The 131,306-nt window shown below is 41.4% G+C and overlaps 2 protein-coding genes across 3 annotated transcripts; one reads left to right on the top strand and one right to left on the bottom strand.

Moving 5' to 3' along the window:
• The first annotated feature begins 11,483 nt into the window (after positions 1-11,483).
• On the top strand, positions 11,484-52,100 carry LOC128738124 (U-scoloptoxin(19)-Sm1a). Of its 2 annotated transcripts, XM_053832997.1 has the most exons (4): positions 11,484-12,029; positions 47,925-48,074; positions 50,834-51,022; positions 51,109-52,100. In XM_053832997.1, the coding sequence occupies exons 1-3, from the start codon at positions 11,915-11,917 to the stop codon at positions 50,962-50,964; spliced, it is 396 nt and encodes a 131-aa protein (XP_053688972.1). In that variant the 5' UTR covers positions 11,484-11,914; the 3' UTR covers positions 50,965-51,022; positions 51,109-52,100. The 2 variants fall into 2 exon arrangements, with proteins under 2 accessions (XP_053688972.1, XP_053688971.1); XM_053832996.1 differs by lacking the exons at positions 50,834-51,022; positions 51,109-52,100 and adding an exon at positions 48,880-49,531.
• Positions 52,101-64,301: 12,201 nt separating this feature from the next.
• On the bottom strand, positions 64,302-64,940 carry LOC128736248 (glutathione S-transferase D1-like). Its single transcript, XM_053830728.1, has one exon. The coding sequence runs from the start codon at positions 64,938-64,940 to the stop codon at positions 64,302-64,304; it is 639 nt and encodes a 212-aa protein (XP_053686703.1).
• Positions 64,941-131,306: the final 66,366 nt, after the last annotated feature.

The following is a 131,306-nucleotide window of genomic DNA, read 5'->3' as shown; positions in this document are numbered from 1 at the left end:
GTGTGAACCCACACAAGCAACGGATACGACGGAGTGCTTATGCAAGCCCTCCCTTCTGAAGTAAAACCTAACGGTAGTTCCGGAAAGGGTTCAGGAAATGGGGAGCAGGAGAGTTTTTAGTAGATAGGCGCATGTTGGCACCTCCCAAAGTTTTGTATAAATGGAACAATCCGCCTTGCAGTGACATGCAGTGAAAAATGAGCATTTCCAAAAATCTGAGAAAAATGGAGAAGCGTCACTGCAAGGGGGATTGATCAATCCGTACAAAACTTTAGGAAAATAAATGTGGAGTCGGAATGAGCAATTATACCATATTTGGTTGAAATTGGAGATGGTCGAATACAACGGATATGATCACTTGAGAGGGGTTGACCCCTAAATAACCTTGAAAATTGAATTTTGTAAAAAACTCAAGATAGAATATTTTAAGACCTTCTTTAAATTAATTGTTTTGAGTCAACCAACTTTTGACCAATACTAACATCCTGTGAAGAGAAATCTGAGGTGCATGAAAGCTAAATAATAAATGCCTTCGAGCATAGCGTGCACCGCAGAGACGTGAAATTCGACATACTATCATGATTCAGAAGCCTAATAACATTTTAAATTCGAAAGGATCACGATTGTAGCTCATCAAAATGGACAGGGTTTGGGGTGTTTCAAGCTTAGAGTGGCGACCTTTTCCCTTTTATCGCTACCGGGTCGTGTTTCTGCAACCGTTGCACATTCTAAAGTCATTAATGGCAGTGAAATTCGAACCATGTTTTGCTGACATCTAAAACAGACTCCGTTCGTTAGCAAACAGCTCTCCTTTAATAACCTGCAACTAATGTTATTGCAATGAATTGCTAAACTGTATATGGCGAAAGCAATATCGTGTGGTCAACGTAAAAACGGTTCTGTCATTTCGCAAATTTAATTCAATTTCACTTGGCGTAATTTTCATTACACCGTTTCCGGCACAAGTTTCCGCTTGAAAGCCATCACCGGAATTCACAGCTTGCATTAAATATTCACAATCCGCACTAATTGAGTGCATTAATATTTTAGTCAAACTGCTTCGTAGCCTAACCATATCGGCCCACAGTTTTGGGTGACCGCGACCATTAGCCTCGAGCCGTTAAATTTCGTGTTAAAATTCTAGGCCCGTTAAATGTTTTCGGTGCAATTTATAACCCCTTCAACGACTACTGGCAGGATGCAATATTTTTGTGTATTGGAGTGTAACGAGAAAGTGCAGTTCTTTTTCCATATAAATGAATTTGTGCATCTGGCCAGGCAAGATTAAACGTTTTGGAGTTTTTTTTTAAATGGTCTGCTATATTTTATCTGAAATGCTTTTGAAATCATAGATTAACACTTTAAGGAAAACAATGCTCGAGAATGAAACAACCGTATTCCATCTACTTAGCAGTATGCTTTTGAACCAGAATAACGTATTTTTGTGTTGTTGTCCAGTCAATATTTTTCGCAGTCAGATTTGTGCAGCATAGTTACAAAAACATGTATTTCTCGGTAAAAACAGTAAAAAAGTTTTTTATTGCCTCATCGAAATTTTAACGACCGCCACCGGTTTTATATTGTCACGGTTGGTGATTGGCTGTTTCCGAGATGTTGCCCGATGAAAAAAAAAACAGCTTTAACCCAATATATTTTCACATTAATTCTACTTTATTTCGTCATATTTCACGTAATTGATTGCATAAGTGGTCAGGCCCGGACGATAAGCGTTATTGTGGCATTACGCCTTTTACTGTCCAAATACGTTTCAGGATAGACTTTTCCTGTTTAATACACTAAACCATTACGTTTTCCTGGAACAAGCTACTTAAATGCAAAAAATCACACCCTTTAAAAAATCTTTTGATTGTCAAATAAATCCTATCAGCATTGTAACATCTTGAATACATATCTGTCAAAGATCGAAAAAACACTCCAGAAATGACCCGAGCCAAGCACATTTTTAAAGTCAAATAGTATGAGCAATTTGACAAGATAATCTAGAAGATAACTTGGTCATCAGCATAATTGAAGTAATTATCCGCTCCCGGTGCATTGCAGATTGGCTCGATGCGAGCGAGCCAGCCCCAGCAGGAACGAAAGTTGAACTTTTTGGCCTAAAGTTCAGCAGCAGCAGCAGCAGCCAGTGGTGCGGTATCAGTTTTAAGAACAGACATCCTGTGGAAGGAAAAACCCGACCAACAAGTGTGCTGCTGGTGGTGCGGTAATACAGCATCGCGTTCGATGGGCGGGTTTGGCACAGGATTTTCCTCTAGATTAGCTTAAGTGTTTTTTCGGTTTTCATTTTTATCGAGAGCACTTGCCAAGAGTTTTTTTTTCTCTCGCTTCAATCCGATGTTATTACTCCAATCAGAAACTTTTCCGTGAGTAGCTTCAACTATCCTCCCTTTATGATAATTTACAGTCGATTATCGATTTTGAATTTTACTAATATTGGCGTAATAGGTGCTATGGGAAGGAAAAAGCATGCCACTGGAAAGCTAGTGTCGTGGCGAATCCTCAAGTGGGGAGTGAGCATCATTGTATGCAGTGTTCACTCAACGAGTTCCCGGCAACACTATTGTCTGTATAGTTTGTTAGCTGTTCAATGCATTCAGAATTCTTTTTTTTCGGCAAGTGAAATTTAATGATTTCCTGCCTAAAGAGGTAGACAGTTGAATTTAAGGCAAAAATTAGAAGAAAAAATAATTTGCAATCATTCTGAGTTAAATTTAGAGCGTTTGAATGTAACAGTGATATCATAAATATCCAAATCCACAGCACCACCGGGTTCACCGGGTTAATCTAGTCTAATAATGCTCAATCCAGAGAAGAAAGGTGCACCACAAATGTATCAAAATTAATACGACGATAAGTTAGAGATGCAACTCCAAAAGTGACAGCTGGAACTTCAATGGGATGTACCAGTGAAGGCAAGAATAAATCCAGTGGGGGATAGGGAGAATCAATAGAAAGCAGTCGTCGGCTAGGTCGAGGTCATTCATGGTTAGAGGATTCCAAAGCGATCTTCGATTTGATCTACTGTCAATCGCTCTAACTGGGGTCTCATTCATAGCGATGAAAAACAGCAGCAGTGTTAATATGTAGCGGTATCCATGTCTCATATTAGCAGTAAGGGGCCAAACAGAATGCTGCATCAACGCGTCCGTCAGCGTTATTCTAACAGTTTTCCTATGGGTTTACTGTCAAATTGACACTGACGGAAGCGTTAACGCAGCATTTTGTTTGGCCCTTAACCCTTATAGGGTCGGACAAGACGCCATTGTGCAACATCTTGCACGAGAACGGTTCGTGCTGAGGATCGGACAGATGGACTAGTTTATCTGGAACTCTTCTATGCCTAGGTGTGCCCCCGAAGTATTCGTAGTTTGAATCGGTAACGCTTTTTTAAAATCCACGAACATCTGTAAAAGAGAGTTCTGTAATTCGTTGATCTGCTTCTGCTCCAATATAATACGGAACGTTATGATACATGGAGAGTGGCCGGAGAGTAGCGTCGACCTTCTTCTGGATCTGGTTGATCATTACCAGAGCAACGTGGCGCTGCACCAATTACCGCATTCAGTTAGTTTCCATCTTTTAGCGACTTTGACCAATATGCCCTGCAATGAGTCCACCGGCAGTTATGGTTTCCCGTATATGATTGAATAATTGCTGCATTTTTTGGGTCGTCAAAGATGGGTTAGCTCTGAGCTTCTTGGCTGAATTGCTACCTAAATTTTATCCAGTGATCGCACCACAGAATTGACGTGCTTAATCTGACGAACTATTGGCATCATGCGCTGCCTGTCTTGCTGCTCTTTGATATTTGATACTTGAAAGAGTGTTCAAAATGTTCACCATACACCCAACGAATATCACCATCCACTGAGGGCGGCGGGCTCTCCTTCGCCTAGAGATTTAGTCCAGGCTCTCTCCAATTTGCCGTAGCTGTCTTAACTGCCCGAGTAACAATTTGGGTTTTATTACACTCTTATGATGGCATTTAAGACTAAAATTGGTTATGAAAACCGCCATAAGAGTACGATAAAACTCACATTGTTGCTTGGGTGCTTTGGATCGCGTTGGCTCGATGCCGGCTTTTGCCTCCCACCGTTCGTCCGAGTGGATTTAAATGCCCACCTTCGGTATTTTTACCTGTGATTGTAATAAAACTGCTCAGTTACCCGTAAAAACTCTCATTCGCCTGCAAATCGGCAACATCTGTTCTACTCAAGGAACAATATTTGCTTATTAAACGTTTAACCGACAGCTTTTATTCAGCACATGATGTATAGCTGCTTTTCAAGTATGTCTAAATACCTCTGTTCAATGCTTATACAGTTCGTTGGTTTTGGAGAATTTAAACAGCACAGTGCTGAATATGGGCGTGGAAGATGCGTTTGTATGACTGTTATGCAACGTATAGTAGAATGTTTGTTCAGTACGTATAGATATGTTTATTAAACTTCTGCTGATGACACTGATGCTACGTTTATTCCATAGCAGTTCAACATTTAGACAAGCAAAAAGAAAAAAATATGCAGGAAGTATTTTTATTTTATTTGGTGGGTTTCGTTATTTTAATGGCCATTTTTGTTGGTATATATTATAATTTAATAGGAGACTTAGTAGGAAATCATTGGTTGACTCAAAATTCATCAAGCCTGCCATATACTTTTTTCATTCACCCGAATTCGAACTTACATCCTATCGATCGGAAGCCGTCAACGAACACGAGTTTTTGGCCGATGTAGATTTACCAGCTTAAGTTTGTCAAGCGTGGAACAAAAATGGGCTAAAATACATTTAAGCGCTGAAGAGTAGTTTCTTAAATCATGTTTGGCATCTGCTGTACAAGATTACTTTAGAAGTATTTATTCCGCACATGTTAAACATTTAATAAACTATTTGTACTAAAATAAAGCATTTCGCTTGTACCACCAGCAACATAACACAGTCACAACGCAGAGGACTTTTTTCTTTTGACTATTGCCGACGGTGAGCGGTGCTACTGAATAAAATTCACTGGAAACTAGAAATCCAAAATGTTCAGCTAGCGATTGTTTATTTGAATTGATGAAAGGCGCAGTCTTCAGTCCTCTGCTACATATTCCTTGCCAGATCATGGCCTTCTTTGCGAATTTATCAGCAAACACGAACTTATACTTGTCTGGCACATCGCTACGCCCTGTTGTAATGTAAAATTATAGACCGGGAAGTTGCTTGAAATCCATTTTCCCGTAGGTTTCGTCGCCCATTAAAATACATCCGTCGAATTTGGTGAAAAACTTGGTCGTACAAACGCCTAGCACGCTTCTTGGCTACCTTTTAGTACACACTACTGCTCCGCAACATGATGGAATATTTTGATGAAACTCGCACCAAATGTTCTTCATAAACATGTAAACAAAGTTATGTCAAACTGTTTCTACCACAAACGGCGCGCCGAAGGCTCACGAGGGACTAACGGACCTCGTTCAGCTCTAGGATTTCAAGCGGCGTAGGTTTTTCATGTAATTTGCAAAAGCTCACCTTACTGGATAATGGTAATATTCTATGTTTCGATTAGTGTCCGTGTTTTAATGCTAAATGTTGTTTCCAATCATCCAGATCGATTTTTTTTCATTTTCTATTGCTACGTAAGTTTTCGCGTACGGTAGGTTGTCAACCTGGTTGGTGAATGGCTAGATAATGCGCAATATAGACTTCATAGTGGTCCTTAGCTTCTTATCCAGCAACTTCTATCCCTACCTCCTCCTGGTACCAGCCGGAATACGAGAAACTTTAGAGAAGATCGGGTAACCAACCCCGGTGGACAATAAGATCGTATACCGACAGGGAAGGCAGCACTGTGTTGTCTCGGCACCTCGAGACTCGGTACCGTGACCCTAGTAAGGTAACCTACCTAAATCAAATACTATTTTCAAATACAATTTTTTTAAACACTAATTAATACGAATACGGATCGGAATATTCGGCAGCGACCTAGGCGACGAAAGGAAACTTGTTTGGAACGACAGATCGCTAAATTTCCTGGTGGAAACCGGGTGCTACGTGACCGGCTAGAACCACGTAAACTCGGCATTCTAGCTCTGCAGGAAATCTGTCGCAAAGGACAGAAGGTTTGGAAGATCCGTGGTGGGAAGGCCCAGTTTTAGCAGAGCGGTGCCACTACCAAAGAAACTGGGAACGGACTTTGTAGTGTTGGGTAGAATGCAGTATCGCATGATAGGTTGGAACCCGATCAACAAGAGAATGTGTCTATTGAGAATAAAGGGCACATGGCAAGGAACACCGGAGTATACAACACGATTGGTTTAATGGAGAATTCCATCAAAAAGCGACGAGCAAACAAAAAACGCCAAATGGAATGCAGGTATCGTGAAGAATCAGGACAAGTATTCCAAGCTAATGACACGCGTGAATTTTATGAAAAGATAACCAGACTCGAAAGGGCTACACACTGAAACCTGACATATGTAGGAACGAGGGAGGAAATCTAATCACAAACGAGTACTACGTGGCCTGCTAAACGCGCTTGTACCCTTCTTTCAGATTCTGTTACGCCGGCTGTTACCGATCGCTCAGGATTTTGTAGAGAATTACCAGGCGGGCTTTATGGAGGCTCGCGCTTCTACGGACCAAATCTTTACCATCCGACAGATATTGCAAAAATATTGGGAGTACAGCGTGCCCACGAATCACATCTTTATTGACTTCAAAGTAGCATACTGAAAGCGGAGTCTAGGCGCCGAGGGTTGAGCCAATGTGACGGCTTATCCTGCATGTTGTTCAACATCGTTCATGAGGGGGTGATCCAATGAGCAGGCATCAAAACGAGAGTCACGATTTTCACCAAGGGTAGCCAACTGCTGGGCTTTGAAGATGACTTTATTGACATAGCCACGCACTTTGCAACGATGCAGCCTAGGAGAATTGGGCAAAAAATACATGAAAGGAAAGGCTCAAAGAAACAATCGCGGGCCTTGCACGGACGGTAACCGTCAGTGGCGACGAACTAGAAGTGGTAGGTTGATGAATTCATATATTTGGGGTCGCTTGCGACCACGAAAAACAACATACATGCGGGAAATCTGGCCTACTTTGTCCTTCGCAAAACGCTACGATCAAGAAGCATACACCGCCGTACGAAGCTGATAATGTACCCAACCCTTATAATACCGGTAGTTCTTTATGGATCAAAAGCCGTGACGCTGCTCTCGGAGTACGTGCCCTTGCTTTGTTCGAACGGAAGGTACTACGGAAGATATTTGGTGGAGCAAAATTGAAAGTGAAGAGTAGCGGAGGCACCTGAATCACGAGCTACAGGCACTGCTTGGAGAGATTCCTATCGTTACTTACCTACTTACTTAGGTGCCTTGCCGTCTTAAGACAAAGCCTGTTGAACAAAGTTTCTCTATGTAACTCGATTGAGGGCTACTGCTCTCCAATTCCTCGGACACCGAGTACTCTCCGCCAAATCTCGATCCACCTGGTCTAACCATCTTGCTCGCTGCGCTCCTGGTCGTCTTGTTCCTACCGGATTTGAGGCGAACACCATCTTTGAAGGGTAGTTGTTCGGCATTCTTGCAACATGCCGTGCCCATCGTATCCGTCCAGCTTTAGCCACCTTCCGGATACTGGGTTCGCCATAGAGCCGCCGAAGATCGTTCTTAGCACTCGTCGTTCGAAAACTCCGAGCACTCGCAGATCCTCCTCGAGCATTGTCCATGTTTCATGCCCGTGGAGAAAAATCGGTCTAATAAGCGTCTTGTACAGGGTGCACTTTGTACGAGGACTTAGTCTGCTCGACCGTAATTGCTTGTGAAGCCCATAGTAAGCATGACTTCCTCTGATAATACGCCTCCGAAGCTCACGGCTGGTATCATTGTCCGCCGTTACCAGTGAGCCAAGGTAGACAAATTCATCGACTACCTCAAACTTATCGCCGTCGATCAGTATACTACTGCCCAAGCGGTGTCGTTCGGTCTCGGTTCCGCTGGCCAACATGTACTTTGTTTTAGACGGATTTATCTTTAACCCAATTTTTCTGCTTCGCATTTTAGTCTGGTGTACTGTTCAGCCACCGCCACAGATGTTCTGCCGATAATATCCATGTCATCGGCAAAACAGACGAATTGACTAGATTTGTTGAATATCGTGCCCCGCGTGTTGATATCCGCTCGGTTCATGACACCTTGTAGCGCTATGTTGAACAGCAGGCATGAAAGATAATCACCTTGACGAAGCCCTCTGTGTGATTCGAATGAACTTGACAATCCACCCGAAATCCAAACACAGCACTGTGTACCATCCGTCGTAGATTCAATCAGTTTGATGAGCTTCCTGGGGAAGCTGTTCTCGTCCATGATTTTCCATAGCTCTTTCCGATCGATGGTTTCATATGTGGCTTTGAAGTCAACGAACAAATCATGCGTGGGAACTTTGTATGCACGGCCCTTTTGGAGGATTTGCCGCAGTGTAAATATTTGATCCGTTGTAGACCGACCTTCGACGAAGCCGGCTTGATGAGTTCCCATAAATCTGTTCGCAATTGGTGATAGAAGGCGGAAAATGATTTGGGACAGCACTTTACAGGCGGCATTGAGAACGGTGATCGCTCGATAGTTCTCACAATCCAACTTGTCGCCCTTTTTATAGATCGGGCAGATAACCCCATCTTTCCACTCCTCCGGTAGCTGCTCCGTATCCCAAATTCTAACAATTTGTCGGTGTAGAGAAATGTCCAGCTTTTCTGATCCCATTTTAATAAGCTCCGCTCCGATTCCATCTTTTCCAGCTGATGTGTTGTTCTTCAGCTGCATGATGGCCTCCTTAACTTCGCCTATCATTGGGGCTGGCACCTCTTCCCCGTTTGTTGCACCGTCGAAATCGCTTTCCCCGCCGCCATGGTTCTCTGCCTGGGCGCCATTCAGGTGTTCGTCGAAGTGCTGCTCCCACCTATCGGTCAATTCACGATCGTCCGTCAGAATACTGCCAGTCTTATCCCGACACATTTCGGCTCGCGGCACAAAGCCTTTGCGGGATCCGTTCAGTTTCTGGTAGAACTCTCGCGTTTCCTGAGAACGATGCAGCCGCATGAACCCTGCATATTCCTGCTCTTCCAGGTAGCGCTTTTTCTTCCGAAGGATTTCGTTCTTCTTCTGTTTGTGTCTTTCCACGTTCTGACGTGTGGCACTGCGCATCTTGGCCGCCCGCACAGCGTTCTCCTCATCCTTCACCCTCCTACATTCATCGTCAAACCAATCGTTCCGCTGATTCCGGGCCACATGCCCGATGAAGCTCTCCGCTACACTGCTGATGGCTGTTTTGATAGTGTTCCAACAGTCCTCGAGAGGGGCTTCGTCCAGCTCGGCCTCTTCCGGTAGCGCAGCTTCGAGTAAATGCGCATAGTTTGCGGCGACGTCTGGCTGCTTGAGCCGCGCGAGATCTAACCGAGGCTGGCGTCGGTATTGAATGTTGTTCACAACGGAGAGTCTTGGGCGCATCTTAACCATCTTAACCATCTTAACGGTAGCGCTTCGATAGGATCTGACGTCGATAATGTCTGAGAAGTGCAGACTGTCGATCAAGACGTGGTCGATCTGTGATTCTGTCTGATTTGGTGACCTCCAGGTGTACTTGTGATGGATTCTGTGCTGGAAAAAGGTACTACGTACGGTCATATTCTTGAAGGCAGCAAAGTCGATAAGTCTTAGGCTCATTTCATTGGTCCGCTGGAATGCACTGAACCTTCAAATCACCGGTTTGCACTCCTCCTGGCCGACCTGAGCATTAAAATCTCCGATGACGATCTTGATATCATGTTTTGGGCAGCGGTCGTATTCACTCTCCAACTGCGCGTAGAATCCATCCTTGTCGTCATCGGTACTTCTGAGGTGAGGGCTGTGCACGTTGATGATGCTTATATTGAAGAATCGGCCCTTGATTCTCAACCTGCACATTCGAGGATTGATTGGTCACCACCCAATCACCCGTTTCCGCATCTCGCCCATCACTATGAAAGCTGTACCCAGCTCGTGTGTGTTGCCGCAGCTCTGGTAGATGGTATTTGCATCTCTGAACGTACGTTCCGTTGAGCTCGTACTGCACATCTCCTGCTGCGCTACGACGTCGAACTTGCGACTCTTCAATCCATCGGAGAGCACTCCAGTGCTCCCTTGGAAGTTGAGAGGTCGGCAGTTCCACGTCCCGAGTTTCCAATCAGAGGTCCTTTTTCATCGCGTGGGTCTATTCCGATTGTTCCAGTAAGAATTTCCTTGTTCTTCGTTCCGTGCTTTAGTACTTTCTGTGGTGACGAGTTGCAAAGCCTGCTACACCAACCCCCTGTTTCGCCAGAGGGCCAACGAAGCTCGAAAGAGCCCTCCTTTACTGTCAGCATACGACCTTGGCTTCCACCGGGGTTGGTTACCCTATCTCTACCAAAGTTGCTCGTATCCCGGCTGGTACTACGAGGAGGTAGGAATGGGAGTTGCTGAATAAGAGGCTATGAACCACTGTAGGCTTTATTTTATGCCTACACGTGCACAAGGTACTGACGGTACGCATTATTCAGCCATTTACCAACCAAGAATAAAGTGGAGCTATTACGTGCACGGACGCCAATGTTAACTAAATGTTAACGAAGCCGGATTGCTTTGTGATGGATAACTGGCAGCTTTTTGGGCTTCAGTTCTTCATTGTTCGTTATAAGTCCGACGTTTCTGAGGACGTTGGAAAGCAGAAGATGTCAAAGTTGGACAAGAAATCATGATGTGGTAAGAAATTTGCCCGTATGGAAAGCCGAGCACTCTATTCGAGTCAACCGGACGACCAATGAGCAGATGCAAATGTAACCAAAGAAATGCCTTTTCAGAGGCATCTTCTGAGCGCACTCTATGGCCCTAGGCTTTTCTAGTCACTTTTAGCTTCGAGCAATTACTGGAAAAATGTTCTGGAGTATTATAAGGCTTATGATGTCTATTTCGTGTCGAGCGATCTTAATCTCCCGAACGCACCGGAACTGAGGGCAATTGAAAAATACTGGGCCATCGTGAAGCAACGCGCAGGGAATACTTTTTTCGCAATAGTTTATTTTTATGACATATAAAATACTGCAATTGTCAATTATAAACTTCCACAAGTTTTGGATAAGTTTCTCGGAACACAATCTACTATTTCCATATAACTAATTAAGACTGAAACGGAACGTCAACAAGTTTTCAAAAATCAAAACTCCTAATCAGAACACTATTCCAGCGAGCGGTAGACTTTCCATGTAGGTATGGATGGCACTGTACAATAGTGTTGCGTTGTTTTTGTTTTCATTTGTTGCGCCCGGCATGCAAAATTCATATCAACCGGCCGATCATGCCTGCATTGTGTATATGTGGCTAGCTATATTGGTGGCATAGAGGTATTCCGACTAGTGCTGTCATCCTCTAGCATGTACGCTAGAGAGACGGCCTGGTTGGTTGGTGATGATGGCGTGGCACTACCAGTATAAGGTGCGGTGTGAAAACCGCGAATCTAAAGTGCCGCCCATATAAAAGCTATTGATTACTCATAAACGGTCGTCAGTCGTCAGTTCAGAGCACTAACAGCTAGCATCCAGTGAAATAATCGGTGTAGATCAGGGCGTCAAGTTAAATTATACGAATTTAAATTTTGCCAAATATTCGGAAACACCAGCAGTACCCGAATACGTACCATAAAGTTCTGTCATATTCATAGGACCAAGTGTTTCAAACGGAAATTAAGTGTTTATCAGTGCAGTGAATGTTAGTGCCCGCCAAGTACGAGAACTAAGCTTAAATTGAATCAATTGTAAATCGGCTCAATTGCCATCGGATTAACAGTGAGAACATTTCGGCAAACCGCAACGCTGCATCAACGCGCTGAAGGCTGAAACATGAGTGTGTACCCGTTGACCTTGTTGCTGCTCTTGGTGATGGCATCCGTTTACACTTGTTCTGGAGCTGAAATTCCGCTGCCCTCGGTCTACGAGAATGGTGGCGAAGGGCGCTGTGAGTATTCCGCACCATCGTATCGGCCGGCCTAGAGCTATCTAAACGCTGCATCTTGTCTATTATTATTGGATTTTGTGGTCGTATCAAAGTTTTATGGATGCTAATTTTCTCTTTAATGTTCTCAATGGGAGCTAAAGAAGGCCAATGTTAAACGATTTAGCGTAAAATAGAAATGGGTAGGACCACAGTGGCAAACGGCCCATCAAATTAACATTCACGTTTAGTCAAGTATTGGGTTTTAAAATCGTTTTCAGGGTAATAAATTTGAATATCTTTTTTTCATCACGGTCGGAAATGCGAGTTCGATCAACAGGCCGAATATGGTTTAAAAAATTTTGGAACACTCGTTACGATGTAGAACGGAAAGCGATCCCTGTAACTAAAATAAATTTTTTTTATGTCCTAAATTTCAATGATTACAACATGACTTCCAGACAAACTACTGCTACTGGATGTTCCGGTAAAATTATAATTTATAAATTGTTAGTTTGAATTTATATATTATGATGGCGGTGCTTGTTATTCTACCTCTTCATTTATGTGTAGTGTTGGTATTTTTTGCTAAAGAAGCTTTCAGCAACATATGCGTTGCTTGTGCCCGAAAAGCTTTCAGCTCGTGCGTACACTCTGTGCTTGTTCAACCTTCAACGAATGCAAAATAATTGTTATGACTCACATTCCGTAAGTTTTAAATATTACACTCATCGGTTCTTTCGAGCTTCGGAAAATATTTCAACAGAGATTTTCACTACAGTTTTTGATCTTAGGATCAGTACTGGTTGGTACATTGAGGATGGAATAAACTAAAAATGACGGAAACATAAATAATTTCTTGAAAACCGTGAACAATTTGCCCCCAAATTACGGTACATCATTAAAATGAAAGTGTAGATACGCAGAAGCAACTCTTGCGTTAATTCTATCGTTCATACAAAACAAACAAATACAAAACATATTTCGAAAGATATGCTTATAAGCGCTCGATTGTTGCAACTCAGACGTTTCATCTCTTCCGTTGGACACCTCATTCGACATTGGTTATTTTGCCTGTCAGTTATAGAAAATAAACATGACCCGCAAATTTTATGGTTGTCCAAACGTGATCGGAAAAACACCCGGAAAGTCGTATCATAGTTTTTATATGGTTCCACATCAACAGAGAAAAAGTTACGCTAAACCAGTCGATTCATCCCGGTCACTACTGTGTTCATTTAATTCACCGAAAAGGCTGCCTGACCACGATTTCCCACGAATGGTTAAATACATATCTTGCAATCCAGATTTTTTCTTCACAGTCGCTCAAAAGCGTATTACTTGCCTCGGGACACGCACGCAAAGAAAATTGCGAGCTTCCGGTAATCGATTTTTTGAAGGAGCTTCCTAGTTATGCGCGAATCTCGACATGTAATAAACAAAATAAGAAAACCGCAGACAAATAGATCTGTTGAAAATTATTCTAACAGGAGCTTTATTTTCCAATGATTGCAAATATCGAGGAACCGTTCTTTTACTTCATGACACTGCAGATTCGATTCAATTTATCCACCTAAACCTTCTTCAAATGAAGGGGCAGCAGTCAGAGTGTTCCTGTACATATGGAAAAACTTTCCAGATGCAGAATATTACTTAGAAAGTTGCAAAAATGAGAATGTACAAGCGAAATACGTCTGATAGACATGCACACGTATGCATGCGCTCAGAAAGGTTTGGAGAGAGAGTTAGACAGAAAAAGAGATAGAGTAAGAAGAGTCTAGAGAGGAGAGTAGAGAGAGAGAGAGAGAGAGAGAGAGAGAGAGAGAGAGAGAGAGAGAGAGAGAGAGAGAATGGTAGTCCAAAAGACGCGTTCATCGCCATCTATAGTCAATGTCCGTGGGAGGCAAACGTTGCTTTCTCTGGAACCTCTTGCCTCTTACTACCATATATTTGGTTTTCGACGCATTGATTTGTACCCGATCAGGAGGGCATAACAAAATTATAACTGATCCTGTTATTTTTCGACCGATTTTTTGCTAACAACGGCTGTTATAATTTAGCTACTGCAAGTGGTTAAAATAACTCAAATTCTAACAAAACTGCTTAGCAGTGATAGCAAAAATATAACAACGTTTGTTATGTTTTGAACAAAATTATATCAAATTTTGTTACCATATTTCTAACAAATTCTGTTATAATTTTGATAAAACAAAAACTTCTTTACCTCTGTCTACTATATCGACATTTCCCCACCAATTGTCAAAAATAGTACAAGTATTTATCGGGAACATTTACAAATAGCAACAGAAAAAAATCTTCACACATTTTTTCAATTTCAAAAATCGCACCCTTTCAGTCGGAATTGAACTCATGACATACCGCACACGATGCTATCGACTTAACCACTGTGCCAGAACTACTCTTGAATGCAGGTAGTTTAAATGCTCATATGATTTGACCGATAGCTTATTCTGTCAGTTGTCAGTTTTTGCTGTTCGAGCTGTCTATAAATAGATCTCTTTTGGTACGAGACCGTGATCAAGAAAAAGAAATCGAATCCGTTTTTTCAGTGTTGCACCGTTCTGACAGTGTTGGTCGAAGTGCTTTCAAATACACCAGAAAATAAATTGAAGTGAACCTGTCCATTCAAACTTTTTTTTAAATAAGTTTTATATTTCAGTTTTATATTTTATATTTTTTTGATTCTATAAATGTTGTTGATGATTTTGGTAGGAACCAACCACAGTAAAGATTAAAAACAATTATGAACCTAATTATTTTAGTGATGCGTGGAAGAAAATATTTCTCAATTGTACGAGGTTTTGTTAGTAAAGGATTGGAGAAAACACTTGTTGCTATTAAATTTTGTAAACAAGACGTAAACCGAGAAAAAAACTAAAACATTTTATTTTATCGTTAATTATTTTTTTCATAATGTGTTTGCTCGATTACGTTTTGTTCCAAGCATCTACCAACAAAATAAAAGTTTGAGAGATTTTCTTTTTAATCCTAATTCGTTGTTAGAACCTAATAAAGTGCAGAAAATACATAAAAGATGGCTTAACAGGAGCGGCATTTTGCATCGAGTATATTTCTAACTGCAATAGTTTATGTTTTCATTTTATACACTTGCTGTTGTCGGATGCTTAAAAAATTGTTATCCAAACAAACAAAAAAAGTCTAGAATTGACGACAAAATTTTCTTAATGCAAAATTGATAGATATAAGAATTGGCTACATGTAATCATTATTTCGTTCCGATGCACTGAAACTGAACACTGAAAACTGAACAACTGAATAGGACTTAGATTGCAATTTGCAATTGCACTTGAAATTATACACGAAATTTCACTTTGAATTTCATTTGAAATTGCATGTCAAATGGACATGGTATTGGATTTGATATTGGACCAAAAATTTAAACTTGAAATTGGACAATAAATTCAAATCAAATTTAGAATTCAAATTGAATTCAAAATGAACATGAAATTTGACTTGAAATAGTACTTGAAATTTTATTTGAAGTTAGGCTGGCATTGCATGTAAAATTTGGCTTGAAATCAGATTTGAAATTACACATAAAATTTGCGTTAAATTTTAAAGAAAAGGTATGGCACGTTCCCCATTGTGTGTCCCGGGTACACCAGTGATTATATGTAACATTTTTAGTAGTGGCCAAAGCCCCAATTCTCCTATATAACTCAATGAGTTATAACTATCAGAATCTGTTACAAACTTGAAATTTCTGTTTTCACTTCCTGATCAGTTTATTTCCGATTTGTAACACAATGTGTTATAAATATCAGAATGTGTTATAAATTTGATGTTATCTTGTTATGCCCTCCTGATCGGGTAACCCTATCCTCTTAGCCTCCGTTTTTAGTCTTTAGTCGTTACGTACATTGCTTCCTCTCGTTTCGAAGCCCGCTCGCCGGATCACATCTTCAATAGCGATATTGAATAACATACAGAACAGTCCATCCCCTTGCCGCAATCCTCTGTGCGGTTCGAAAGGACTCGAGAATGTTCTCGAAACGCGCACGTAGCACATCACTCGCTCCAGCGCAGCTTTGATCAGCCGCGTCAGATTGTCCGAAAAACCGTACTCGTGCATTATCTGCCGTAGCTGTTCAACTGTATCGTATGCTGCCCTGAAGTCCTCGAAAATATGACGCGTGGGCACGTTATACTCTCGGCATTTCTGGAGGATTTGTCGGAGAGTAAAAATTTGATCCGTAGTAGCACGGGCCCCCATAAAGCCCGCCTGATACTGCCCTGCGAATTCTCTTGTTATTGGGGATAGACGACGTAACAAAATCTGTGAGAGCACCTTGTAGGCGGCGTTGACCAACGTGATGCCGCGGTAATTACAGCAATCTAGTCGGTCGCCCTTTTTGTAGATGGGACAAACTAAACCTTCCATCCACTTCTCCGGTGGTTTCTCCTCCTCCCAAATCCTAGAAATTATCCAATGAAGTGCCGTTGCTAGCGGTTCTTTGCCATTTTTACAGAGCTCTGCCGGGAGTCGGTCCTTTCCGGCGGCTCTATTATTCTCCAGCTGACGAATTTCTCGCCGGATATCTTCGAGATGAGGAGCCGGCACGCTTTTGTCGTTTGTAGACACTCCGAGGTTAACTTCCATTGCGTCTCCTGCTGCTACCCAAGCAGCACACTTTTGGCGCTTTTAGTTGAAGAAACTAATTTACGATTGAAATTGGTTCTAAATCAGTTGTCACAACCGCTTTATAACAACTGTGCTAGTAGGGTATATCGCCGTTGAGGTAGTTATCGAAATACTGCTTCCGCCAGTCGACCACCTCACGCTCCTTTGTGATTAGATCCCCTCCCTCGTCCCTACACATGTCAGGTTTAGGTGTGTAGCCCTTAGAAATTTGGTTAACATTCTCGCAAAACGTGCGCGTGTCATTAGCCCGGAATAGTTGTACAAGCTCCTCACGATCTCTGTCCTACTTCTGGCGCTTTTTCCTCCTCAGGGTCGTGATCAAATCATTCTGCGCTCGCCGATACTTGGCCTCATTGTCTCTAGTAGATATGCTTAGATAATTTTTCCACGTTCTTTTTTCCTCTCTATCGCTTGTTGGGCATTCCCCTTCAAACCAATCATCTCGTGCACTCGAGGTTTCCACTCCTAGCACCGCGGTTACGGCCTCGTTGACGGCCGAACGTATCATACTTGAAGCATCTAGCTCCACAGAGGTAGGCAGAGCTTCAACCAGTACGCGCGCGTAGTTTTCGGCAACTGGCGGGTTGTTTAGTTGCCGAATGTTTAACCGAGGAGGGCGGATTTGTCGCGAGGTATAAACCGTCGATAATTTTGAGCTCACGTGTACTACTGCTAGGTAATGGTCCGAGTGCATATCCGCACCCCGTAGGGAGCGTACGTAGGTGATCTTCGAGAAAAACCGACCCTCGATGAGAATATGGTCGATTTGGTTTGTAGTTCGTTGGTCAGGTGATCTCCAGGTGGCTTTGTGGGGAAAGAAAGTGCTTCTGACCACAAAGCTTCGGAAAGCTGCGAAGTTGATGCATCGCTGGCCGTTATTGTACGTGTCGGTGTGCAGGCTATGAGGCCACTATGGTGTCGGTCAGATAACAAGGCGGCAGGTGGCGGGTAGAGCCGACACTCCAACCACCCGTGGATGGAAGACATCATACTTCGATCCCGAAGTGTTTGTGAAATCCGGAAAGAGTGCGGTAATCGCGGTATGCTCGATCCAAACGCTGATCATTTGGTTGAGGTACTGTCGCGAGCGTGTGACGCCAACATGCCTAGGAAAGACCGACCTTGGTATGGGAGGTCACCGGCTTACTGGTGTACAGATGAAATTGCGGAACACCGCAGACCGTGCCTTCGTGTGAGGAGAATTATGCAAAGAGCTCGTTCGGACGAAGGTAGGGCTGAATATCGAGTAGCACTGGTTGCTGCACGCGCAGCGCTTAAGAGTGGAATAAAAGCTTGTAAACGAGCCTCACGTGGGGTGATGCCTACAGGGTCGTAATGGCAAAGACCAAGGGCGTGATGGCGACCGCAGTGCGATCACCAGAGACGCTGAAGCGGATCATCGGGGGCCTCTTTCCACGACACGAGCCAAGGCCCTTGCCTCGGGCTGCTGAGTGATTCCACGGCCAACGTTCCAGTATCTCAGACCATAGCGTAAGATGGTCGACCTCGTGGGCGTGGGCGACGGCGGTTTAGAGGTCGCAGAGGAAGCAGCGGTTACGAACGAGGAACTCATTGAGATCGTTAAATCCCTAAAGGTGAGCAAGGCGCCGGGATCAGACGGAATCCCGAATTTTACCATTAAAGCGGCTATTTTCGAGGCTCCCGAATTATTCGAGGCAGTTATGAGTAGATGCCTGGAAGATGGCCATTTCCCGGGCAGATGGAAGCGACAGTGCTTAGTCCTATTGCCGAAGCCGGGAAAACCAGTGGGTGTCCCCTCGTCATGTAGGTCGATCTGTCTACTCGATACTGCCGGCAAGGTGCTGGAGAGGGTTATCCTTAACAGACTCGTACAGTACACGGAGGATACAAACGGTCTGCCAAGGAACCAATTCGGCTTCCGTAAAGGCAAATCTACGGTGGATGCCATCTTGTCTGTCACTACGACAGGCGAGGTAGCAATCCAGTGCACGGGTACCCGCTATCGCGCAGTTGTCACGCTCGACGTGAGAAATGCGTCTAATAGCGCTAGTTGGGACTCCATAGCCAACTAGCTTCAGAACGTCCAAGTGCCGAAGTCGCTGTACAGTATTCTGGAAAATTATTTCCAGAATCGTGTGCTATGTTACAACATGGACATGTTACAACATGGGTCAGAAGCGCGTTCCAATCAGCGCAGGGGTGCCGCAAGGTTCCATACCGGGCCCGGTGTTGTGAAACGTCATGTATGACGAGGTGTTGAAGCTGAAATTCCCGGTAGGGGTGGTGATTGTCGGCTTTAAGGACGACATCACCTTGGAAGTCTAAAGTGAATCTATCAGAGAGGTTGAGTTGACGCCCAAGCAGTACACATTTAGCACTTTTAGTTGCAACAACTCATTTATGACCAAAAATTGGTCACATATCGGTTGCCACAACTGGTTTATAATAACTGTGCTACTAGGGCGGCTGCCTACTCTATACGTATTGTTGAAGATTGGATGCGCTCCAGGAAACTAGCGCATCCCGAAACGGAGGTTACAACCACAAGTCGGTGCAGCAAGCAAATATCAGCGTCGGGGACTGCACTATTTCGTCAACGCGGTCTTTAAAACTCCTCCAAGTCATGGTCGACGATAAGCTTAAATTCGGGATCCACGTCGATTATTTCGGCATTGGATCGTATGATGTCTAATAGCTCTGAGGTATATGGTAGCAAGCGAATAGCGAAAGCTAGTAGCCAATGTGGTCCAGTCCATACTTAGTTATGGCGAGCCAGTGTGGTCATCGTCGTTAGGAACCAAAAGCTACCTAGATAAGCTGGAAAGTATCTATCGTCTCATGTGCTTAGGAGTGGCGAGTGCCTATCGCACAGTTTCACATGACGCAATCTGCGTCTTAGCGGGTATGATGCCTATTGGCATCATCATCAGCGAGGACGTAGAGTGTTTCAACCAACGTAGTGCTAGAGGCATACGGAGTACCACAAGATCGGCCTCGATGACCATATGGCAGCGGGCATGGTCTGATGCCACAAAAGGCCGGTGGACACATCGACTTATCCCGGAACTATCCGGATGGGTCAACAGGCACCAGGGCGAAGTCAACTTCCATCTGACACAGATTCTGTCAGGGCACGGTTGTTTTAGACAATATCTGCACAAGTTTGGGCATGTGGAGTCCCCGCGTGTCCTAAATGCATGGATGTTGGAGAAACTGCAGAACATGCTTTCTTCATATTCCCTCGTTTCGCGGGCGCTAGAAGCAACATGATGGCAGTGAGCGGACAGGACGTTAGTCCGGATAACTTAATCCAAGAAATGTGTTCTAGCTCGGACGTCTAGGTAGCGGTCAATGCGGCTGCTACCCAGATTGCACTTGAGCTACAAAACCGCTGGAGAGCTGATCAACGGCGAATAAACAGCCTTACTACCATAGTCCAGTAGTTAGAGTGAGTTAAGTACAATAGCCCCTCCCTGAAGTAATACCGATAAGGTGGTGCCAGGGGGATTGAGAATGAAGACTCGAGTAGGGTTTTAGTGGGTTTGGATCCTCACGCCCCATTAGGGGGGTCGGGATACCTAAGAGTTGTCTTCTCAGGTGTCTGATACTACCATATCTTCTACGGTGCTCAGCAGATTTTCCTACTCGTAAAAAAGGGCTATCGTACGTTGCCTCCAGCTGCGCATGGAATGCTTCCTTCTCGTCGTCGGGTCTACCTTCGTGTGGACAATGCACTTTTATGATGGTGCAGTTGAAGAAACGGCCTTTTATCCTCAACCCGCACATCCTTTCATTGGACGCTTTCCAGTCCATTACGCGATCCTGCATTTTGCCCAATACTACGAAGCCCGTTCCCAGCTCGTTGGTCGCTCCACCGCTGTGGAAAAATTGGGCTTTGCCGCCACGGATCCTCCACACCTTCTCGCCTTTGCGACAGATCTTCTGCAGTGCCACGATGCCAAACTTTCAGGGTTCTAACTGATCGTGTAGTACCCTGTCGCCAGGGATGCTAATAAACGATTGATTTATTGCTTATACTAATGCTTATTGGTTACCTGGGTAGTTTCGACCGGATTGGCTAACCGATCTCCGCTAAGGTTGCTCGTATTCCGGCTGGTACCACGTGGGGGTAGGGATAGCAGTTACTGGATAAGAGACTAAGGACCGCTATGGGGTCTGTTTAACGCATTATCCAACCATTTACGGTATTTATTTATTGGCACATAAAGGACGAACACGAAATTATTGCAACACGATAAATTTACTATCAATTCTTTTGTACTTATCGGATCAAAACTAAATTTGCAGCACAGTGTTAGATTAATTAGTAGGTTGTTTGATAAAATATTCGACACTTTTGCTTATCGCTGACCATAAGAGATTCTCAAGAATTCTTAGAATGTCGTTTGTATTTTTTACTTTCTCTTTAGTCTTTCTGAGTTCGTCCCGCTTCATCATGGCCCAATAGGTTGCAATTGAACGTAGTTCAGGGTAGTTCGGTGGGTTAATGTGCTTGGTAACAAAATGCAAAAATTATGCAAGCCGCCAAAATAGCAATTTTTCAATGTGGTGCTCTAAAGATGACAAAAGACGTTTTTGTAGGTACTTAGTCTTGTAAATTTCACTATTGATGGTACCTTTTGTAACGAAAATATTACTTCGATTGCCACAGGTGTAAATAGCCTGTCAAATGAGATATATTTGATGTGAATATCATACTTTTTCTTCTCTTTAAAACGATTATCCATTTTGAACTTGACTTTTCCTGTGTAAAATTTCTATCGTGCGATTTGTTGGAAGTCAGCTTTGACGTAACTGGTTCGTTATCCGTCACACAGCAACTAGGGTAATCTACCTATTTTGGACCCCATCAGCAGCTGTACATAATTTGGACACTTGCATTTGATTTTGCTGTAAGTGTCCAAATTATGTACAGCTCCTGAGGGGCTGCAAAATACGTTGGGTACCCTATATCTGGTCAACATCTTTGTGTAAAGCTTTCGCAGAGCAGATTTTGGCACTTTGCCAACAGTTTGCCGGCAATTTGCAAGTTTTGCAGTTTGGAACTTTATATGCATGAAAGCCAGCTTTTGCCTTGATTTTTTGGACGTAGTTTTGTGAAACTCCGATCTTCTCGGCAACATCGTGTGTTGAAATATTGGGATTTCGGGTGAAATTAGCCTTGACCTTTGCCACCACCGGCTTCCTGAAAGCTGTTCCTGGTTGCCTTCCAGCTTCTAATTTGTAATTTAATGCAAATTGACTCTAGTACCTTTTCAACATTGAATTACAGATCTTCAGGTTTTTTTTTTGCAAAGCACGATGAGATAGCTCCGGATTTTTCGTATGAGCGTACAAAATTTTTGACTCGTTTCCATCGGCGAAACAAAATCACAACTACGAAAACCACAAGATTTTAACAATACATTTTAAAGAGAAACTATGCCAAATGAGGTTAATCTCTACCAAGTAGAAATTTTTTTTTGTGCAGTTGTAATAATTTCGTGTTTGCCCTTTATTGTGTCTCAAGTGTTAGTTTATCAAAATTATTAGAATTTCATTGTAGCCGGTACAACAAGACTGTTTGCTTTAGCAATCTAGCCCATTTGTAATATATTGCTTGTCAGCTGCATTCTTCGTTAAACCGTATGATTTATCTTCATAAATATTTCATCTATATTTCTTGTGACATTCAAAGACATTTGTAAGATTCTAATCAAGTTCATTATTTATTTCAATTAAATTAAGCTTTTGGCTGGTCGACGTTGACCACGAAATCTGCTCGTGCTTAGTTCCGCGTCCCGCACCGTGCGAAGCCGTGGTTCGTTAGTTAGGTTAGGATATAACGAGACACTTTTATTATTATCTCACTTAAGCTACCAAACTGCTGCGGTGCGCTTGTTAACGTCGGGTGTCGGTGTCGGTAATGTTGATTCCGTTAGTTAAGCAAACATTCACACATCCGTAGGCCATTGCTGCAGCTATCGTACCAAAAATAGGTACATGAAAAACCAACGCTCTTCCGAGCCAAGGATGCCAACGGAAAACGGAAGCGAAACCCTAATTGGCAGCTGTAGATAGACAGGAAGTGCAAAAAACGGTGCCATTATTTAACGATGTCCCGGAAGCAGCAGTAAAAAGGTCACACCTGCTGCTTGCTCCTGGAAGTAATGCTTTTTACCCACCACCCTCGGGCTCGGACGGTTTTATACGAGTGGCTTTGTTATTGAAGGGAAACTGGCAGGAAGGGCAGCCACTTGATGTTTGCGGCTTTATGATTTGTTGCTCGGCTCGGAGAAATGCAATAAATTTAATCAATTCGGCAAGTGGAGCATACTTTTTTTGGACCAAGGGTAATTTTGCAATTATAAGAGAGTATGCCGGGTATGTTCATTTCCCACGGTAATTAGTTTTGTGTGCCATTATTTCATCTTTGTTGGCTATTTGTAGGCTTCGTAGGCCCTTTTGCAATAATTGGGCGCAGACTAAAAAAACACTATCTTAAATTAATATTAGATATTTAAAACTTAGCCACTATGTAAACGACCTGTGTATTACGCAAAATGTCGTAATTGTTGTATGGTATTAGAGGTCACAATTAAATTTATTAAATCCTTATATGAACCTCAATTTATTGCTTAACACCTGACTTCGAACTCGACCAGATAACACGTTGACAAGAAAGATTAGGGTACGGGAGGGTATTTCCAGCACACTTCTAAATTCGGCATACATTACCTTTTTTTGCTGCGTTTTCCCAAATAAAAACTTCGCCGCTATATAACAATACTGAAACGAATGTTGCACTCATAAGCATTAATGTGTTATAACTATTTTCATAAAAATATAAGTAATTTGCTAAATTTTAATCAATAAACATCAAAGCACTATTTTTCCACTGGCACGTAATCAGACTGAAAAAGCAGCAATCGCTTACGCGTATTCGCTCTTGGTTTAGAAAACACACAATTATGATCACGTTTACTTAGTCTAGCAACTATACAGCTGTGAATATGATGTCACAGAACAATTCTAGGTACTTCTTTTCATCACGGAAGAACACAAAAATTCTCTTCTGATACGTAAATATAAATCAATTTTCATTCACTAGCACTTGCAGAATTTCGTTTTTAATTTCAGCATATGGTGCTCTATTTGCACTACTACCAATGTGTGAGGCAGTTACTCCTGAAACTCTTCTATCGTGTTAACATAGCTAGTATTTGAGTGACAACCACTTACTTCTGGTGCTAGCGTATATGTACGATTCAATGATACACTCGCGCCAGCAGTAAGCTGTCGTCACTGTAGAACTAGTTATCTTCAAAGAGCCGGCTATATAGGCTATACCGACACGTTATCCATCGGTCTCTCTTTTGATCTGTTTTTGAAAAGCATCTAATACCTGTGCAGGCTATTTCGGCCGGTCGGATTTAAAGAACATAGACACCACTATAGAAAATGGGCCCAATTTAGCCGCAGCGACTTCATCATTTCTCGCGACTATAACTGAAATTCAGTAGCGATCCATTAAAACCAAAATACTCGCTAATATTCAGTAAATATTATTCTATCAACTGATATAAAAATATAAGCAAGTTTTTGTAGTATTTTGTATAAATTTTTATTCACATTAATACATCCAAACATGTATTAAAGAACAAAAATTCCACATAGTTTTCCTGAATGCAATTAGGTTGTATGTCTGTTAGTGTCATGAAATCGATACCGGCGATAGACAATCTTCTAAACTTTTGCCAGCTTCTAATTAGGTATCTTGCAATCCCGATCAGGAGGGCATAACAAGATAACATCAAATTTATAACACATTCTGATATTTATAACACATTGTGTTACAAATCGGAAATAAACTGATCAGGAAGTGAAAACAGAAATTTCAAGTTTGTAACAGATTCTGATAGTTATAACTCATTGAGTTATATAGGAGAATTGGGGCTTTGGCCACTACTAAAAATGTTACATATAATCACTGGTGTACCCGGGACACACAATGGGGAACGTGCCATACCTTTTCTTTAAAATTTAACGCAAATTTTATGTGTAATTTCAAATCTGATTTCAAGCCAAATTTTACATGCAATGCCAGCCTAACTTCAAATAAAATTTCAAGTACTATTTCAAGTCAAATTTCATGTTCATTTTGAATTCAATTTGAATTCTAAATTTGATTTGAATTTATTGTCCAATTTCAAGTTTAAATTTTTGGTCCAATATCAAATCCAATACCATGTCCATTTGACATGCAATTTCAAATGAAATTCAAAGTGAAATTTCGTGTATAATTTCAAGTGCAATTGCAAATTGCAATCTAAGTCCTATTCAGTTGTTCAGTTTTCAGTGTTCAGTTTCAGTGCATCGGAACGAAATAATGATTACATGTAGCCAATTCTTATATCTATCAATTTTGCATTAAGAAAATTTTGTCGTCAATTCTAGACTTTTTTTGTTTGTTTGGATAACAATTTTTTAAGCATCCGACAACAGCAAGTGTATAAAATGAAAACATAAACTATTGCAGTTAGAAATATACTCGATGCAAAATGCCGCTCCTGTTAAGCCATCTTTTATGTATTTTCTGCACTTTATTAGGTTCTAACAACGAATTAGGATTAAAAAGAAAATCTCTCAAACTTTTATTTTGTTGGTAGATGCTTGGAACAAAACGTAATCGAGCAAACACATTATGAAAAAAATAATTAACGATAAAATAAAATGTTTTAGTTTTTTTCTCGGTTTACGTCTTGTTTACAAAATTTAATAGCAACAAGTGTTTTCTCCAATCCTTTACTAACAAAACCTCGTACAATTGAGAAATATTTTCTTCCACGCATCACTAAAATAATTAGGTTCATAATTGTTTTTAATCTTTACTGTGGTTGGTTCCTACCAAAATCATCAACAACATTTATAGAATCAAAAAAATATAAAATATAAAACTGAAATATAAAACTTATTTAAAAAAAAGTTTGAATGGACAGGTTCACTTCAATTTATTTTCTGGTGTATTTGAAAGCACTTCGACCAACACTGTCAGAACGGTGCAACACTGAAAAAACGGATTCGATTTCTTTTTCTTGATCACGGTCTCGTACCAAAAGAGATCTATTTATAGACAGCTCGAACAGCAAAAACTGACAACTGACAGAATAAGCTATCGGTCAAATCATATGAGCATTTAAACTACCTGCATTCAAGAGTAGTTCTGGCACAGTGGTTAAGACGATAGCATCGTGTGCGGTATGTCATGAGTTCAATTCCGACTGAAAGGGTGCGATTTTTGAAATTGAAAAAATGTGTGAAGATTTTTTTCTGTTGCTATTTGTAAATGTTCCCGATAAATACTTGTACTATTTTTGACAATTGGTGGGGAAATGTCGATATAGTAGACAGAGGTAAAGAAGTTTTTGTTTTATCAAAATTATAACAGAATTTGTTAGAAATATGGTAACAAAATTTGATATAATTTTGTTCAAAACATAACAAACATTGTTATATTTTTGCTATCACTGCTAAGCAGTTTTGTTAGAATTTGAGTTATTTTAACCACTTGCAGTAGCTAAATTATAACAGCCGTTGTTAGCAAAAAATCGGTCGAAAAATAACAGGATCAGTTATAATTTTGTTATGCCCTCCTGATCGGGATGAAACGTGATTGCACGCAATCATTAGTGGTTAAATACGTCACAGAGCACGGCGCATATGGCTTGCACCATCAATTAGGCTTAGTTGCTTATATGATATATGACAACATTAGATTGAACAGCAATCCCTAGAGCAAAAACAACAGCCCAATCAGTAGCATTTGCATAAATGTATATCGGAATGTCTCCAGGTGATAGGAATATTGATATTACGCATTTAATTGATAGTTAATTGCGTTATCAATGTTTGCAAATTGAAATGGGAATTGTTGCGCTAGGCAGAATATTAATTATCTCGACTTGCAATTCAGCGTATATGAAATTTAATCAAAATCACTAGTTTAGTTCACATGAATGAATCCGAACGAATAGAGATGGTACATATATTTAAACTTTACTTAGTCAGAGTTGAAATAAACTAGATTTTGATTAAGATTGCTCAGAATCCTTTTCGTGGGCACAAACTCAAGCTTTGAACGCTTTTAGCAAAAATAGTTGCAACTAGGTCTTACCTTATGCGACTATGTTGAGAATTTTTTGGAGCCACTCCTTGTGAATGCAGTGATGATTGTGATTCTCGTTGCAACATAGAACCTAATTTTTAACCGACCGTTCACTGCAGTTCATCACAATCATGCTCATATTTAGATCGTTTTTACTCTGTTTTACTCCATTTGTTTGAGAAAAAGATTCACGAAAGTAGAAAAACCTACATACGAAAGGAGGAACAATTGTGAAGAACCACGCCGTATGTTGCTTTCTACGTGCTAGTATCGCACGTGTTATCAAAATTAATGGTTTTCTGCCAGAAAAACACGCCTTGCTTCAAGCTTTTAGTTTTATAAAAAAAAACTGTACGACGCTGCTAGGTACCTAAATGATGTAAACGCATCGGACACCTAACTTTTGCTGACAAAACTCAATCGTTATCCTTCCGTTTATCTTCGAACTGGTTCGAATCGAACAGATGGGATATTTCATCGTCGTCATCATCATCATCGCCGCAGCAGACGGTTATTCCCTTCGTTTGCCTTCGCCTTCGATTATCGGTGGGAGGGCAGACATGAGAAACGTGATAATTTATGCATCGTCTTTTCCAGTGACGGCTGCCGCTGAAGGTGGAAAATGGTTATATTTTTCTTATTCATTTGGTAAACTTTTTATCGTTTCCTTCCTGTGGCAGCTGCGAAGAAGGGAACTGTGTTGTCTAGTGCCAACGAGCAGCAGCTTTTGCACGCAAGACAACGATCTCTACAGCTCATGCTGAATGGAAGCTTTCGGACAAAACTTGGATATACCTATGGGAAGTGCGAAGATGGATTATCAGTTGTAGGAATAGTTGATGATATTGCTGGGAGTGGAGTTAGTTTCTATTTTCATTTTATGTATAGATGTTTGCTTATTATGATCGACGTTTTTTGTTGAAATGAAATACGAATTTAAAGCACAGAGAACAGATTAACAGGCTCGAAGGAAGTAATCGATTTTTTGTGTGTAAAATCTGTCGGTGGCGCCCTCCAGAAATAGTTTGCCAAACGCATCAAAAAATATCTATGTACCTGTATCAACATTTCTTTGTGCTGGAGTTACATAGCAGCGATGGCAACGACATCAAGATTTAGTTTTCCACTTACTGCTCGAGGGCTGCTCTATTGACTCTACTCGTAGATTACATAAAAACCTTTTACACACTTTTTGTCGATTACCTGGTAGTCTGTTCTCTGTGTTTAAAGTCTCAGTTGTTCGGATATTTCGAGCTACCCTGCTGGCTACTCACTGGCTTTTTCACATCTTCTGGGGACACACTAAAAACAGTATATTAATCATTTCATTTGCAGTAAATAGCATTGTACAATTTTTCAACTCAAAAATTTGTACTACACGGAAAGAAATTTGATTCCGATGCCATGAATGGAATCATAAAATCATGAAATGTCAGTTCATGTCAAATCATGACTGAACTGCCATATCAGACAACACAAAATCATGAATTATAGTTCATGATTTTGCGTTGTGTTGTTCTGCAAAAAGCTCATGATATCATGATTTTTATTCATGGTGTATTTTCATAAATCATGAGCTAGAAACCGGGAATCATGAGTCATTTTGCTCGTTTTGGAGATCAAATTTCTACCCGTGTATGTTTTGCAATACGACTTTTCGTTTAAAAATTATAGACAAAAGTGTGGAAATTATATGGCATGATTTTCTCCGCAACCGCTCAATTGATTTTAATAATTTTAGTATCGAATAAATGGTTTTTGGGGAAGTTTTATTAAAATCAACTGAGTATTTAAATGATAAAGAGAGGGACAATGTTCGGTGAGGAGTCCCGTGATTGAGCGCAGTTCACTACGCGTTAAGATAAGTAGTTTTTTAACTACTGCAGGGTCTGGGTAGATAAACTGCTTAGCTTGTCTACAGCCTTGCGCTTGATACCAAGTTGATGCTATTTCTAGCTTTTCCCAGGTTTGTAATTCGTCTTTTATGGTGCATATGGATGTGCTCAGAAACGGTTCGGGACCAATGAACTGCTGGATAGATCCTTGTTTCGCTAGGCTGTCAGCAAGCTCATTGCCCTCCATTAACGTTGTGCTGCAATCCCAAACTAATTTGGATGCACATTTAGGGGACTTGAGGGCCAGTAGTGCACCCGTTCTGTTCGTAAAGATACAGATTTTCGCATGCCTATACTTTCGTTTTAGACATATCTTGGTGCAGATGTATATTGCATACAGCGTATACCGAGCAGCCACGTAGCCAGATGGGGCCCTGGAGGCCTTAGCAGCGTGAAAAAAAAAACATTTTTTTAAAATAATTTATTTTAAACAAAAATGTCATAGTTTTCACGTTAGATAATGATTCTAGCATGACAAATACTGATTCACCTCCCTAAAGGTATAAAATTCCTTTCTCATGTATTTTTATCAGCGAGTAAGGCAGGTAATGGTATCAATTGTTAAAGGATTGGTTGGGTGATTCGATTATCCGTGCTGAAGATAAAAGTGAACACTCGGATAATCGAGTCCGGGCTGTACTATTATTTTGGTGATTAAACCGCATACAAACTTAATTTGTGACATTATTTCTGACCAATATATACCTATAAAATGGATAGGGGAACTGTGGGTAAAATGAACAGGGGGGGGGGGGGGGGTAAAATGAACAGGTAGCCAAATTCCCAGTAAACCGATTAAAATCTGTACCAGAGCAATAGGTATCTTCACCTAGAAGTATTTCAAGCTGTTTGAGACAATATGTGGTGATCATAAGCTTTCTAATGTAAAAAAAATGGAAAAAGTAAAAAATATTTGCTGAAATCTGACGCCGATGGTAATTTCCACTAATAGTATATAAGCTTTTTTGGCGAAACAAATTAAATTTCGACTATTAGTATCATTTTGTGTTGTTTGCTTATCACTGTCCTGCGGATCTGTCGAAAATTCCAAATATTTTTATCAACTGTTTGTTTATAATAAACACTAGAAAACAATTGGTGTTTTGGGGGCAAAATGAACACTTCACTATGAGGGAAAAATGAACAATGCGTATAATGATGTTTTATTTTCCATATATCAGCAGCCAGGACCTAATTACAATTCAATCAATAAAAATGATCGAGTCTCTCGAAAAATGACGGAAAATGACCGATGAAGCGAGTTGAAAGTCAAGCATTATATGAACGTGGCGAAGATACATTATGTTAACTTTGTGGAGTCGTATTTTAATTTTAGCAGCCTTGTTGAATGTCTACAGCTTATGTAGATCAATGATAAGGTAAAATAATGTTTAATTTATCCAAACTGCATGTTAACTTTAGTTTTATATGACATGTTCATTTTGCCCTCACTGCATGTTCATTTTACTCACACGAAAAAAATCAGGCTCGAATGTGACACTTTCGAAAATAAGGAATTTTTCATGACAAATCGTCCTTTTTCAAACATCTTTATATTTTGCTACGTGGAATATGAATCCAGCTTTCAATTCATGTAGTGCGTTCAGAATTTGGTTGGTTCCTGGGGAAGCAAATGTCAACATTGCTAAGGGTGTTCATTTTCCCCCCAGTTCCCTTATCTGTCTGTCTGTCCCTATGTTCCGTATAGAATCGAAAACTACTGTACCGATCGGCGTGAAAATTCGCATATAGGGGTTTTTGGGGCCAGGGAAGGTTCTTATGATGATTAGAGACTTCTCCCCCACTAAGAGGGAGGGGGGCTCCCATACAAAAGAAATACAAATTTCTTCATAACTCGAGAACTAATCAAGCAAATGGAACCAAATTTGACATGTGGGTGCTTTTGGAGACAAGAATGTTTTCTATGGTGAATTGAAACCTCTCCCTACTTTAGGAGGGAGTGCTCCTATACAAATGATTTCCTCATAATTCGAGAATTAATTAATCAAATGGAACCAAATTTGGCTTGCGGGGGGTTTTGGAGGCAGGAATTTTTTTAATGATGGTTTGAAGCCCCTCACCCCTATGGTAGGGGGATAAGGACACTCATACAAATAACAGAAATTTTTGCGTAACTCAAAAACTAATCGAACTCGACAAATTTTAGACTCTTTCATAAAACATTATTCAATAACAAGACCACCAAAAACTATCAATAGTAACATTAGATAATTCAGCGCGAGTCGGCCACAGGCCGCGAGTATTGCCGGCGACCGGCCCGGCCACTGCGGGGGCAGCCCCCCGTAGAGATCCCCTCTATCTAGGTTTATTTAGTTTCCTATATCTACTGACCTTTATTTTACCTTTATTTATTATTATACTAAATTGGTTTTATTTCGAGAAAACCGTGTGTGTATGTGTGTGTGTGTGTGTGTGTGTGTGTGTGTGTGTGTGTGTGTGTGTGCGTGTGTGTGTGTGTGTGTGTGTGTGTGTGTGTGTGTGTGTGTGTGTGTGTGTGTGTGTGTGTGTGTGTGTGTGTGTGTGTGTGTGTGTGTGTGTGTTTTTTTTTTTTTTTAACGAGTAGGGAAATCTGCTATCAGACACCTGAGAAGACAGCTCAGGGAGTGGGGTTTGGTATCTCGTGAAGATCGTGAAGATCCAGACCCACTAAAACCCTACTCGAGTCTCCAGCCTCAATCCCCCCTGGAACCACCTTATCGGTATTACTTCAGGGAGGGGCTATTGTGCTTCACGCACGCTCTTAGATAACTACTGGACTATGGTAGTTAGGCTGTTTATTCGCCGTTGATCGGCTTTCCAGCGGTTTTGTAGCTCAAGTACGATCTGAGTAGCAGCCGCATTGACCGCACCCCAGACGTCCGAGCTAGAACACATCCTTTGGACTAAGTTATCCGGAGTAGTGTCCTGTCCGCTAACTGCCATCATGTTGCTTCTCACGCCCGCGAAACGAGGGCACATGAAGAAAGCATGTTCTGCAGTTTCCTCGACGTCCGCGCATTCCGGACACTCGGGGGACTCCGCATGCCCAAACTTGTGCAGATACTGTCTAAAACAACCATGCCCTGACAGAATCTGTGTCAGGTGGAAGTTGACTTCGCCATGGCGCCTGTTGACCCATCCGGATAGTTCCGGGATAAGTCGATGTGTCCACCGGCCTTTTGTGGAATCAGACCATGCCCGCTGCCATGTGATCATCGAGGCCGATCTCGTGGTACTCCGTATGCCTCTAGTTCCACGTTGGTTGAAGCACTCTACGTCCTCGCTGATGATGATACCAATAGGCATCATACCCGCTAAGACGCAGATTGCGTCATGCGATACGCACTCGCCACTCTTAAGCACATGAGACGATAGGTGCTTTCCAGCTTGGCTAGATAGCTTTTGGTACCTAACGCCGATGACCACACCGGCCCGCCATACCTGAGTATGGACTGGACCACGTTGGCTAAAAGCCTTCGCTTGCTGCCATATACCGCAGAGCTATTAGACATCATACGAGACAATGCCGAAATAGCTGTGGAAGCCTTCTTGCAGGCATAGTCGACGTGGCTCCCGAACTTGAGCTTGTCGTCGACCATGACTCCAAGGAGTTTTAAGGACCGCGTTGACGAAATAGTGCAGTCCCCGACGCTGATATTTGCTTGCTGCACCGACTTGCGGTTGTTCACCACAATAACCTCCGTTTTATGATGCGCTAGGTCCAGTTTCCTGGATCGCATCCAATCTTCAACAATGCTTATACAGTGGGCAGCCGTCAACTCAACCTCTCTGATAGATGCGCCGTAGACTTCCAAGGTGATATCGTCCGCAAAGCCGACAATCACCACCCCTACCGGGAGCTTTAGCCTCAACACCTCGTCATACATGACGTTCCACAACACCGGGCCCAGTATGGAACCTTGCGGAACCCCTGAGGTGATTGGAACGCATTTCTGACCCTCCTCCGTGTTGTAGCATAGCACACGATTCTGAAAATAATTTTCCAGAATTCTGTACAGAATTCTGTACAGCGACACCGGCACTTGGACGCTCCGAAGCGAGCTGGCTATGGAGTCCCAGCTAGCGCTATTAAACGCATTTCTCACGTCGAGCGTGACAACTGCGCAATAACGAATACCTGTCCTCTTGGGCTGGATTGCCACCTCAGCTGTCTTAGTGACAGACAAGATGGCATCCACCGTAGATTTGCCTTTTCGGAAGCCGAATTGGTTCCTTGACAGCCCGTTTGTACCCTCCGTGTACTGTACGAGTCTGTTAAGGATAACCCTCTCCAGCACCTTGCCGGCAGTATCGAGTAGACAGATCGGCCTATATGACGAGGGGACACCCGGAGGTTTTCCCGGCTTCGGCAATAGGACCAGGTTCTGTCGCTTCCATCTGTCCGGGAAGTGGCCAGCTTCCAGGCATCTATTCATTACTGCCCCGAATAATTCGGGAGCCTCCAGAATAGCCGCTTTAATGGCCATATTCGAGATACCGTCTGGCCCCGGTGCCTTGCTCACCTTTAGGGATTTAGCGATATCGATGAGTTCCTCGTTCGTAACCGTCACTTCCTCCCCGACTTCCAAACCGCCGTCGCCCACGTTACTTTGGATGTTCGGCTGGGAGGCCGACTATCCTACGCTATGGTCTGAGATACTGGAACGTCGGCCGTGGGACGACTCAGCGGCCTGGGGCCAGGGCCTTGGCTCGTGGCGCGGAAAGAGGCCCTCGATGATTCGCTCCAGCATCTCTGGTGATTGCTCAGCGGGCGCCATCACACCCTTGGTCTTTGCCATTACGACCCTGTAGGCATCACCCCACGGGTTCGCATTGGCACTAGCACATAACCTTTCAATGCAGTCTCGTTTACTAGCTTTTATCCCACTCTTAAGCGCTGCGCGTGCAGCAACAAGTGCTACTCGACATTCAACCCTGCCTTCGTTCGAACGAGCTCTTTGCATAATTCTCCTCGCACGAAAGCAGGCTCCGCGGAGTTCCGCAATTTCATCTGTCCACCAGTAAGCCGGTGACCTGCCATACCTAGGTCGACCTTTCCTAGGCATGGTAGCGTCACACGATCGCGACAGTACCTCAACCAAATGATCAGCGTTCGGATCGGGCATACCGCGATCACCGCACTCTCTCCGGATCGCTTCCACAAATACTTCGGGATCGAAGTATGATGTCTTCCATCCACGGGTGGTTGGAGTGTTGGCTCTACTCGCCACCTGCCGCCTCGTTATCTGACCGACACCATAGCGGACCGCCTGATGGTCACTGTGAGTGTAGCCATTATCTACCCTCCAGTCTCCTATCAGACCAGGACTGCCAAATGTCACGTCGATGATAGACTCCGCACCGTTCCTACTGAAGGTACTTGTGGTGCCGACGTTGGCCAAATCTACGTTGAGCTTTGCCAGAGCCTCAAGCAGAATCCGACCCCTATGGTTCGTGCGACGACTTCCCCACTCTACCGCCCAAGCGTTAAAGTCTCCCGCCACAACCACCGGCCTTAGACCAGTCAGCACAACTGATGCTCGGTCTACCATCCGCGTAAACTGCTCGATAGACCATCTCGGCGGAGCATAACAGCTGCAGTAGAACACTCCACCCACTTTGGCAACCGCAAATCCCTCGTCTGCGGTTGACACAACCTCTTGAACCGGAAACCTGCTTGTCGTCCATATAGCCGCCGTCCCGGACCCATCCGACACCCAGTTGCCGTTTCCGGCAGGGACGCGATATGGGTCCGAGATGATGGCAACGTCCGTTGCCGACTCGGAAACTGCTTGGTGTAACAGCTGCTGAGCCGTGCTGCAGTGGTTCAGGTTGAGTTGTGTCACTTGCACTATGATTGTGGCTTGGTCGCCGGCACACCAGCCGGGCACCTTGGACCTCCCGTTACGTGCTTTGCGTCCCTTTTACCGGTACAGATCAAGCACTGGGGAGACTCCGCGCAGTCCCTTGCTTTATGGCCAGCACTGCCACATCTCCTGCACAATTGGCTCCTATCTGGCCCTTTGCAGTTCCAGGCCTTATGCCCGTGCTCGAAGCATCGGAAGCAAGCCTCCGATTGCTTCAGCACGCTTAGTGGGCATACCGACCACCCCACTTTTAGCCTAGCAGCTTTCAGGGCTTCATTTCCGTCCGCCAGCGGAAGTCGTATGATGGCTACCTGGGTCCCGACAGGACCCTTACGCAGGCGAACCGCCTCAGTTGCCACCACCACTCCACTTTGCTCTTTGAGGGCCTGTACGACCTCACACACATCGGTGATCTCATCCAGGTTTTTAAGCTGGAGAGTCATTTCTGGTGTGAGAGCACGTACCTGCACTCCCTCCCCGAGCACTTCTTCCGCTATCGACTTATATGCGGAACTCTTCTTGGTGGCGTCCTTCTTCAACTCAAGGATCATTTCGCCCGTGCGTGAGCGGCGGATGCTCCGCACGTCCGCGCCCAGGTCCTTGAGTAGGGCATCTCCTCTCATGGCCTTCAGAACCTCCGAGTATTTCGACCCGTCGGTTTTCAGGATAAGAGCGTCGCCCTTCTTCGCTCGCTTCCCTGTCGGTTTAGGTGAAGCTTTCTTTTTGGTGGAGCTTCTTCTTTTCTTCCGCTTGGCCGTGACCTCGATCCACGGGCCACCCGTCTTGGTGTTTCCCGCTGCTTGGTCGGTTGGCTCCACCAACTCGCTAGCCTGAGGGCTTTTACCGATCAGGCGTTTTTTTGGTCCACCAGGGGTGCCATCCCCCGGGGACTGTCTCAGACGCTTAGCAGATGCCTTACCGCTGTTGGTAGCGCTCTCCGTGGCTTCCAGGGCCACGTTGCGACACGCCGTCAACGAGCAGGCATCCGTTTGTACCGACTTCGACGCCTTCACGGTCTTCACCTCTCCTACATGCGCCACGAGGTCGTTATGCACTTTGGTCGCAGCACACAAGGTTCTTCGAAGCATGAGCAAGCTCTGCTTCAGGTCCTTGGAGAAATTGCCGTGACCTGACGTGAACTCGATGATTAAATCGAGCTGCTGTGACGCGGCTACCACTTTGGGTAGTTTCTCTCTATTCTTTCCCATCGCCTTGATTAGCGATGGGTCGTTCATCGCTGTGTCTAGCGTGGCAGGCGTACTGCTGCCCTTGCCACCCACACTAGCACTTCGGGTTGCATCCTTCTCCACCCTTGGTGGAGAACGTTGGATGCCTCCCCTCGCGAACGGGTTTTCCACCGTATCCGCACTTGCTGTAAATTTGTTTAGAAGACTCATTCTGATTCTAAAGGGTCCCCCTTCAAGCCGCTATCCAAACCCATTTGAAGTAGTCGCTTTAATGATCCCATGGCGATCTATGGAACAGGGAGAACCATGCGAGGGTTGGGGCAGCGCCTTATGGGCAACTGCACCTCAGAGCCAGATGGGCGTAAATCAGGAAAAAGCATCTGAACCTACTCCCGCCCGGTGGTCGCCGGTCGATAGATTTGGAACGTACTTGAAGGCCTGCCAGGTTTTACGGGACGGAGACACATGCACCGTTTGCCACCTCGCCGTTTCAAGTTGCTATCACGTGACTTTACTAGGGGAGCTCGTCGCAAATGCCAGCCCTAAGTCGTGTTGTATATCGTGTCCGAATCATGTCCAATAACATAGCCGCCAGTTTACCGAAGTTGAAACCTTACTGGCATCGGCCCCAATGGGTCCCAACGGACCGTTCAGACACCTGGTAGACTAGAAGTTTAAGGTCTAGGTGTCCCTCTCTCCCTGTCTGTTTACAACCACGGGTCCAACCAGAGGGGAGTTTCTGGTTTTTCCCGGGACTTGGTTGTATTACCAGCTGGCACCACGAGGAGGTAGGGGTAAGAGTTGCTATAACTGAAAGTGGTCAGGTTACACTGTTATAGCCATTCACCAGTGTGTGTGTGTGTGTGTGTGTGTGTGTGTGTGTGTGTGTGTGTGTGTGTGTGTGTGTGTGTGTGTGTGTGTGTGTGTGTGTGTGTGTGTGTGTGTGTGTGTGTGTGTGTGTGTGTGTGTGTGTGTGTGTGTGTGTGTGTGTGTGTGTGTGTGTGTGTGTGTGTGTGTGTGTGTGTGTGTGTGTGTGTGTGTGTGTGTGTGTGTGTGTGTGTGTGTGTGTGTGTGTGTGTGTGTGTGTGTGTGTGTGTGTGTGTGTGTGTGTGTGTGTGTGTGTGTGTGTGTGTGTGTGTGTGTGTGTGTGTGTGTGTGTGTGTGTGTGTGTGTGTGTGTGTGTGTGTGTGTGTGTGTGTGTGTGTGTGTGTGTGTGTGTGTGTGTGTGTGTGTGTGTGTGTGTGTGTGTGTGTGTGTGTGTGTGTGTGTGTGTGTGTGTGTGTGTGTGTGTGTGTGTGTGTGTGTGTGTGTGTGTGTGTGTGTGTGTGTGTGTGTGTGTGTGTGTGTGTGTGTGTGTGTGTGTGTGTGTGTGTGTGTGTGTGTGTGTGTGTGTGTGTGTGTGTGTGTGTGTGTGTGTGTGTGTGTGTGTGTGTGTGTGTGTGTGTGTGTGTGTGTGTGTGTTTACCGTGAGGAAAAGCGCAGTGCCTGGCACACTGAAGATGCACTGCATCACGTAGCACGGTGTGGGACTCTAACCCACTAAAACCCTCACTGCTCCTGGCCCCAAATCCTCCCGGCACCACCGCTAGGTATTACTTCGGGAGGAGGGCGTGCCTATGCACTACTCCGCTACCTGTCGAGACGTACACCGATGCTGAGATGGCGACCAACTTAACGTCCATCTCTTCACGGCCACCCTTGCAGGATTTCTTTGCGAAAGTGTAGCTAGCATCGCGACCGCATTCACAGGAACTTTACCCGTCGAGACGTGAGCCAAATCAGGAGTGCCTTCCAACAGCACGCACATGGCCTCCGTAGCGAGATTTCTCCACCTGTCGAGACGCGATCTTATAAGGAAGTGCCCTCCGACATAACGCGTACCCCGCACAGTCACCATCGCAGGATTTCTTCCATTTCCACACTGAATATTGTTCATCTAGGTACAAGGACTATTTTGGGAAAGATCCCATCCCCCACACATATGAGTCAGTCTAGGGTTTTACCGCGCCCAGAATCGCGTTGCTTTTGATCTGTGTGTCATATGCGGCCTAGATACGTCCATTCAATGGGCCACCTTGTCCTCTATACGCTCATCATCCCTCTATTGAAGCTAGGCATTACCGACTTGCTGATCTGCCCTCCATTTTGCAGCTCAATCAGAATTCTTGAAATTGATCAATTGACGACGTTCCAAGTGCCCTCATCTAGACACATTTTCGCAACAATGTTGTCTACGTTTAGAGCGACAAATCCTCGCGCACCGCTTCAAATCTGGGGCATACAAAGACCACATGCTCGGGTGTTTCTTCAACCACCCAACTGTCAAAAACAGCGAATACTGTTGATCTATAGGGGAATGTCGTCGTGGTTGGGCCGCCTTTTTGACATTCGCCCATAACTTCGGTTTCTTAGATAACTTAGATTTTTTTAAATCTAAATAGATCGTTGGAAAGGTCTAAGAATAAGCTATACTTCTGGAAAATTTTGAACTGATTGCTTAAAAAATAATAAAGTTATAGGCATTTACGTGAAGACAAAAAATGTTGTCATACTCGGGCCACGTTGTACAGGTTGGGCCACCGCTCTTAATCCAAGAAATACGTATTGAAGCTCTATGAACAGACATCAAAAGAATGAATTTCGTGAGCAACGGCCCCTATTTTTAATAACATCCTTGCGAAATTTTTGGTGATCTTGTAAAATCAATATTACTACAGTCGCGTTTTCCGATGTGTACTACTGCAATGAAAAATCAACAACAATTTAGGTTTTTATTGTACTAATTAGGCTTTATTTCATCACATTTCCCGCGACTGACGTTCTCTAGCGAAAATTGCGCTTCTGTGCTTAAAATTATGGTGGCCCAACCATGGCTACAAAAGTGGCCCGACCTTTACAATAAGCGCTTTTGTAGCATTTACCCCCTTATCTACCCAAATACCTAACTGGACGGGATTTTTCAATAGCCTTCGAAAAGAGCACAACATACTTAATAAATTTGCAATATTTATCCCGATAATTGCATTTCATGAATCATTTCTTGAAGAAAAGTTAACTGCACCTGCAAAACTTTTTTTGTATTGTTTCTATCAGTGAATTCAGTACGCGTGTTTTGAATACACGATTGAAACTCACAATATTGTGAAAAGTTAGCTGTCACAGTAAGAAGTTTTATAATGCTTGTACAAAGGTATCACGAGTTACTAAAACTGAACAAATCGTGGTGGCCCGACCATAACAGTGGCCCGACGATAACGACATTACCCTATGCTTGACCCATAATACTGGGAAAAGTTAATTTTGCTCCCAGTATTATGGGCCATTGTTTAATTTCGTTTATTAAAGCGGAAAATGCATTTTTCTAGGTGGTTTCACCGTAATTCCCTCGATTCCCTCCATTTTACGATACCTATTCCCTCGATTTCCATGCATTTTACGCTCAAACATACAAATTTACGCCGCTATTCAGCTTATAATTCACAACCGACTTTTTATTACAACCATAAAAATAATATCAAATCGACAGTCGATTGGAGCCAAGTGACAACTATCGGAAAATTAAGAAAATCAACGCATTGGAACTAAGTGTATTGCTGTCAAGCATGCAGTAGAATGTTGCTTCTATCTATTGCACTCATATTCGATTGTTAAATATTAATTTGTTACGTATAAAACTAACGTAAAGCGTACACTGGCCCATAATACTGGGTGGCCCATAATACTGGGGTGACTGTATACACAGTCTTAGTTTTTAGACTTGTAGTCAGTATTGCTATTCCTCGATAAAAGTACTGATTGCATTTCGTTGAAACTAGATCTTGAAACTATTTTATTTGTCCGTACGTCGCTTGAAGTTACTGGTTGTGTCTGGCGTCGCAAGTATATGTTGACGTTTGACAACTGCATAATTATCATATGTGACCTGAATAACGTTTTGTAATTTGGCAAAAAATATGCTTGATTATGTTTGCTCGCAAAATACATTCTCGGCTTGTTGACAGCGTGAGACAGTGAGACACCGAGCAAGTATTTACGAGCGTAATCAATTCATATTTTTCTCACCAGCTTTGCGTTAGCGATTCATCGCGAGCGAATAGGATAAGAGAGAGTTAGGGTTTATTTCTAATTGCCGTCGTAGTAAGGAAAGCCACTCTAATTTTCATCATTTCTTAGGTGGATTTGATGAGTACTCCAAAAGTTCTGCTGCTGATTTGACAACACACTTATCTTCCGATCCGTGCCCTCTGAATTCACTAAAAAGCGATTAACAAAGCATTTGTTTGAAATTACGCAACTGACTTAATATCTTAAGTTCGTCGTACCATTTTAAAATCCGTCCATCAAAATTTTTCATCGTCCGAACTAAAAATCACAATAATGTTTACCAAGCTAGGGCTCATGTATTTGTGTAGGACAGCATGACAAATGTTATTCTCCAAAATTTCTGTAGGTTATGCAAGTTTTCCCGGCTGCAGAATAACAACAATGCGTTGCGTGAGTTATTTTCATTTTATGAATGACGGAAATTGAAACGATTAGTCGACATTTTCTTCTTCGTCCCACGAAAAAACGTTGGAAATTTGGCTGCTAGGATTTTTTTTTAATGAAAAAAGCATTTAAATAGATCTCAGCTCACTTTGATTGACCGCGTATGAGAGGCAACAAACTAAAATATTAGGTAATAATTAATTTTGCATTGAGTGTCATAAAAATCGCTGATATTTTTAATCATTTGTGTTGGATAGGACGGGAATAGGCAATTAGGACGAAGCAGCAACATACCCTACCAATTGTAAAAATTGAAATCGCTGAAGAGGTGAGCCATCGTCGCGATAAAAATTAAAAGCATTGCTTGTAGTAGGCTAATAAAAATCTATAATACGATGCAAATTTTCGATAAATTTAGTTATAACTTAGAGCGTGTTGGTTCAAATATCTGCAGCAACTACAAGATAATAATTGCATTACGCACATAGGGGCACAAAGGGACGTTGCTCGCTGCGCTGAATTTGATATGAAATATATGAGACTCAAACCTCCACGCCTCAAATCTATTTTACATTTTCCAACCCATTCCTACAGCTTACTTCAATTTATCGAATGCAAAACGAAAACATATTTGCCATCGCGCATGCAAACCTGCTTACCTGTGGTGTACGAATAATACGAAAATCTACCACAATAATTATTATTCCAAGCGCTGCCAGCGCATCGAGTTAGAGCTATTTACGTTAATAAAATTATAATAAAAATAATTTTCCGTTTGATAAAAGTTCTCATTCATTTTCATTATCTCTCTGTGCGAATCGTGCGTGAACGTGCGCTACGATGGTACACTGGATGCAGACGACATTCATTCGTGATGAGCCTGTTGCTAGCTTGCGTCGAGCATGCTGAGCTAAGCATTTCGCTAGAGGCCGTACCTACATCGTACAACATAATGATGTTTCGGTAAAGCTTCAGATCCTATATTTTTCGGTGATATACGGTAACGGGGAAAGATGTGGGTAATTTTCCCTAGCACGCTAGATCTATGTATCTTGTGAAAAGTGGGGGCGCACAAGCATTTAATTATTTTCGCTATTAGTGTAAATTATTACTTTAAATGGCTAGGTGGTTGTTTATGAATGTTGCGTGTTGTGCTCTACCGAACTGTGCCGATTCTAAGTAGCGGAAATTTCTAATGGGCTTTTAGCACTACATACTTCAGCATTCAAAATGATTGTAACTTTTGTTTCCTGAAATTAAAGCATTTTAAACGTGGAAGTGAGATTATGCTTTTCAAGGGCTTGTGTCAGTACGAAACAAGGATATAAAGAAACATTTTCTAGGTGAACTAAAATTTTCGCATTAAAATTTCAAAATGCAGTTTTGTGGTTCTCCAAATTCATTGTTTTGAAACCTATTGAAATGACTCAAAATGCCATAATCTTTTCGACGTTAATTCTCAATTACGATACCTAAATATAAGCACCTGCATCGACATCCTAAAGCACTGCTTATTTAGATAGTCGCAATTTCATCCACTTGAAACCAATTTCGACCATTAGCCTTAATTTCAATCATGAGCGAACTGCTCGCAGCACCGGTTCTTCCTTTGCCGGTGCAGCTCTGTCGCAACTGTCGGCTGTAAGTATGATCTGCTAACGAGAGTCGCCTTCATAGGCACAGGCAAACCAGTCACTAACTGCATTTCCGTTTCAGCTTGGTTTGCCTAATCATCCACCAAGAGCATCGTCGCCGGTATGCTGTAAATATTCTAGCAGCATGACTAGCACCGGTCGGTCGGTCGGTCGTCGTTAGTGCTCGCGCTCGATTTACCAGAGGCTAAAACATCTTCCCCAAAATCCCACTTGAACGTTTGCTCTCGCCGTATCCTAGTTACGGTCAGTAAATGCAAATGCAGACGAACATTGCCGTCGTTATAACAGAAAATGCAGCAGGATCTTTGAAAATTGAAATACATTTTCCAGCTGAAAATAGCGATTATGCTTCGAAGCAAGCATACCGTGAATTGGTTTCAACTAATCACTTTGTTGCCTGACAAGAATTTCAATAATGAAATCGACCAAATTTTCCTGGACGAAAGCCATTGGCACAGGCTAAAAGTTCATGATCCACTGCTTCTAGGGAAATTGGAAATTCTCAGCGGTTGTGCAATGCCGAAAAAATTCCCTGCGAAATTAATTACATTAATTGCTCCCGGCGGTATAATTTGCTGTCGACAAGAGAGTTCGTTGGTCAAAACTGTTGAAAAAGGGCTCATTTCGGTTGGCCGTCGATATTTTTCGACAGTATTTTATCTTTTTTCATTAGCTTCTATGCAGTATTTCAACGGTACAGGGATGGTTGGCTGGTTAACGAAAAAAGTGGTCGACCGAATACATTTTGCAATCTCGAACCATTAGAAGGAATGTACCCAGGAGCTAGGATTACGGAATAGACATCTGGTAGGTCGCTGCGATTTCGGTTATGCATGTTCAAAAGTCTGCTAAAGCTAGCTGGTGAAATATAAACTTGTCTCTCTTCTTTATACTAATTATAATTTTTATTTATCTTGCAATTTCGTATTTGAAGGCTCATGGAATAAAAGTTCAAGTTTTGAACTACATTCGATTTGCCAGTTGCTAGAGCTGATTGTCAACCGAAAATAGTTTCTGCCAAGTTGACAATTTGTGGTATACTTGTATACAAGTTTCTGGCGTAATTTGAACTTTTTCTTTGCCGAAGCCAAGTTTCAGCGTTTTGCTTATTTTTCGAGATTATTCAGTATGGTCTGAAAAGGCACGCGAAAACTGTTCAGTATGCCAGAATGGTGAGAAAGCCACCAGTCTATTTCAATGGAAGAATCTTTTGCCAATTACAGTGGCACACCAATTCTGTCGTTCGTAGTTGCCAGTGTCCTGTGCGGAAAAGTTTACGTAGCTCTAAAATTAGGAAATGAATTTCCCGAGAAGTTTTCCATTTACATAGGAAGCTAAGAGCGTTGGCGACATCTGGCTTCGAGTGTTTGCTTGTAGCTTTGACGGCATGTGATTCGGTCGCAGAAATGGCGAGCATGTTATGTTTCTCCACGGGAATCCAGTGTGTGTTGAGAGAAATGCAGACCTTATTTACATAGGGATATATGTTTTGGAAGTTATGTTATTCTAGAGAAATTAATTTAGATCCAGCTTTAAGTATAAGCTATCTAAACAGATAGGATGATGATAAAGTTAGCTACATAAAGGGTATTTACTAAATGTAGTAATTATTCGATTGTAATCATTAGAGAATAGAAAGATTTCCTTGTTACGACGACTCATATTTGACCCGTGCTTGGTTTCTAATCAGTTTTTTATTGTTACTTTATTCGAGGTCAAAACAAACCTGATATTTTTTACCCTCGTTATATTGTAACACTGATATAATAATCGATCTGTCGGAAAGGTAACAAAAAACATGAGGTTGCACATTCCTAAGGGTATAATCAAACGGTAACATAGTACTGTGTTACAACATTATATCTGTAACTTTTCCTTCAACCAATCCTGCATCCTGAATTGGGTGACAACAGCCTGAATAAAAATGTGCAAATGTGAATGTTGTATAAATTTTGTAAAAAAAGCAGAGTTACTCAGCTGCGATTGTATCTTTGAAGTTTTGTAACTGGAAATGCACTGTAACAAGCAACTTCATAGTTTGTAGTAATAAATAATCTTTTTTTATAACAGTAGTTGTTACAATTAATGGAGGGAACGGCAGTAGAAAGTAATGAAACACAGAGTCAATAGGATCTAACAGATTGAGATCAGGTGTGAAGAGGAAAGAACCGGCTCGCCGGTAGTAATGATCCTTTGAACCACAGGTTCATCTGGTTGCCGTAAATCCGGTATTCCGAGGATGTGTTCCGGAATTAAAGCACTTTTTAAGATTTTGGATGTAATCATAAAATATGGGTATCCAAAATTCCTTTAATTACTCCGAAAGGTCAGTTTTCATTGCTTTAAAACAGTATAATGATTTATCCTTGGAATGGCCATTCTGGAACAAGTTCCCGTGGGACCTTCTGTGGCCACAGAACTGTTTGGATTGCAACACTGGTATCTAAATTCATGAAATTACATAGTGGCTCAAGACCAAATAAACGTGCGCATTTCAAATTCAAAAAACTCTTCCAAAGCCTTCATAATCCTAAATTCAAGTTTCCCCACTCAAACCTGTAATGCGCACGTTTATTTGGTCTTGGACCACTGGCCCGACATTCGTCACGTAGTTTGTGAATGGTCCCTAAGTTACACCGTTGTTGAGTAATCGGAAAAAACAAACCGTGTAAAAAAAGAGTTTAGGGTATAACGGTGCGCATCCGGAACCAAGCAGAAATGCAATGTCGTTAAAGTACAAGGCAAATAGCAAAGGCCCCAGGTCATTGTTTTGTGGAACACCAGAAGTATTACTGAATGCACGTGAAACTATGAAAGCCAGCTTGACACATAAAGTACGGTCTGTAAGATACGAGCTCAGCCATGAAGTCAATCTATCAGATTCACCGAGTTTAGAGAGCTTGTGCAAGAGTATTCGAGTCGTGTACTGTGCAAGAGTACTGTGTCGGAATCGGCCTTAATATCCGTGTACACAGCGTCAATTTGATTTCCAGCTTCTATCTGTGAGATGCAGGAACTAGTGAAATCCATCAAGTTCGTCGCTGATTATAACAAAAATATTTCAGAATTGTAGCTTCAGTTGATGTTTCTATCAAAGTTTGTTATAAATATCTTATTGGTCCGTGTTCGCCGGTTTGGCAAAACAAAGGGATGAAATCAGAGATCACAATTGCCGACGGTTACCCGGCATGGCTATCACCTGTCATCAGGACAACCTCTGGGTCTGTCTCTTCTACGCTTTCCTTGTGGATTCCAGTCGAGTACTTCTCTGCAGATCTCGTACATTCCTTTCCTCAAGGTGAGTCCGATTCACTTCCACTTACGTTCTCGAATTGCTGTGGCTATCAGCCGTTGATGACATCGTCGCTGAAGTCCCTCGTTGGATATCCAGGCCACCAGGCATGAATGGTATATCGCAGGCACCAGTTAATAAATACCTGCAGTTTTTTGCGTTGTCTTCGCTGCGACGCACAGGCGTACAGCAATACGGATTTAACGTTTGAGTGGAAAATTCGGGTTTTCGTATAGAGTAAGGAGGGGTAAAAGTGCGATGCGGGTAAAAGTGCGATTCAATGATTTATCAGTACGGATATAGTATAACAAAGCTAAAAACGAAAAGCGTAGCCGCTTGCGATGGAAGGAAAAAATACTTTTGTGCATTAAAATAATAAAGTATTCTTTGCATTTAAAACTTGTTCGAATATTCATATGCTTTAAGAATACCCGAATATAACGGGTGACAACTAAAATTTTGGATTTTTTTTCTTGAGCTGTCAAAAAAAGACAAGATACATGGAGAAGATCTGATCTACCGAAATTAAAGATACATTATCCATTGTTGAAAAAAAAATTAGTGTACATTTGAAAACGGTTCGTAATCGGCTGTTCGGTGAAGCTTTCGTTTGACGTCGAAACAGAAGCGTTGTACGGCCGTCATGTCAACTTTGCGAATGCATCTCTTGTGAATGTATTCAAATTGATCACAATCGGTGAAATATCAAAACTCATTTGATTACGTTTCGGCCTACTGTCTTTTATTCAGCCATCATCAGATACTATTGTCAACAGAAATAAAACAAATTTTAATTTACCTATTTTAACAAACAAAATGACAAAACTTACAAGGAAATAATCTTATCGCTAACTAAAACATAACTTTTGTCGTCCACTGTAGTTTCATCTACGACGCTAAGTCCGTCCGCGTCGTTCCCTTTTGCTCTGTTCAAATCTTCTGAGCTTGCACAGGGCGCCGTCGTATTTGTTGGAGAAACTTAGAGCATCCCGTTGGAGGTTTACTGTATTGCCTTCGCGTAGCTTGATGTGTAGTGTCTCTGCGTTTAGTCGTTTGCTCTCATTGCTCTCTCTTTCTAGTATAGCAGTGTCGGGAAACTTGAACACATGCCCGGATTCAACTGTATGCTGTGTGAGACCGGTCATTGATGATTTGGTTCGAATTGAATTTTGATGCTGTTGCAGACGCTTTTCTAGAGTTTGCGAGGTTTGTCCAACGTAAACTCTATCAGCACATGCGCCACATGGTACACTATATACAACGTTAGTTTGTTGCATTTTTGATATTCTGTGCTTTAGCTTTGAGAAAACTGTGTCTTTTAATTTGTTATTCGGTTTATGGGACACTGTGACGTCATTATTTCCTTGTAAGCTTTGTCATTTTGTTTGTTAAAATAGGTAAATTAAAATTTGTTTTATTTCTGTTGACAATAGTATCTGATGATGGCTGAATAAAAGACAGTAGGCCGAAACGTAATCAAATGAGTTTTGATATTTCACCGATCGTGATCAATTTGAATACATTCACATAAGTGCACGGTGATTAAAACCAAATCATATGAATGCATCTCTTGTTTCTACCAATCAACTTTTTGCAGTTCGTGATTCTCCAGTTATTTTTGTACACCAAGGAACTCAAAATCTTCGATTGGGCGCACTGAGACAGATTTTTCGGGTCGTGGTTTTTGGGTATTCAGGAACGATTGTGTTTTTTTTTGCGTAATCGGATGATGCTCTATCCGGCCAAAACATGTATTGTCCATATGCATGATGTTTTTATAGAAACGGGATCAAAATTTTCTTCAAACATTCGTCTGCTGCAGCTTAATTGATAGCCAAACCAGAGGGCTTGTTGTTGAAGAAACGAGAAAGAGAACGATGTCCTTCTGCGTCCATAATTTTGGCTGGTCTTCCAGTACCTTGCTTGCGAATAGTTGTTGGGCATCTGAGGTAAACAGTCAAAGCCGCAATATGTTCGCTTTTTAAATGTTGTACCGTATACTGTTTGTCGAGATTTCTGTGGCAGTTCGTAGAACTGTACAACGCGCTCCCGAAATGCTTCTTGTTTCGACGTCATTTTAAGCAAAACAAGGCAAGCATAAACAAAACCAAAAATATTGACAAAAAGAAGAGAGAGAGAGAGAGCTAACACATACATACTCTCATTTCTCTCTGAGCTCGTTTGTTGTGGAGTATAGGGGCCTCAAAAAAATTCCAAAATTTTAGTTGTTACCCGTTAAGATAATGAATAATTTAAGATCGGAAACGGCAGGCTGAGATATTATTTGAAATGTGAAAAAATAGATGATTTTACCGTTAAATCTATCGAATATATTCTGATCTGATTAGATTATCAACAAAGGAAATAAATACAAGAACACTGCATTTTCGTAAGTTTAATTTCAAATATAAAATAAATGATCGAGGGGATAAAAATTCTTGGTATTCAGTTTTATTAGTTACGGTCGCATTTTTTATAACTTTGCCGCAGATGACATTTTGAATCGATAAAGCTAGCTAGGGATAAATCAGAAAATGCCGTTTTGAATCGATTTGCGGATTCTGGTGAAACATCTTTGTTTGTTGTTCTTTGTTTAAATGTTGGTCATAAATTAATTGTTCTTAAAGCAGAGATTTCTAAATACACAAATTATTACTAAATACACAAATAATAACTGTTGAAAAATCTTATTTTCGACTTTTAGCATACATGGGCGTTACAGTGTATAAAGTGGAAGACGCTTGCGCCAGACAGGGAGGACTGTGCGTGCATAAATCTGACTGCCAGTCACCCACAACGAAGAAGGGCCTTTGTCCGGAAAATGCCCATCGAGGCGTTGAGTGCTGTTATGAAGGTTAATTTTTCTGAGTCTTTCTTCCTCGGAATGCTTCCTCCTAAAGACCCTAATATGCATGAAAGGCTCTAGGGTAATCACGACTAATTATTATAAGCTCTGCATGTTTTTTAAAACCTTCCATTATTCCGATAATTATCATCAAACAAGGATTGCTTTAACAATCATTAAAATATATCACCGGGACTGTTCTTTCCTTTTTAACTCTCAACATCATCATTCGTAGCAAATATGTATGTTACTGCTAAACATGAAAAAAGTTTCCAAATTAATGACGGTTTCACGATAACACTTCAAATGATCCATTGTTTCACCGTTCTTGTTTGCTAGAATCTACTTACCCTGCATTTCTCTCACAGGTGATGTTAACTTTGTCAGACACAACGATAAGAAGAGTGATGTCGCCTTTGTTGAGCAAAATTTTTTTTTTAAAGACAGAATATTTAACCTTTGAACCATCCGTTTCTCATAGTAGCTGTGTACCAAAAAAAATGTACCCGTAAATTATGTCATAAAACCAAGAAAACTTTGGCCATTCCATTACATGGCAAGTGGAGCAAAGCATTCTTTTCGCAAATTGGAAATTTCGTTGTTAATTAGAATGAGGTTAGAACGTTTTTCATCGGGCGAATATTTCACATACTTGGTATTCATTTTAGGTAAGCGAGTTATAATTGGCAAAGAGTGTATATTTTGATTCAAGTGTTCAACATTACTCTAATTGCACTGAACATTGATGTTAGGCTAGGAGAGCGCTGATAGCGCTGGATTCACGATATATAAGTTTAACTTCGTCTTATTATAGTGCGACCGCCGATAGGACTCACATGTCGCCGGTATCAAGGAGAGTGCGTTGAGTGGTGTCATCCCGTTTACCGCGTGCCAGCAAAGGACTGTGCGGCCGGAAAAAGTTGCTGCAGTCGGAACAAGAAATGAGGGAGTTTTTCCGAGAGGAAATTTACCCGCGACGGTTTGCTTATAATACTCGATGTGCAATTTGAAAAACTTTAGTACAAAATAGTGTAAGGTGTTGTAAAGATAAAGTTCTGCGGTGTGTTTGCTTTGGAATTAGTATTCATGAGCGTTTAGCTATGAAATGATATAGAAATGAATTTGTATGCTTCGCAAAATTGCGGATTGAGGTGAATATTTAATAATAAAACTAATAAAAATCGTGTTTTCTCTCTCCTACATACTAGATATCTAAACTAAACTAAAGACTAAAATCATTGAATTATGAGGCTATGTTATGCAATAACAGGAATTATCTTCAGCATAGTTGAAATAGCATTTACTGATATAGTAATGTAAAGTATATATTCTAGACGAGGATTGAAGTCGGAAAATTTGGCCTGGAATAAAGAAATAAGGCACTTAGGATTATTTTACAACTAGATGAAATGAATGCAGTTAGATTCTTCAGCAGGCAGTTGGCAAGAAATAATATTTATAAATTAAATAAGCACATGTGAATCTGAATGTTTTGTAGAACAATCTATATATAATGGCATTATAGAAATATATCAACTTTATAGTACTAATAAGTACAACACTGATAGAAATATTATCCTTGCATCATTAAATACATTAATAAGCTAATATTACAGCTTGTTCAGTTTAAACATATACAGCGCTTTTATCTTTTGATAAGGGGAAAATCTCGCTGGTGTGAAACAGCATTGACGGCAGGCATAAAACCTCTTATCGTGTAGTACCAATAGTTATGCATCAAATGATCTTTTGCTTTTAATTCGCCAGTTTTGATTATTAATCTAACAGATACACATTTCGCCTGTGACTTGCTTGCTTCATCAATAAGTAACGTAAGATTTTTTTCTAATTCCCGTCGTAATAAGTAAAGCCATTCTAATTTTCATTATTTGTTGGATGGATTTAATGAATACTCCAAAAGTTCTTGTGCTGATTTTATTAAAACACACTTACCCTCCGATCCGTGAACTTTGAAATCACTGAAAAGCTACTGTTAAAGCATATTATTGAAATTACGCAACTGACTTTATTTCTAAAATTCGTCGTACCATTTTAAAATCCGTCCATCAAAATTTTTCATCGTCCGAACTAAAAATCACAACAATGTTTACGAAGCTAACGCGCATGTATTTGGGTAGGACGGCATGACAAATGTTACTCTGCAAAATTTCTGCAGGTCAAGCAAGTTTTCCTGGCTGTAGAATAACGCCAATACCTTGCGTGAGTTATTTTCATTTATGAATGACGGTTAGTCGACATTTTCTTCTTCGTCGCACGAAAAAACGTAGGAAATTTGACTGGTAGGACTTCTTTAATGATAAAAAGCATTTAAATAGATCTCAGCTTACTTTGATTGATCGCGTATGATGGACTAAAATACTAAAACTAAAACTAAAATATTAGGAAATAACTAGTTTTGCATTGTGTGTCATAAAAATGCTGATATTTTTAATAATTTGTGTTGGATAGGACGGCAATAGGCAATTACGACGATGTAGCAACATACCATTGTAGCATGAAAATGAAAGTTCAATCTTTCCATGTCTAGAGATTCTTCTAGGATACTCATCGGATGCATATTAGTCCTGCTCACTTAATTAAATTATTAACCAACCGATTACTGATTATCGCCTTAGAAGCTGACGATGTCGTTTAATCAAAACTATAGTGAAAGCTGAAAACTTTTAATTTCTGAAGTAGTAACACTTCTTAGACTGCTCAATAAATTCTCAACTAAATTCTAATTTTTACTTCTCATTTCATTATAGTCATTCCAGTGAAAGGTGGTCTAACGTGTGCCGAATATCTGGGCTCTTGTATGACTTCCTGCAATGCCCTTGGATTAAGACGACCTGCTACGGACTGTGCAGATGACGAGCATTGTTGTATATTGGTTTAACTTCATGTATATCGCGATTTTTATTTGTAATAATGCATTATAAGAGGAAATGAAATGGGTAAATACCTCTACTAAACGTATAACTAAAAAACCTGTCATACGTAAATGTTTGCTAATTCCATATTATTTTTATTTACCCTAAAGGAAACGTCAACTAACGTGTGAAGAGCATCTAGGCGTCGTATGTATGGACGACTGGATTATCATTGACCTGATACGACCTGCAAGGGACTATAATATGGGCCAGTTTCAATGTGGATTTTCAGAAGAAATATAAAAATATAAAATTTGTATCTACGTGTCTGGAAGAAAAATATGTGGGTCAGGTGTCCGAAAGACTGCGTTTGGATAGGTATGATGAATTAAATGAAAACTTGTTCCTATTGCAAAATAAAAAGAAAACAATTACACTGAAGCAATCGTTTGTGTATAATTTAAAGTTGACAAATTTAACCAATGCTAGGTATTATATCAAAACATGTTGATCCTTTTCTTTAAAAAAACTTTGTTAACGAAAAGAATCCACAAGTTTTGATATAATCAGTACCGTCAGTACAATGATGTAAATATTTAACGGGAAATCAGCAGTCATTGACTTTTCGTCGCAAAGCTAAATTTCGGAAGCAGTTTTTGGGTACAAAATAGGGGTTCTGTATTTAAAAACGTTTCACTGCATTCTTCTTGCCAATCTGAACACAGTGAATATATTTACATGAACAGAATTTTTGTTTCCAACAAAAAAACTACTTTTGAAATGTACAAAATCAATGACGACTCATCTCACCTTAAGCAAACAAAGTTAATATCTTTGGTAGAGTATGGAAGTTAGTATACTTGACAGCAACTCGATTATTTTAGAGTGGTTAGCATGAAGTGATATGATGTAATATACTGATTAATAAAATATTGAAAAATGTTCGCTTCGGGAGCTGCATTCAATCATACAAGTGAAAATCAGGAACAGAAAATACAAATGTCAAGCGTACCTACTAATAAAATTTCTGAGACAGTTTTGGTTGAATAATAATTTTCCAAAAAGTATAAATAAGGAAGAATTAGGAAAGAAAGTTGCGCATGGACAACTCCCGAAACTTGATGTACCTTTTCGTTAAAAATCATGTAAAATAGAAGTAAAATGAAAGTACTTTAGTTTTTTTGAAATCTGTGAAATGTCAACATATGTATATTCCGCCATAACTCCAGAACGCCTAGACTTTTCCCCATCAAACTTGGCATATATATAGCTTAACATAAGAGAAAAGCATACTTACACGGAAAGAAATCTGATTCCGATACCATGAATAAAATCATGAAATCATAAAGTTTGAATTGCTGTCAAATCATGACTGACCTGCCATATCAGGCAGCACAAAATTATGAATAATAGTTCATGATCTTGCGTTGTGTTGTACTGCTAGAAGTTCATGATATCATGATTATTATTCATGGTGTATTTTCATAAAAAAAAAGTTAGAAACCTGAAACCATGAGACGTTTTGCCCATTTTTGAGATTAAATTTCTTTCCATGTATTGTAACTACTGGGGTGGCTCGTGCTGTATCAAGAACTCGTCCTTATTACACCCAATCCTGGTCTTCTCGTCATCAATTCCTTGGGCGTCTCGATATTAATCATGCTCGATCTGCTCAAGCCATCTAGGATGTTGAACCCTAATGGTTGAATTCATGGTCCTTGAAAAGAACATATTTCGCAGCACTATCGTCCGACATTCGTAAGAGGTGGCCGACCCACCGTAGCCTCCCGTCTGATGCTCAGCACATCTTTCTTCAGCCGTGCCAGCTCTTTGCATTCGATTGTATGGTATGTTGCCTTAAAATCCACGGAGTGTCGGCGTATAATTATTTCAATCGTACTAGCAAGGGCCCCATAAAACCAGCTTGGTATTGCTCAACTAAATCTCCTATTATTTAGGGATAGACAACGTCTACGAGAGTAGGATGTACCGATTAATTTCACCAAAGAAATTTGAAGGTGTTCTAGAGAAAGTAAAGTTTAAGTTCCAAACCAAACATCGTTGGTCATGTCATGATGTTTGGCTTGGTGGTGCCCAGCGGTTCGAAAATGCCACTTAGTTTCATTGATTGGGTGAAGGCCAACTTCGTTGAGGATCTAGACGTGGTCCTACAGCAGGATGGAGCACCATGTCACCGTCAAACCGGCGGCCCAACGATGGCTGACAGAAAACGTGAAGTTTTGGTCGAAAGAATTGTGGTGGGAAATCTGCTGAGCACCTGAGAAGCTACGGTACTATCACCTGACACCTACGGACACCTGCGAAGACAACTCAGGTAGTGTGGAGTTGGCGATCCCGACACCCGACTCCCCTAATGAGGTGTGAGGACCCCGACCTATTTAAACCCTACTCGAGTCTCCAGCCTCAATCCTCCCTGGCACCACCTTATCGGTATTACTTCACAGAGGGGCTATTGTGCTTAACGCACCCTCTTGGATAACTACTGGACTATGGTAGTTAATCTGTTTAGTCGCCGTTGATCGGCTCTCCAGCGGTTTTGTAGCTCAAGTACAATCTGGGTAGCAGCCGCATTGACCGCTCCCCAGACGTCCGAGCTAGAACATAGCCTTTGGACTAAATTACCCGGAGTAGTGTCCTGTCCGCTCACTGCCATCATGTTGCTTCTCGCACCTACGAAACGAGGGTATCCAGCTTTTCGCGTGCGTAATGGCGGCTAGTGGGTATAACTTTTGCAAAACGTTAGCATGCCTTTGGAAACTTTATTCACGTCAGGCTGGTATTTCCAGCCTTGATTGTTGTTGTAGAACTTTCAAGCGTACGTGAACGGAGTTCCCAAAAGCAAATAAACGTTGTCGAAAAGTGTACCCACTAGCCGCTATTAACCGCGCGAAAAGGTGGATATGAAAAGAGCATGTTCTGCAGTATCCTCTACATCCACGCATTCGGGACAAGCGGGAGACTCCACATGCCCGAACTTATGCAGATACTATCTAAAACAACCATGCCCTGACAGAATCTGTGTCAGGTGGAAGTTGACTTCGCTCTGGCGCCTTTTGATCCACCCGGATACTTCCGGAACAAGTCGACGTGTCCACCGTCCGTGGAATTTGTGGAATCAGACTATGTCCGCTGCCATATGGTCATCGAGGCCGATCTTGCAGTGCTTCGTATGCCTCTAGTTCCACGTTGGTTGAAGCACTCTACGTCCTACCTGATGATGATACCAATAGGCATCATACCGCTAAGACGCAGATTGCGTCATGTGAAACTGTGCGATACGCACTCGCCACTCTTAAGCACATGAGACGATAGGTACCTTCCAGCTTACCTAGGTAGCTTTCGATGCCTAACGCCGGTGACCACATTGGCCCGCCGTACCTAAGTATGGACCACATTGGCTGATAGCTTTCGCTTGCTGCCATATATCGCAGAGCTATTAGATATCATACGAGACAATGCCGAAATAGCTGTGGAAGCCTTCTCGCAGGCATAGTCGACGTGGCTCCCGAACTTGAGCTTGTCGTCGACCATAACTCCCAGGAGTTTTAAGAACCGCGTTGACGAAATAGTGCAGTCCTCGACGCTGATATTTGCTTATTGTACCGACTTGCGGTTGTTCACCACGATAACCTCCGTTTTATGATGCACTAGCTCCAGTTTCCTGGAGCGCATCTAATCTTCAACAATGCTTATAGAGTGGGCGGCCGTCAACTCAACCTCTCTGATAGATTCACCGTAGACTACCAAGATGATGTCGTCTGCAAAGCCGACAACCACAACCCCAACCGGGAACTTTAGTTTCAACACCGCGTCATACATGACGTTCCACAACACCGGGTCCAGCGTGGAACCTTTCTGAACCCATGCGGTGATTGGAACGCACTTCTGACCCTCTTCCGTCTTATAGCATAGCACACGATTCTGAAAATAATTTTCCAGAATACTGTACAGCGACACCGGTACTTGGACGTTCCGAAGCGAGTTGGCTATGGAGTCCCAACTAGCGCTATTAAACGCATTTCTCACGTCGAGTGTGACAACTGCGCAATAGCGGATGCCTGTCCTCTTGCGCTGGATTGCCACCTCCGCTGTCTTAGTGATAGACAAGATGGCATCCACCGTAGATTTGCCTTTTTGGAAGCCGAATTGGTTACTTGACAGACCGTTTGTACCCTCAGTATGCTGTACGATTCTGTTAAGGATAATCCTCTCCAGCACCTTACCGGCAGTATAGAGCAGACACATCGGCCTATATGACGAGGGGACACCCGCAGGTTTTCCCGGCTTCGGCAATTCCACAGTCGCTTCCACGTGTCCGGGAAGTGGCTATCTTCCAGGCATCTACTCATTACTCCCCCGAATAATTCCGGAGCCTCCAAAATAGCCGCTTTAATGGCCATATTCGGGCCTTATGCCTTGCTCACAATGAGTTCCTCGTTCGTAACCGTCACTTCCTCCCCGACCTCGAAACCGCCGTCGCTCACGTTACTTTGGATGTTCGGCTGGGAAAACTTGGCTGGGAGACCGACCACCCTACGTTATGGTCTGGGATACTGGAACATCGGTCGTAGGACTACTCAGCGGCCTGAGGCCAGGGCCTTGGCTCGTGGTGCGGAAAGAGGCCCTCGAAGATTCGCTCCAGCATCTCTGGCGATTGCTCTGCGGGCTTTTATCCCACTCTTAAGTGCTGCGCATGCAGCAAGAAGTGCTACTCGACATTCAGCGCTGCCTTCATCCGAACGAGCTCTTTGCATAATTCTCCTCGCATCAAAGCACACTCCACGCAGTTGCACAATTTCATCTGTCCACCAGTAAGTCGATGACCTCCCATACCAAGGTCGGCCTATCCTAGGCATGGTGATATCACACGCTCGCGACGGTACCTCAACCAAATGGTCAACGTTCAGATCGGATCGGGCATTCCGCGATCACCGCATCTTCGGATCGTTTCCACAAATACTTCGGAATCGAAGTATGATATCTTCCATCCACGAATAGTTGCAGTGTCGGCTCTACCCGCCACCTGCCATCTCGTTATCTAACCGAAGCCATAGCGGACCACCTGATGGTCACTGTGAGTGTAGCCATTATCTACCTTCCAGTCTCCTATCAGACCAGGACTGCCGAATGTCACGTCGATGATGGACTCCGCACCATTCATACTGAAGGTACTTATGGTACCGACGTTGGCCAGATCTACGTTGAGCTTTGGACATTACCCGTTGGATTACCTTGAACTACGACATAACGCACATAGCAGTCGATGGAGGACGTTGTTCGAAAGGTGTGTTCTAGCTTGAGGATGTCATTGATAAAAATGTAGGACACATCGAATAAATTGGTTTGAAAGAACCTAATACAGATAATTGAACTTGAAAGTGTTGATATTATTGCTTAAAGTAGTTGGGAAAAAATCCGTAAATTTTCGCATTCTTTCCTACCATAACCTGTAGAATTTTTATGAAGTGACTTCCTGCCTAGTACTTTTGACGTTTTAGGTTTCAGTCAAAGAAAAGTGGCGACGTGTCTGGGGATCGGCTGAAACATTCTATTAGATTAAGGTTCACATTTGCAGAAATATTGATTTTCCGTATATCTGTTCATAGTCATTTACACAGTGTTCCAATCGATCAATTTTCCTTGAGCGCACTTATAGTGACAGGGACATCCCATAATCTTGCCGGGGAACATAATGAAGTGTTTTCAACTTTCTTTGTTTTTTTTTCGCATAAGCGAACGAGCAACAAAACCATCTTTGACATAACCGCAGCAAAGTTAAGAGGTTGTTATTTACGATAAAAGTTTCGACTTTAGCCGCCTACATTGAAGTGTATCAGCAGACACGGAAAACTTCGGGATCACGTCCACGTGGATGTCGAAATGGTATTTATTACTGGCGGCATCGCCGGAAATCGGTTTCTTTCCTAACACCTAACGCCCGTCCGCCGTGTTGCCTACAAACATGTCTCTTAACTTTCGCGCTGCTGCGCTGATGGAGCCATCAGGCATCGCGCGCACCGTGCGGCGAAACAGGTGCTAATGGACGAAAGATCATAACAATGAAGGATGATTGGAGATAACAATTTGAAGGCGTTGAGCTGTGAGCGGTCTAATTTAATGTTTCTTGTGGAATCTCAATCATCCAATACTATTATATTGGGCTTCAAGGATGTTAGAAAACTTGCTTCTAGCTATGTAGGTACATGGGAAGAAACGTATACTTATATATATTGTGCGACTGATGTGTAGTTTATCGCGAAGCAATATGAATTCGATGTCTGATGACAAACCGCATAGCAAATTATGTTCATTATTTCATCAGGAGCAATTAAAATACATGCCAGATGAATCATTGTTGGAAAGGATTTATTGCAAATAAATCAGTAGTAGAGAATAAACTATTTTAAATGAACTAGATAAGTGTGTCATTGTGACGATGGCTAAAGATTTATTATTTGCTGTGCGTTATTTTCCTATTAATATGTAATATGAATATATTAACATACATTATCATTGTTTTAATTAGGTTTGTTAGCTATAAAGCAGGATCCAATTTGTACTGCAAAAGTAACTATTCGAGCTGCTCGGAGTTGTGCAGTTTGGGCATTGTTTTTCTGTAAAGAAAGCCAACCACCTGCTCTTTCAACTCTTTCATTGGTTTGAAATTTTGTAATGTTGCTACAACACTATTACCGCAGCCCTTGCAGCAGGTAGTTATCTACTCTTCTCGTCATAAACCAGCATAATAACAATGGAAAGATAAATATTCGACCCCCATCTACTCTTAATCAATCAATCAATATACGCTATTGCACAGTCCTGGTTTCGCCTGCAGCAGCTAAAACCGATTCCATTAAGCACTTTCCCGTGCTGTAGGATTCGATTCCCGCTCGTTTCAATTGGCATGCTAGTGCGAATTTTGATTTTCTTCTCATTCAATAGCATCTCGTTTACCTATTTCGAAAATCCGGAAGGCACACCGGTAAGTTCTAGTCGAGTAGATGGCAGGCTATCGTACAACTTCCGATAGTGCTAACATCACCGCCGTTCAACCAACCAACGATGTGCCTGCCTACGCTCGGAGCTTGCATACATATATCCAAATCCATAACGCGCCGCTTGTAGCCCTGAACTCGATCCGTGTATGTTCATGCAAATTTTAATGGAATGGAACGTACGTGATTTACGTCGAACAATCCTCGCCAGTATCAGATAGAGCATATTAATTATTACGTGTGAGAAGTACGTTGTTGACTCGATGTTTCAGACATGCCAAGGAATCGTTCCTATCAATGCGGGCAATCAGTTCTCGCTGCACTGGTCGGTAAAACCGAGATGGAATAAAAATATTAATGCTAGAATTCATCCTAAATAAACATTCTGCACAGTACTATATAGGCAAATGACGTCAGCAGTAGCTATCATAGTACAGTTTCAATTTTTGAATGATTGTGACACATCATACTATGCTCGCACCGTCTAGTATGAGAAGTATGGGACATTTATTAGAACGAAACGTAGCAACGTTCTTAATTGATCCAAAATTGCGAACGGAATTGGATTCAATTGAACATCGTATCACGTGTCCACGAAACAGTCTACGACACCGACATTCGTCTGTGAGACGGATGCCGGCTCTGTTTCTACTTCGTCACGGTACGTTAATGAAATGCCGTTTTGTCAGCATCATGCATTGCATCGATTCAATTGACTTCCAACTCACTGCTCGGATTGATTGCAGGTTCGAATACAACGGTTTTGGAGAGTTTCTGCCAGCTTCTGCCATACTCGAACTTACCACTTGACCGAAAAAAATAAACCAAAAACCAATTTGATTGCATCCTTTGAATAGATCAATTCGAACTTCTAAAAAAGGCAGAAACCGTTAAAGATATGAACCAAATAAAAAAAGCTGATTAGCCAAAATTAATTTTTACCTTGCAATTTTAATCATTCACAAAATGAGGTTTCAGAACAGGACCGGTAAGAATCATATTGACTGAAGTTTTTTGAGATACGAAGATTGAAATTAAAGAAAACATTTTCGCATTTGAATTTCACTATTAGTTCTTATTCATTCCATTAGTGATGGAATTCAATAGTGCAAAAGTTTTCTTTAATTTAAAGAATCATGTTGTATGGAGGTAAATTACGACCGAGCATCGCATAGTCCGTTACTTCCCAATTAATCGTCATCGTAATAACTATTTTTCCATGTAAATTCAGTTTTATTAGAAGAACATTTATCTGGATAAACGTCAGCCAAGATATAGTGAACAGATGTTTTTTATTGTTTCATGACGCTTTATTCAAATATTTTTTAAACCAGATTTCAAACCTCAAAAATAACGTGGAATCACGTCTTTGTACGCCTGTTCAAAACCGTTCGAGGTTGTAGTTAATGCTTTGTTCGCTTGTTGTAAATTGTACATTGATGCTGAGTAGTCTGGATTTTTTCCTAAAAGATCGGTTATCACTAACCTGATGCAGTTTGTTTCTCGCTGTATGCAAAGCTTGGACTTCAGCTTTCAAGCTGCTTTCGACCGCAGCTATCTGATGCTGCTTTCGATCGTGTAGTCCACGGAATACTGTTAGCCAAAATGGAGCGACTAGGTGTTTCGACGGACGCCACTTGCTGGTTTAGATCCTACTTGACTAATTGAAGTTTGTGTGTCAAAGTGGGATCTACTGTTTCGAACTGCTTCTTTAACCGATCTGAAGTTCCGCAAGACAGCAACCTGGGCTCGCTTCTTTTCTTCATTTTTATTAACGAAGTTTCGCTTTTACTGCCGCTTGACTGTCGATTGTTTTATGCTTTAAAGCCATTACGTGCCTAAGCGATTGTGTGGGTCTGCATGAATACTTGAATACTTTTGTTGGCTGGTGTGCCGCAAACTGCCTAATGTTAAGTATTGACAAGTGCAACATTATTTCCCTTTGTCGAAAGCGTGCGCCAATTGAATATAATTGCACTATTTCCGACCACAGCCTCCTCCGTGTACAGTGTATCAGAGATCTCGGAGTCTTGCCTTTGCCTTGAACTCAGCAATGCACTAAATGGCCTTGGGTATGACTTGAGGAAGGCAACTAGCAAAAGCGCCCAACATCCCCCCTAGCTATCCCAAGGCCCTATCCAGGGCCTCCATGTGGTCATACCTGGAAATACTTCAATCTATATAATTGAGTTGCCTTACAATTGAAGTTTTAGGCAACTATTGAACCACACGACTTTGTTTCCAAGTGTTATATTATTTAAACTAATATTTTTGGTGGACTAATCTATTTTTAGAGAGCGAAATAAGGCACTATATCCTTAACAATTGCGGCCTGGTTTCTGGTCTAAAAGTTCATCCACGAAGGTCCGGAGTATCACTTAACCTTTATTAGCAAAGATACTCCCAACGACTGTAAATGAATCATCATCCATATGGGAAGCGTTTGGAACGGGTGGTCCACGCTTTCCTCTTGCCCCTTGATTTAACTGCACTGCACTGACTTGTCCCACATTTTATGGTTATTGCCATTGAATGTTTCTGGAAGACATTAGCTGAGTAGTTGCAAGCTGTAATCTTCATCATCAGCAATTGTGAACAGTGGAGCCCTCTTTACAGCTAATTGAAACGCTTGCTATCTGAAGAGTAAACACAGTGAACTGCCCGACGCTCCTCACGAGCAAAAGAACAATACAGTCTTCTTCACGGAATTCCATCTGAAGCCGGAAGTTATCATTTACCTTTTAGACTTTCAGTTTCTTAGACCTGACCATACTAGCGCAGTGTCCAGTTAGCCAGTTAGCCCAGAGGTGTACTCTAATAACCTCGCAGTCTGTCGGCAAAAAAGCGTCAAGTCTTAAAGCCGTTTATACTCAAGATGCTTTATGCTCTGCATACTAGCGCAGGTGAAGGGGATGAGAGCGTTCATGTGACAACTCTAACGGCTCTGGCAACTCGGTCGAACTCCAGTGTATCATCGACGATATACATCCTGAACAGCAAGTCGATCACGCACTGATGATCACCGTCGCCCGTACCAGTGCGATCCCCATTCAAAAGCACCAGGTAAGCACCTCTCCTCAAATTGATTCTATTACCAAGCATCTTATACGGTTTGACAATATCTACCAACGTAGATGTTCACATTGGTTCATAACCAAGTTCCCCATAGAGAGAGTCCCAAATCTTGCCTCATGACGGTGACGTAAATCTTCTGATCTCTCCAGTTTGTATTCAGCCGTATAAATGTAAGAATTACCTTGACTTCTTCCTTAAGACCAACACGGGAAATGTGAAGTAAATAATAGTTTACTAATTTCACAACTTGGGGTAGAACATCGCCAGCTCATATGAGTACTCTATCGCTCAAACTGATCGGAACGTTATACCAAAGGATCAAAAAATGAAAAAATATGAAGACCCCTGGTTTTGATAACACATTTAATGACGAACATAAGCACTTGAGTCCCGACTGGTTTGCATTTATAGAACAAATACTCTCCAGATACTGGCAACTTAGTACTTTCCTTCAACATGGAAGAGCGGATTCTTGAACTACGCGAGTGTTGCCTTAACTATAGGCTTTATCTATCCAGATTGGCCCTTTCGAATTCACCCTGCAAAGTTGGTTTGAAGTTGTTTGCAAACATCATTAAAACAGACGTCATTAATAATATACGCAATAGTAAAGGTCCTAATTTACTTCCCAGTGAAAGTCCAGACTGATTGCAGAAACTGTACGATTCAGCGGAGCCTAATTTTATTCTAAGCTGATAATTAGTAGGGTATATCTGAAGCCACTGCGTACTGGCTCCCGATCTCGAGGAGATCTGACGAGAAATCGGTTTGCTGAAGAATAATAGAGCCGCCGGGAAGGACCGACTCCCGGCAGAATTCTTCAAAAATGGTCAAGAACCGCTAGTAACGGCACTTCACTGGCTGATTTCAAGGATTTGGGAAGAAGAGAAACTACCGGAGGAGTGGATGAAAGGCGTAGTCTGTCCCATCTACAAAAAGGGAGACCGGCTAGACTGCTGTAACTACCGCGGCATTACGCTGGTCAACGCCGCCTACAAGGTGCTCTCCCAGATTTTGTTGCGTCGTCTATCCCTAATAGCGAGAGAATTCATAGGGCATAGGTATCAGGCGGCATACGATAGCGTTGAACGCGTACAGCTATGGCAGATAGTACACGAGTACGGTTTTCCGGACAAACTGACGCGGCTGATCAAAGCTACTCTGGAACGAGTGATGTGCTACGTGCGCGTTTCGGGGACACTCTCAAGTCCTTTCGAATCGCGCAGAGGGTTACGGCAAGGGGATGGACTGTCCTGTATGTTATTCAATATCGCTATTGAAGGTGTGATCCGGCGAGCGGGCATCGAAACGAGAGGAACGATCTTCAGTAAGAGTAGCCAACTCCTAGCCTTTGCAGACGACCTCGACATCATTACTAGAAACCTTGGGACGGCGGAGGTAATCTACGCCAGACTAAAAACGGAGGCTAGGAGGATAGGGTTGCAAATTAATGCGTTGAATACCAAATATATGGTAGGAAGAGGCTCCCGAGAAAGTAACCTTTGCCCCCCACGGACAGTGGCTATTGACGGCGATGAACTGGAAGTGGTTGATGAGTTCGTATATTTGTGATCTCTGGTCACCGCCGACAATAATACGAGTAAGGAGATCCAACGACGCATTCAAACTGGAAATCGAGCCTACTTTTCCCTTCGCAAGACGTTTCGATCAAGGAGCATGCGCCGCCGCACAAAGCTGACGATGTACAAAACGCTAATCAGACCGGTAGTCCTCTACGGACTTGAGACAGTAACTTTACTTACGGAAGACATACGTGCAGTTGCCGTTTTTGAACGAAAGGTGTTGAAAGCGGAAAGCGGAGAGTGGCGGAGACGTATGAATCTCGAGCTACAGGCACTGCTCGGAGAGATTCCCATCGTACACCTGGCGAAAGTTGGGAGACTACGGTGGGCCGGCCACGTCGCAAGGACGCCGGACGACTGTGTAGTGAAATCCGTTCTCTTCAAGAACCCCACCGGCACCAGGAATAGAGGGGCTCAACGTGCTAGATGGCTCGACCAGGTTGAAGCCGACTTGCGTGTGTCGAGACGCGCAATGAATTGGCGACGAGTAGCCCAGGACCGAGTACAATGGAGAGGAATTCTTGATACGGCAAGAGCCACACCGGCTCTCGGCTGAATAATGAATGATATCAAAATCAATCTGATCATCGCGATGAATCAAAAAGAAAACTTTTCGTGTTTGATTGGCATCACACGATCAATTCATGTGTGAAAAAGTGCGAGTTTCAATTCGCTTTTCTCTCACTCCCATAAAATAATTCTCTGCTAGAAAAGAATCGCCAAAGAATTTGACGGTTTGGAATCACCTTTGAGAGTGTTTCGAACCGAATCAGTACTTTTATCGAGGAATAGCAACACTGCGTTGTAAACTGTTTAGTGACTCTGAATAAGAAACCAAGATTTTTGGAAGCTTTAGAACAGATAAAAGCTATGTGATTCTTAAATGTCAATTTTGAATGTAATAAAACTCCTACGTCTTTTACAACATTCTCCCGCGTAAGAACAATGTCCGAGATTTTATAATCAAATGATACAACTGATCGTTCATGTGTAAGGGAAATACAAGAGCACTTTGAAGTATTTAACACCATTCTGTTGATATTGCACCAATCAGTTGGAGATTTTAACTGCGATTGTAAAAATGGGGTATCCGAGATATTCTTTATGGAGAAGAGTTTGAAATCATCGCCATACGATAAATTCATGGTTACAGTAAATTAGGTTAACAATTGAGGTATTTCGATATGTTGAATAGTTCTCAATTTTCAATGTTTAGTCTACCAATCTGTGTAATTCTGGGGGATAATTTGCCCGTACCAAACCTACACTGCCACGGCACTACTATGAGCTGTCACAAATCTAATGTAAAACCTTATAGTGAATTCATAAATTAACCTGGGTTCGTGCTAACTCAAACCCAAAATTTGTGACCGATACGCGCAGTTTGATGGATCGACCCGTAAACCGTAATGCTAAACAGTTTTCATCTATGCTTCAAATTGAATGCTGTCAGTTAAACCGGGATGCAATTTCGGTTAATTTATGAACGCTTTCACAGCAGTTCGATTAAAGCTGAGTGCCAATCGACCTGAGCCCATTTGATTTATGAATTTGCTATTAGGATGATAAGAAACAGAAAGGTCACTACAATTCGCTGTAGCTGTACACCATATCAACAATTTGATTTCAATTATTTTTATTGTCAGTATTTTTTGCAACATGCTAGAACATAATGCGCACAGAAAACAATTAATTCTTCTGCGGGTTCTGCCTGATTGTTTTCATGTGAACTTCCGCCTCTTTTTGGACTTCTTCGATTCCGGGCAGGGTGCTCTTGCATAGTTTCACCCAGCGGTCCACGTTAGGATACTTGGTGATATCCAGTTTCATCGAAATGGCACTCATCACCGATGTAATCAAAGCAAAATCCGCCAGTGTTAACTCGTCACCGGCTGCAAATTTGCTACCGGCCAAAAATTGTTCCAAATACGTAAATGCTTTTTCGACTTCTTTCAGCGCGCTTTCATCCGGACTGGCACCATGCATCACAATAGGCGCGAAGTAGGCTCTCAGCTGCTTGAACAGTGTTCCCATATCAAAAAAGATCCGCTGAAAGACAACCGCCCGTTTGACCGGATCCGTTGGGTAGATCTTTCCGGCTTTGTCGAACCGCTCAACCAGATAGAGCATAATCGCGTTGGACTCCCAGATTGCGACGCCATCCTCGGTGGTCAGTGTTGGTAAGCTCTGCTGGGGGTTTATCTTCTCCGGCACGTGTTCACCCGCTTGGAGGTTCACACTCTTGAGGTTTAACGGCACTCCTAGGTACTTGGCTAGCAGTACTACGGCCTGAGACGGCGGGGAGACGATCGCATAGTAAAGATCCATTGCGGAAAAAGCTGGGTGTAAATCTAAACACAATCGATGAATGGGGCAGAACTGATCAATTGGATGCATCGAAATTGGCTTTTATAATAAACAGATAGCATTTGTGCTTTTTGGCGGTTGTTTTTAGCATATCGTAAAAATATTCAACTCATTGAGAGCAGATTGCGAAAATGTAATCAGTAGTAGGAGAAAACACAAACTCACGACGACGAGAGTCATGCAGTTACATTATCTTATTCAGCGCCGGGCCTTCCTCCAGTACCTAAGTAGCATTGAATTTGTCATGCTCTTATCACCAACAATAGGGTGGAGTTGATATTTTCTCGAAGTGATACATTTCATATGGCATACCAGTGGCATTCTTTTACTACCTATTATTAATCGGCAATGCTTCTCACTGTTTTTTCTGTGTTTCGATACCAAGCAAATACTAAAATATCAAAAATAAAAAAAATAAATCTGAAATTAAATTTTGTTAAAAATTGTCCCACCCTAATCAGTTGGTTCTTATCGTCATATCTCCAGACTGCTTCTGTTGTATAATTATTATTTGCACTTTCAGGCAATGCAGCGCAGCTATCATTATTGTTATTTGTTTCTTAAACCGTACAATATGTCAATCCACTTTTGAACTGTGTTGAATCATTAAAAAACTGAATAGTAAAAAGTTACGGAGTGATATATAATGTTACATTTAATTTCAAACAAAAAACGTTCAAACTGGCTCGGAGATATCTAGAATCTTATGCAATTTTCTTTTCGCGCATAGTTGAATTTCAATGTCAATTTTACTTCAACTCATAAATTATGTCAGTGGTGGTACCCATTTTTTAAAGTATTTTACTAACGCAGTCTCTACTTTGGTCAGCTCCAACAAATTTCAATAGTCACTTTTTCTGTTAACATGAAAGATTTTTATTGATAATATAGAAGATACCGTATACTTGCAACCGGGTATCCCAAGAATTGCAATTCAATGTCGATTTATAGAAGTATCGGGTAGCTTGGTTTGATATTTTAGAATTTGTTTTTACTTGAACTTCAAGTGTTACCGTTTCTATGAAATATTGCATCTTCAAACAATGACTTAATACTGACGCACTTTCTGCTGCACTTTTCAGTTAAATAGGTGCATTTAAACTTGAAGTTAAACGCTGAACTGCTGTCCGTACGCATATATTTGCATTAATGAATTATTGTTGAACATGCATTGCGGATATCAGGCACGAAATGCACAAGGATATGTACCAGCAGGTATATAGCGCAAGGAAACATAATGCATCTGGTGCCTTTCACAGTGCACACATAGAGAACGATAGAGCTTCCCGAAATGGAAATAAACGGGGTTGTCCCGTTTTAGCGTTGATCAGCAGCCGAATCGGTTTACCTTTGTACGTTGCTAACGATAACATTCACGGAACATCGGATGATTGAATTATACGGTTCAGTTCTAGGTAAACAGATGCTGTGTTTGGCCTTATGCTCCATTTGGAACACCTGATGAAACATTGAAGTGCCTTAATGTGAACTGCTTATTGGAATTAATGTTTCGGTTAAACTGTAAGGAACGTTTTATAAATTGTGGTACGCGCACGTAGCGCTTAACTTGCTCCAGAGAAGCATTAATCAGCCTCGTCAGTTTATTCCGAAAACTCTTCACGTGCATTATTTGCCATAGCTGTTCGTGTCCAACTGTATCGTATACTGCCTTGAAATCCATGAAAATACGATGCGTGGCCACAGTGTATTCCTGATATAGGGAATATTATCCTATAGTGGACCCTTTACCAGTAATGGACCTTGGATACAATTTCGGCGTTTATTAGCTTGTACTTGTTATTTCCGAGGATATTTGACTTAATACAGAAAGTACTCAACATACCACACAGTTCAGATTATAAAATTTTAGCCACATTCAATGATTAATGCCTTAAAATCGACATTTTCAACAAGTGAGGGTTCATTATACGGTTAACAATGCGAAATGTCGCCATTAGTGGACCCTCTTCATGCAATATACGCTAGAATTCATATAATGGATCCGGTCGCTATCCTATTGTAAACCACAAGGTCCATTAAAGGAAAACGGACATTCCAATCTGTTTTAAAAAATGTGTAAAATTTAGAGGTTTGCAACATAGGGTACGGGAGGGTATTCCCATCATGCTACTAATTTCGGCATACATTACCTTTTTTGGCTACACTTTCCCAAATAAAAACTTTGCCGCTATATAACAATACTGAAACGAATGTAGCACTCATAGGCTTTAATATGTTATAACTATTTTCATCAAAATGTAAGTAGTTTGCTTAATTTTATTCAATAAACATCAAAACCACGGGTTTTCCACTAGCACGTAACCAGGCTGAAAAAACTAGCAGCAATCGCTTACGCGTATCCGCTCTTGATGATGGTTTGGAAAACACACAATTATGATCACGTTTACTTATTCTAGAAACTAAACAGCTGTGAATATGCTATCACAGAACAATTCTACTTTTTTTTATCACGGAAGAACACAAAAATTCCCCTCTAATATGTAAATATAAACCAATTTTCATTCACTAGCCGTTAGCAGCATTTTGTTTTTAATTCCAGCGTATGGTGCGTTACTTACACTACTACCAATATATGTGCTGACATATCTGGTATTTGAGTGACAACTGGCGCTAGTGTATATGACCGATTCAGTGATACACTAGCGCCAGCAGCAAGCTGTTGTCACTGCAAAACTAATTATCTTCAATGAGCCCGGAATGTAGGCAATAGTGAGGTGTTATTTTTCGGTCTCCCTTTTCTTGTCTCTTTTGATCTGTTTTTGAAAAGCATTTAAACGCTGTGCTAGCTATTTCGGCCTGCCGGATTTAAAAAACACAGACACCACTATAGAAAATGGGCTCAATTTAGCCGCAGCGACTTCATCATTTCTCGCAACTATAACACAGAGAACAGACATCCATTCAGGAACAAATTTTTTGGGAATTGTTGGATAAAATTTCAAATTAAAATCACCTAATATGCTAGCGTCACCACCACTATAGTTTCCCAACTAAATGATTCTTTTGATTTGCACACTGACAACCTTTGGCTCCTCTGGCGCTAGTATATATGGACTATGAGCGTTATGCTAGCGCCAGAAGCTAGCTGTTGTGAGTTTAGTGTAGAATTTTATGCGCCTTCAGCGACATCATCACTATAGTTTCCCAACTAATTTGACGTAAGTTTTATCCAAGTGGGGACCTTTCGCTTGGATGTCTGTTCTCTGTGATTATAACTCAAATTCAGTAGCGTTTTATTAAGACCAATATACACGCCGATATTCAGTAAATATTATTCTATCAACTGGTATAAAAATCTTGTCTCGAATAAATATAGTTTCAACGTAGTTTCTGAATATTGTTCAGGCTACCGCCTAATGGGCTGGAAATACCCACCCGTACCCTAAATGGATATTTTTTAGGCATAATCGAAAGTTACTCACATTGTAAGTGCCATCGGTTGCGTGTTTACCGTTATCAGTTATCCTACATTCCCGATCTCCAAAAGCATGTTTTTGCACATCGTAAATTGTTAATGAAATGGGTATGAAATGGAGAGAGTTACCTGTAAGGTGCGTCAAACATAGCTCTGGCTCTCTCAAGTTCCCACCTGGCGCCTCCACGCAGATCTAAGTCAAATGATGATGGTCGATGGCCTTACCCGGAAATGCTTCATGTACTTACTGAAGCAGCTAAGCTAGGAGGTGCGAACTAGAGCGCCTGTTCTCCAGGTGAGGGGCGGCTCACATAGCGTCTGTCTCGAAAAGCGCGGCTGAATATGAAATTCTTTATCCCGGAAGCTATACTTAAGATGGCAGACCCATCAGCGGGATGTAGGTATCGCGACCCCGGTGAGGTAGTATACCGAAAACTCAACTACCACAAACAACGAAGAAAGAAATTCAGGACGAAAAAATCGGTATAGGACACGGTAAGGGACAAGGAAACGATTAAGGGATAACGATTGGAAAGTTGGTACCTGGAATGTCCGAGCTCTCCATGAACCGGCACGGGCTGGCTTGCTTGCTCGAGAGCTGCATCAACTCGGAGTGGAGATCACTGCTATTCAGGAAGTTCGTTGGCCAAATTCCGGAGAAAGGGAGTTCCGTGCAGTAGACCCTATTGCAGGCTCTTTTTCAAGTACCACATCTACTACATCTCGCGGGAAAAAAGCAGAACATGGAGTCGGTTTCGTAGTGTTGGGAAAACAAAAGCAACGAGTTATCCGGTGGAGGCCCGTAGATGACCGTATATGCGTGTTGAGGATTAAGGGCAAATTCTTCAACTATAGCCTAATCAACTTATACGCACCGACAAATGATAAATCCGATGATGCTAAGGACGAGTTTTACGACAGGCTTAAGAGGGCCTATGGAGAGTGCCCAAAACACGACGTGAAAATCATCATCGTCATCGGAGATGCAAACGCGCAGATCGGGAGGGAGGAATTCTTCCGTCCAGTTATTGGAAGACACAGCCTTCATCTGTCGACCAATGATAATGGTCTGAGGCTAATAAATTTTGCCGCGGCCAGGAGAATGGCCATCTGTAGCACCTACTTTCCACGTTTGAATATTCGGAAATACACCTGGAGGCATCCAAATGGAGACTCTAGCTCTCAGATCGATCATGTCTTGATTGACGGTCTACACTTTTCGGATGTTATCGATGTACGGTCCTTTCGGGGACCAAATATCGACTCTGACCACTATCTCGTAGTGAGTAAGATTCGCGCAAGGCTGTCGAACACGGCAAAAGCTCGTACTGATAGGACGCTTAGTTTCAACATCCAGCGGTTAACGGCAGACGGCGTAGCAGTGGAGTACGCCAGGAAGCTTGACCAACGAATCGCAGAACAGCAGGTAGAAGGAGAAGATATAAATGGGCTGTGGAGGAACATCCATGGTGCCATCGAAACAGCTGCGAGAGAGGTGGTAGGCACGACGCGTGGAAGACAGCGTAACAGCTGGTTTGATGCCGAATGCCAGAGAGTGACAGATGAAAAGAACCAGGCCAGGAGTCGCATGATCACTGCGGCAACGCGTCAAAACAGAGAGAGGTACAGAGAGACTAAAGCGGCGGAAAAAAGAATTCATCGTCTAAAGAAACGCGAGTACGAGAAGCACATGCTCGCCGGCGTAGAGGAGCGATACGCCAGCAACGACACACGGAATTTCTATAAAACGGTGAGATGCAGGAATTTTGCCATGCCTGTGATGTGCAATGACAGTGCTGGCAACCTGCTTACCGACAAAACGGCGGTAGCAGCCAGGTGGAAGGAGCACTTTCAGACACTGTTGAATGGAGAGGTAAACGCGGAGATCAGCAGGAACAGGATAGGAATTGTAAGCGATGGTCAAGCTGTGGAGCCACCAACACAGGAGGAGGTTAAAAAGGCAATCAGTGAGCTGAAAAACGGTAAGGCTGCTGGGAAGGACGGTATCCAGGCTGAACTTCTAAAAGCGGGGAGCGAGCGGCTATACGAAGCAATCCACCGGATCATTGTCAGGATCTGGGAGGAAGAACAAATTCCGGGGGAGTGGTTGGATAGCCTCATTTGCCCAATTTTCAAAAAGGGACATCGACTGGAGTGTAAAAATTGTCAAGCAATTACATTGCTCCCGTATCCTGTTCTGCAGACTGAGACCGTTAGCGGAGTCCGTCGTCGGCGAGTACCAAGCTGGTTTTCGTGAGGTTCGCTCCACGACGGATAAGATTTTTACCCTGCGTCAGTTGCTAGACAAGTTCCGGGAGTACAACTTGCAGACACACCATCTGTTTGTGGACTTTAAAGCGGCGTACGATTCAGTTAAACGAAATGAGCTGTGGCAGATAATGCTTTTTGATTTTGAGTTCCTTGGCGCGCAAAAATAACTGGAGAGCCACGAATTGCCAACAGTTGATTGGTAGAATCAAAAGATGCATTCGCAAAGTTGACATGACGACCGTACAACGCTCCTGTTCCAATATCAAACGGAAGCTTCGCCGAACAGCCGATTACGGACCGTTTTCAAATGTATACTAATTTTTTTAACAATGGATAATGTATCTTTGATTTTGGTAAATCTGATCTTCATGTATCTTTGCCTTTTTTGACAGCCTGATAAATAAATTCCAAAATTTTAGTTATCACTCGTTATGATAGACAGTTTAGTGTGGTTAGTGTGCCCTTTGATTTTATTTTATTCATTTCACATGAACATATTGTTTCGAAGAGACGTTGTCGACTACAATAAAGTAATTTAGATGGATGAGATCTAATCAAGAGTTCAATGTTTTACCCAAAAAGTATTAACTATACAGTGAAAACATATTTCCACGATTAAAAAACTCAAACAACCCAAAAGGCACTCAACAACTAGCACCTGCTCGCAATATCCTTCTGAAACGACTTGCTGCTATGTAAGGGGGCGGAAATGTAACACCCCTATCCGGTGCGCCCTCAATTAACATGAATGCATTGAACAATACAATTCATGTTTAATGAATTTCGCCTCGGATTATATTGACCGAAACATGTTTTTCAGATTTAAAATGTTCTTATAATGTCCGACTGACGGAATGAGTTTCAAGTTACGTATATATGTCGTACGAGAATTTTTACACAAACCCCTTTTTGACATTTATTGCGTCGACTAGTTTAGTAGCCACTTTATTTATTTTACAAAAATTATAATATTTTCCGACGAAGTATATGTGTTCGATGTGTACGTCTTAATTTATCCACTTATTTAATTAGTGTTCTATGTAAATATTTCAGTCTCTTATTCTGCATCGCGATACTTCTGAGGAGCCAATGCTTATACAAGAATCCTGGACCTATTGTTTATACACGCTTTTTATTCATTCCAATCAGAGGTATAGAGCTGTTTGCAAATCTTGATTATATGGTTGAAATTTTGAAATCGAACAGAATCGAATCGAATCTCTAACACAAACAGCATCATTTAAATACGCTGAACCGCCGCGATTAAGTATGAAGAGTCAATCCTAGAATTTCTTTCCTATTATTCATTTCTGATCATGCAAGATTTCACCACTGCGTGTTCTAGACAGAAAGCTTGCGGTAAACTGCGGTACTAGCCTGGCAATCTGCGAATCAAAACTTTTCCAGAAGAAAACTTTCAAATTCGGTTGACACCTCCCACAGGCTAGCAATGGATATACTTGTGCAGCTATATAACTGGTTCCGTACCAGTGCAGTGCAGTGGTGTTGCCGACAGCCACATCGGAGTGAACAAATTGAAAAAAAGTTTTATTGGATGGCTACCGCTGAACACGAGACATCGAGATGGTTGAATAACTTAAAACAGAGAAGTAGTTTTTTTTTCACTTGCAGCAAGAGTATCTCCGGGCAAACTTGTTCTTACACACAGCGAAATCGTTTTGCGAAACAAAAGTGTCCAACGTCAGAATAGTTTCAAGCGGGAAACTTCCAAAAATATATGTTGATAATGTCAAAAGTTTCTTGGAAAGCGTTCATTTACGTTCAAAAAACTAGTATTAACAACATGAACAGGGTACATATAAATAACAAGCCAATTTTTTTGTTGCGCGCAGCGCTCACCACTGCATAGTGCTACTTCATTAATTTTTCACCATTTTGCTAACCAAATGCATTTTTCATCTAGTTTAAGCCATTATTGAATCAACTTCGGTTGGCGGTATGTAGCAACATGCCGGTGAAAGCTGGCCAGCCGACTGGCATGGCGTGTTCTATTTGATATGCTTAAACATTATCTCAGCTGTTCACAGAAACTACAAGACTAACACATCCGTATAAAACGGGTTGCATAGGATGCTTTGGCTTTGGCACCCGTGGCGGTTTTCAAAGTCAAATCACTGTAAGGTGACCAGCACCAAAATACTGCTTTCGAAATGAGTACTTGAAAATCAATTTGTGAAATTCACTTTGAAATGTGATGGTTACACAGGTTAGGAATAGATGTTTTTCGATTTGTTTTCGTTCTGGTTGGTTGCCCGGAAATCTGTGGACATGCTTTTCGTTACGAACCCATCCATCGCTGCCGTGTAACATATGCGTGTGAGTTGTGGAAGATGCCCGGTAACCAGAATCTTGGAAGTACGTCTACGTGTCGCAATGTACGGAGCGAGGCGGAGGATGTAGCGGTGAGTTTGCGGTTATGCTGTGAATTATTCAGTAGAGCAAGAGTGAATTTAATTTTGAAACTTCTAGCAAACTGGTTATTTGCCACTTACCAGCCGAATTGTCTTCCTGGACGGTTGGCTTTCTTTGGAAGTTAGGTGATAAATTCGAACGATTTGGAAGCTGAGCTTGTGCTCGTGTAAGGGTGTACAAGAGAGTTTGAAGTATGTCTTTTGGCTTTATCGGTTTTTCACAATTTCCCACTGCTCCAGAATTTAGGTGTAAGTTTGATTTTTATATCAAACTATATGAGCTAGTCTTCCAGCATTAGAGAAAGCAATTTTTGATCATTAAAGTTTATTCTTTCGGTTGATGGTTAAGGTGGCCTTAATTTTCTCAACAAACGTTAAACTAACTTTTTTCTTTCAAGAGGTTCTTTCTTTTAATTACTTACGTTGTTTACTTACTAACTTACTTGCTTTGCTTGCTTACTAACATATTTGCTTACTTACTTACTTAGTTACGTACGTATTTACTTACCTATGTACTTTCTTCATTTTATCACTTTCTTCACTTCCCATTTTTTCGTTTTTGTTTTGACTCCTTCGTTCCTTCTATCCTTCCTGTCTTCCTTCTTTTCTTTTTTTCTTCTTTTCTTTCTTCCTCCCTTCCTTTCTTCCTCCATTCCTTTCTTGTTTCCTTCTTTCCTTACTTTCTTCCTTTCTTCCTAGGTCCCATACTTCCTAGGTCCCACACTAGCTCCCGATCATTTTGTCTTACCATTTGGCTTGCTGCGCTCTTCTGTGTCTTGTACCAGCTGGAATCGTAACTAACCCGGCATTATCATGGTAGATGGTCTTAAGCACACGACATTCAAAAATGACCATAGTCCTCGTTGAGTCCATGTCTGGTATCCGTAAGGAACTACCCATTTGGTTAACGTTTTGTACATGATAAACTTAATACGGGGGCAAGGTTACCAGACCTTAAGCGTTTACAGTGCCCGTTATAATCAAGGCTATATTAGATAATCTTGCAGGTGGAGATGGATTTGTATATCTCTGATTGCCATCTACTAAACTAATGAAGTAGGTACTTTTGCTGTCTTGGTATTGCGACTCCGCGTCATTCAGTTCATCACGATTAGGGCTGTCTAACCGGTAATACCGGTAGTACCGAAACCGGTAATACCGGCTAATTTTTGCATACCGAAATACCAGTTGTAGAAAGGGAAAAACCGGAATTTCCGGTATTTTCTAATCTGCTTGTTTTTTTCAACTCCTTATTCGAATAAGAACTAAATTTGATAAAAGATTATAAAACTCTTAGAGAAACAACTTGGTGTTAATGCCGCCGAGATTCTTCGACTACTAACAAATTGAGGGTCAAATAATTATAGCTCTTGAACCCGTTTAAGACACAGTAGAGTAAGTAGAGTAGAGTACTTTGCTGTGAAGATGTTTCATTGTATGAGCCAGACGTCGCGTTTCAATTTATATTTGAACAACTTGATGTTCAAAAGCCACCAAATTATTCGAAGCTCTCAAATAACGAATTTAGGAAACAAGATCAGGTCCTAGAAAAGTCACTTACAATAGTAAATTGTTATTCAACAATGAAGTAATGAAGCTTCAGTTTCAACAGAAGTAGCGCCGCTTCGTTTCAAAACTGGCTTCAATCAGCGTCATTGAAACAATTTTCACTTCATCATGACGACTGGTTTTAAAGTTTCATTTGTATTCTTTATCAAGTATTCAGAAAAAGGTCACCCTAGAATTTGAATGCAATTGAATTGATTTTGTGTAACATTTCCTACAATTTAACGCATATTATGGTTAATCTACTCAACATCGAAAAATCGTGCCTGACTGTCAATCGTCGTCATTTGACATAGTCAGTAGCTTCAGCTGAAGTTTGCTTGAAACGTTCTGTTCAACAAATGAAACAAGTCGCTTCATGTATGAAGCGAAGGTAAGGGAAAGTTAGCTTCATTTATTTGTTTCGACGATGCCGGGCTCTGATCAGAATACGGGGATCTTTGCACTTTTTGAGCATTCTTGCCATCAAAGGATCTGCCAGGAAAGAATTTGGAATATTTTTCAAGCCTGTCGAGTGATATATTGATTAAACAAGGAGATGAAATCTGCACCCTACTATCTTCGAATAGTGGGATTGATAACAGTGAAGAGAAGGTATTTGTGAACGATGATGAAGTAGAGGATAACGTTATGCAGGAGTCCCGGCTTGGGGATGGAGAAAAAATTGTTAAGAGGCTGTAGGAGTCCGGGGCATTAATTATGCTGGAAGCTACAATACAAGATATTTTGTAAATATTTAAAGGCGGGTTTCCTTACTATAAATTTGAAGAAATGAAAGGAAAATTCCTGATGTGCCGTTCGCCAGACATCGATGAAAGTGGAAGTTTTTTCAGTTGTTGGAAGTTTTGGCAATAAAATTCGTTCTAGTAAGGGAATTAAATCGCTAAGAGTATTTATTATATCTGCTTAAATTCTACTTTGCTAAGCAACAATACTGAAGCTAAAGTTTCAAAATAAAAAGATTTACTGAAAAACATCGACATTTCTATTGATTTCGAATAATCTGCCAATACCGGTATTTTCTACGCCAATACCGAAATACCGGTTTTGACCAAAAGCGGCCAATACCGACAGCCCTAATTACGATGCTGTTTTTACTTCTCGATTACCTCACGATTATTTGTCAATATTCGTCCTTCTTCATCATGACATGTTTCGGTTCGCGGTACGAAGCCTTTCTGTAAAATTTATGAGCCTACTTTCCCGCCTCCGTGACCCAAGTAACAATTGTAAAACGTCTTGATTTTATTTGAATTTTATAAAAGTTTCATTGTGGTATTAATCATTACCTCTGGTTTTATTATGGTATTGCGCAATACCAATAGGATACGAGCCCAAAGACACTTATAGCTAGCTAATAAATTATAATACCACGTTCAAACTTGTTGGCTGCACCACGTCTCTTATAAACTTACCATAAGTGTGGCGTAGCAATACAAAATGGCGCACCAATCAAAATTGATCTTATCGCGGTTGTTTGTCAAACCGTAAGAAATCTGTTAGTTTTATAGAGGTATAACGCTAACACCATGATCAAACAGTCTTGACCTTGAAATGAGGTCAGACATAAACAAATTATATTTTTTGAAACGGTAGATCTTTTACAATTGACGAAGGAATTTTTGTTTGCGAGCTAAAACAAAATACTAGAATATGGCAATATGGCCTCGCAAAAGAAAATGATTTTGGGATTGAACATTAGTATTCTTCATAATAGCAGCAAAACTTACTAACATTCTTTGAAACGGTAGTTCTTTTACATGAAGGGACGGTGGAAGATAGTAATAAAAATTTTAGAGTGAAGGTGAAAGAAGCTGTCACCCTTCCGCTCTTTCACCTTCACTCTAAAATTTTCATTACTTTCTTCTACCGTCCCTTCATGTAAAAGAACTATCGTTTCAAAGAATATTAGTTATTTTGCTGCTATTATGAAGAATACTAAAATTCAATCCAAAAATTATTTTCTTTTGCGAGGCCATATTGCCATATTCTAGTATTTTGTTTTAGCTCGCAAACAAAAATTCATCAAAGCAAAGTGTTTTGCAAAAAGAATGTTTCCAGTCGGTTTTCCAGTCACGGGAAACAACTAAAATAATTTTGCTTGAAATTGAGATTGACTAACTAAATATATTTATTTTGTTAAAATAACCAGGTTTTGTAATTTGCAAAATTTCAGTGGCGCGTTGATTTATCCACCTATCATATCAATATGCACGATAAAATTTAATGCGCACATGCTGCAAACGAACTAAGACTACTCAAAATTTATTACTTATTTTATGGGATATTTTATTATGGTCGCTATAAACCAAATCGTTCAGAATGATATGACAGTAAAACTTTAACTTTTCTACTCACGGATGTATTTTCAAGTTGACCAAACTGGCAAACAGCTTTAGCTTTCACCAGAGCGAAAAGCTTTATTAAATTATGACTGTTAAGCAGCCAAAGCTTAATCGGTTGGTGCTTTCAGCAGAGCGTGATACGGCTACCTGAGCTTTTAACCTGATTCTTATAGAGGTTATGAAAACATTATGAGGAGTGGGCCACTTGGTCAGCAGGCAGTTTTCTAGCGGTCATCAGAAAGTTCTGGTGGCGCTCATAGTTCCTTTAGCAGTTTTATGAAATTGGTCATGATAACCACTATACGAACGTAATAAAACTTGGATTTGTTACTTAGGGACCGTACGTAGTACCGTGAATTCGGGTGAAATTGTGAATTTCGAGTATTTTCTTAAATATCTTTGAATAGAAACATATTTAGGAAGATGATTCAATTTTAAAATAAGTACTGTAGTGCCGGCTACACGACAGTATCATGTATATCTTATATAAATATAGGGGAGGGGTGAAGAGGTTCCCATATGTAAACAAAATTATAAATATTAGTCCAAAATACAATGACCAGAATGCAAAAAACCCGAATCGATTCGCCTTCCACGTTATCGAGAAAAAAATATTTGAAATAAGGCCAAAAATATGGTGTAAAAAGTACTATGCCCCCTTAAAGCGCGGCAGTAGTTTTGTTCATTAAACCGATTTATTCCCGTTCGCATGAGTTGATAACGAAGTGAACGTTTAGTGAAGTTTAGAACGCAGTTCTCACTCGATTAGGGCTGGCAAATGAGTGAACATGTGCAAATATATCACCTCTGTTTTCTAACTCCTATCTCTACCTCCACGAGGTGCCGGCTGGGGTACGGTAGCCAAAGTTGCGCACCTGGTGGTACGCAACTTTGGTTGTCGTATGCAGACAGAGAAGGTGGAACACTCGCCGTGTGGTTTCCGGCTACCTAATCGTGCAGTTCGGCGCAGGATTTTCGGAGGGCGCGGCTGCGGGGTGTGAGCACACCGGGAGAGAGTTATTTTCTCAGCTGGCTTAGCACAGAGAGAGAGAGAAAGAGACTCTTAATCGGTCTGTTTTACACAATCTGCACTTACGCCCTTTGGCGGTTGGTGCCGAATTGTACGTTTGGGCAAAAATTGAGCCACGGGACCTGATCCTGCCGGGAGTCGGCAAATCAGGTGCCCCTAAGTCAAGGTCTATCTCCGTGCCGATGACTGAATGGCTGGAGGGGTGAAAACATGCCAGTCGCGAACGGAGTGCTTTGGGCATCTTGCCCCTACTGTGCCATGCGGGGCTCTGGTACGGTCGATCTTTGTTGTCCCTTGCGTTTCGTGGGAACAGCATAGTAGTCCTGCCCAATTTCCCTTATGGGTTTTACGCCAAGTGCGTTCTGGCCAACTTAATTGGCTTCGCTTACAATTTGCTGTCTGATCTGTGTTGGAGATTGTTTGTGCATATACTCCGTTAGTCAAATAGTTAGAGTCGCACAAATAAATCTTCAACACAAACGGGCAACAAATTTGTATTTATGCGAAAAACTTTTTAATGGCTCTGTCACCATCGCATTGGTCCAGGAGCCATATTTTCGCAAGGGGTACTTTCATTCGACGGATATTGGAAACCAGAACTTTGCTGTTTTCAGCAAAACTGGTGTGACAAATCCTCGTTTGATGCCCAGGGCATGCATATTATTGCATAGGTCAATTAGTGCATGCCTTATCTCTGAGTTGACTACTCGAGATATTTGTGCAGTCACAGTAGAACTCGTCGTGGATGATGTCCATAGGCGCTATGTCTACTGTTCTGCATACTTACCACACGATGAACCGTCTCCCAGCGACGATTTCAGAAATGTGGTGAGATACTGCCAATCTAGTGGGCTTCCGCTCATTGTAGGCAGTGATGCCAATGCCCATCACATCATTTGGGGCAGCTCGGATATCAATCTGAGAGGCTCTGATTTGATGGAATATTTGAGTGGTACCAACCTTGGAATACTCAACATTGGCAATTGTCCAACTTTCATACGAGCTGGTAGAGAGGAAGTGTTAGATATAACACTCTGCTCTAACAGGATCAGTCATGAGTTGGCACAATGGCATGTTTCAAATGAGACACCAATATCTGATCATTGCTTTATATATTTTGATCATTTGGGTGTCTCCTTGAACGCTGCAACATTTCGCAATCCGAGATTTTCTGACTGGGAACTCTTTGAGGAGGAACTGGCGACGAAATTTCAAGGATTCGAACCAACGATTGAGTCATCGATCGACTTGGATGTGGCTGTAGATGTCACAACATCTTTTATTGCGGAAGCTTTTGAAGTAGCTTGCCCACTAAAAACTATTAAAACGACTAGAGGAACACCATGGTGGAACTCTCATCTCGCGGAACTAAAGAAACGATGCAGGAGAGCCTGGAATAGACGTCGGAGGGATGGCGTGGAGCCTTTCAAGCAGGCCCGGAAAGCCTATGCAAAGGCTTTACGATCTTCAGCACGCACGAGCTGGCACAGGTTCTGTAGCAACGTTTCCAGTTTCGGCGAGGCAAGTCGACTTAATAAAATACTGTCAAAATCGAAAGATTATCAGGTTAATAACATTCGAAGTTCGAACGGTGAATACTGTTCGAATGACAATGAAATCCTGGAATGTCTCTTTTATAGTCACTTTCCGGGCTGTGTGGAACCTGAAGTTCGAAACGATCCAGAAATCGTTTTAGGTGGCTTAGACTCATGGGCTTTTGCTCGGAGACTTGTCACAACTGAAGCGATTGAGTGGGCCGTGAACAGCTTCTCTCCATACAAATCTCCTGGAACAGATGGAATATACCCTATTCTACTGCAAAAAGGATTCAAGTACTTCAAACACATTCTGAGAAGGATGTTTGTGTGTAGTATTGCTATTGGGTACATCCCAACTCAATGGCGTGAAATAACCATTAAGTTTATTCCTAAAGGTGGACGCGCGACATACGAGCAAGCCAAAAGTTTTAGACCAATCAGTCTAACGTCTTTCTTGCTTAAATCACTTGAGCGGATTGTTGATCACCACATCCGCGAAACAAGCTTACTAGAAGTTCCTCTTCATTCAGCACAGCATGCTTATCAAAGTGGCAAGTCTACAACCACTTTATTACATGATGTGGTGGATAAAATTGAGGTTGCTTTTTCACAAAAGGAATCTTGCTTAGGAACGTTTTTGGATATTGAAGGCGCGTTTGATAACGTATCTTTCGCTTCCATTTTGGAGGCTGCTCGTTATCATAATGTGCCTTCAATAATCATAAAGTGGATAGAACAAATGCTTAGTAACCGATTGCTTTTTTCGTCCTTACGGCAAGCAAGCATTTGGAAGCAAAGTGTTTGTGGATGTCCACAAGGTGGCGTTCTCTCGCCTCTTTTATGGAACCTTGTGGCGGACGGCCTATTGAGGAAACTCAATGGTCTAGGCTATCCGTCATATGGTTTTGCGGATGACTATCTCATCCTAGTAGTTGGAAAGTGCATAAGCACATTATTTGACTTAATGCAGCAGGCACTACGTGTCGTAGAAACGTGGTGCCGAGAAACTGCACTTTCGGTAAATCCGAGCAAAACATCTATCGTCTTATTTTCAAGACGTAGAAATACCAATGGAGCTCGCGCTCTGCGCTTTTACGATTCGGATGTTGATGTTGTGAACGAAGTGAAGTACGTGGGGTTGATTCTCAACTCCAAGCTTGACTGGTCCACAAATATTGATTTCCGAATTAAAAAAGCGTGCATGGCCTTTGGGCAATGTAGACGAGCAATTGGCAACTCTTGGGGGCTTAAACCCAAATACATACACTGGTTATACACGGTCGTTGTCAGACCAATACTGGCGTATGGTTGTCTTGTATGGTGGCAGAGAGGGGAAGTTGTGACTGTCCAGACAAAGCTAAACCATCTTCAAAGGATGTGTTTAATGGCAATGTCTGGTACATTTACTACAACTCCTACTGCCGCCCTAGAAGCTATTTTCAATATTAAACCTCTACACTTCCACCTGAAGCAAGAGGCACTAATATGTGCTTATCGACTACACGCGATTGGCCTTTGGCAGTCTGTGGACGGTTCCACTGGTCGTACTCGACTGTGGTCGCAAATTGTTGCTGAGGACAAGTTTGCCCTTGCTCCTAGCGATGTAACGCTCATGCGTACTTTCCCGTATAGGACTTTCTCAAGTGACTTTCCTCCTAGAGAGGATTGGATGTCAGGCTACATGGAAAGGAAAATTTCCGACTATGTGGTCTGTTATACCGATGGTTCCTTGTACGAAGGTCGCGCGGGTGCTGGTGTTTACTGCCGTGAGCTGGAATTGGAGGAATCCTATTCGTTGGGTAGTTACTGCACCGTTTTCAAGCTGAAATCTTTGCAATTATGTGCGGAGCTCAGTTTGCACTTCAGAAAGAACTGATAGGCAAGATTATCTACTTCTGTTCTGACAGTCAAGCCGCTATAAAAGCCCTTTGTGCGGCTAATTCTAAATCTAAAACAGTCATCGCCTGCCACACCCAATTAGAAGAACTAAGCATTCTAAATGCCGTTCATCTGGTTTGGGTTCCTGGCCATTCTGGTATAACCGGAAATGAATGGGCTGATGAACTAGCAAGATCTGGAGCAGAAAAGTCGGTTTTCGGACCGAAACCTGCTTTACCAATTGCGGCATGTTGGATAAAACAAAAGATTCGATCTTGGTTTTCATCTGAACATGTACGTTATTGGGAAAATCTTGAAACTTGTCGTCAAACGAAAAGTTTCATTGTTAAGCCTTGTGAGAAGGTTGCGAAATTTCTTTTGCAACACTCAAAGGTAAATTGCAGTATTTTTGTCAGATCACTGACTGGTCACTGCAGACTAAATTATCATATGGCTACGATTCAGCGAGCTGAATCGTTTCATTGTAATTTATGTGAATCCGACTACGGTACACCATATCACGTAATTTGCAACTGTCCTGCAGTAGCACAATTGCGTCATAGGATCTTTGGATCCTACGTCTTAAATGAATCGGATTTTAGGAAACTAAAATTACGAGACATTTTGATGTTCCTTACCGAAAGCGGTATTGAGCTATAAGCTCTTATTTATCATGAGTATACCCCCCAGGGGGTGTACTTTTGATAAGTTAACTACCAAGGATTGCAGTATCCCCTCGGGGGTACAAAAATCTCTCGGTATATATATGTTTGTGTTTGTCCAAATTCCTCATCCACCCCTTCCTATTCCTCCTGTTTTCCTTCCCGTCCTCATCAGGTAAATGATGACACGGGCAAGATGGGCAAGGCACAAATCTTCCACATGATTGTGAGGAACGTGCTGCTCGAGCCAAAGATGCTGATACCTGATACCTGATACCTGACAGTAAAACTTTAACTTTTCTGCTCACGGATGTATTTTCAAGTTGACCAAACTGGCAAACAGCTTTAGCTTTCACCAGAGCGAAAAGCTTTATTAAATTATGACTGTCAAGCAGCCAAAGCTTAATCGGTTGGTGCTTTCAGCAGAGCGTGATACGGCTACCTGAGCTTTTAACCTGATTCTTATAGAGGTTATGAAAACATTATGAGGAGTGGGCCACTTGGTCAGCAGGCAGTTTTCTAGCGGTCATCAGAAAGTTCTGGTGGCGCTCATAGTTCTTTTAGCAGTTTTATGAAATTGGTCATGATAACCACTATACGAACGTAATAAAACTTGGATTTGTTACTTAGGGACCGTACGTAGTACCGTGAATTCGGGTGAAATTGTGAATTTCGAGTATTTTCTTAAATATCTTTGAATAGAAACATATTTAGGAAGATGATTCAATTTTAAAATAAGTACTGTAGTGCCGGCTACACGACAGTATCATGTATATCTTATATAAATATAGGGGAGGGGTGAAGAGGTTCCCATATGTAAACAAAATTATAAATATTAGTCCAAAATACAATGACCAGAATGCAAAAAACCCGAATCGATTCGCCTTCCACGTTATCGAGAAAAAAATATTTGAAATAAGGCCAAAAATATGGTGTAAAAAGTACTATGCCCCCTTAAAGCGCGGCAGTAGTTTTGTTCATTAAACCGATTTATTCCCGTTTGCATGAGTTGATAACGAAGTGAACGTTTAGTGAAGTTTAGAACGCAGTTCTCACTCGATGAGCATTATTGTTTGTGAGTTAATTTTTCAGACTTGTCATGGATCAAATTCACACCAGCCCAGGTTAATATACGTTTCACTCTCAGATTTCGAGTAGTTTGTAATAAAAATAATAAAATCGACTCCAGAAATTATAAATCGACAGTGCACAAATAAAAGTAGCATTTGCGTTCGTGGGCTGACAGTTTAGTCTGTGATTTGTTAAGCTGCCAAATATATTATGTTCAGAGGAAAAGTTTTCCTAGCGCCAGGCAGCTGAGGTGCGCTTCGTCATGCTTTAGATAGTAAATTTCATACCGAACTTATAGCAACAGTTTTCTAGCAAGCTCATCACTTATGATAATTATCTCAGCGATTTAAGAACCTAAAGTTTGTTGGCTTTGCATTTTTCTCGCTGTTGATGCTGCGAAAAACGGAGTTTTTTCATGCATTTAAAAGTTTTCAACTTTAGTCCGTTTTTTCTTTCGCTTCGCGAATCAGGTTCAGCATGTTATTGGAGATGATCGGGAAAAAACATTCGCTAGTGAAAAGCACTTTGCCGAGCACATAAACGAGCAACTTTTTTCCTGCACCTAAAACAGCAGTGGCAGTGCAGCTTGCTTTTAGTAATGAAAACGCTTTGGTGCCGCAAGGGCCACGAAAGAAAGTTGCACTGTACAAGATAGGCGAACGAGCTAGGGTAACCGTAATTACATTCAGGCCATAGTTGAGAAAATCATCACCAGGCAATTCATTTTAATGCTCATTTATATTAATTTACTATGGCACTGTAAAGTATTTCCTATTGCAGCGCGGCACTGGAAAGTTTTTGCTTAGCAGAAACCGGAAGCGGAATGGCATAGTAAGTAGCTAACAAGTTTAGGAATTCTGAGGCCATTCACATAAATTTGCCTTTCAGTGTGCTGTAATTTATGTGATTCAGCATGCTCTTTCCCATCAAAATGAGCAATGTGTAATGAAGTGAAAGAGCTGTTTAAAAACATATACTAATAAATTACCATTGTTATAAAAGTTAAAAGTTATAGCAACATTGCGATAATTCTTTTATTTTGAATATTTGGTTCTGCTTGATAAACAAAAGATTGGTTGGGTTGAAATCTTATGAAAATTGTTAGATTAGACTCCCCAATCGTCCAAATCCAATCGTCAAAATATCTATGCTTTAATAGGGCTGTAGTATTTGGATTTAATATACGGAATTGTTCGAAATTTTACTATTGGAAATTTTACAATGGATAGTTAAGAAATGTCCTGCAGCTTCTACATTAAAATTAGTCCTTTTTGAGTACTCGCTGATGCACACGCTGTTTAGTTTACACGTGATGTAAATGTTGCATGCAGCGAGTGTTGTGGGTTAAAATAATCAATTGAAACAATTAAATTTGCAGTTCGTTTTCGAGCATTGTTTTCTATTTTTCCAATAGTGTCCCTGTAGAGTGAAACGGTAACATTGGCAAACAATGGAATTCCAAACACGTTGTCCTGGCTGACGACAGTTTTCCATTTCTCCTGATCCCATAGCGAGTGCGGAATAGCAATCAAACCTCGAATGTCACCGTTCTAACATACTGGACCTGATTCGCAGCACAGTCGGACCAGTTCGGTGAAATGAATTTCAATAATTTATGCACCAGCGAGCGACAGGATTTCCTCATCAAGTACCGGTGGTGATGCAATCACACACCACCTGTCACGAAGTTGTGCAGCCATTCAGTTCCAATAATAATGGCTGACGGTTTGATGCGGTGCAACGGGACGGGAAAGAGGAGACGCATGTCGTAGCAGCTGGGACGCTGCCGGTTTACGTTTCTACCGAGTTAGCTTGGAAGCTCAGTGATGGCAGTGGTGAATGCGGGCGAGTAGAGGAGTGCTCCACGGCAGTCACGTCCATTATTGAGCTAAAAAGTGCCATCCAAGGATGGCGTTGACATAATGCCATAAATTCTTTGCATTGACAAATCTGCCGAGGAATGCGGGTCCCGAAAGCGAAGCGAAACTCTGCTACTTCCGAACGTGCCAATGAATTGAACAGAACATGCAGGTGAGAGCGGTAATTACGTTAGAAAAAATTTCTTTCTAACTCAGTGTGGTTCGGATGCCCAAAGGAATGCAGTCTATATTATGCAGCAAAGAAAATAGATTATAATGCATGAGGCCCAAACAAATTAAAAAGAGATTCCTCAATCAGGCTTATCTGAAATGTATCATAATTTGAAATTGCTCAAACCTTTTACGTTCGTCCCGCTTATTGTGTAGCATATTTGCTCGATGGAGCAAAAAGAAACAAGCTCCGGGTTGTGCCAATCAATGTTTTTTTGTTTTGAGTCTACTTCATCCCTAATAGGCAGTTGAATCCGAAACAATTTTGAATATTTATTAGCTTGTGTAGTTCACAAGAAATGACAAAAAAAAAAAACAAATTGGAAAAGATAAATTCGACTACACTCACGTGCATCTTAGACAGATATTCAACATGTACCAGAAAATATACCATACTAGCTGAATGCCCGATCCCGTTCGTTCTCCCTTCTTGTCTGCCCATCACTTGTCCAAAAAGCCACTTTACGTTCCGGAAATTTTCGCAGTGTAAGAAATGAAGCTTTTTTCCCTTAAGTGAATACCTACATTGACTTTTATGTATACGAAGATGGCAGCTTTTGGGTAGAAGCAAAAGAATGTTTTGAATTTACGAACAAGCTCGGCACGCCAGTTATATCAAGCTCTTCGGTCTGAAACGATGTCCCATCGGTAGGATTGGTTTTTCGGTGTTTCTGTTCTAAATGATTTGGGTCAGATGGAATGTTTTTGCTCTTTTTTGTTTCAATTGAAGTTTGTAAGTATAGAGTGTAGTTTTGAATAGCGTGTTTTATAGAAGGATCCTTTAGGATTTCACCTGCATGTAGAATTCGCTGATTCGTAATATTTATTACGCTATTGTACTGTTTGATGATGTCTGCAAGCCCTGCCATAAACAGAAGGGTGCCTCGATATTTCGGAGCACGTTTTAGCATGGAAAAATCAAGTAGGATGGCGAATCTATTTTAACTTATCTTAAATATACTGGCCGACTAGGTTGAAAACTTCGGACTCCAGATACAATTGGACCTCAAGTTAAAGTTTAAGTTAGATTAAATTTGGAAGATGGAGATAGGAATAGACTTGAAATAAGGTTTGCAATTGGACCTAAGTTTAACTTAAATTTAGACTTAAATTAGGCATTGGACTTTGGATATTAAATTAGATATGAAGTTGGGCTTGAAATTTCACTTCAAACCAGATTTGAAATTTGTCACGAAATTGGACTCGAAGCTCTACTTGAAATTAAGCATGAAATCTCGTTAAAACTAGAATTTAAAAATTTACCTAAAGTTGCGAGAAAATTAAACTTTACCTACTTACTTTCCTATTTCGGCGACATCCCGCTTTTCGAATTTGGGCTAAATTCGCCCCTAACTGCCGCTGTTCTAGTAATCCTGGTCAATAGCACTCATCCAACAGGTACGTGGTTTGCCTTGAAATCGACGGACTCTGTCGGTTTCTCTGCTGAATGTTGTTTTCGCTGGTCTCCCATTCGGCATCTTTGCTACGCGGTCATCCCACTGTAACCTGTCGTGTTTTATTCGCTTCACTATATCCGCATCTTTGAATACTTCAAACATTCCGTTGTTCATGAACCTGTGCCACACTTATACCGTTTTTTGTTTTTGCTTAGGTCCAATCTAGGTTCGCTCTAGTTCCAATCGAACGGCTGTCAAAACGTTTGTTTTTTCACTCAGGTTGAACTTAGTTTCGCTCTGGGTTGCACTTTTTAGACGACGGGTTCGCACTGAGATTTTTCACAGTTTGAACCTCGCAATAAGCAATACACTGACAACCCGAAAACGTTTGTTTATGCTCGTGAAAATGTTTGTTTATTCAGTGGTCGGTTGGAATAAACTCAGGTTAAAAAACAAAAACGCTGTTAGTGATGTCCGTTAATCGTTCGATTAATTCAACTAATCGAATAGCACATGGAATATTCGTATAATTTTTAATCGAATACTGCCAGCACGAGTAGTTGAATTAATCGAATAGTTCAATGAGTACGAATAATGTCCGACTAATGCTCGTTAATCGTTTATAATCGTTCGATTAATCGAATTAATCAAAGAAATATTCGAATATTTTTAATCGAACACCACTGACACGAATAGTTGAATTGATCGATTAGTGCAGACAACGCTCACCGATTAATCGGTAATCGAATAATTGAAAATTTCGGACATTACTTACTAGCCACACTCCACTCTTCTAATATGTCACCAAGAATTGATCGCAGGATATTACGTTCAAAAACACCAAGAGTTCTTCGGTCGCTCTCTTCCAACGTCCACGTTTCGTGGCCGTAGAGTAGCACCGGGAGAATTAGCGTCTTATACAGCGCGAGTTTCGTACGGAGTTACAGGCTTCTGGACCTTAGTTGGCTACGTAATCCGGAGAAGGCCCTGTAGGCAGTGTTATGGAACAATGGTGACATCGATGTCATTCCATATGCGTCACACCGTGTCCGTTGCATGCGGTGATCTAGTGTGCTATGCGTGATGTATCAGTTCGTGCAGTTTTCAGATACTAATTCAACACCCAAAACCATTCGTTTAAAGTAAAATTGCAAGAAAACAGAAAGAGAAAGGCGTTTCACGTCGAAGAACGAATTGCAAAACGGTAGGGCAGAAGAACCGGTTTTAGCCATAGTACCTGTTTTGGCCATACATATATTTAAGTGTTAATTGATGAAATATATAGCTAATAACACAACTTTAGATGCAACTAAATCAAATTTCAGATATTTTTCCATATAACTTATATGAAAACTATTATAAGAAAATTATTATTCTATGAATATTGCAGAAATAAAAAAGGCCTCCCTTAATTTCCCGCATAACCTATTGCCAGCATAGTACGACTGGAACTTTCAGTACATAACATTTATTATCTAAAATTATTTTATTTTCGTTGGGTTTTTCCATATGGTATAATGGATTATTTCTCAAACCATATTGATCATATGATAAACGTAAATAAGTCTTTTTTATATAAAAAAGCTTTTTAGTCATAGGAGGCCAAAAACTTTCGCTGTGCCGCTTTTGACCATACGTCAAAGCGCTTTCATATTTCATATGCCCGTTTTCGCCATACGTAAAATCTGTTGATATTTAGTTCTGAAATTGTGGTCGTCGGGTTCCAAAATTTGTTCTTTTCTTACCGCTGGAAGGCAGTGAATTACTAAATTGAGTAATTTATTAATAAAGTTATTGATTATTTGATATTCTTTGTTTAAAATATGATGGCTTCATCGAAAAACATTGCCTGTCAGGTGTACAATCAAAGTATCTTCAGAATATGCGAGCCGTAAAAAATACGGTATCTAAGGTCTACCGTACGAGTGGCAAGTGGCAGAAAACCACATTACGGAGTACCGGAACGATACTGTCCAAGGAGAAGGAAATGATTGTTTCCTGGCTTATTGAAATGCTACGTCGCGATTTTATAGCGCAGCACCGTACGTAGTTATTCAATGTGAAGGATTTTCTTACCAGAAACTCTCGTGATATTCCATTATGAAAAGAAGATTTCTCTCTGCATAAGGTCTTGGTCAAAGAGAACGGGGTTGGATGACCACTAATAATTTGAAAAGCCATATGAAAGCCAAGTAAACACTGGAATATATTAAATAATACATTTAGTTTTCTCAAAGGGAAGTTCAAGTTTTGCTTTCATGTCTCGATAGGTTCTAATGTTCCTCGATTATATAAGAATGTACTACATCAGACTTTAACATAATGTTGGAATATAATCTATTTCTAGAATAGCATAAATTAATTTGTTTATTTTCGCTATAAGCGACGATTCCTCTAATCTCTGGGATTGAGTGGTTCAAACAACAGCATCTTCAGAAAGGCTAATTACTTTTGGTCTTACGATACCTAGTGATAATTACTCTTCACGATCACAATATTTGAAGAAAACTATGTTTGAAATCCAGATATCAAAAGGTTGTTACACTCTTTTCAAATGTTTGAAGGTAATTCATCAGTATATTACAATATCTCAATAATCTGTCCTATGTAAAGCTGAAAGTTGAATGCCAAGTTTTTCAGTTGTGGTTTATGATTAACGCTTTTGTTTTACAGTATCGTAAATCGGATAACATTGTTCCGTGGATTGCATCCGTAGCAAGCAATCAAATAAAACAGAAGTTGTTGAATCATCGGTCATGAAAATTATCCAAAAGATTTCCCATACTTGTTTATATTACTGCAAAAACGGATTTATAACTGAAAACTGCTTAAAGGATTAGAAATAATTTCAAATAAACTTAAGCATAAAGAAAAAGTGATTCTTGTTTTGACTTCTTTTTCTCGAACACCAATTTTTGCAATCTTGCACAAATAATGACAGACAAGAAAACGTTAAAATTCCGGAAGTAATGCTAATCCGATGCAATTGTATATTTAAAAAATAAATAATTCAGTAAAACAGATTACATGATAGTTTAACTTGTTTTGCGATACTTTTTCAGCAGGGTGGCCAAAATAGGAACACAGAGTGGCGAATAGAAGAACACTATGGCCAAAACAGGAACCCAGCAGTGGTTTTTCAATCGACAAAAATTGAAACAAAAAAGCATATTTCCATCAAATAAACCTATACATTACGATGATTAAGACTAAAATTATCCGTTGATGATGTGTAAACATATTTAGTTTATTAGAATTTTATAAAACATGATCAATATCCTTGAAAGTTTGCCAAACTATGGCCAAAACTGGTGCTTTTACCCTACTAGAGCTTCAAATTGGTAAATAACAGCAATCAGTATTATCGCTCGTTTTTAGGAGAAATTTGATGAAAATGTCTTGAGAAACATTTATTTCGAAGTTTTTTGCTTCTAAAAAATTAGTAAATTTAATGAAGTAGTAGGTTTAAAAGCAATTTTCAACACAAAATTTTCTCAGCTTTCGAAAGTAACAAACCGAATCGAGCTAGCTGGCATAGTTTTTGTTCCAGAGCTAATTGGAGACAAATAGAATCGAAAACTAAAAATGTTCAATAACTTGATATTTGACCATATGCGTAGAAGGATTTATTTCATCAAATATGATCCTTTATCACCCCCTGAAATATCTACACTAAGCTACCCAACACCCTGTATAAAATGAGTGTGAGCGTAAGTTTGTTTGTTTGTATGTTCCGCCATAACTCCAGAACGCCTTGACCGTTCTTCACCAAACTTGACATAAGAGAATCAGCGCTTGGAGGTTGACAAAAAATGGGGTGTCCCCAGCAAGAGAGCAGATCTAAATAAGTAAAAATAGTTGCGTTTCTCTTGCATTTACCGATTGCAGTTGTGCAAGTGACTGTGAGAAAAGAGGGGGGGTTCAATCGAGCAGTGCAGTGGTATGTGAAAGAAATCTTTGTTTCGTTTCCGTTATAGAAATTTTTATAGAGTAATCCGATGTATAAGTAGCTACGCGACACGTGGTAGAAAGCGTAGGTGATTAGGAAAGAGCCAACACGTGACTATGAATGTATGTTTCGCCATAACTCCGGAACGTCTGGACGTTTCTTCATCACACGTCGTTTGTCAAACATCTTTGTTTTTTGACATAAAAGAATCAGCACTGGGAGGTTGAAAAAGAGGGAGATGACCTCTTATAACGGGTAGGAAGGTTCAAATGGGAAAAGGGGTGCATTACTTTGGCATTTGTAACGATAGCAGTTGTAAAAGTGGCTGGATTTCTAAAAGAGAGCATAGGGTGGCCTTTACCAAGGGAGAGCTTCAAAACGGTAAAAAAAGCATTGTCTCGATATAAAGGGTTATCGAGAAAATAGAATAGATAGTGGCCTGGGGGACAAAAGGAGCGAAACTGACAAAGGTAGTAGACATATTCAAATGAAAAAAAAAATTATTTCTTGCATTATGAGAAATTTCGTTTCAACAGATGAGACAAAGGGACTCCGAGTGAGATCGGGTAGTCAGCTAGTTGAGAATAAATTAAAATTAAATATTCTTCATTTCACAAAAAAAATCACAGGAGTTGTGTACAAGACACGACCGTATAGGTGACGTAGGACTATGTAAGTCTCTTTGTAGCGATATGTATCCATGCATGTAATAATAGGATTCATCATGTGTGCATGCTACACGCAGCATAAATACATGCTATATGCTATAACATTTATCGAAGTAGTAACATTGCCTACGTTCAATCTTCAATAGATTTTAGAGTTATTTTTAATGAAACGGCGAACATGCGCATCCATACCGAATCATATTATAACTGAACACTATAGCGTAGCGTGCCATTCCAACACATATATCAAATTCGTCTAGGTTTATCGCGTTTCTAAGAAAACTTGTTGGGACAAGCAGACCTTATTACTTTTTCTGGCGCACTTCCCTAACACAGACATCAAATTGGTCTAGGTTAATCGTTATACATAAAAAATTTTTGGTGTACTTCCGAAGCACAGATATCACTAATTTGTCTAGATTCCACCGTCGCAAAAAATCTTCGACCTGTTGGGACGGGGGAATTTTGTCACTTTTTTTCTAAAAATACGTTAAGGCTTATATGACCAATCCAATCAATCACGAGGACCTCTAATTGAGCATTGCTTCATTATTTTCAATTTTTCAACAGTGCAATCTCAAGAATTAATAGCGTTTTGGATCGATGTGTACAAGATTTTTCGATCGATTAGAGCAAAAGTATTGAAAATCGGTTAGAAAATCTCTAAGTTATTAGCGTTCAAAACCTGACCACTTTTCGAGATAAATTTTTTGGAATGTAGGGGAATTGTGTATAACGTGCCCCCCTGGCCAATGTGCCCCCCCTTCGTTTTTCGCTCAAGAAGCGAAATCAAAATGCCAAACCACCCAGAAACCATAGTATTTGATGGAACTAGCCTACTATGCAAGTATGACAGTTGTCACATGCTGTAAAAACAAAACAAAAATAAATTTGTTTTTGAGCAGCTTCCGATGTAACTTTTGGCGTCATTTCCATAAGCTATTTTCTTGTCAAAATCTGTAAATAACCGGTTGTTGCGATTTGATTGCGTAAAGTGAACTTTAAAAAGACATCCCTGCCAAAAATAACGGTATGAAACGCTTGATTTGCTTTAGCATTTAATATTTTTTCAAATAAGTAAAAGCAGGCTAATATGCCCCACTTGCGGTGGTGCAATTTGCCCCCCTTGCAAATGTGGCTATAAAGATAGGTAAACTGATCTAAGTTGAAGCCAATTGCCATTATTTAATTCAATTAGTATTGTAGAGCAACCGTGGTGGGAATAATTTATTACCAACTTCCAAATTCTAGGTAATTCAACTACCCGGCACAAAACGCCACAGCTGCAGTATAATGTGCCCCATGCAGAAAAGAAAAAGTGCACCAGAAGGCCGAAACTAGGTTTATTTTACATAAAATAACGATATTTTGCAAAACAAAGGAAATAGTTTTACTTTCTACAAAACAGAGTTGGTCTGTCACTGGTAGAAATACTCAAATTACCGCATTGGGCATATTATACCGCAGGTGGGGCATTTTACCCCGCGCAGACGAGAAACACAACATTTAGGTGCTTTTATTAAATAATTCCTAGCATGTTTATTCCACAATACTAAATGAAATAAACAATTGCAATTGGTTGTCAGCTTAAATACCAACATATACACGTAGTTGTAACGTTAATTTGGGGAAGTATAACGGTGATATATCCATTTATTCTTAGGGGGGGGCACATTATACACATTTCCCCTACCCCTGTACCAGCTACCTTCTTGAAAATTGAAGTCCTACGTCAAAAAATTAAACTCAGTAGCAGGGTGTCTACTATCTAGGAAAACCTGGAAAAGCGGTAATCGGCAGAGATTTTTATTTACTCTGGTAAAACCTTGAATTCTCAGGAAATTTCACCCATCCTCAGGGAATTCTTAAAATCTACCATAATATTTTCCTCATAGCGCTAGTGAACGACCCTGCCCTTAATTAATCCAATTCAGAAATCTAGCCTGGATCCAGAGGATTGAGTTCCGGTCAATCCATGCCAAATAAAACCAGTTGCGTTGGTCAGAAAGTAGAACGAATGACGTTGGCATTACTATATAAAACATCTTCGGAGTGCGCGGCCCGGTTTCTCCAAGGGTGCGCGCAACGAAATTGAAGTTCAACAAAAGCTTAAACTGTATCGCATGCCTTGTGGCTCGGAGAACGAAAATTAAATATATAAACATTTTCGCGTGGTTTGCTGAGAGCACCATGGTGGGTTTTTGAGTTTTCCGTAATGGGCGCAACAGAATTCGGTGCTGCGAGAACACAACGCGCATTAGTAAGCGACGAAAGTGCGAATGATGCTCTCCGCTTAGCCAAATTTGCAACCAAATCATAAATAACAGAGAAGCGACTCACGTGCGGAGTGCAATTTGCCGGTCGTCAGAATAGATAAAAGCGATTCTCACTTGGATAACTCGCCAAGGGAAATAGAGTAGGTGAGGAAATTTCCCCGTTTTTACCTTTGATTTGTTAAACGTATTAGTAGAATAAATGAATTTGTATAACATAGCTTGCATTAAATAGACGACTGAAGTTTTTGGAGCGTCTTAGTAGAATACGAAACCTGAAATTAAATTAAAAAGAAAACTTTCCAATTAAATTCTACTATGTATATTTATTCTTGACAGACACGTATTTCGCCTATTCTCTCAATATGGCAGACACGAAAGCATCTGAATTACATCTTCATCAATCCTCATTCGTTCGCTCTTTATACCGTGATTGCTTATGGGGCAACAAAATGACAAGATAATTATATTTCATCTCAAAAGACAATGCAATGGTTATTCTTTCGCAAACAATTGACAAAAATGTAGGTTAATAGTGGATCATATTCATTTCATTACAGCTGCGCGTCCACTTGTCTTCTGCTTTCCGGGCCGCCCCAGCCCCAGCGTGTGGCATCAGCGGGAAAGCTCGCACTGCGTAAATGATCCGAATCATTATCACATTCTTCTGTTGATATTTGCCATTTGCTCGTGTTGCTGTCCAAGTGCAAGACCATGTCCTGACAGCAATCCGACTGATAGCTATTCCCGAGCGGGAGGGGGGCCTGATTGGTTTATTTCCCGCCTTGCCAGGAAGATGAATGAATCGGCATTAGGGCACACGTGTCTGCTGCTGCCCGTGCCCTTGAAGTATTCAGATTTCTGTTCTCTGTTCTCAATTACGGCTGCTTGTCTAGCTGCTAAAAGCTTGGAAACGTCATCACCTACAGCAGTAGTAAAGTCAAAGCCATCATGAGTGCTTTTCATCAGTAGACTGTGTTGGTTGTAGAGAGAAAAATCATTCCAGCCAATGCAAGTGCCTGCAGTGGCAACATTCTCGTCGAAGCTGAAAGTCAGACGTTGGCAAAGTATTAAGCTAATTTGCATGTTTAAACATTTTTCCGAAGAGCAGATGGTCTTGGTTTCATATCGTCCTAACTTCTACAGTTTATGAAAACAATTATTGGCAATTCAAATCATTTCAAAACCGGCAATTTAAGGAATCAACAAAACAGATTTCATAATATCATAAAATAATAATAATAATAAAATGTCATGGGCACAGCCTTAAGAAAACTCCTTAAGTTTTTATTTGTAAACATTAACAAATTAAAATCGATTGCAATTTTACGAGTTCGGCTGACAAAACTTGAGCCAAAAATGCCCAGGACGGTTGCACGATTTAGATGCTCTCTACTTGATCCACACATGGAAACATGTTCAACTGCAGCAGAGCTTCCACGGAGCAGAGTTCAAAAGTTTACTGCCCATTTTAGACCGGCTTTCGACTGTTTACACGAATGTCACATACGTATCGCATCTCTCAGCGAGTGGAAACCTTATGAATTACAGTTGACTATTTTTATCGCTGTGTCGTTCCGTCCGGATTACTGTTATTGCTATTGTTTCTATTCAGTTTTCCTACCATTTTTCATCTCAGCGTCATATTTCTTCCAGTCAATGCTTTTACGTGTGCAGTCTGTAAAAATACTTTATTAGCATTTCCGTAACTGAGCATTTGCTACGCGTTTACGTGGCATTTGGGGTATAAAACAGTTAGCGGTTGCATAAGTTCTTCGGATTTCTAAAAGAATAATATATGCTAATTTAAGTACAATTTGAACAGCAGATATAATAAATTCATTACACTATTTAAACATTTTTGATAAACAAACTATTTATCTGTAAGGTATGAAGTGAAACTTTACCCTGCAACACCATCCTGCATGGATAAATGACGATGGTGGTTGGAACGGGAGATTAAGGGATGTACTCGAAAAACGACGGCAAGCTAGAGAACACATCAGCATCACAGAACTGTGAGCGTTTTCATCAACGAGTTTGAGCATTCAGTGTTATGCTTATGAAGCCAACGTTGCCAACATTTGTGTAGGAACATACAATAACTCCAGTAGTGGAACTGTAGAAATGTATACAGTTGACCTCCCTAGTATAGGCATTACCTTGCCATCTTGAATACAGGGGCTAAGTGCTAAATCGAGCGAATCGTTGGATAGCAGGATGAATGACTGCATCTTCTGAACAATGAAACTTTCTGCAGGATTCGAACGCGAAACGCTGCAGATATTATGTAGTGCTTCAGTAGGTACCGTAACGCTGCACCTCTATCGAATGAAAATGTTAGATCCATTTATTGACAGAAGTTTTTTAGGTGAGCTCACCGAGCTCCGATTTATCCTACCGCATGCTATTATTTGCAATGTAACCAGATAAAAAAATATTATCATTGACCCTGTAATAAAATAAGACTGAAGTTTTCATCTACAAAATTACCTGAAAAATATTAATTCATTTGTAGATATTAGTAAACAGTACATGTGGCCTCCCAGTTGTCGTCGAGGTATGATGCTGGTCTAATAAGCCAGTCGTCATATGTTCGAAACCCGACTGGCAGAGGCTGTTAGAGTCAATAGGATCGTAGTAACTGGCGCTGCAATTGTCCTGCACTCTAACAGCTGGCTGCGAAGTCGGTCGTATAAAAACTAAAGGTCAAGTTTCGATAACGGAATGTAGCACCTAGGCTTTGCTTTGCTTTTTTACATGTAAAATACCTATACTTATTACTTTGAAACGAGTACGGATATCTTATTTTTATACTGTAACAGGGGCAAAAAACGGTCGAGTTCTGTATTCTAGATAAGCAAAATTAAACAAAATGATGAAGGTGTATTTTCTGTTGAATTTTGATTCTAGAGGTTCAATACGAAATAAAAGATTTTATGATTATTTCTGATTATAAATAAGTCGCCGCAACTAGAGGAACCAAAATTGTGTTGCTTGGATGGGGTTTATGCTCGTTTCACGACCATTGTTTCAGCCTTACTTATAATTATAACCGTAGCGCATTACTGGAACTGTTACCCGAACATGACCCGTTATCCTTTTCGTCAGCTTTATGTATGGCTACCAGCTTCCGTTCTCGCTAGAATTCCTTCTCGTCGCTTGTAGTTCTATTCATCTTCTTCAGTGTGTCCTTTACAATCGATCAGACCAGAGATAATGGCCGAATTCAACGTCTTGTGAACTACCGTTGCATCATTGTCATTGTACCACTGTTTTGTCAAACTTTGATTGTGCCACCTTACCAAGTCGGATAAAAAAATCAATCAACTTTTTCTGAAGGGACTTCTTCCGATAAATTTCCTGTTGACCAAACCTCGTGATTTTAGTCATGACCTTGAAATGCGGTCAGGCATATATTAATATTTTTTTTTGAAATGATGGTTCTACAATTGATGAAGGGCCCCTTTATTTACTATTCGGTAGCTCGTCGGTTGAATTTTTTATGAAATACAGCAGATTATGATGATGAAGATGATGATGGTGAGGAAGATGATGGTACACTTAAGTTGCTTTTTACACGATGGATACGTTTCGCGCAATTCAAAAATTTTTTTTTATTTATTTCATTTATTTGTTTACTAGCTGACCCGACAAACTTCGTATTGCCACAAATTAACCTGTGTTGTACATAAATCATGAATCTCGGATGATCTTTGTCACTTCTCGAGTTTTGCAAGCCCCCCAGTGGGCGGCGCTTCCGACGGCGGGTCATCGGCAACACTCGCGACCGGCTCGTCCTGAATGATCTAGTGTTACTATAGATAGTTTTTGTGGTCTTGTTATTGATTAATGTTTTATGGAAGAGTCTCGAATTTCTCGAGTTGGATTAGTTTTTGAGTTTCGCAAAAATTTCTGTTTTATTTGTATGAGAGTCCATATCCCCCTACCACAGGGGAAATTCTGCCATCTAAAACTCTCACATGCCAAATTTGGTTCCATTTGCTTGATTAGTTCTAAAGTTATGAGCAAATTTGTATTTCGTTTGAATGGGAGCCCCCCCCTCCTAAAAAGGTAAGAAGTCCTAATTCATAATGGGAAAAATGGTTGCCTCCAAAAACACCCACATGCCAAATATGGTTCCATTTGCTTGATTAGTTCTCGAATTATGAGGAAATTTGTATTTCATTTGTGTAGAAGCCCCCCCTCTTGAAGTGTGGAAGGATCCTAATTCACCGTAGAAAATATTTTTGCCTCCAAAAACCTCCACTTGCCGAATTTGGTTCTATTTGCTTGATCAGTTCTCGAGTTATGGGGAAATTTGTATTTCATTTGTATTGGAGCCCCCCCTCCTAATGTGGGAAGAGGTCCTAATTCATCACAGAAAAAATTCTTGCCTCCAAAAACACCTACACGCCAAATTTGGTTCCATTTGCTGGATTAGTTCTCGAGTTATGAGGAAATTTGTATTTCGTTTGTATAGGACCCCCCTCCTAAAGTGGGAAGGGGTCCCAATTCATCATTGAAAAAAAAAATTGTCTCCAAAAACACACACATGCCAAATTTGGTTCAATTCGCTTGATTAGTTCTCGAGTTAGGAGGAAATTTGTATTTCATTTGTAGAGGAGCCCCCCCTCTTAGAGTGGGGAGGGGTCCTAATTCACCGTAGAAAATTTTCTTGCCCTCGAAAACCTTCACATGCCAAAGTTGGTTCCATTTGCTTGATTAGTTCTCGAGTTATGAGGAAATTTGTATGGAAGCCCCCCCTCTTAAAGGGGAGAGGAGTTACAATTCCCCTTATAAAGAGGGAGGGATCTCAATTTACCATAAAATAAATTCTTGTCACCGAAAACACCCACATGCCAAATTTGGTTCTATTTGCTTGATTAGTTCTCGAGTTATGAGGAAATTTGTATTTCATTTGTATAGGAGCCCCCTCTCCTAAAGTGGGGAGAGGTTCTTATTCATCATAGAAAATATTTTTGCCTCCAAAAACCTCCACATGCCGAATTTGGTTCTATTTGCTTGATTAGTTCTCGAGTTATGGGGAAATTTGTATTTCACTTGTATTGGGGCCCCCCCCTCCTAATGTGGGAAGAGGTCCTAATTCATCACAGAAAAAATTCTTGCCTCCAAAAACACCTACACGCCAAATTTGGTTCCATTTGCTGGATTAGTTCTCGAGTTATAAGGAAATTTGTATTTCGTTTGTATAGGAGCCCCCCCCCCCTCTTAAAGTGGGGAGGGGTCCCAATTCATCATAGAAAAAAATTTTGTCTTCAAAAACACACACATGCCAAATTTGGTTCCATTTGCTTGATTAGTTCTCGAGTTATGAGGAAATTGGTATTTCATTTGTACAGGAGCCCCCCCTCTTAAAGTGAGGAGGGGTCCTAATTCAACATAGGAAATTTTCTTGCCCTCGAAAACCTTCACATGCCAAATTTGGTTCCATTTGCTTGATTAGTTCTCGAGTTATGAGGAAATTTGTATGGAAACCCCCCCTCTTAAAGGGGAGAGGAGTTATAATTCCCCTTATAAAGAGGGGAGGGGTCTCAAATTACCCTAGAATAAATTCTTGTCACCGAAAACACCCACATGCCAAATTTGGTTCTATTTGCTTGATTAGTTCTCGAGTTATGCAAAAATTTGTGTTTCATTTGTATGGGAGCCCCCCCTCTTAGTGGGGGGAGGGGTCTCTAACCATCACTAAAACCTTTCCTGGCCCCAAAAACCTCTACATGCAATTTTTCACGCCGATTGGTTCAGTAGTTTTTGATTCTATAAGGAACACAGGACAGACAGACAGACAGACAGACAGACAGACAGACAGACAGACAGACAGACAGACAGACAGACAGACAGACAGACAGACAGACAGACAGACAGACAGACAGACAGACAGACAGACAGACAGACAGACAGACAGACAGACAGACAGACAGACAGACAGACAGACAGACAGACAGACAGACAGACAGACAGACAGACAGACAGACAGACAGACAGACAGACAGACAGACAGACAGACAGACAGACAGACAGACAGACAGACAGACAGACAGACAGACAGACAGACAGACAGACAGACAGACAGACAGACAGACAGACAGACAGACAGACAGACAGACAGACAGACAGACAGACAGACAGACAGACAGACAGACAGACAGACAGACAGACAGACAGACAGACAGACAGACAGACAGACAGACAGACAGACAGACAGACAGACAGACAGACAGACAGACAGACAGACAGACAGACAGACAGACAGACAGACAGACAGACAGACAGACAGACAGACAGACAGACAGACAGACAGACAGACAGACAGACAGACAGACAGACAGACAGACAGACAGACAGACAGACAGACAGACAGACAGACAGACAGACAGACAGACAGACAGACAGACAGACAGACAGACAGACAGACAGACAGACAGACAGACAGACAGACAGACAGACAGACAGACAGACAGACAGACAGACAGACAGACAGACAGACAGACAGACAGACAGACAGACAGACAGACAGACAGACAGACAGACAGACAGACAGACAGACAGACAGACAGACAGACAGACAGACAGACAGACAGACAGACAGACAGACAGACAGACAGACAGACAGACAGACAGACAGACAGACAGACAGACAGACAGACAGACAGACAGACAGACAGACAGACAGACAGACAGACAGACAGACAGACAGACAGACAGACAGACAGACAGACAGACAGACAGACAGACAGACAGACAGACAGACAGACAGACAGACAGACAGACAGACAGACAGACAGACAGACAGACAGACAGACAGACAGACAGACAGACAGACAGACAGACAGACAGACAGACAGACAGACAGACAGACAGACAGACAGACAGACAGACAGACAGACAGACAGACAGACAGACAGACAGACAGACAGACAGACAGACAGACAGACAGACAGACAGACAGACAGACAGACAGACAGACAGACAGACAGACAGACAGACAGACAGACAGACAGACAGACAGACAGACAGACAGACAGACAGACAGACAGACAGACAGACAGACAGACAGACAGACAGACAGACAGACAGACAGACAGACAGACAGACAGACAGACAGACAGACAGACAGACAGACAGACAGACAGACAGACAGACAGACAGACAGACAGACAGACAGACAGACAGACAGACAGACAGACAGACAGACAGACAGACAGACAGACAGACAGACAGACAGACAGACAGACAGACAGACAGACAGACAGACAGACAGACAGACAGACAGACAGACAGACAGACAGACAGACAGACAGACAGACAGACAGACAGACAGACAGACAGACAGACAGACAGACAGACAGACAGACAGACAGACAGACAGACAGACAGACAGACAGACAGACAGACAGACAGACAGACAGACAGACAGACAGACAGACAGACAGACAGACAGACAGACAGACAGACAGACAGACAGACAGACAGACAGACAGACAGACAGACAGACAGACAGACAGACAGACAGACAGACAGACAGACAGACAGACAGACAGACAGACAGACAGACAGACAGACAGACAGACAGACAGACAGACAGACAGACAGACAGACAGACAGACAGACAGACAGACAGACAGACAGACAGACAGACAGACAGACAGACAGACAGACAGACAGACAGACAGACAGACAGACAGACAGACAGACAGACAGACAGACAGACAGACAGACAGACAGACAGACAGACAGACAGACAGACAGACAGACAGACAGACAGACAGACAGACAGACAGACAGACAGACAGACAGACAGACAGACAGACAGACAGACAGACAGACAGACAGACAGACAGACAGACAGACAGACAGACAGACAGACAGACAGACAGACAGACAGACAGACAGACAGACAGACAGACAGACAGACAGACAGACAGACAGACAGACAGACAGACAGACAGACAGACAGACAGACAGACAGACAGACAGACAGACAGACAGACAGACAGACAGACAGACAGACAGACAGACAGACAGACAGACAGACAGACAGACAGACAGACAGACAGACAGACAGACAGACAGACAGACAGACAGACAGACAGACAGACAGACAGACAGACAGACAGACAGACAGACAGACAGACAGACAGACAGACAGACAGACAGACAGACAGACAGACAGACAGACAGACAGACAGACAGACAGACAGACAGACAGACAGACAGACAGACAGACAGACAGACAGACAGACAGACAGACAGACAGACAGACAGACAGACAGACAGACAGACAGACAGACAGACAGACAGACAGACAGACAGACAGACAGACAGACAGACAGACAGACAGACAGACAGACAGACAGACAGACAGACAGACAGACAGACAGACAGACAGACAGACAGACAGACAGACAGACAGACAGACAGACAGACAGACAGACAGACAGACAGACAGACAGACAGACAGACAGACAGACAGACAGACAGACAGACAGACAGACAGACAGACAGACAGACAGACAGACAGACAGACAGACAGACAGACAGACAGACAGACAGACAGACAGACAGACAGACAGACAGACAGACAGACAGACAGACAGACAGACAGACAGACAGACAGACAGACAGACAGACAGACAGACAGACAGACAGACAGACAGACAGACAGACAGACAGACAGACAGACAGACAGACAGACAGACAGACAGACAGACAGACAGACAGACAGACAGACAGACAGACAGACAGACAGACAGACAGACAGACAGACAGACAGACAGACAGACAGACAGACAGACAGACAGACAGACAGACAGACAGACAGACAGACAGACAGACAGACAGACAGACAGACAGACAGACAGACAGACAGACAGACAGACAGACAGACAGACAGACAGACAGACAGACAGACAGACAGACAGACAGACAGACAGACAGACAGACAGACAGACAGACAGACAGACAGACAGACAGACAGACAGACAGACAGACAGACAGACAGACAGACAGACAGACAGACAGACAGACAGACAGACAGACAGACAGACAGACAGACAGACAGACAGACAGACAGACAGACAGACAGACAGACAGACAGACAGACAGACAGACAGACAGACAGACAGACAGACAGACAGACAGACAGACAGACAGACAGACAGACAGACAGACAGACAGACAGACAGACAGACAGACAGACAGACAGACAGACAGACAGACAGACAGACAGACAGACAGACAGACAGACAGACAGACAGACAGACAGACAGACAGACAGACAGACAGACAGACAGACAGACAGACAGACAGACAGACAGACAGACAGACAGACAGACAGACAGACAGACAGACAGACAGACAGACAGACAGACAGACAGACAGACAGACAGACAGACAGACAGACAGACAGACAGACAGACAGACAGACAGACAGACAGACAGACAGACAGACAGACAGACAGACAGACAGACAGACAGACAGACAGACAGACAGACAGACAGACAGACAGACAGACAGACAGACAGACAGACAGACAGACAGACAGACAGACAGACAGACAGACAGACAGACAGACAGACAGACAGACAGACAGACAGACAGACAGACAGACAGACAGACAGACAGACAGACAGACAGACAGACAGACAGACAGACAGACAGACAGACAGACAGACAGACAGACAGACAGACAGACAGACAGACAGACAGACAGACAGACAGACAGACAGACAGACAGACAGACAGACAGACAGACAGACAGACAGACAGACAGACAGACAGACAGACAGACAGACAGACAGACAGACAGACAGACAGACAGACAGACAGACAGACAGACAGACAGACAGACAGACAGACAGACAGACAGACAGACAGACAGACAGACAGACAGACAGACAGACAGACAGACAGACAGACAGACAGACAGACAGACAGACAGACAGACAGACAGACAGACAGACAGACAGACAGACAGACAGACAGACAGACAGACAGACAGACAGACAGACAGACAGACAGACAGACAGACAGACAGACAGACAGACAGACAGACAGACAGACAGACAGACAGACAGACAGACAGACAGACAGACAGACAGACAGACAGACAGACAGACAGACAGACAGACAGACAGACAGACAGACAGACAGACAGACAGACAGACAGACAGACAGACAGACAGACAGACAGACAGACAGACAGACAGACAGACAGACAGACAGACAGACAGACAGACAGACAGACAGACAGACAGACAGACAGACAGACAGACAGACAGACAGACAGACAGACAGACAGACAGACAGACAGACAGACAGACAGACAGACAGACAGACAGACAGACAGACAGACAGACAGACAGACAGACAGACAGACAGACAGACAGACAGACAGACAGACAGACAGACAGACAGAAATCCTTCTTTATAGGTATAGATTTTCCGGTAATCGCGTAAAAAACTACGTAAAAAACTGCGTAAATTCCGAAATTTGAGTAAAAATAGTGGCGGAAGAAACTAACCGTGTAAAATACGACTTCAGTGTATCTAAATATGATGATTATTCAAATGAAACGCTGTTTAGTGATTTGATGGCTGCTGTTTATTTCAATAAAAGCTCCGGTCAAAATCTTTGAAGAACAGGAGCAATGTGATCGTATAATATCTTTTACCATAAGGTGAATTAAATTTACTTTTTTGTGTTCCTTCGAGATCGAAAAGCTAAATATGTAGAACAAGTGTGGTAAAATGTAATGTATGCAGAAAAGGTTTCCCTTCTCTATCCCGGTACGATAACAACCGTCCAACATGTTACACGTTAAACAGCGCTAACATGATGTTACCACCATCAGAAGAGTAACATCTACCACTCGGCGTGAAGGAAAGTTTTCAGGTTCAAGAGAAACTTTTCTAAACATTTCGATGTTATTCTGCACTGCTCTGAATCAACCGAGCAAACTTTGCCGGGGGAGAACTTCAAAATGTATCGAAACAAGCTAACGACGGTGGATCATGAATAGGCCATCCTGTCCATTCTCATGCACATGCAATGATGCTGCGGTTGGTTACTCTAACCCGATGACGACGTACCAACACTACCTGTCGGTGTTATTTGTTATTTGTTATTTATTGATTTTTTCATCCGACATAGGTTGTCTTAATGAATATTGAAATATGGCAGGGAAAAGCCACCGTGAAATGCACAAATGACAGTTTCAAGCCGGCATAAAAACCATGCATCTTTTCACAGAAGGTTATAAAGTAATAAAACTTATCAGCTAATCAAAACTTTACAATAACTTAAATGGATAAGAATAACAAATTACAATAATTTAAAATGAACAAAAAACAGCAGTATACAAATATTAAAAGTTAAAACTAATATCACTTTGATTGTAAGCCACTGCCAGACGATGGATGGGTTCATGTTGGCCGTAATTCGTACGATAAACGTCTAGGCGTAGAAGATGTTGATGACGTTGCGGGCGCAAAGGACAATGCATTTGTAACATAGCGAGGATATTAGGACAGTCGTAGCCACCGTTTAGAATTTTGTGGGCCATTTGAGACATGATATGCTTTCGTCGCTGTTTGAGGGGTTTGATTCCTATTAGCAAGCAGAGGTCTTCATATGATGGCAAACTCTCAGGATTTCTCCATGGCAGTGTACGACAGATACGTCTGATGAAATGTTTTTGTACACGCTCAATACGCTGCACCCAAATGTCATAATACGGGTCCCATACAACACAGGCAGACTCTAGAATAGAGCGTACCAGCGAGCAATAGAGGGCCCGCAAGGTCCCAGGATCGTTAAACTCCTTGCCGATTCTGAAAATTAAACCTAGTTGACGATTTGCCTTGGTGTAATATAAACATATTTTTTTGTTCGTAAAATCAAAATGTGTATAAATAAATAGCATTTCATGTCGAAATTCTACCTGATTGCGATTAGAAAAACCATTTGTATATTTATATAATGCAAATAATATCTATAAAATCACACAAAATCAATATATTCTAATACCCACAAGGAGGGAATTGATTTAACCATTGTTTACCAAGAAGCGAATATTACTGGTATCGTAATTATCAAAAATAAAAATGAGAATATTGTAACAACATATTGTGCGTGGTCATGAGTGCCATGCAAAGTTTTACAACCTGCTTCGGAAATTATTGAACCATTCGAAAACGTAATTAATTTGTGAAACTAGGAAGAGAATGAATGATGGCAATATGTGTTACATGCTTGCGAAAAGACAACGACTTTGTATGACGACAATGCATTCAGCCACAATTTTCCTTTTCATTCTCGAGGGTCGAGACCGCACTCAAAATGTATCGTTTTGATAGTATGAATGATATTTGAGCCGCGGTAACAATAGCCATTAACGAGGCTCTCTTTTAATAGCTCGAACAGCGTACCGGTTGGGCTGTTAATGTTTGACTTTGGTACCGTTGGGAAACCTTTTTTAATATTTTTAATAGCTCGTGAACATTTTGGAGCTCGGTGACATAAGCGGGAGCAGCCCAGCAACGGCAGCTACAAATTAAAATTGTCACGCAATGATGAATTAATGCACCTTAAAACCTGTCACCACGTAACATATTTGATGCTATTAATAGGATACCCGGGGATCCATCATCCGTTCAGATACTATGTTTGGTGCATCACACCTATCTTATTAAAATTTATTTAGTTTGACAAACTAATCAAAACCTCGAACAAACGAATTGTGAAAATTTAATTATGAAAGTTACGTTTTCGACTGTATGCAATGATACTTTGGTCAAATGAGATACCATACCCAACCTAGATTATGAAACATTTTTAAAAAGAAATGTTGACTACCGCACACTTACCTATAGTTTATATGATATCGCATCTATGAAGTAATCATGTCCTTACCACCTACAACAAGAACTTCAAAAATGGTCAGACTATGATTAAAGAAACTTGTCTCATACACAAGTATACGTATGTAAAAATTCACTCAGTTAGAACCAGGAAATAATCATAACATACACTGCAAAAGTTATTTCGTTTGGTGGTTTCGTTACCGGCTTTCGTCGTCGTCGTCGTTGGTGATGAATGCACCAGTGACAGTTTGTGAACCCATCCTGGCGTGTCATCATTTTCTTTTCACAACTGCCTGCATCCAAGTCTGCATGAAAACTAATAGGCATACAGAGCATACAGAGGATGGCAATTTTTTGCTCCGATGAAGCACCAACGACGAGAATATGCTTCTGGAGTAGGTACCTACCTACCTATGTAGGTTGTACGAAAAATGCTCCCGAAAACAGCACATGCTGGCGGCTATTACCACCGTGAGTATGTGATTTTTCTGACTGTCTTTTGATTAATGTTGTCTATGTGCTGCTATTTGTGAGTTTGATTCTACAGATGACCTTGCAACTCGTAGGTTATACGAGCCTTCAGGCTGTTTTGCGTCAGATGTTTTGTCATTTGAAGAAAGCAAATTAAATAAATTGCCGTGTTGGGATCTGCAGAAACATTTATTGGAAGGAATTATTTGCTATTTGTCGCCTTAAATACGAATCTTCACGAATAGGTAACTAGATAGTAGAGGAAAAAAATATCTAAACTCACTCAGATACAGTGGTGTGCCTTCTCTGTAAGATTTATTTAAAAACAAAGAAATTTTTTCAAAAAAAAACCTGATTTAATCCACCTAGTGGTGAAAGGAACCTTTGTTATACGGTCTTACTTGCTATTTGAGATAGAAATCGACACGCCTTCGGAAGATAATTCATCTATTGGCAGCACTTATAAATTTTGATAGTTCCTTTTCTCATGAAATTGCTGAGTAAGTTGTTACTAATGTGGGTAAGTGCAAGTAAAATTAAGTTGTAAGAAGAAATATTATTCTTTAACATATACATTGCGTAGTAAAGGTCTAATTTATAGGTTTTTGAACTACGCTTAATTTCCTATAGAGCCATTCTATTTGGTTCACATCAACAAAGTTTTCTTGAATAAATTTCATCAATTTTTATTAACCCTCGGTTACTCACGCTGCTGTATTTTGTACAACATGTGTAGATTTTTGAATGCCATATTGTTATATAGTTACAAATCATTGTTTAACTAACGTATATTCTTCAATAAACTTGTTATGAGCCAAATGTCAGAATTATTCGATGCATTAATACTTTAAATTGTTAGGAAAACAGATCAGCATAAACCGACAGAAAATCACAGAACCGAAGCAAGCAGCATGTGAGGTGTACCGCAATTGGCCCCAACTGACATTTTATCTCGTTTCTTCATATAGAAAAATGGTGTCCGTATGTAGCAAAACTATCAGCAAATGTAAAATGTTTAAAATGTAGCCGCCTGTTGGTAGTCGAATAATTTGGAGTCAAAATTAGGGTGTTTTTTATAATCAAAGTTCTACAGATCCTAAACAAGCAGACATAGAGGTATACTACATTCAGTGAAGTTGTGTATTTTTACTATTTGTACAACTTTGCAATAAATGAAAAAGTCATACAACAATTACAAAAAGAGCCGAAATAGAAAAACTCATTTTACAAGTGCATTTACAATAAATAAGATTTCTCTATCTTCGCTGAAGAGATAGAAGGTTACTGTCTTCAGCAAAATTTCTTGTAATAATATGCTCTAAAACTTTACAGAACACATCAATGTGTTATATTGAAACTGAAGAAAAATATTTTTTTTATTTTACTTTTAGGGGGATTAGTCAAAATTTAAATGCTACCAGACGATAGAGCATTCAATTTCAAAAAACTCTTCCAAAGGTTTGATAAACTTAAAACCAAGTTTTCCTAGTCAAAAATCTAGCGCGCACGATTTCTTTGGTTTTGGGCTATTGTGCACGCGAGTAACTGTGTTACAAAAATTAGCGCGAGTGTTCGAGGGTTAATATCTTTTGACCGGAAAAACCAATTCTTGTGAAATTTTGCATATATATTCTTAGTGTCAAAACCTCTCGTTTGACATTAAAATAATTGAAATTAGGCAAACTAACTTGGTTAAAATCATTATAAATTATAGTTAATTTTGGTGTGGTGTATACGGTTGCTCATAACTTTCCAACCAAACGTCCAATCAAAAAACAATTCAATAGTGATCTATCCAGCTATATTACCTTTCAAATGAAACTAATAGCGCATAAATCGGTTTGGCCATCTCTGAGAAACAGGCGATCATTCGGACCTTGCCAAAACTGGTTTTTTAAGCGTAACTTTCAAACTGCATATTTGTTTTCGATGAAACTTGGTAGAAAGTTTAGCGATAGCAAGAGCTTTCATTTGGTACTAAGATCATTGAAATCGGTTGTGTGGCTCCGGAAAAAACCGTGTCACGTAGTTTTCACATTTTTGCCTATAACTTTAAAACGAAACGTCGTACCACGAAACAACTGAATGGTGATATACTAGGCATAAATACCTTTCAAACAAAAGTAATAGCGGATGAATCGGTTCAGCCATCTCCGAGTAACATGCGATAGAAAATGAGCTGCACACACATACATACACACACACACATACAGACATTGCTCAATTCGTCGAACCCTATCGATTGGTATATGACACTTGGCCCTCCGGGCCTTGGTTCTATTTCGCGTTTTTCGACCAATTTCTAAACCTTTGTTATATAGTATAACAAAGGTAAAAACGATTTAATCCACTAGAAAAAAAAAACAATTTCATGACTAGAAACATTATCTTAACACTAGAAAAAAAATCTTATGGGAGGGGTAAATGTATTGTTGATCAAGAATGAAAATTGCATGAACTGGTGCTATGGTAGAATAAAGTATTGAAAAAAGGTGTTGATAGTATCTCAAGGAAAATAAGTCCTGAAGGAGAAAGAGCGGAATGCTTATTAAATTATGTGTACCGTTCCTCTCTACCCGCGCTGGGAGATGCTAGAATCGAATCAAGCTGTAATGGGAGCTCATTACTACCGGGTTCGAGCCCAACTTCTCTCCAGGGTCCTGTGGATCTTAGATTAGACCAGCTTCGTACCTCAAAACCTACTCCAACCATAAGAAAATAAAAATGACTTGACCAGTAAGTACAGTCGATGAAAAATGTTATAATAAATTGATAGATTAGAATATTTCTCAAAAACTCAAATATTTATTTCTTAAAATTTTACAAATCATTTTACATCATATAATTACAATGAGAGCAAAAAATAATCCCTTAATGCAATCGACCGTCATCTTCGGCTGCACAGGCTCGAATGCGTCCCTCGGGGTTTCCTCGGGCCCCAAAGCTGCTGCCAAAACCAGTGCGGGAATACGGCTGAGTGCTATCCCTATCATTTCCCTATCGTCAGGCCGTATCACTCGATCGTGTAGCTGTTTGGATTCTAAGTGGGCTACGTACTGCGTATAATGTTCGGGAGATTGAAATAAGTGCGGATAAGACCTCCGACTTTCCAGATAAAACCATAGGGTTAAATTTCCTTGTAACGTGTTCGATTGCAGGCAGAGGTCTCCATAGTTCTTCTAGAGTATATGCATAGCTTCTAAATGCACTCTCTCGATTCAAGACAGAAGTTTACCACCAACAAATAATATGCGTAGCCTTCCAACGCTCTAGCGTACGACACGCTTGTCGGAACAAAACTGTCCCAAGCCCAGCTAACAGATTGCGTGATTAGCAGTTTGGCCTTGGAGAAACGCTTCCGAGCGATGCAGCCTTTGGCCAGTTGTTGCAGTGTAAAAACTACAGCCCCGGGTGGACTACAGCTGTTCAATAAATGAAGTGCCAACCTCCATGGCGATAACTGGCTTGAAAATCACACCTCTCAAAACAGCTTAAAGATTTGTGTATATCGGCCATCTGGCCTGGATTACTTTCATTTGATAGATTAGCTCACAGATTTGTCTTATTGTTTGATGCGATGCTTCCTTACGATAGGACAGGCTCTGTATCACTAGTAGTGTACGCAGCACATATAACTGGTGCAATGGCTTGCTTTCGGCTTGAACTCTCAACACCCCCAGCATCACTGTTGCTTCTGCATACCATCCGGAGTCTGCGAGTAGTTTACTCAATTCGTAGCAATTATTGAAACCGAGTTGATCCGAGGCATCCATGCTCCCGATGATGCTAGACAATGAAAAAATCTTGTTATCAGGTCGAAAACGAAGTTTTCCGTCCAGCTTTCTATCCAAAGGAAATATTTTACCAATAGGATTCGCCCCTTTGGTGCGTAACGCAAAATATTTGCTACGTTGATTGGGTTAGAAAGAATACTGCTTTGGTTGTACACTAGGTCTGGACGATTTTGCATCCCTTGTAATAAGTTTACCATTAATGATACCGGTAAATCCTGGGCCAGACTGTTGGACTGCGACGAACAGTTAGATTTGTTTGAGGATGACGTTGAGGAGCTTGTTGACGTTAAATACATTTTGGTTTGAAGTAAAACTCCGAAATAAAGCGTAGCAAAACTTGACCAAATAACTTTTCAGCTAAGAATGATACAGCGTACAAGTTGGAAAGTGCCTAAATAGTAAATAGTTTTTACCTAATTTTTTTATACACCTAACTTTTAACAATATAGGGTAAAGTGGTGCAGATCTTTTTTACACTTACTCCTGGTAAAATCTCCTAACAAAAACCGGTAGTTTTTGTTATTTTTGACGATTTTTTAGCAAGAGTCAAAATCATTATGTGGGGCAAAACGCCAAAACCCGTGGGCAGAACGTACCAAGTTTGCCCAGCCAGGCGTTAAACGCAAACAGAAAATTTACATATAATCACGTGTTGTATAAACTCCTAAAACTAGGCTTCCAAAATGGCGGAAGCGTTTGTTATAGCGTTTGTTTGCTGGGATATAATGGGTTCATATCTCAACATAATTGGCAATACAATTTATTTATTTATTTTTCTCCAACTGATGTGTGATGAAATATTGTAAGTTAAACAAAGTACAATTAGGTTTAAGCAAATTCTAAGTCCTATACAATATATAATATTGCTACATTTTTGATAAATAATCTGAAACAAAAGATGTACTGCAAATTAAAAATATTTTATAACTGTTCGATCCCACTGTGGTGCATTCTACCCATGTTTTGTATTTTGAAGTTTTTTTTTGCAATTTGTGTGAAAAACATACCTAGTTAATGCCGTTTTTGTGATGAATCATCGAGTATGACAGTATATCAAATTTGCAGTAAATTTGCATACCGACTAGTTGTAAAAGCTTAAGAGAAAACCGTGATTTCTTACATGTGGAATGAGATCGCGGATAATCGCTTTATTTTATTGGATGTGGCTTTGTTTGATACAATTACATGGTACACAATTATGAATTAGCTTGTTTTACACCAAAATAAAATGCACATTCAAAATTTTACAAAATAGTTCCCGCGTTTTTAAACAATTAATAGCAAGGGCCATTAAACCCACCGGCAGCAGGAATATAGGGGACTAACAGGTTTGATGGCTCAGCCAGGTTGAAGCCAACTTGCGTGTGTCGAGACTTTCAACGAATTGATCACGAATAGCTCAGGACTTATTTACTATGCTGGAAGAAGTAAGAAAATAAGTACACCTCACTTATAACTACCGGTTTCAGAATATGCTTATCCTCAGGACAGGAGTCGATCTAGTGAATTTTTCTACTACTGACCTTTCGATTCATTCATTTTTAACTTTTGAGTAAAATTTTGACTTTAGAATTCGACTTTGATTGATTGTTTGATGACTTGTTCGGTAGTGTTCATTGAAAGATGAGTGAAAAGAGAGTAGTGTTGTGGCAACGGTACGCGGTTGGGACAGGGGGGCTACCATTCGATTTATAAAAGATGCAGCAATTTTATAGCTTTTTTGAATAGATTGTTTTCCAATCGTTAAATAGTAAAAATTAACAAAAATTTTCAAGCTAATTTTTTTTAAACTGAACTGTGTAGTATGTTTAGTACTCTCTGTTTCATGTCATATATCCTCGGAAATAAGAAGCACAAGCTAATAAACGCTGAAACTGTACCCGAGGTCCATTATAGGTAAAGGATCGACTATAAGTTAATTTACTCTATGTTTACGACATTGCAATTCGAAAAAAATAAATTTCGCAACATGAACTTAATAGATAAAAACAATGTTTGCCAACTATTTATTGGTTCAGGTGTCAAACGTTATCTTGCGATTAGCGATAAACACAAAAGAAACTGAGATGCATGAGAGAGTAATGTTGCTGCGCTCAGTAAATTTATTGTTGCGCAAAATTGACCTTTTTCTAATATCTACAATATGCGTTAGAAAGTAACGACATCTGTTGTATTCAACAGGGAAACATTGATAGTTTCAAGCATACTCTCACGCATGGCGCATGATGAGACACTAGCGCCAACTTCTGTTCTTTACTATTTGAAACTGGAGGCGGTGTCCTATTGAGAAAGTCATGCGTCTTCTTCGTTGCCTTTGTCTATGCCAAATGTTTTTAGTCAAATTTCCTTGATTGCTCATAGTAGTTTCATTTAGGCATGATTCTTTACTAGGGCCACGCCACTGGGTCTCGTGATGATGTTTGGGTATTGAGACAACGCCTTTCCTAAATCAATCGCCCGCTTCGGATCAGACGCTGTCGTGAGCCGCTCCCAACCTGAAGTGCAGGCGCATACTAGGTTGATGACAGCTATTCAGCCATCGCATGAATACCTCCTCCTTGCAAGGAATCGATCTTAGTTTTCACCGGCACGTTCCTGGTTTATATCCTGGCCGCGAGGAAGTAGGGATACTCGTTGCTGGATAAGAGGCTGAGAACCACCGTGGGATACGATATTCATACTTTATAATATGTTCATCAACTAAATTAAATAACGATACAGGGCATCAAACCTAAGTTTTGTTTTCATTTTCAAGACAAACTATCTTGATTTTCAAACATTTTGAATATTTATTGGATGAGGCTCTAGCAGTGCAATTGTGGAAAATAACCATGCGTACACCCTTTTGTGAAAAATAAAGGAGGCGCAATATAAACTTCCTACAACTCACTGTACTTCAAAGAACATTCTAAATTTTAGTCTTGTTACTGTTATATAATTGAATGATTTGAGCAACATATTTAATTCTATTGTACATTTGCTTCATTCTACTTGCATTCGATTCCGTCCACTGCAAATCACTAACCAAGCTCGTTATCGCAACACATGAAAACCACTTAGTTTTCCTATCACAGCGAATGACTTGCTGTCAGATACGCTAACCAAATATCCATTACCGGAGCTTGCGGTGAACCCAACGACCAGTCATCGTGTGCAGCACCACTAGCGATTATTTGATATTGTTGAAAGGTATAGTGGGGCATTCGAAACTAAATCTAAATACACGCCTGACTACTGAAGATGATTTCCGCAGTGACTGTCGCATACCTACGTTATCACTATAGAATAATAATTTTTCAGATGAAAATTTAAACAAATCTAATGCACCTGCCCGGTAGTGCATTTAGAATATAGTGCGAAGATTTGTACACTCTACTCAGGTAACGCAAGCAAAGAGCTAAGTCCCCGCACAGAAACTGTCCTGCTCCATATCGGAATTCGCAGGTCTGATACATCATTTATGTAAATGCTGTGAAAGCTTTGCGAATGGAAAACTAGAGAAATGCCCTGGGGAACCATTTTAACACCGTGTCTACAAATGAACCGTCTGCCTGCTACGTACCTACGTAAGTTACCGTTGCTGGTAGACCGTAGGTCGGTAGGTACTGCTTTGCTTTTGAGCCTGCTGACCGGACCATCGATGGCTGCCTGCTCCAGCTTGCGGTGAGTGGCTTGAAATGGTAGTTCACTAGCGTTTGATTTGGAACGCAATTTGTTTCATACAATAATACTTTCGTAAGTAAATAGACTGTACGGATTGAAAATCTAGTTTGATTGGTTTCCGTTCTCAGTTCCAAATAATGCATATCGGAGAAGCAACCTTCTAATGGACTTTTCGGTTTCAGTTAGGGAATTTTAGCAGAAAAGATTTTGAAGGTTGATACAACTGATGAATGTGTCTTAGAAAGAAGGGCCGAATAAAATTAAATTTGTATAAGAATAACTTGTGACACTCTATTTATTCTAGAGCCCAGTTGATAGTATTAATTCATAATTGTTTTGGTAAGGTGCGAATGACCTATACGTTTAAAATTTTCAGAAATAATTATGCAAACTTTACAAAATGTGTGTTTTGGATACGGTATGTTATGGCATTAGAGTTCTTATTCTATGATCTTAATAGTACAGATCACTGTCCTGGTGAACGAATGCTGACGATTATAATTCTAGCACTAATGCGTACTGAAAAATTGTTTACTTCTGCCAACCATTGATGTGGAAACATGAGTAACGGACAGAGAATTCCGTTGTTTTTCTTTCGGATAAACCGCAACGCAACGATCTCTACCGGCAAACCAGCAAGTTGTGCACAGATCTAGCCCAAACAAAACAAAAAAAATGCAATAAACAGTTTTATTGCTTTTAATTAACACTCCCACGAGAACGCCTGCAAGGGTGTTTATTAAAATTTTCCATCATGGTTTTAAGAAAACACCGCAGACCACGGGTTGTAATCTGGAGCTAAAAACTGCTTTCCATCTTTACCAAATGCATTACTCACGAGCATCTGGCAACCGAAGTCGGTTCCAGAAATGCGTATGCGATCCAGTATGTTCGTTTTATATTTCCCTTTCATCATTTATCATTTTTCGCCTGTAAATATGCACATTGATTTATAACTTAACCAATTTGCTAATTCATAAACAAACCTGTTTTTTATATTCACCTTGACTTTGATTTTTCGAATCTTTGATTTTCTCTTTGAATTTGAACTTGAATTCTTCAAATATTGACTCTGGTTCTGATCATACAATCCAGTGTGTGAAATGACAATATTAAAAGAAGTTGTAGTTTCTCTTAGCATTAACTTTAATAGAACCTATGTGAGCTTGGTTCGACCCTTGCACCTTCCAGCATTACACAAAAGGTAGGAGTCAAAACGACTACTTGTTAAGCGTAGCTACCAATACCCCTCCCCCCTCCTCACCTTTCCGCTCTTTCCCCTCCTTCAACAAAAAGTTTTCACTTCTTTCGCCTATCGTTCCTTCATCTTCATCAAAAAAATATATTTACCCATACTTTCTTCATTTCTTCAACTGATTTAACTACTTTAGGATGTTTCAGAAGATTCTGCTTCATAACCTGGTACTTCTCGATTGGTCACAGCACCGGTGTGTTTGAGGGGTTATGATCTTTCGGCACGAAATCGACATTATTTGCCTTATGCCACTCCAGCACGCCACAATGGCATGAAGTCAAATCCTACCAGAAGGTCTTGGGGCAGTTGTTAGACTTCAGAAGAGGAAGAAATCGCTTTTGGAGACACTCTTTCAAACCTGTCTATGTTTGAGGTACCTGGGTTCGCGAAAGATGTACTCCGTTTTTCACATGAACGAATTGCATGCAAAATCAAGAATTTCTTGGCAAAGTTCAACATTTGCTGTTTTCGGAGGTTCTCTAGAACAACAAAATTATCCTTTGCAGTGGGTAGAATTTGGGATTTCCAAGTTTTTCCCGATGGTACGATGTGGCAGATTTTGATTTTCGATGTACTTGTGCAGAAGCTTTTCGCAAACGAGCTGATTTTTCGACGGCATTTTTTATATCTTTGCGCACCCGATTAAAAGTGTCACACAGTATAAATAATGCACTTTGAACTTTCTCCATGCAAGCTTTTAGTTGATTTTCAGGTATCAGGTATCAGCATCTTTGGCTCGAGCAGCACGTTCCTCACAATCATGTGGAAGATTTGTGCCTTGCCCATCTTGCCCGTGTCATCATTTACCTGATGAGGACGGGAAGGAAAACAGGAGGAATAGGAAGGGGTGGATGAGGAATTTGGACAAACACAAACATATATATACCGAGAGATTTTTGTACCCCCGAAGGGATACTGCAATCCTTGGTAGTTAACTTATCAAAAGTACACCCCCTGGGGGGTATACTCATGATAAATAAGAGCTTATAGCTCAATACCGCTTTCGGTAAGGAACATCAAAATGTCTCGTAATTTTAGTTTCCTAAAATCCGATTCATTTAAGACGTAGGATCCAAAGATCCTATGACGCAATTGTGCTACTGCAGGACAGTTGCAAATTACGTGATATGGTGTACCGTAGTCGAATTCACATAAATTACAATGAAACGATTCAGCTCGCTGAATCGTAGCCATATGATAATTTAGACTGCAGTGACCAGTCAGTGATCTGACAAGAATGCTGCAATTTACCTTTGAGTGTTGCAAAAGAAATTTCGCAACCTTCTCACAAGGCTTAACAATGAAACTTTTCGTTTGACGACAAGTTTCAAGATTTTCCCAATAACGTACATGTTCAGATGAAAACCAAGATCGAATCTTTTGTTTTATCCAACATGCCGCAATTGGTAAAGCAGGTTCCGGTCCGAAAACCGACTTTTCTGCTCCAGATCTTGCTAGTTCATCAGCCCATTCATTTCCGGTTATACCAGAATGGCCAGGAACCCAAACCAGATGAACGGCATTTAGAATGCTTAGTTCTTCTAATTGGGTGTGGCAGGCGATGACTGTTTTAGATTTAGAATTAGCCGCACAAAGGGCTTTTATAGCGGCTTGACTGTCAGAACAGCAGTAGATAATCTTGCCTATCAGTTCTTTCTGAAGTGCAAACTGAGCTCCGCACATAATTGCAAAGATTTCAGCTTGAAAAACGGTGCAGTAACTACCCAACGAATAGGATTCCTCCAATTCTAGCTCACGGCAGTAAACACCAGCACCCGCGCGACCTTCGTACAAGGAACCATCGGTATAACAGACCACATAGTCGGAAATTTTCCTTTCCATGTAGCCTGACATCCAATCCTCTCTAGGAGGAAAGTCACTTGAGAAAGTCCTATACGGGAAAGTACGCATGAGCGTTACATCGCTAGGAGCAAGGGCAAACTTGTCCTCAGCAACAATTTGCGACCAGAATCGAGTATGACCAGTGGAACCGTCCACAGACTGCCAAAGGCCAATCGCGTGTAGTCGATAAGCACATATTAGTGCCTCTTGCTACAGGTGGAAGTGTAGAGGTTTAATATTGAAAATAGCTTCTAGGGCGGCAGTAGGAGTTGTAGTAAATGCACCAGACATTGCCATTAAACACATCCTTTGAAGATGGTTTAGCTTTGTCTGGACAGTCACAACTTCCCCTCTCTGCCACCATACAAGACAACCATACGCCAGTATTGGTCTGACAACGACCGTGTATAACCAATGTATGTATTTGGGTTTAAGCCCCCAAGAGTTGCCAATTGCTCGTCTACATTGCCCAAAGGCCATGCACGCTTTTTTAATTCGGAAGTCAATATTTGTGGACCAGTCAAGCTTGGAGTTGAGAATCAACCCCACGTACTTCACTTCGTTCACAACATCAACATCCGAATCGTAAAAGCGCAGAGCGCGAGCTCCATTGGTATTTCTACGTCTTGAAAATAAGACGATAGATGTTTTGCTCGGATTTACCGAAAGTGCAGTTTCTCGGCACCACGTTTCCGCGTAGTGCCTGCTGCATTAAGTCAAATAATGTGCTTATGCACTTTCCAACTACTAGGATGAGATAGTCATCCGCAAAACTATATGACGGATAGCCTAGACCATTGAGTTTCCTCAATAGGCCGTCCGCTACAAGGTTCCATAAAAGAGGCGAGAGAACGCCACCTTGTGGACATCCACAAACACTTTGCTTCCAAATGCTTGCTTGCCGTAAGGACGAAAAAAGCAATCGGTTACTAAGCATTTGTTCTATCCACTTTATGATTATTGAAGGCACATTATGATAACGAGCAGTCTCCAAAATGGAAGCGAAAGATACGTTATCAAACGCGCCTTCAATATCCAAAAAAGTTCCTAAGTAAGATTTCTTTTGTGAAAAAGCAACCTCAATTTTATCCACCACATCATGTAATAAAGTGGTTGTAGATTTGCCACTTTGATAAGCATGTTGTGCTGAATGAAGAGGAACTTCTACTAAGCTTGTTTCGCGGATGTGGTGATCAACAATCCGCTCAAGTGATTTAAGCAAGAATGACGTTAGACTGATTGGTCTAAAACTTTTTGCTTGCTCGTATGTCGCGCGTCCACCTTTAGGAATGAACTTAATGGTTATTTCACGCCATTGAGTTGGGATGTACCCAATAGCAATACTACACACAAACATCCTTCTCAGAATGTGTTTGAAGTACTTGAATCCTTTCTGCAGTAGAATAGGGTATATTCCATCTGTTCCAGGAGATTTGTATGGAGAGAAGCTGTTCACGGCCCACTCAATCGCTTCAGTTGTGACAAGTCTCCGAGCAAAAGCCCATGAGTCTAAGCCACCTAAAACGATTTCTGGATCGTTTCGAACTTCAGGTTCCACACAGCCCGGAAAGTGACTATAAAAGAGACATTCCAGGATTTCATTGTCATTCGAACAGTATTCACCGTTCGAACTTCGAATGTTATTAACCTGATAATCTTTCGATTTTGACAGTATTTTATTAAGTCGACTTGCCTCGCCGAAACTGGAAACGTTGCTGCAGAACCTGTGCCAGCTCGTGCGTGCTGAAGACCGTAGAGCCTTTGCATAGGCTTTCCGGGCCTGCTTGAAAGGCTCCACGCCATCCCTCCGACGTCTATTCCAGGCTCTCCTGCATCGTTTCTTTAGTTCCGCGAGATGAGAGTTCCACCACGGTGTTCCTCTAGTCGTTTTAATAGTTTTTAGCGGGCAAGCTACTTCAAAAGATTCCGCAATAAAAGATGTTGTGACATCTACAGCCACATCCAAGTCGATCGATGACTCAATCGTCGGTTCGAATCCTTGAAATTTCGTCGCCAGTTCCTCCTCAAAGAGTTCCCAGTCAGAAAATCTCGGATTGCGAAAGGTTGCAGCGTTCAAGGAGACACCCAAATGATCAAAATATATAAAGCAATGATCAGATATTGATGTCTCATTTGAAACATGCCATTGTGCCAACTCATGACTGATCCTGTTAGAGCAGAGTGTTATATCTAACACTTCCTCTCTACCAGCTCGTATGAAAGTTGGACAATTGCCAATGTTGAGTATTCCAAGGTTGGTACCACTCAAATATGCCATCAAATTAGAGCCTCTCAGATTGATATCCGAGCTGCCCCAAATGATGTGATGAGCATTGGAATCACTGCCTACAATGAGCGGAAGCCCATTAGATTGGCAGTATCTCACCACATTTCTGAAATCGTCGCTGGGAGACGGTTCATCGTGTGGTAAGTATGCAGAACAGTAGACATAGCGCCTATGGACATCATCCACGACGAGTTCTACTGTGACTGCACAAATATCTCGAGTAGTCAACTCAGAGATAAGGCATGCACTTATTGACCTTTGCAACAATATGCATGCCCTGGGCATCAAACGAGGATTTGTCATACCAGTTTTGCTGAAAGCAGCAAAGCTCTGGTTTCCAATATCCGTCGAATGAAAGTACCCCTTGCGAAAATATGGCTCCTGAACCAATGCGATGGTGACAGAGCCATTAAAAAGTTTTTCGCATAAATACAAATTTGCTGCCCGTTTGTGTTGAAGATTTATTTGTGCGACCCTAACTATTTGACTAGCGGAGTATATGCACAAACAATCTCCAACACAGATCAGACAGCAAATTGTAAGCGAAGCCAATTATATTGGCCAGAACGCACTTGGCGTAAAACCCATAAGGGAAATTGGGCAGGACTACTATGCTGATCCCACGAAACGCAAGGGACAACAAAGATCGACCGTACCAGAGCCCCGCATGACACAGTAGGGGCAACATGCCCAAAGCACTCCGTTCGCGACTGGCATGTTTTCACCCCTCCAGCCATTCAGTCATCGGCACGGAGGTAGACCTTGACTTAGGGGCTCCTGATTTGCCGACTCCCGGCAGGATCAGGTCCCGTGGCTCAATTTTTGCCCAAACGTACAATTCGGCACCAACCGCCAAAGGGCCTAACTGCAGATTGTGTAAAACAGACCGATTTAGAGTCTCTCTCTCTCTGTGCTAAGCCAGCTGAGAAAATAACTCTCTCCCGGTGTGCCCACACCCCGCAGCCGCGCCCTCCGAAAATCCTGCGCCGAACTGCATGATTAGGTAGCCGGAAACCACACGGCGAGTGTTCCACCTTCTCTGTCTGCATACGACAACCAAGGTTGCGTACCACCAGGTGCGCAACTTTGGCTACCGTACCCCAGCCGGCACCTCGTGGAGGTAGAGATAGGAGTTAGAAAACAGAGGTGATATATTTGCACATGTTCACTCATTTGCCAGCCTAAAAGCTTTTAGTTGATTTTACCCAACGGTTTAAAAGTTAGAGCAATTTGAGTGTGATGCAATTTTACCCCCCCTTCCGCGCTTCGATTCAAAGGCTCGACATCTGCCCTAAATGCCTCAATAAGGAAGATCTTGTCGAATGTTTTCGTCGTCCATTCCGTGAATCATACCTGAAGAACTCTTATAGGATGCGAGATCCATTTACAATGTCAAGGCATCATATGGCCAATTGAGGGCCGTGAATATTTTCAGTCGAATATGACACTCGGCCACTCGTGTTTCGACCATCTGTCATTCGGCAATTTGTGTTTCGACCATTCGTAGGAAAACCGGGGCTGGTAGTGGTGGTAGTAGTAGTAGTCGTAGTAGTAGTAGTGATTTTGCCGGAGAATCCAAAATTAGTACTCGTTAGGCAAGTTTTTGAGTCCCACTGATATTCTCTCCATGTAGGGCACGGGAGGGTATCCCAACTCCGCCTGCAAATGATGGATCTCGGTAGAAGCATGTTCGATGAACCTGAAAATACTGAGAACCGGAGCAGAGGGTCCAAAGCTGTTATCCTTGGTTAAAGGTAAAAACGTGAATAGATAAATCCCCAATCCAAGGTGTCATGCGACCCGTGCGATGAATGGAGAGGGGGTGGGGAGGGGGTTTTCTATAAATACTCAGCCTCAAACGGAGCCTTTGGAGTACCAGAGCGCCCTCCACAGTAATTAGCCCTTACCGCATCATAAGGGGCTCTGATTCGGCGGACTCTTCTTTCCCCTCAACTCGTGGGATTCTATATGAATATACAAAATAATTCAAATACTAGCAGAAGCCCAAGCGTAAGCCGAAAGGGAAGCGGCACACCGGCGCTCCAACTGCATCTACCTCGGATGCAGCGATGAACAGCCCGTTGCTAATAAAAGCAGTGAAAGAAAAGAGAGACATGCTACCAAGAGTGGTAGCAACGTCCCATCAGCTCGATGCCATTATCGAGTTCGTGGCAGGTCGCAGCACCCTGGCGAAGGACCTGAAACAAAGTCTGCTCATGCTTCGGGGCACCATGCGTGCTGCGACGAAGGAGCATAGCGAACTCGAAGCGCGAATAAGAGTGGTAGTTTACACAAACGGATGCCTGCCCGTCAATGACTGACCACACCGTGGCCCTTGCGATTACGGAGCAGTTCAACAACAACAAGGTATCCACCAAGCGTGCAAGGCAATCCCCTGGGGAAGATACTTCCACGGGCCCGAAGAAGCGCCTGATCGCAAAGGGTCGCAAGCCAAGCAAAGAACCCACTATGGGCATTACCCATAGTTGGCGTCCGACAATCAGTGGGAATTAGTCTAAAAGAAGAAGGCCAGGAAGAAATAGGAGAATCGAGCTTCACCGAAAGTGATCAGAAAAAAGAGGAGCAAAGGCGATGCCCTTACCCTCAAAACTGAAGGGCCAAAACATTCGGAAGTTTTGAAGGCCATGAGAGGGGACGATAAGTCGAAGGGTCTTGGCGCGGATGTGCGGAGTATCCACCGCTCTCGCACGGGTGACATGATCCTTGAGCTCAAAAAGAATGCCACTGAGAAGGGTTCTGCCTACAAAGTGCTGGCAGAAAAGGTCCTCGGCGATGGCGTACAGATCCGCGCACTAACGCCCAAGATGACTCTCCAGCTTAAAAACCTGAACGAGATCACTGAAGCGAGCGAACTAGCGCGTGCTCTCAACGAACAATGTAACGTGGTGGTGACTACCGAGGCAGTTCGTCTGCGTAAGGAACAGGCGGAAACCCAGGAAGCAACTATAAGACTTCTACTGGTAGACGGAAATGCAGCCCTGAAAGTGCTGTAACGCAACTAAACTTGAATCACTGTTTTTTGAAACGATGGTTCTACAATTGATGAAGGGACGGTAGGGAAAGAAATGAAAATTTTTTTGGTGAAGGTGGGGAAGAGCGGAAAGGAAGGGGGGGGGTATTGGTAGCTATGCTTGACAAGTAGTCATTTTGACTCCTACCTTTTGTCCAATACTGGAAGGTGCATGAGTCGAACCAAGCTGTAATCTGAGATTACAACCGGATTCGAACCCACAACACCCGCCAGGGCATACAAAAGATAGAACTATACTTTCTTCAACAATAATGTAGATAGTAATTAGTTCTACAATCGCCCTTTACACTACTTTTTCGAATTCTGTTTAGTTGAGGCGCTGTAGTCAAATGAGCATTTACTGAGCAAAAAACCGAGAATGAAGCCTGTCTCGGACCCATACGCATACCCATACCGGAGAAGTCGTCGTACGAAACATAGGGGTCGGATTCTGCTTGAAGCTCTGGCAAAGCTCAACGTAGATGTGGCCAACGTCGGCACCATAAGTACCTTCAGTAGGAACGGTGCGGAGTCTATCATCGACGTGACATTCGGCAGTCCTGGTCCGATAGGAGACTGGAGGCTAGACTATGGCTACACTCACAGTGACCATCAGGCGATCCGCTAGGGTATCGGTCAAATAACGAGGCGGCAGGCGGCGAGTAGAACCGACACTCCAACCACCCGTGGATGGAAGACATCATACTGCGATCCCGAAGTATTTGTGGAAGCGATCCGAAGAGAGTGTGGTGATCGCGGTATGCTTGATCCAAACGCTGATCATTTGGTTGAGGTACTGTCGCGAGCGTGTGACGCTACCATGCCTAGGGAAGGTCGACCTAGGTATGGGAGGTCACCGGCTTACTGTTGGACAGATGAAATAGCGGAACTCCGCGGAGCGTGCTTCCGTGCGAGGAGAATTATGCAAAGAGCTCGTTCGGACGAAGGCAGGGTTGAATGTCGAGTAGCACTTCTTGCTGCACGCGCAGCGCTTAAAAGTGGGATAAAAGCTAGTAAAACAGCCTGCTTTGAAAGGTTATGTTCTAGTGCCAATGCGAACCCGTGGAGTGATAACTACAGGGTTGCAATGGAAAAGACCAAGGTGCCCGCGGAGCAATCGCTAGAGATGCTGGAGCGGATCATCGAGGGCCTCTTTCCGCGCCACGAACCAAGGCTCTGACCCCAGGCTGCTGAGTCGTCCCACGGCCGACGTTCCAGTATCTCAGACCATAACATAGAATTGTCGGCCTCCCAGTCGAACATCCAAAGTAACGTGGGCGGTGGCGGTTTAGAGGTCGGGGAGGAAGTGACGGTTACGAACGAGGAACTCATTGAGATCGCTAAATCCCTACAGGCGAGCAAGGCACCGGGCCAGACGGAATCCCGAATATGGCCATTAAAGCGGCTATTTTGGAGGCTCTCGAATTATTCGGGGCAGTAATGAGTAGATGCTTGGTAGCTGGCCCCTTCCCGGATAGATGGAAGCGACAGAACCTGGTGCTATTGCCGAAGTCGGGAAAACATCCGGGTGTTCCCTTGTCATATAGGCCGATCTGTCTGCTCGATTCTGCCGGCAAGGTGCTGGAGAGGGTTATCCTTAACAGACTCGTACAGTACACTGAGGGTACAAACGGTCTGTCAAGGAACCAATTCGGCTTGCGACAGATACGTATTTCGCCACCGTTTTGCAGGCTTCCTAAAAGTCTGTTTTCGAAATACGAGTTTGAAAACAGACACTGAGGAAGCCTGCAAGTCGTAAACGAAATACGTATCTGTCAAGAATAAATATAGGGTACGAAACGGTGTTTCCAGCAGGTTTCTAAATTCAGTCTATTTCCATTTTCTTTCGCCAATAAGAATACTTTGCCAACATACAATTTTAATATGTTATAACTATTTTCTCGAGACTGTAAGTAATCTTCAATTTTTTATTCAAAGAACGTCAAAACTATCTGTTCTTCCACTAGAATTAGGCCATAGGTCGAAAAAATAGATGCAATTGCTTAATGAGCCGAAAATACCCTCCCGTGCTCTACATAGTAGAATTAAATTGGACAAGTTTTTTTTATTTAATTCCAGGTTGTTTATACATTTTTTTGGAATGTTTTTTCGGCTTTGCAGTCGTTTGATAACAGCTAAAACAACGTTTTGCTTCTAATTATTTATACTTACACTTGCAACTAACTAGTTATCATCCAGAAAATGAAATTTATTTTTTTTATCTAAATTAAAATTCTCTATGCGTTTATTATATTTTTTGAACATTTTCAAAAAGGAAGATTTTATCAAAAATAACCTCAGGATCAATCGTGATTGCATTACTCGAGATAAAGTTCATTGATACAGGTGCAAGATCTTACATAATAATAACAATCAGGATTATGAGCAACGCTATGATTAAGTCATTTGACACAGTTATGTTTGACTAGCACATAATCAAATTTATGTGCACAATTTAGTGGATATTAGCCGATGCCAAAACAGATACTTGATCAACTGTCGGTGTTTGGTGGAAAGGAGCAAATCATTGAAGGTGCCCTTCGAAAGTTCTACCAATCTGTCAGATCAGTTAAAGTCTGTGATTAATCACAAACAATTCCGCCGAGCCGAGAACCTACACAGTGGAAAGCAAGTTGCTGCTGACATGGACAAATCTGAACGGAGATAAACATTCCAGAATAAACCACATTGCTACAATTCGGGAAGCAAACAATAACACACTGTATATCTTCATGTCAATAAACTTGCGTTCGTCTGCAGTGGAGATGGACAAGGCGTCGAATACGCGAAAAGAAAAACAAGAAAAATAACCCCCGGTCTCTCTCTTTTAATAACGTAATGTTTCCATACGAACGAAAATAATTCGAATTATGAACAACAAGTCTCGCGGTTGCAGTTGGATTTATTTATTTGCTCTGGCTCTGTTGCTTTCTGTTTTACGGAAAAACAGTACAACAAATTCTCTGGAAATGAATTTGTTATTCTGTTCTTTAGACTAACGATTGACTTAGAATAAGGTCATTTCCAAAATATGAATCTGGTTTATTTTCTAATCACGCTATTTTAAATATTTTTTGTAGAAATGCCAACTCAACATCTGTGTTCAGTTATTAATCTCATACGTTGGAGGACAAGTTGCTGCACTTTAACAGAAAAAATAATTATGTCAATCATCACATTAATTTGTTATTGTCGAAATCACGGAACACTATTGTGAAAAGAAAAACTAATAAGTCAATGATCAATCCATGTTGCAATCCATAAGCTATTATAACACGTTTCTCACTCAATCATAAAACTCTGACGCAGTGCGTCATCCGCTGTAAACCACAAGCATTCTGTTGAATAGCAGCAATGAAAGCAAACATTAAAGATTAAAATCATCCCACCAAAATCCGTTGCTGTTGTTCTGCAATGTCTGCAATATGTCCTCATTCTATTATGGGCCCGTTTATTCTTTGATACTTTTTTCAGAACGAACTGTCTCCGTACAAGACACATGCCATTTCGACAACCTTCTGCCGCCACGTTCTTCAATAAAGTGGTCCTTTTATCGAGTGTTTGTGTTCTTACAACTTCCACCCGGTTTAGAAGGTAGTACACGGCTTCCGGAATAGCTATTAATTTATCGGTTGGCGTATCGTGAAATATGGCCATTGTTTTTTCTTCTGCCGAGTCGCATCTGACACAGAAACACATATTGCGTAGGTACCGAACTTCAAGGGAAAATCCGCAGCCGTACTCGACTGATGGTTTTGCGGTTGTTTGATTCATACGCAGCGAGCAAGACTAATATCTAGCTTTCTGCCTTTGACGGTGGAGTTACTGTGGAAGTTTACCAGAGATATCCATCCCATTTTATCTGCATTATAATCTTGTCCAAAGCTATCAATAACACGTCAAACATGAGTAGGGTTATCTGAATAAAAATGACGTGCTTTGGCAAAACATGCATAAGTTTTATGTTATGTCGTGTAATGACAAAATAGAACATGACAAGAAAACGTGGAAAGATTTTTTTCGTTATGCTGCATTGGTTACAACAGAAAAATAAGAGAAAAGACAAAGAGTTGGTCTAACTTGTAGATGAATATCCTTGCAGATAAAATTAATAAAAGGTTTCGCCGAGTACAACGGTTGAATAAATTACATTGCATTCAATATTGCACTATATGTTAGTGTTTAATTTGCGAGATTATTATCACTGAAGTATTTAGTTCACAATCAAAATGGGTATGATTTGTGAATCATTTGGAACCTAGTGGAAAATTGCTCTATTCAATCGTATGACAGTGCCCTTTACCTTTACACGGTTTTTACAACAGGCGTAACAAAAAATCAGCTTGGTTTCCTGCCAATTTATCCGTTTGCTCTGGCATGGCCTGTAATGACACTTAAGTTTTTAGTGGGATTATCGGTAAACGGAGAAGAATACGGGAAGAAACAGGAATACACCTGTTACTTTTCGGTCTGGTAATGATGGCGGTTTTCCAAGAATCAACAAGCATGAGGAATTGATATTGTGACTGGAACGGACAACCTCGGATAAATAGATGGAAACAGCAGTAATTTTTATAGACTGGGTTTTTCCGCACGTAGGTATAAATTTATCCAAGTCATGCTTTAAACATAAAGCATTTCCATCTCAAATAGCAAATCGGTTTGTGGCTACTATTTTCGATTCGAATGAAAGTTTGCTGATTTGTTAGATATCATGCCGGATTCATTTTCCATTAAGGTGAAACAGTACTGAATCCCAACATGGCCGGAAAAATGCGTCCATTTGAGGATACGGCCATCAATCCGGCCATGTTGGTATTCAGTACTGTTTTACCTTAAACATAACTCTTTTCGACAAGTGTAATATTTCAAAAACGAGATTTTTTTTACCAAAAAATCATATATTAAGTATTTATTTATTTATTAACTTTTTTATTGGGGTTTTCATATTTTAAGTACTGGTCATTGGATCAAAGTGATATTACAGGAAACGTTGTAGGAAATTAAGTGCATTTTCATAAAAAAAAACTTATAAAGCATGTATCGTTCCTCTTTACCCAAGTTGGGGGATCTACTGAGCGGACCACGCTATAATTGAAGCCAATTATAATTGGATTAGAACTCGACTTCTCCTGGATTAGAACTCGACTTCTCCTTCTAGGCCCTGTGGTTCGCAAATATTGGTGAGAACGTTTGAACTATAGCGGACTGAATTAAAAGGAAACTGCACAACCCTCTTATTAAGCATGCGGCATTGTTCAAACTCCACCTTGTGCCTTGTAAGAAGCAAAGTAAGTGCATATACAGTTTTGGGGTCTCTTTAGGAAACCGAGTAAGATTAATCTTCTCATTCGGTGGTTTAACTACAAAAGGCAGAACAAGAGGCACAATTTATGTTTACCAATAACATAACCAGTCAGTGTTGGTAAAGTAAAGCACAAGATTGCTATAGTTTGGAACAATGCAAAATGTGCAAAAATGAGCTCGTAATCCGAATAATCGATTGATGATAGTCCAATCTTGTGTAAACTTTGGGGAAGTCCATTTTGCCCTAAATATTATCCCCAAAAATCATGGCAAAAGCTAATTAAACATATAAATACTTATTTGCCGCTTGTGAAATGAACTCAAAAAGCTTCCAAATATTATCAAAACTTCAGAAGAATCAAATCCCGTCAATTCCATACTGTGCGAAATGATAGAATAGTCCATTTTGCCTAATTTACCCTTAAATATATAGTAAAGCTTGGTTAGAGCGATTAAAATTAACTCAAAGGGTGGAGAATAAACTTTGAATATCAATAGTTGAATGTCATCGGTTTCGTACCGTGAGGAATTCACAAACGGTCCATTTTGCAATGATTCTTTCCTAAACGTGTTTTGCGGACGTTTATTTGCAATTACCTCCCAGTTGGCTTCGAGGTATGACGCTGGCCTTATAAGCCAGTCGTCGTATGTCCGAATCTCGGCTAGGAGAGGCTGTTGTTAGAGTCAATAGGATCGTAGCAACTGGCCCTGCAATTGTCCTGTACTCTAACAGCTGGCTGCGGAGCCTGTCGTATAAAAACAGAAGGTCAAGTTCGATAGGGGATTAGCACCCAGGCTTTGCTTTGCTTTTAAGAACACACTGGAATGACAACTTTGCTGAATATAGTACCTATATATCTCTAGTAAGTTGCGGGATGTCATTTGTTTGAAAAAGACACTTCAAAATCAGTTCTGCACAATAATTTTGCATCCAATTTATTTATTGCTTCTAACTGTTCTCCAAAGTTATTCAGTGTGTTAAAATACACATTTTTTCTGAACACTGGTTTTGCCTTTGAGTTAGTTTTAATCATATTAATTAGGCTTTACTATGTATATGGGGGTGAATTGGGCAAAATGGACTATTCTTGCATTTCGCACAGTATGGAATGGATGGGATTTGATTCTTCTGATATTTGACAACATTTGTAAATTATTTGGGTTCATTCATTTCTTAGACGGCAAATAAAAAACTTATTACTTATACTGATTAATTGGCTTTTACCATGATTTTTGAGGATAATAGGGCCAAATGGACATCTTTCCCAAGGTTTACACAAGATGGAATTATCACCAACCGATTCCTTGTGTTTTTTACATAGAAATAGGTATTTTGTAAGATTCCAAAGTAGCGGTTTCTAGCTATAGAGATTACGAGCTCATTTTTGCCCATTGCGCAACGGTGGGTTACGGTTACCAACTGCTGTACAATGTACGATGCAACCGGTTTATCTTGTATACAAAACCTAACAGATAGCTTTCAAATGAAGATTGCTTTGCAAGCGAAATGAGAACAGTAACACGGCACAGGCAAGACAGACAAATTGAATCGGCAGGACAGACAAACGGAACAGGCAGGACAGGGCGATACACGATAAAGTCAGATAGCCGGGACAGAAAGAGACGACAGACCGACAAACGGGACAGACAAGTAGACGAGACAAACTGACAGATGGGAAAGAAAGACGGACGGTACAGGACAGATAGGCAGACTAGACATGTAGGATAGGCAGATAGAGGGGACAGGCAGGACATATAGACGAACAGGACAGGCAGGACAGACAGATAAACGGAAAGGGACATAATAGGCAGAACAGAAAGACAGACAGACAAACGCGATATACAGTCAGACGAGAAAGACAGACAGACGGGTTAGACAGACAGGTGGGACAGAAAGACATACGCGATAGACAGTTAAACAAGAAAGACAGACTGGCGGTCAGACAGGCAGACGGGAAAGACAGGCAACCAGGATTGACAGACAGATGGATCGGATAGTTAGATGGGATAGATAGACTGATGGGACAGATAGACGGATGGGATGAACAGACAAACAAACGGGACAAACATGCTGATGAGACAGCCAGACAGATGAGACAGGAAGACGGGACAGGACGCGACAGCCAGGAAAGATAGACAGACGAGACAGACTGAATAGGCAGAAAGCAGCGGCAGGACGAGACAGACTGGACAGATAGACATATGGGACAGGACGTGACAGGCAGACGGGATAGACAGACAGACAGGCAAACAGGACGGACAAGTTGACGGAACACACAGGCAGACGGGACAGACAGAAGGGTCAGGCTAGATAGACAGACGAACGGGCCAGACTGGATAGATAACCAGAATGGACTGGCAGACAGATTGAATAGACAGACAGGACAAACCGACAAACAGGACAGACAAGACGAGACAGATTGGCAGATGAAACAATCTGGTGATGGGCAAAACGGCAGTTCAGTTGATTACGATCCACGAACCAAACTTCGTGTCACCTTCGGGTGCGTTCGAAGAACCGTGGTTCTTTTTCAAGAGTCGTTCGTTTGAACGCTCTTTCTTGTGAACCGGTGCATTCGAACGGCTCATGAGCGATCGCCCATTTCTAAAACAATTAGATGGATGAGAGAGGCAGGATAGACTGACTGAGGCAGACAGGCAGGCGGGACTAACAAACGGACGAGACTGGCGGGACAGGCAATACAGATGGACTGCCGAGACAGACAGGATAGACCAATAGAAAGGACAGGGAAAAAGATTGGACAGACAGACAGGACAGTGCGACAAACAGGATAAGCTATCAGATGGGACAGATAGACGAACGGCATTGGACGGGACAGGCAGAATATACGGACGGACTGGACAGACAGACAAACAGACAAACCGGACCGGTAGGATAGACAGAAAGACGGCACAATAAGTTATAATAAATAGACAGACTAGACAGGTGGGACAGACAGACAGACGAAACAGGCAGGACAGACAGACATATGGGACAGGCAGGACAGACAGGGCAGACAGAAAGAAGAAACAGACGGGACAGAACGGAACACCCAGGACAAATAGACATGCGGGCCAGACAGACGGACAGGACAGATAGGCGGCACAGGCAGAAAAGATAGACATACTAGACGGTAGATCAGATCGACAGCCGGGACAAACGGACAGACGGGACAGACTGG

Source organism: Sabethes cyaneus, chromosome 2 (assembly GCF_943734655.1).
Source record: "Sabethes cyaneus chromosome 2, idSabCyanKW18_F2, whole genome shotgun sequence".
Lineage (NCBI taxonomy): Eukaryota > Metazoa > Arthropoda > Insecta > Diptera > Culicidae > Sabethes > Sabethes cyaneus.
Note: the sequence above shows the minus strand (reverse complement) of the source record. Positions and strands in the feature narration are given on the sequence as shown.

What these genes read in the sequence shown, in the direction of transcription:
- LOC128738124 (XM_053832997.1), top strand. Translation starts at nt 11,915, where the DNA reads ATGAGTGTGTACCCGTTGACCTTGTTGCTGCTCTTGGTGATGGCATCC. An exon ending in GAATGGTGGCGAAGGGCGCT is followed by an intron (nt 12,030 to 47,924) that starts GTGAGTATTCCG and finishes TTCGACTTTTAG; the next exon opens with CATACATGGGCGTTACAGTG. An exon ending in CGTTGAGTGCTGTTATGAAG is followed by an intron (nt 48,075 to 50,833) that starts GTTAATTTTTCT and finishes ATTTCATTATAG; the next exon opens with TCATTCCAGTGAAAGGTGGT.
- LOC128736248 (XM_053830728.1), bottom strand. Translation starts at nt 64,940, where the DNA reads ATGGATCTTTACTATGCGATCGTCTCCCCGCCGTCTCAGGCCGTAGTA.